Here is a 121,896-nt window from a genome sequence, read left to right on the forward strand (position 1 = left end):
GGGAGGTGGGGCCTAGAAGCGAGAGGTTCAGGGGAGACATGGGAGAGCCATAGGCCAGGAGTTGGCATGCTTTCTTCCTATCCCAAGTTCAGGGGCAGAAATTAGAGCACCAGACCCCCTAAGGAGGTCCTTCCCCAGGGGTGGGGAGGCTGCATGAGTGGCAGGTAGTTGGGTAAACAAAGTCAGACCGTGGGAGGATGATGAGTTGTGGGGGCTGCTGAGGTGGCAAGTCCCTCATTAGGGCCTTATCTCCAGATTTGCTGGAAGGGGAGAACCAGTGCCTTATCTAGGTGAGAGAAGGGCCCCTGGGAGAGAGGCAGCATGTTGTGTGTTGCTTAGTTAATTGTGTTTATCCCTAGTATTTATATGATTTTGGCTCTGTATCTTATTACTTCTTTTTTCTTATTACCTTTCTTTGGGAGAAGTGGGTACCTGCGATTGAACTCAGGGTCACTTGACTACTGAGCCACATCCCCAGCCCTGTTTTGTATTTTATTTAGAGACAGGATCTCACTGAGTTGCTTAGCGCCTTGCAGTTGCTAAGGCTGGTTTTGAACTCACTATCCTCCTGCCTCTGCCTCCTGAGCCTCTGGGATTACAGGCATGTGCCACCACAGCCAGTTCTTATTACTTTTAATAGTGGTAAAAATACACATACAATCTACCTTTTTTATTTTTATTTTTTGGTACCGAGGATTGAACCCATAGGCACTCAACCACTGAGCCACATCCCAGCCCTTTTTTATTTTTTATTTTGAGACACAGTCTCACTAAGTTGCTTAGGGGCTCACTAAATTGCTAAGGCTGGCTTTAAACTTGAATCCTCCTGCCTCAGCCTCTGGAGAAATGGGGATTACAGGTATGGGACACCACATCAGCTAAAATTCACCATTTTAAAGTGTACTTCAGTGGCATTAAGTACACTTACACTGCTGTGTACCCACCACCACCATCCATCTCCAGAATTTTTTTGATCTTGCAAAACTAAAACTCTATACCCACAAAACAATAGGTCCTCATTTCTCCCTCCCACCCCAGCGCCTGGCAACCACCAATCTACCTTGTGTCTATGAATCTGACTACTCTAGGAACCTCATTTTGGTGGAATCATGCAGAATTTGTCTTTTGGCAATTAGCTTATTTCACTTAGCATGATGTCCTCATTTCAACCACATTGTAGCATATGTCAAACTTTCCTTTTCGGGCTGAATAACCTCCCATTGCATGAATGTACCACATTTTGCCTATCCATTCTTCTATAGGTGGACACTTGAGTTGCTTCCACCATTTGGCTGTTGTAAATAATACTACTTGAAAATGGGTGTACAAATTTGGCTCTGTATTTCTATGTACTTCCCTTCAGGCCAAAGGTGGTACTACATTCCATATTTACAAGTAAAAAAAAAAAAATTACTGAATATTGGCAATTTCATATTGTTCAACTAAATATATATACAAATACCTACGCATGACTCTACCTGCGTGTATGTACACATACATACCGTCTGGGACATTCGTGGTCACATGCCATTGTGTGTACCTGTGAACATGTCTGTGTACAGATCTGTTTGTGTGCTGAGTGTCTGGACAGTGGGAGCTCTTGACTCCAACTCTGGACTGCAATACTTGGTGTCTGTAAAGGGAACCCAGGGGGGAGGGACAGGGGTGGGAAGACTGAGTTGAAGGGGAAGAGGGTCCCAGGAATCCCTGGCATCCTCCTGGTAATAACAGGATGTACATCAAATCAAGTCCCCTAGGGCTGCAGGATGGGCAGTCGCTCCCTGTGGGCTGTGTGGATAAAGGGTGATGGGAGGTAAATAAGTGGATCTGGGCCTTGGGGCTGGGCCTTAGGGTGCTGGAAGGCATACAGACAGACCCAAGCCCAGCCCCTGGCTGCAGTGTGTGGGGGACAGGCCCCTTAATGACTGTTATTAAGAGTAACAAAACTATTTTCCTGTCAGGAGGTGTATCAGGCACCTGCCAGGCATTGGTAGGCCTTCCTGGGGGCATTTTAGCCTTCTCTCTCCCAAGCTGAGCAGCGCCTGGGTAGGTGACTCTCATGTGGGGTAGTGGGAGCAGAGGCTGGCTGCAGCTACCCAGTGTTGCTCTAATGCCAGCATTGCCACAAATCTGCATTGTGGCACCTCTGGGCCAGGGAAGACAGCTCTGGTGGATGGGCAGTCAGAGTGCCCAGATGGCTTGAAACAGGCAAAGCTACCCAAAAGCTAGAGATGAGGCAACAGGAGGTTAAGAGTTCAAGGCTGGCTTGAGCTGAGTGGTAAAAGAAGGAAGTTTTCAACCAGTGTAGAATGGTAAGTAGGGAGTTCCAGGCTGGAGGAAGGAAGGTGGAGGCTGAGGTATAGGGAAAATTGCTGCTAGGACAGCCACTGGAGCCACACTGAAGAGCCCCAAGAGCCTCTTGAAGATGATGGCATGGAAACTAGGAGGAGTCCTGAGCACTATTTTAGGATAAGTTAGGAAATGTCCCTGAGGGGGAAGTGGCCCCAATCACCAGCCTCCCAGACTCAACCTGGATGGGTGATTCACTGTTCACTGAGTGCCACACAGGTCTCCAGGAAAGCCACTATTCTGAGTTATCTCATCCTGATACACCAAGGGGCTACCCAGGGGCTGTGGTGGTATCACTGGACTGAGTCAGACCCCATGCTTGGAGCGATGGCTCTGTTACTTAATGGAAGAGCTGAACTTCTAAGTCATAGGGGCTTAACCTATAAAATGGGATCAAGAGTTCCTCCTTCTGCAGATTGTTCTGAGAGATAAAGGTGCTGATCTGTGCCAAGCTCCAACAAAAGTAGTTGCAATAGCTCAGTGCATGCTGAATTCTAGAGTTTTCCAGGTTGTGAAAGGTGCCAGCGGGACCACTGCCTCTGGGATGTCATCTCTGACTCACCCAGCTCACAGGAGGCAAGGTCCTCTGTCCCTCTGGACGCACATGCATATGTATGAGCATTCATACCCCCTCTGGAATGCTGAACATTTGGGCAACCACTTGCGGGTTGTGCCACTAGTGTTTCCATGAGAGGAGGAACTCCCACTCCACTCTCTGGAAGAGAAAGCACAAAAGGAAACTTCCTCTTCTGCATCCATACTTGCTCCTTCCTTCCCAAAGGAAGAGGAATGATTTGTCTGATTGGTAGTTTAGGGAAGGAGCCATAAAAGACTTAAGTCTTTCTTGATTCTCCTTTCTCTTTCTCTGCCTCTGGTTGGTTCTGCTGTAGTCAAAGGTATCTCATTCTTCATCCACCTTCTGGGTAATCCTACAGAGGAGATCCTGCCCCTGTAAGGGACAGGTCTGCCCTTTCATGGGTAGGCAGGATGTTTAGTTGTGGGAGGATGTTAGCTAGTCCATTTGGTTAGTGAGTGACAGCTATGTTCTCCAATCAACTGTTAACAGTAATACTGATGAAGACTTTTTTTTTTTTTTTTTGAGAAAAAGGAAAAAGAACTTTTATTGCTTTGATAGAAAAGGAGAAATAAGGGAAATTCTGTCCTAGAGGAGTCCCCCCATCAAGGGGAACAGGGAATTTTTGTTTTTAGTACTTGGTATTGAACATAGGGGCACTTAAACACTGAGCTTCCTTAGTCCCCCTCCCCTTTTTAAAAAAAATTTTGAGACAGGATCTTGCTAAGTCGCTTAGGGCCTCACTAATTTCCGAGGCTGGCTTTGAACCTGCAATCCTCCTACTTTGGCCTCCCAAATTACTGGGATTACAGGTGTGTGCCACCTCACCTGAGAACAGGGGGTTTTTAAAGAAGTGATTCAAAGGCCACATTGCTCATGATCTCTGTCAGGAGTTGTAATTCACTTGTTAATTTGGAAGACAGTCATTTCTTAGATCATCTAGTGCCAACCCCAAGTCTGAATTACTTTGTTCTGTGATTGGTGTGTGCTCAAGGACAGATAACTCTGCCTAGGATGGGGAAGAAAGGTAATCCTGTTTCCAAGACTAAGGAGGGGAGAGATTGGGAAGGGGAGAGAGGAAGAGAAAGAACATGTCCATTTTAAAAATCAGTTGCAGTGGCAGAGCAGCAAGGGCTATATTCAAAGCATAAAGTGGACCTGTTACCTTTCCCCACTGTCAATTTCTACATTCCATTTCTATGGAAAAATGGGCTATGGCATCTCTAAACTGCTTTCTGCAGAGAAAGGGTAAAGTTGGGGGAAGTGACCCAAAGTTCTTGTTCTCCATCTGCTGGGGCATGGACAGTTAAGGGTATTCATCATCAGGGTGGTGCAGAGGTCCATGGTGGCAGTTGGCAGTTAACCGGGCAATGCATATGTAGGGCAGGGATCATGCAGATGGCCAAGGGTGTCATGACTTTACTGTGTTCCATTTCCTTTTTCTTAAAATGTATTAAGATGTAGCAACCCAAACCATTCAGGGAGAGAAGGAAAGAGTTCCCCAAAGCAAGAGGAGCTTTGGCAGCTGCTGGGACAGTCCCTCAGTCCTTCTCTTTACTCACAGGAATAGCTCCTCTGGTTCAACCCAAGGCGAACTTACCCATCTCCAAACTCTCCAGCAGTTGGCTCTCAACAACTTTGCCAGCCACCTTGCATTCTCAGCATGGAAGTGGGGTTGCTTGGAGTACCAGGCCTGCCCAAGAAAGCCGGAGTTGGGGCTGCTCTTGGGTCCCATCTGGGTCACCAATTTGTTATGGAAAGCGTGGTCCTTTTCCCCAATGCCAATCCAATAATGTAGACACAGTTTTGAGGAAAAGGAAAAAGAATTACTATTGCTTTTCTAGTAAAGGAGAAACACAGGGGACTCCTATTCCAGAGGCTGTGATTCTAAGGCATCTGTCCTAGAATGATGTCGCATCTGTCTCCTGTCTTATTTCCCAATCCATTCTGAACTTGAGAGGGGCAGACATTATTTACTAGACGCTTAGTCCCCCATTATTGATGTAGCCACCCCTTCCTACCCATCCTGTCTCTCTCCCTCTCCCCAACCCACCCAACATGGATTTAATGCCTACTTTGGATTGGCACTGTGGTCCCAGAGATGAGTAAGAGTTCGTCTCTGCCCTGGAGGAACTCAGTTTAGTGGGGAAGTCAAACTCATAATTATAACCTGCAGATTAAACTGAGGTATAAACTGATGTTTGGGGTTCAGAGCTCATAACTTGTTCTAGAACTTTAGAGGAACCATGTTCCCATACCCTCAGCTAAGGTACAGCCCTATGGTAGGCTCTTTCCCATATAGAGTCTGGAAAGTGAAAGAGCTCTCCTGGCTGTAGGGAGAGGGAAAAAGAGGAAGAGGAGCAGGTCAGCACAGGCTTGGGGGTTCTGGTTCCAGGAAGTGAAGCCTGGAGTGAGACTTCTCAAGGCTCAGCCTCCCATCTGTCAAATGATGGCTGTGCCTTCTAGTGCTAATACTTTAATCTACCAGTGTTGACAACACAGGTCAATCCTTGGAGACTTGCTTCCTGGAGAATCGCTGCCAAGATCTCCAGGGTCTTTTCTTCTTACTCTCCCTTTCAGAAGGGAGAGCACTCTTGATCTGGGTGGGTTCTCGGTCCTACACTCAAAAACCTGGCTCAAGGGAGGCCCCTGGAAGCCACAGAAAGCCTCTGATGGGTGGTTAGCATCAGGGCAGGGGTGAATGGGGAGAAGGGCACCTGATAGGGCAGGCAACCCATGACAGATACAGCAGGGAGAAGGCTGGAAGTGGGCAGGACCAGGCCTAAGTACAAAAATTCAAACACTTTGGAGCTGTCCTGCTCCCTGCCCACTAACCTGCCAGCTCCCTTCCTTCACACATTAGTCCAGTGATTGACAAATTTTAGATACCTTGGGCATCAAGACCAGCTGGCATGAGCTGTCCCTTCCCTTCTGGGCCTAGTCTTTCTCCCTGCATGTGTTCTTCCAATATCTGGCCTCAGGAAAAGATTCCCATCTTCCAGCCAGGACCAGACTTGGTTCTTAAGACCAGACTTCCATTTCCACAAGATTCTGATAGCAAGAATCCCTGACATTCATGAAATTCCCTACCCACCCTAAGTGCTTAACTTTTTGGGGTTGGATACTGGGGATTGAATCCAGGGGTGCTTAACCACTGAGTCACATCCCCAGCCAAAATAATGGGAGTCCCATTATTTTGATCAGGGACCCCCTAAGTTGCTGAGGTTGGCTCTGAACTGGTGCCCCAGCCTCCTGAGCCACTGGGTACGCACCATGGCACCTGGCAAGTGCTTTACATTTAATTGAACTTCTCCCTACCTTCACACATCTTCTCTGGGTTTTCACCTCTTTCCTAAGACCTACCTGGTTTTTCCTGTTTCTTCTCAGCTAGCACATCCCAAAATACCAACAGTTACTGCCATACTCTGCCTTCTTCACTACTGAAGTCTGTATTCTGTTTAGAATCATGTTTCTGGAATAGTCAGAAAACCTTAAGCTCGCTGGGGCTCATTCCCTGGTCCCTACTCTGCAGCAGGCCCAACTGATTCCTTCTGGAAGCCACCCCCAAACCTCCTGCTCCCTCCTGTGAGTGATTCTGCCTCCCTGTCCTGGTTGCTGGGTTACCCTCCCCTCTGGGAATTCATGCAGATTCATGATTTCATGCATCCTTTCTATGCTCCTTGTCCTTCCCAGGGTATCTCTACCACCTAAAGTTCACCTCCCACCAGCTTGGTTCCCCATGCAGGTACCCCAATGTGCACCAAAAGCAATGGGGTAGAACTCAAGAGACATGTGAGTGTTCAATTCTCTGCGGGGTTACCTCACACCAGTAAGTGTGAACCTGCTTCCTTACCACATGGTGGGGAGCAGTCCCTGCCCTGCCCTGCCCAGCCCATAGGATGCTGTAATCACCACTTGGAAAAAAACACAGTGCAAACAGGATTCTTTTCCAGCCTGTCTTTCACCAGACAGCACCACCCCTGGCCCCAGGGGAGCTCTGTGACTGTTCCCTCTTCAGGCACTTTGAGCAGAGGGGAGTTTTTTTCCTCTAAGATGTCTCTGGGATTTGAACTTTTCTTTGGATTCCTACACCCATCTCCCAGGGCCTCAAGCTCGACTCCCTTCCTGGCTGGGCTAATCCATCCAACACACCACTGTACATTTCGGCTCCGTTAAGCCTCAGTCCTTAGGGAGAAAGCACCTCCCTGTTGCCTGTCAGATGGCATGGTATCTAGCCAAGCCCACTCTGGGCCCCCTGAACTCTGCAACCTTTCCTTCCCTTAGCAGCCAACTCCACTGGTCCACTTGAGTCTGAAGAGCTTCCTGTTCCATGCCTTCACCTGGGCAGCTCCTTACTTCCTGTTTTCCTTTCCACCTCCCTAAACCCTGTCCTGACTGCCTTCAAGGCTTTCCTTTTTTCTAACTTCTTTCGATTTTCCCAGTTAGCTGTCTATGCGCACAAACCAGCCCATGTGACTAGAATAATGCTTTAGGTTTTTTGTTTGTTTTAACTTAACTAAAGCACAACTGCCCCATCCTCCCTCTAGAATTCCCTTCCAGAACTAAAAGCAGAGGACTTGGGTGTCAGAGCCACACAAGTCTGCACTGCACGCAGGGTAAATCTGGGCCTTCCACCAGTTGTTTCCCTCAGCTGTAACATGAACTTCATACTTACCCCCACAGGACTGTCACTGAGGATTAAATGAGATAAGTGAAAATACCAAGCTGCGTCTCGCACAGAGCAGAAATTTAAAAAACAGCAGCCGAAATGTAGCCTGGGCTTTAGTATCAGCTTGCTGTAAGAAAGGAGGCTGGGACAGCAGGGTTGCCAGTTCAGAGCCAGTTTCATCAATTTTTTATTTGATTTATTTATTTATTTTTTGTGGTGCTGGGGATTGAACCCAGGGCCTTGTGCATGCAAGGCAAGCACTCTACCAACTGAGCTATATCCCCAGCCCTCATCAATTAAAAAAAAAAAAAATTTTAGACAAAACCGAAAGTTTGGAGGTAGTGTTCACATTATTGTTTCTCAATTGCAAATGTTTATAAAACATTCTTCTCCAAAGAGTAAGGAAAATGTGTTTTTTTGATGAATTAGCAGACAGACTTTCTTTTTGTGACAATAGGAACTACATAATCTTAAGGCTTTCCCTTTTCCATACCGGGCTGCCAGGAAGCTCAGAGTAACAGGTTTTCTATTCAACTGCAGACCTCCTCACTGACTTGAGGGAGGCAGTGTGGTCTGGAGAACGTGCAGGGGTCCTGGGGTCACATGATGTGGGCTGAAGCACTCTTGGATAACTCTCTAGTCCTCTCTGAACCTCAGTCTCCTCAGACATGGAAAAGGGACCAAAAAAATGATAAGGATAACAACTATTTACAGGACTGGGTGAGACAATGCATTTAAAATATTTTATTCCAAAAAAGTCATGAAAGGTGATGATTAGCAGTCTAGGTTTTCTATTATTTCCCCTCTCTTCCCTTGCAATAGTAATGTGCAAGGGAACTTCGCTTTAATAGCTTTAGTTTTATCATAAACATGTCTCTTAATTTGCTGTGATTTCCCCCTGCTGGAAGTATAGACAAATAAATGACAAAATCATTCCTAAAAAGCAATCTCCCTGGAGGCAAGAGATCATGTCCTTCTCTTGTTTTGTATAATAACAGTTTACATTAGAAAAACATTTAGCTGGAGTTTTTGGTTTGGTTCCTATGCTAAAGCAAAAGGAGGTGCTTAATGCTTTAGTCTTACTGTTTGAATAAGCAGAACTGTAGGTCAGACTGAGAATGGTCTAGGAAGGGGATTTTTTAAGTTGGGCTTGTACTGATAATGACTGATGATTTTAGTCATTCATTAATTTTCTCATTTATCAAAGTACGCACAGATGCTGGGAGCCAGACACTCTACTCTGCTGAGCACTGGGAAAACAAAGGTGATCCACACCAACATAGCATCCACTCTGCGTGGAAGCAGCTCACAAGGCGGTGTGCGAGGTGGGTGTGGAAAAAAATCATCTCATTGTGGCAAGGGAGGTGCTAAGTGAGCAGAGGACACGGTAAGGAGTCCTGAAGACAGTGTGCCTGGGCCTGAGGGAAACAGGAGAGGTGACATTCGAGGAAACTTGGGATTTCTTTAGTCAGCAGTGGGAGGGATGAGTTTAGGTGGAGGAAAAACATGATGTGGTCCCTTCAGGGAACCCCAAGTGGTTCCATTTGCTCAGGGAAGAAATGGGTTAGAGATCTGTAAAGACAAGCTGGAATGGAGAGGGGTCAAAGAACAGCCTGAAGCCTCCAGGTCACGTCACTTGGCTTTCTTCTTGAAGGAGAGACAGACTGGCATCGGGAATATTTGGGACATCACACACATGACAGATCCAATCTGGCTCTTCCAAACATTGCTTGAAATGTTATGAGTTGCTGTGTTTGATTACTGAATCCTGTGGATACAGGCTCTGCAAGCAGGGACCATCAATTTGCTGCTGGAGGGATTCAGCTAGGGCTTGCATGATCGTAGGCCAACGTTAAGAAGGGCAATCAAGTTCTGGACCAGGCTGACCCAAATGACCTTTAAAGTTCCTTCCCAAGCTGAGGTTCCAGGATTCTAAAGCAAGCCCGGTAGCTAAACTGATGCTGTGAGCTGGGATCTGTGGCTGGGGAGTTTCTGGGCAGCAAATGGGTTAATGCTCAAATAACTTTTATATATGAATTAATGTGCAGAGTTGGGAGCCAAAATCTGTTCCATTAATTTTTCCATCCATTCCAGGAGCAGTTAGGTACACACAGTAAAGTTTATTTTGGTGCATGGTATACTTCACTCCATTAAAAATAAATTAATCAGCAAATTCCTGCCCAGCTCAGCTCTGGTTTATGTAAATAGTGCCCAGCTGTAATGAGTTACAAGGTGTTATTATCTCACACACACAGGAGGCTTCACTCTGGAGCTCTGCTTGCAACAAAAGCATCTTAAATAAACCAAGAGAAGGCGGTTTGATTTGTAATGTTTTCACAGAAGTGGGATATACCTCACCCGTATAGAGTTTCTTTATATGACTCACTTTATAGCAAGTTCAGTGAAGAACGTTTGATGGGGGAGGGAGGGGCCAGATGGTTCCCCGCCCTCTTTTTTCAATTTAAGAAAATCCCCCAAAAAATGACCCACACTCCAAGGGAGGAGGGGAACTGGTACTCCAGTGCTCAGACAAGGTGGCTCTGCAGCGCATAGTCCAGGGTTGGGAAAGGGGTAGAGAGCTGAGCATGGGGCTGGTCCTGGGATGGAACAACAAAACCAGGAAGAATGTTCTTTTTGCCCCCATATTTTACATAGGAGGCCAAGAGAGGAAAGACAGCATATTCCTCGCCCAGTTCACTGGGGGTGACAAAGGGACTTTTGTTCTCGAGGTCTCTTTAAAAGTGACTTGGGATGTTATAAGCCCCTTGGCCATCAGAACTCTCCTGGCTACTAGAGGATGGCCTGGCAGGCTGTCATGGTTAGAGAGTGACACATCTCTTGGAACCAGAGCCATCGGGGACAGCAGAGACCCTCTGACCTCTCCCCTCTCCCTGTCTTTAACTGAGCTGGGGGTGCTCCTTAGCTTATGGCATCCAGCATCTCACAAAAGTTCCCAAAAGACCCTGGAATAAAGAAAAGCCATGGCAAAGATATGTCTGTTTCTTTTAATGGCCAACTCAACCCTATGGCTCAAAGCCGGAGGACAGAGTGTGGCTACCCGTCTCAATCCAGCAGCACTGCAAACTGCTCTGAGACCACAGCAAGCCCTTGGTAGAGATAACCCCTTTCTAACCTACCCCAATCCTTGCTGAGCCTCTCGGAAAAGCTGTCAGCCACACGTGGTGCTGGAAGGACTTGGGGAGTGTGTGCTTCGGGAGCTCTTTCTTGGGGCTCCTCTTGAGGACACCTTAGAAGAGCTGGGGATTCTCCCAACACTGTATACCCCTACCAGATCAGACTCTGGGGCACACTAAGAGGAAACAACATAAATGGAGCCAGGTATTTGACAGTTGCTGTTCAAAGGTCAGTTCAGGCCACTTTCTGCAGGTTCCTGAGCCAAACAGGCACTTCTCTTGCTGAGATTTCTCAAAGCTAGCTGGCCAACTGTCTGGAGGGACTAGCCAGCCCCTCAGAGACCCTCGTCATTATAAGTAGGAGCATGGGGCTTCAGGATGCTCTGCGGATTCTTCTCCACCAGAGGGCGCCAGTTCACCTCCCCTGTCAGAAGCAGATCCTCTCCGTTCATGGAGTCCAGGTACTGCATCTGCAGCAGGAAGAGCAGGGATCAGAGGAGAGGGACATGAGCTAGACACACATAGGTGGCATAAGGAATCAGCTTCCTCAAGGAGAAGAAGGGGATGGAGTCCAGGGCTTCAGACCATCCAGCCCTCAGGCTAAGCATCTCTGATTTCCCAGATTATTTCATTAAGGAGATTTGGAGAAACAAGTCTCTGGGAGAAGCTCCTTGGAAAGATTTTAGGTAATTCCCCATCACACCTCTGAACCCACACACCCCAATGACATTTCTTCCCCTGCTGCACTCTCTCCCTACAAAGTTCCTGCAGGCTAGAAAGTCAGTCTGAGACTTCCAGAAGTCCACCCCATCCAATGCTGCTGGGATAAAAGAATTCATAATTCTACTCCTTCTCAGTGATGGTACTCAAAGTAGCCACTTCCCTTCTCTGAGATTTATGTTCCCTCATTTGAGAGGGGACAGAATGTGTACCTTCATGGACTCATGGAAAGATAAAGGCATCTGCACAGAGCTGGCCACCCAAACTGTCTTTTTGCTAATACGTATGCCTCTCATCTTCCAGTGGGCCTGGCTACTACTCAGTGGGCCCAGTGGGCCCCATCTAGGATGGGTTGGGGAGTCTGACAAAGCCTGACAGTTCTGCTGTTAAGATGGTCAGCATCCCAGAAACACCCCTGTTGCCCTCCTATGACTTTAACCACTGATCCTCAGTGTTCCTGCTGAAACTGGGGGTGGGGGGGACCAATTGCCTATCCTTCTGCTCCCCACAAAGGACAGCTGTTCTGACATTTGGAGAAAGTGATCATGTCCACTTTGGGCTTTCTTCCATTTGTACCTCCAGCCCATCTGGTATGGAGACAGTGAGCTTCAGATGCCACTGCCCTGAGCAATGCCAGGCCCCTGAATGCTCTCAGACCTGCCCAAGGACTCTAGCTGTACAACCCTCCCTGTGGAGAGGGAACACCTGTGATGCAGGATGGAGAGCTGCAGGGGAAGGGGTCAGGCAGTTCTGCAAGAGACAGGTGAGCTAATGAGTGGCTAAGTCTCAGGAGGTGAAGGCATCTCTGGAGAGTCCCCAGCTGCCTGCTAATAAGGAGGGCTGCAGATGGGAAATGCTTCCAAGTGGACACCAACAACTCCCATGAGAACTAGATCAGAGCAGGAGGCAGCATTGGATCTAGACAGATGAGGCTCCCTTGGGGGAAAGGAAGGACCAGGGCTTAATCTTAGGCCTAGGGTTATATCCCTCTTCCAAGAACTCATCACCCTTGACCCATCTTCAGACTGCTGATCCTTGAATTCAACCCCAGCCTCTGAGATGTACTCTAGGTTTAGATTTCCACATGCCCTGTGTCTTTTCCAAGAAGCTCAACTAACTGAACTGCCATCTTTCCTAAAGTCCACTCCTCTTTCTAGCAACTTCATTTCTGCCCCTAAAACTACCACTTTGCCCATCTCCTGAGTTGTAAACCCCCACATGACCCAAACTGGTTACCAAGCAGCACCAGGGGTAGGACTGGAGTCTGCTCAAGGTCCAGCTCCCTGGTTTTACTTGATCCACTTGGGCAGAACATACCTCTTTCTTGGGTCTTCCCCAGCACTCTGTCTACCTGGATCACACTGCAGACTGACTTACTCCAGGACTAGCCATGACTGACTGGCTCCTCAAAGGCAGGACTGGGCCTAATTAATCTCTGCTCTCCCAGAACAGGGCCTGGCATGGCAAGGCTCAAAGGCTTGCTGACAGACTGGGTCCCCATCAAAGCTCCCTGCTTTCCTAAGGGCCCCATCACTGTTTTCCTGACTTTCACTGGGGCTGTATAAGACTTCTATATAGGGACATTGGCTACATCAGCCCCTTCCTTTGGGGTCCTGGAGAGGTCCCAGCTGTGCCTTGTCGTAGCCTCTGGCACATGACCACCATGGCAGATGGAAAAGTTGGGTGGGTCTCTCAGAAAACAGCATTTGCTTTGCCAATTGCTACTCCTGTCTGAGGGCGAGTCCAGTCAACAATGAGAGTCTCAGAATTCTCTGTGGGTGGAGCCCTCTGGCCACAGTGCCTTCTCCCTGGCTCTGACAGATTTGAAGAATGGTCAAACAGAAGTCCTAGCTTCTGGGGTTCTCTACCCTCTAGGTCTGAAAAGCTTTAGTATGTCACCTTTCTAGCAATCAACTAGCTACTCCTGTTGGCCCTGACTGCTCAAGGGCTGATAGCCCTTCCTTTTCCTGATTGTTGGAGATGTGAAGGCAGTAGATACAGGTGAATACGAGAACAACTGGGTGAGGCCCCTTCAGCCCCAGGGCCAGGTCCATGAAGCAAAGGTGTGACTCATGGACAACCAAGTTGATGAGCTGTCTGGAGCAGCTGAGGCCTTTAGTGGTGACATGAATCACCCAGCTTGGGGTCTGAGGCCAGCTATACAGGTTGACTCACTGACAGACCCTGGAAAAGCCTCCATGTTCCTCCTCCCCCTTGTCATTCATTCCACTCAACTAGAAAGTCTGAGTTTCCCACCTTTATAGAATGTGGGTTCAGGTGAATCAAGGAGTTACTTCTCCACAGCCTTGAGAATGCTGTGTAGTAATGCAGTCCTTGCTGTGGAAACTCTGGTGTCAGCGAACCCCAGGGAGCCAGAGAGGTGACAATCTGAAGTGAGGAAACCCTGCTAGACAGTGCAGAGTAGCCAGTGGGAAGACTCTGGGGTGTGTCTGTGGAATACGGCTTAGAGCCTGGTCCTGCTAGAAGGCAGGAATAGGAAATGAATCCTGTCTCTAAGTGGGTACAGAAGTGGGCTACATGGGTGGGCCACTATGCCCCATGCCTGTAGGTATCTTTCAGGACTGTGAGCCAAGCATCTAGTACAACACCTGGTACACAGTAAGCAATACAATACGTAGTGAATGGATAACGACTACAAAATTCTGAAAGCAGGAGGTTACTCAGCACCCTTCCTTCTCTATCACATTCCCTGGGTCCCTGGCCCAGTTCACAGCTGGACACCCATAGGCTGCTGGCTCCTCATCAGTGCCTGCTGCTCACACAGTCAAGTCAAGACCTGCAGACAGGTCTCTGGCAACTCAGCCTCCCATGTTTCCCTAAAATTCTAGCACCCACAACGTCAGGAGGACCCACTTTTCACAAGACTCTGCTGGAGGGTGAGGGGCACCCACCTGTTTCCTCACATATTCTACCAGTAATTCAAGCTGTCGAGGGTCTTCACATTTCTGGTTGAAGAAGGTTCTCCAGAGGGCAGCAGCCAGCCCATGATCATCTGAAAGGATCCCCTGGAACATAGAGTATAACAACTGGTCTTCCAGAGAGCCATGATACAAAAACTGGGGATATTGTGAACACAAGAGCAAACAAATAACTGGTTTGGAAGGACCTCACAGAGGCAGCAAGAGGGGAAATGGGGCAGCTACACCACAGAGCTGGAAGGGGTCTTACAACAGCAGCCAGCCCGACCCCTTCACTTTGCACAGAGGAAAAACCTAGGACCCAAAGGGGACAAGTCACTGGCTGAGATGATGCAGAGTTGGGACTCACATCTGGCTGACCCTCCCAGCACAGTTCTTCTTCTCCACCTCACCATGCCTGGACCAGGCAATGTTTGAGGGCCAGGAAGAGAAATGGTAGCAGCAGTGCCTGTGCTGCTGTTCACAGCATGGCTGGCAGTGTTTGGAGCGTTTTCCCAGGAATGGAAGTGGGTGTGGACAACACCTTGCTTAGTCCAAGGGCACCCTTCTATGAGGCAGCTTGTTCTCTGGGAAAGGGAGCCAGGAACCTTGCCTTCACTGTCACCCATCTCTGGGTTGGCCATGACTGGCCCAGCCTCTCCCTAAGTAGAGGAACAGACTGTTCAGCAGGATTGACATGGGCCACAGAAGGCCACCAAGGGCAATGTGTATGCATCTGTGTATGCCTGACATTGCCTCTCCTGGCACAGAGAACTCTGCTGGGAAGCCTAAATATCAGAGGCTAATTAGAGCCATTTTCTAGCGTAGATCTCTAGGGGAGGGAGGGATGAGGGTGACTGAGGGAAAGGCCCTGGGAAATTGCTCTGTCTGGGTGCCAATATAGTGTGTGGAACCAAAGTGCTGACTTGGAGTTGAAAGGCTGGATCAAGTCCTAGTTCTACCATGCCAAGCTCAATGGTGGTGGCTAAACCTGAGCCTCAAACTTCTCAGCAATTAAAGAGATGAAAATACTTGCTCTACTTATACCATCTTTGAATTATAAAAGATAAGATAATGAGCCAGGCATGGTGGCACTCGCCTGTAATCCCAACAACATGGGAGGCTAAGGCAAGAGGATCTCAAGTACCAGGCCAGCCTCAGCAACTTAGCAAGACTCCATCTCAAAATAAAAAATTAAAAGAACTGGGGATATAGCTCAGTGGTAGAGTACCTCTGGGTTCAAAAAAATTTTTTTTTAAATAAAATAATGTAAAGGCATTTTTAAAGTGTAATATATTGAATACAAGCACTTAGGAGCATGCTGTAGCTTGCAGCTGTGGATACAGTCAAGACAACAGCAGGATTTGGAGCCACTGTCAGAGTTCAAATCTAGCTCTGAAGCTGGGTGCAGAGGCGCACGCCTATAATTCCAGCACTCAGGAGGCTGAAGTGGGAGGATCACTTGAGCTCAGAAGTTTGAGGCCAGTCTGGGCAACACAGCAAGATCCTGTCTCAAGAAAAGAAAATAACAAATATAGCTAGCTCTGTTATTTGAGGGCTGTGTGGCCTCTGAAAAGCCAATAGCCCTTCCTGAACCTCAGTTTCTCCTGAGTTAAACAAGAATAATTCCCATCCCACAAAGCTACTGTAAGCATTAAAAGACAATGACTATGAAAGGCTCTGTAAGTGGTAAACATTGCAAAGACCCAGGGGCACTTATTCCACGTTATATGATGGTCTGGTCTCTTGGGCACTGTGGTATTTGAGGTCTGGCTCCAGGCCTGCTGCCAGGAAAGGCCATGTCCAGTGTGGGGAGCTGACAATTTGGTGGAAAAGTATTCCACCTGCTCTGGACACTCTCTACTAAAAACCCCAGAGTCCCACAGCTGAAGATTGTCCTGGCACCAGGGCTCAGTCAGGAAAACCCACTTCTTTTGGCAGATGGGAATAGGGGCCAAGGACAAGCTCAGGCATATCACCATTCTCCAAGCTATTTGCTAACGCAACACCCTGCCTTCGTCTAGAGTGCCCTGGGCACAGGCTGGAGTGTTGCTGGCAGAGAACCACATGCATGATATGTGGAGGACTGGGAATGGGAGCGGGTGTCACAGGGACTTGGAGAATTTGCAGAGCCCAGGACAGGAAAATTCTGGCAGCCATGGCCTGCTACAAACAGGCAGCCTCAAGTGGTAGGTGAGATGGCTGGGGTAGGAGCTCCTGAGCCATCAGAGGAAGACTCAGGGCCTGATAACAGTGCTAAAAACCTGACTGTTGCAGATTATCAGGGTTCCTTCACACAGACAACTCTTAATGAGTACATATGCCATGCAGCACAGATACTATTACCGCCATGTGAAAGATAAGTACTGAGGCTCAGGGGTAGGCTAGCTAACTGATGATAGAAGTAGATCCAGTCAGCACTGCTGAGGTCAGGTGATGGTGCTGCCTCACTCTAGGCATGATCCAGTACCTGGAACACAGTGTGAGTAATCAGAAAATGGCTGATCACATGCCAGACTGCTAGTAACTCAGTAAAAACAAGACTGGTCTGAGAGTGCAAATTTCAAACAGAAAAGGAAAAGGGGTGCACAGGAGCATTTGGTTGCACAACAATTTTCCTCATGACTTCTTTCCCTCACAGTAAGAAGAGAGTATCCTTCAGGAAATTAAGATACCCAAGTAGAAAGAAACTGAGAGGAAGTCAAGGGACTGTCCTGGCATTAGCAAGTCTGGTTAAGGTGATGGGTTTAGAGTGGCAGAGTTTCCCTTGGATGAGACTGATTTAACACCAGACTGATGCTAAGAACAGAGTACAGTAACCTGGGCTCAGTTCTCAGGGAGCCTGCAATCTTAGTGAGAGGGACAAAGCTAGTGCACATCCAACAGCAGCACAGAACAAAGTCGGAAAGAATGAACAAAAGCTAAGCTGCATAGTAGACCTCAACCTGTGTACTGCACAGAGCCTTCTTATTCTTCAGCCTTAGCTCTAAGACTTCTCATTTCTCTGTTATTCTCTATCACTGAATTCCATTTGTAATTAAGACATTTATTTACTTGTTTACTTGCTACTTGTTTACTGTCTTGTCTCTCAGTAAGAGAGTATAATTTTGTAGGAAAGAGTCAGACCATGTTTGCTTACTTCACCAATATATTCCCAATGTATGGTAGACACCCAATAAACACATGCTAAATGGACAGGAATGTTGAAATGTGGAATCAAAACACAAGAGATCTAGAGAGGTCAGGGGAAGCTGTGGAGACATGGGCCTTTAAGAATGGGGAAGATATAATGCACACCTGTAATCCCAGCGGCTTGGGAGGCCAAGGCAAGAGGATTGTGAGTTCAAAACCAGTCTCAGCAACTTAGCGAGGCCCTAAGCAACTCAGTGAGATCCTGTCTCAAAATAAAATACAAATATGGGCTGGGGATGTGGCTCTGGTTAACTGAGCCCTGTGTTCAATTCTTGGTAGCAAAAAAAAAAAAAAAAAAAAAAAAAAAAGACTGGGGAAGATGTGGAGAACTGCAGGACACTGTAAGCAAGAGAGAATATTAGTACATTAAATATATACAGAGGGCTGAGTGTGGTGGCACACACTTATCATCCCAGCCACTCCGGAGGCTGAGGCAGAAGGATGCAAGTTTGAGGCCAGTCTGGACAACTTGGCTGACTTCAAATGCTGTCTCAATAGAAAATTTAAAAAGGATTGGGGATGGCATGGTGGCCCACAGCTATAATCCCAGTGACTTGGGTGGCTGAGGTAGCAGGATCACAAACTTGAGGTCAACTTGAACAACTTAGTGAGACCCTCTTCTCAAAATAAAATTTTACATGTTTATAAATGCACATACACATATAAATAATATAATATATAAAATATGTATATTTATATGTATTATATACACACATATGTAATATATACACATATGCATATTATATATACATATATATAATTCATATATTTAAAGGCTGGGCTCAGTGACCCATGCCTATAATTCCAGCAACTTGGGAGGCTGAGGTAGGAAGACCAAAAATTCCAGGCTAGCCTCAGCAACTCATCAAGACATGAGGATGAAGCATGTTAGAGCACACTGGGTTCAAGCCCCAGGAATGCACCAAAAAAATTAAATCAGAGAAAAAAAAACCACCCCAGATGACTTGTGATCTGGCATAGTCAGGTAAAATGGCTCTGCCACAGGACTGGAACAGACACCATTCAGAGAATTTTTATTAATACTGATGAATCAACTGATCAATAGACACCCAAACAAAAGCTAATAGAAAGTTATTTTTTTCAATGATAAGCTTCATTCTTTGCACACACACACACGGTAAGGTTTCTGAAATCAGAATCCATCTCATTTAGCAACCAATATGCACCAGGTGTGGTGGCATATACCTGTAACCTCAGAAACTCAGGAAGCTAAGGAAGGAGGATAGCAAGTTCAAGGACTGCCCCAGCAACCAAGTGAGACCCTGTCTCAAAACAAAAAAGATTGGAGATATAGCCAGAAAACAACTAACATGCACAGATAAGCAATGTTTCTCATTTCCCACTCTGTGGTTAAAAAGCTCATATTAAACTACAGATGTGTATATAGTCTAAATTGCTCTTTTATAAATGAGGATAGCTAGTAGGTCAGCAATCAGGAGACCCTAATTTAAATTTTAATTAGTCCCATGGTCTGAAGCAAGTCATTTGACTTAATTTGGGGGCAGTTTATCTTCTGGTTTTCATTCCTGTCTTCATGCTGATAACACTTCCTGCAGCCTGAACTATAGTGCCTCACTTTCATCCCTTTGTGCACTTCCTCCCTTCCTTGCTATTCACCTACTGCATGCCAAACACTACACTGGCAACAGAAATATACATACATGGTAGGTACTGCCACCTCCCAGAAGAAATCTCCACCCAGCCAGGGTGACAGTTAATACTAATGTAGTAAGAGCTGTGAGAATCCAGGGAAGGCAGAGTGAGCTAAGCCTGGTGAAGGTCAGGGACCACTTTCCAGGAGGGGTGATGCTTGCATTAAATCTGGAGGTAACCATGAAATGAGTGTAAAGGCACATGGTTTATCCCCCTGCCCGCCCCCAAAAAAAAGGTCTGATGAAGCCTGGTGGTGTGTATCCAGGTGTTCATTACACTGTCTTTTAACTTTTCTGTGGGAATCGGGGGGCAGGAGATGAGCTAGGTACTACAATATGGATGAACCTTGAAGGCATGCTAAGTGAAACAAGTCAGTCACAAAAGGACAAATACTGTGAGATTTCATTTATATGAGGATCCTAGAGTACTCCAATTCATAGACAGGAAGTAAAATGGTTGCCAAAGGATAGAGGAAGGAGGGCATGAGGAGTCAGCGTTCAGAGCTTCAGTGTGGGAAGAAAAAAAAATTCTAGAGATAGAGGTGGTAATGGTTGCACAACCAGAGGAATATACTTAAAGCCACTACTCTGTACATTTAAAATGGTTAAAATGGAACATTTTATGTTATGTATATTTTACAATAAAAAAAGATGAGATAGGTCTAAATGTTCTGATGTAGAATAATGCCCAAGACACATGGTTCAGTCAAAAAAGTAAGTTGCAGAATAGTGTGTATAGTGTAACTCCCATTTGCATAAAGGAGAAAAAATGTGCTTATTTATGCACAGATAATATCTAAAAGGACATCCAATAAGCTATTAAAGAAGTTTTCCTCTGAGGCAGGGAAAAGGGCAGTAGAGAAAATGGGGTCTTCTACTTGCTATTTCAACCACTTATGAAGAATTTCATAAACTTATAAAATGAGTATGTATTGCTTTTATAATAAAAGCAAAACAAAACAAAAAAAAGTATGTAATTTGTCTGGCAGACCAGGCTGTTTACACGAGAATGTCCCTCTCTCTGGGAGTAAATGGAGCTGAGACAGTGTCTGACTTGCCTTTGTCTGTCTATCCAACACACAGCAGGCACTCAAATACTGACTGCTTGAAGATTTGGCCACATTATGTAGTGCCTCTTTTCCCAAGCACTGGCAAAGCAGTCAATGAGATGAAGAAATAGATACTAAGCCATAATGACAGTCAGTAAACATGGTCCTGAAGCTTCCTTCAGATGCTCTCATTCAAAGCCTTTGTTGGGGGAAGCCACTGTTCTGCCCAAGGCCTGCCATGTGCTCTTACCTCATCATATCCCAAGATTGCTGCATAGAAATTATTTGTCATGAGGATCATGTTCTTCTTCAGGACATAGGAATTAACCTACAAAAACAAATGGCAAAAACAAAAGTATGAAAGAAAGGATAAAAATTCAAAAAAGTATGATCTTAGGCTCTTAGCTGTCACAGACTGTTAGAACAAAGAGAAAGTAACCTTAACCAAGTCTAACTGCCAGTCCATTTCCAATTCCCTCACCTATCAGAATTCTCCCCGATTTGCCAACTTCTTTTAGGTTTTATCTCAAACTACAAAAAGCAGTCAGTTTGATGAATGGACCCCCCAAGTACACATCTGGTTTTGTGCTAGATAATATGAACATGAAATGTTAGAAACGGTGTCTTAATTGGAGGAGCATAGTCTACTATGGGAAAAGAGCATTTAAAAAAATATCACTGCAAACTGTTGCCTCAAACCTTATTCCAGAAGTGCTAAGAGAAAAATGAATTTCAGAGCAAATGACTTCTTGTTAGGGATGAGAGTGGACCTGGGACAAGGAGTCTAAGGGAAGTGACAGGAGATGGGAGGCAGAGGAGAGGGGTCATTCAAGGCAGGAAGAACAAGGTGCGCAGAAGTGAGCAGCAGGAAAAAGAAATGCCGGGGAAGGTGAACGGGCAGGAACACTGGAAAGGTATGTTGGCGTCAGATTAGGAAATGTTGAGGACCACTCAGAAGAGCTTGCCATGATCAAAGACAAAAAGAAGGAAGCTGTCAGAGGTGGGAAGAGGAGGCAGAGGCAGGACTGCGCAATGGTGAGGAGTAAGGAGGGCCTCTGAGGATGTGGACAGGAAGGAAGAATGATATGGGCAACTTGAAAGCAGTAAGACTATTAATGTTGAGAGACTGTTTTAGAAAGGCAATTCCTGGGATTGTAGAGACCCCAGGAGACTTAGGGAATAGCCAAGGGCACCTTCTGAGCCTGGAGTGCAGTTTTCAATCAGGTGAAACTTTGACCTCCAGGCAATAAGTAATATGCTTGAGGGCAAGGTCCATGTTTTAGTCTTCTCTGAGATCCCAGCAGAAAGCTCAGGGTAGTATGTAACATAGCGTAAGGACTTACTATTTAACCTAACTGGTCCTAACTGGTTTTAGAATCCACCAAACATTATTTGTAACTTATAAGAAAATAACAACCCTCTCCACAACCATGTAAACCACAATCTCCATTTACTGAGCACCTGTTATGGGCCAGGTGCTTTATGCACATCATCTCCTCTAATCCTCACTAGAAATCAGAGAGGCAGAAGTGTTACAGTTCCCTACAAGTGACTACCTAAGGGACTCAGGGAGTGAAATGACTTGCCCTAGGTCACACAGCAAATTACTGATAAAACTGGGATTAGCACTCAGGTCATTCTGAATACAAAGTCCATTCTCCTTACATTCCACAGAGGAAATGCACATTTCCTCTGCACATCCAAGAGGAAATTTTTACTTTGGATCACAAATTGAAAGACTGAGAGTGATTTTATCCTGTGGTTCATAACTAGTCTCTGAAGAAGAACAGAAAAGGCAAAAGGATTTGGATTTAGAATCAGAAATCCTGAATTCAAGTCACAGTTCTACTATGTACATGAGATGTGATCTTAAGCAAGTAAAATAACCTCTCCAAGTCCATTTTCTTGTCTTTTAAATGTCCTGCACACACGGGTTATTTTCAAGAGCAAACAAGTTAGTGTGTATTCATTCATTAATTTAATTTAACAACATATGCTGAAAGCCTTGGTAAACTGCAGAGTGCAAGGAATTATGAGTAATACCTTCTGGTTTGTTTATATAAAATTAAAACCAGTTCCAATACTTTATAGTCATGGATAATATTAAAAAACGAGAAGAGAATTGTGAAGTTCAAGGCTGGAAAATGTGAGATTGGTGGCAGAGGGGGGTGGAAAACACAACCTTTCCCACCACCTTTAACCCTGATGGCATCAGCCAGTCATCCTGTGTGTTCTCAAAGCACTATGTACACTTCTCCCCCTGGCTACACAACATGATTTAGAGTTGCTTATGCACCTGCCTCTCCCACCAAACTGAAGTTACAAGGGTCCTAGGAACTGTGACTGATTAATCTCGGTACCCCAACAGGTGGTCCATGGTCGATGCAGGGTGGGGCTCATACAGGTATGCTGTTAATCGAATCCTTACAAGGGTACCACTCATAGCATGTTCGGTTTAATGACACTGTTACTTTGTTCTGTTTTGTTTTTTGCTACTGAACAACTTCCATGTTTCTAAAAATCAAGAAATATACTGCCAAACTTCTACTGCATCGTCTTCCAAATGGACTGGGGTAAAAGAGAATCAAGAAAACATGCCAGAGCTAGAGTTCATTCCTTCTGGCTTGTGAGGATGCAGATTTGACCCAAACTACTTGATACCCATTTGGGGGCTCTCCCTACTCCCAGGCCAGTTGTTTTCCTAACTGTGCAAGAAGCACCTGAGCCACAAAAAGACATTAGGGCTGTCAAACACCATAAAGCAGGAGGACCTCTCAGAGGAAAACAATCACAAACCTGCTCTGCAGAGCTAGTGTACATGTTGAATCACGCCATTAAGATCTGGAACTAGAAGAGCCTTCAGAGATTGCTTAGCTCAGTACCCCTGTGGAAATGGCCCAGAAGGGGAAATACACTTGTCCAAGGTCACACATCAAGTTAGTGCCAGAACCAGGATTAGAATCTGATTTCTGGGTCAGTGCTTTCCTACTTCACCCTCTTCAGGGCATTTTCAGAGATCACTAACATATTAATCAGCAAACCTTAGTTCTTGCTTCCCAGCAAGGCCTGAGTATGAAGAGAAACACTTTCTCTTCTTGGGATGCACCTGCATCCTGGCTGTCTTGCCCAGAAAGAACAAAGTGCAGGAGTGGAGCTCTTTATTAGCAAGGCTCCTCTACCCCCTAGTCCTCTATTTTAAGTCCAGTGACCTATAAGCTGCCTCTCCCCCTCACCTCCAGCTGAGAGATGGCAAGCTGCCACAGAAAGGGATGGTTTTCAGATCTAATCACTCAGGCTGGATTAGATCATGAAAAGGACTCTTCCTGGAAGAGAGTGGAAGCTTGATCAGTGAAGACATGTGATCTACGGGCAACAGGTGAGGGTAAGTGACAGCAGCTTCCTGAACTATTGGACTCACCTCACTGGCTCTTTCTTGCCAGCCCAACAGTCAAGATGAGCTGGATATTCCCTCTGGTGAACCCCTACTGGATTTTATTCCCTCACTTAAGCTTTTGTTTGCTGGTATGCAGGTTCCCTGTCCACACAGTGCCAGATCATTCTGTATGGAGCACCAAGCCTGCACAGATGCCCCCAGCAGAAGAGAAACTCCTCCCAGATAATGTTGGGTCATTTGCTTATTAAACTCTTATCCTTTTCATAATGCTTTGCTTTTTATAAAAACCCATACATACTGCACTACCACATGGGAAAGGTTCCTTTTATATCAGTTACTCATATTTTCCCATTTATTTAAGCTATTAAAATTCATGCAGATATTTTATAAGCCATCAGGATTCGGTGCCTGGTATTACTGAATGTTTAATAATAAACTAAACAGAAGAAATCAGAGGGTTAAATGATGACTGCAATTCCTGTAATGACTTAATTAAATTTTTATTGAGTACATAAACTATGATGTCATTTCTAGCCAACCATGGCTCTGCTTTCCCAGCATGTCACAGGGTGGGAGCACTCGATAGGAGGCTAGGCTAAATGAGCAGCAGGTCTCTGCTGAAATAGGGAGGGGAGCAAGGCTCATGTAACACACTCAATAAATTATCCGTTCATTTTTAAACAAAGTCCATGAGTTATAATATATTTGCCATGCACTTTTTATGACATAATAAAAATGTTACCTTAAGGATTACTTAACACATACTACAAATGTTATAGCAGAGGCAGGCACAAGGGGCAAAGAAAACAAACACGAGCAGGCCAGGGACGGGTCCTGGAGTTTATGTCCCGAGGGAATAGTGTAGTATATTAAAAAGGGAATGCAAAAAAAAAAAAAAAAAAAAAAAAAAAGATGGGGGGTGGGATGCAAGAGTTCAGGGTTACTAATCAGCAGATTAATGAATGACACAACCAACAGGGAACACAAGCAATAAGGAATCTTGCAAGGCACATGCTCAATTAATGTAGTATTCTCAAGGAGGAATATTAGCTTTAAAGAGATGCCAGTTCATTTGAGGCCAATTCTCTGCCCCTTTTTCCCTTTTCACTGTTGCAGCTCTTAAGGACATTTATGTAACTAGCTCAACAGAGGAACCAGACTATGTGAATAGAGGGGCTGAGGGAGATGAAGTTTTAAGTTCTCCATAAGCTCTAGAAGGTTCTTCAAGATATGTCCTTGTTATCTTTTCTGCCTCACCTCCTCTTGCCTCCCCACTTTCATCTAAGAGTCGACTCTACAGTTTCCACAGCTATGTCATGTTCTCTGATGTCAGCCACACTGCTGCCAGGAATTCTTCTTTTCTTTCTCTATTGAAGCAAGGGATGCTAACACCTTATCTTCTAAAACTTAGCTCCCAAATTATATTCTCTACAAAGCCTCCCTCTCCCCAATCCACAGGTGCTACAAAAGTGATTAGAATCCAGAAACACTTCCCATAATTCACTGATACAAAGTGCCAAGAGCTGTGCTTAGAGCTTTATGCTCACTTGATCCTTCCCAATGACTCTATGGCACAGGTACTGCTATTATCTCTTTAGAAAAGAGGAAGTTGATGTCTGGGAAAGTTAAGGTTACTCAGCTAGAAACTAGTAGAGTCAAGGTTAGAAGACAGAGCAATACAACTCCACTGATGATCTATGTTACCATGAATAATGTGGCTATCCTTCTATGTACCCCACACCTCTGAACTGTAGAGGCAAAACAAAAACTGCCAAAGTGGTTTTGGGTAAACATAACTCAGACTCCCAATTCTACTGGTAGCTAGAGACAGTACCACAGACACCCCTCGAATAGCCAACCACCTCTCCTGGAAAACTGGGGAGAAGAAAAAAGGGTGCAATTACGGTGAGGGGACGGTGAATTAAAGAAGATGGGTATGAAAAATACAAGAAGTGATACAGGTAAGAATAAGCTTTTTTAAATAATTTTTTAAGATTACCTTTTTAAATATAAATTTTTTTTATTTTGTCTATGGATCTTTATTTAATTAATTTATTCATATGCGGTGCTAAGAATCGAACCCAGGACCACACACCTGCCAGTCAAGTGTTCTACCACTGAGCCACAACCCCAACAAGAATAAGCTTTAAGATTACTGGCTTGAGGCAAAGGTACTAATAGCAGCAGAATAAGAATTTGGTGGAGTGAATGAATGAGAAGGTGACTAGAGCTGAAGAATAAGGAATACATCAAATTCATCATCAGGCCACAATGCCATGTAAGACTGCAGGTTATGTTTCCATCATCTTTTTAACAGACATCACCAGTGCTGTTTACACTTTGCAGCAACACCATGTGCTACTATGGTCAAGGGGTAATAGGCTAATGTGCACTGAAAATCAGCTGGCCTATTTCAATTTAATGTTAGAAATTAGCCCACTGTGAAATATTATGTGAGATACATACAAGTGGGGTGAGAATAGACAGATTAGAGAGAAGGGTACACAGAGAGAACGGATACAAAAGTATACATGTAGCCCACTTAGTTACATTAGGACTAAAAGATTTACTGAGGGTCTTTTAGCAGTGATCAAAAAGTACAAACAAAACTCCACAAGTATGAGTGGGTATGTGTGCGATTTCACACATTAGGCAGTTCCAGAGAAAAATGTCAACACCAAGAAGAAAGAAAATGAAATATAACAAAATATGACAGATGAATAACTTCAATTTCTTCTTCCCTTTTTAGAAGCTGATATGAAAACCCGAGTAAAACATATGCCAATTGTACTGAGAGGCCAACCTAAACAAGATGTGGCATGATCCTTTTTAATTACTTATTAGTTGTAGATGGACATGATGCCTTTGTTTGTTTATTTATTTATTTTTATGTGGTGCTGAGAATCGAACACAGTGCCTCACACATGCTAGGCAAATGCTCTCTCACTGAGCTACAACTCCAGCCTGCAAGATCCTTTTGAAAATTCAATTTAAAAAATCATTTCAAACTTTTAATGTACCAGGGAGGCTTGCTATGTTATGATATGCTTTCTTTAAAAGAGAAGTCCTTTCTTATTTGCTTATTTGCTTCATTTTGTTGCTTGGGATCCATGCATTCAAAACCTGCAGAGCCTGATAACATCTTGAAAAATAAGATACGTGGTTGGCAGGCAGAACCGCAGAACCAAGAAACCTTAATTTCTGAGTGGTCACAAAGAACAAGAGTCCTGGGGCTGGGGTTGTAGCTCAGCGGTAGAGCGCCTGCCTAGCACATGTGAGATACTGGGTTCCATCCTCAGTACCACATAAAAATAAATAAATAAAAGTATTATGTCCATCTACAACTACAAATATTTTTTTTAAAAAAAAGAACAAAAGTCCTTTCCACAGGTTTGTTAAATAGCAAATCAAAAAAGAAAGATGACTGTCCTCAGAAATTACAGCCATTTATCCAGCTGACAAGGCATTTGAATACATCAGAGTTAAGTCCATAGTCACTTTAAAAAGCAGCTGATGAGGTACATTAAGGTCCTAAGAAGACCAACCATCATACCAGTTTAATTTTCTTCAATGTCAGGACATAAAAGGAATACAGTAGCTGTAACCTACTTTGATTTCTGGAAGCCTTTGCTTGATTCCTGTGTGACAAATCTCATGAATACTCCAGGTAGTGAGGTCAACACCTGGCTTGAAAAAAAAATCACTGTTTTAACAATAAATTGACAGTACAGAGTTCTAAAGGAAGTAATCGTGGGGCTTTTATTTATAATCTGTACTGAATAATGGTTATCAGGGTGGTGTTGGTAATGATTATACATTATATTTGCTTTGATAATCTTCTCATGTTTATGATCTTATTTGTGCCTCACAACTAAAAATCTTGCCTCCACTATCTCACAGTTTAAATGCTATTGTTGTCCTGGAAACAGAGCTCAAAAACGTTAAGTGGCTTGCCCCCAAATCATATTCTACTTGTAGTGGCAGTAACTGGAACTTTTAACTCAGATGGCCAGTACTACCTTTTCTCTTTCTGATGAGTTATATCAGAAATGAAGAATCACATAAACTCAAAGCTAAAATAGCTAATTTCTATATACTATAAAACAGGAATAAAGTGGAAATAATTTAATTGTTGGCAGAATTATCCTAAAAACGAAAGGAGATTCAACAAAGTATAGAAATAGTCTGCCTAGACCAAAATAAATAAATACATAACAGGTTAGAGGGAAGATTTGGTGTAGGCATATTAGAGACCCAGAGCAAAATTCTGATCATGAACTAATAAATCAGAAATGTGGAAAGGAAACCATAATTGGACATTAAAAGAAAAGCTGTATAAAAAGATCAAAGGGTTTTCTCCCTCTATTATTGTAATAGTTACAAATCTTTCTTTTAGCTATTAAAAACACAGAAAAACTAGAGCAATTTCAAAGAATGTTCGATAAACATGGCTGCAATGGGCTGGCACTGGCCACAGACCAGGGCACTCAATATTCTACAACAAAGAGAAAAATCCAGACTGCTCCATGGATTGGCCTGGTTGCCTGCATCATCAGTCTCAACAGATCAGTATATCTCAGAATTACTCTTATGCTAGCTGAGATGATATTTTCCCTACCCCCTCCCCTTCCTTAGGTCAGTGACCTACTTTTCCCAACACATGAGTTGGAAAGCTGCTAATTCTAGAATCCTATTCCCCTTTGCAGAGATGGGCACATAGCCCAAGATGACTAGTCAGACTCTTACATCGGAAGAGTAGAGAGAGTCAAAGATAAAAGGCAGTTAAAGTTCTGTTGCACCCAAAAGACTGCATATATAAGTTCCTGTTACTAATTATGAGGATCCTTAGTTGGCCTGTATCTTTCCTTCCTAAAGCATGTTGTTAAACTCTCCATTCTTTGGGCCTTGGTTACCTTCCAATAAATTCCTTAGGTTAAATTAGCTGAGGTCAATCTCTGTTTCTTGCAATCAATGGATATAACATCATTCATCAGTTCATTAAAAACTAAGTTGATTAACATTTGTTGACTGCTCACCATGCACCAGAAACTGTACTAAAAGCTTTTTATATGTTATCTCTTTAGACTTCACAATAATCCTAAAAAGGGGATGTTACTGTCCTTGTTTTATAGAAGAGGTATCACCTTGTCTTTCAGTGAAACTGTTGAAGTCTTCCCAATTTTTTCTTTTTCCTTTCCTTCCACCAGGAACAATCTCTGTGCTACTTTAACAATCTGTTTAGAGGCTGACAACTCCCCACCCTCCACCATATTAGACTGTGAGCTTCTTGAGGGCAGCAGCTCAGCACATATCGGTAGAACAAGGTGATGTTTTTGTCATTATCACTTCTGGTAGTGTGATGTCTGTGCACTTTCATTCTTGGAGAAAGCTCTCTGAGTACAAGAATTTCAGAAATGGCTGAATGAGTCAACATATGTGCTGCTGCTGCTTTCCTGGTTTTCAAACACAACTCTACTCTGGCTGAGGAGGCCCAATTCCCATTATTTGCCGGTCCTCACTCAGCCTTTGAAACCCCACACCCTTCTTAAGTCCATCTCTTCCACTGAAATACATCTCAAGGTCACCTTCAGTTACATTACTACCACTTGCTAGAGTCCTAGACACACTCATACAGAAGTCTAAAGTCAAGAGGGGAGCTTCCAGCTGAACGGAGCAGGAATTCACAACTGTCAGGCTTACTCTAAACAGATGATAGTCAGCTAACTCTCAAAAAGTAAACTAGTTAAACATCAAACAACTGACCTTTCAACCCAGTCTACTCTATAACAAGTGCTGAGGAAGAATAACAGGAAACTTTCTAAGGAGTGTCTTTCTGTTCATTTTTCAAGTTTAAGAAAAAGCTAATGGCCTGCTAACAAGTAATAGTGCATGAAATTTTTGGTTAGGGTTTGGTTTTCTATTGTGAAATACAAGATTTGCAAAGTAAAAAAAGTTTAATTTATTAGTGATTACTAATGGCCAATAATCAGGATAGAACCAATTAGGATAATTACCTGAAATGTAAGCAAAAGACAATTCCATTCATACCAACAAGGATGGCTATAATTTAAAGGAAAAAAAAAAGTGTTGGCAAGGATGTAGAAACGCTGAAACCCTCATATGTCTCTGGAGGGAATGTAAAGTGGTACAGCCACTGTAGAAAAGGGTTTGGTAGTTTCTCAAAAGGTTAAACACAGACGTACTCTATGACCCTGCAATACTACTCTATTCTTAAAAGTACATCCAAAAAGAATACAAGCAGGCACCGGAATAGATACTTGGACATCACTGTTCATAGCAGCATTATTCACAACAGCCAAAAGGTGGAAACAACCCAAGTATCCATTGACAGATGAACAGATCAACAAAATAAGGTATATACTTATGATGGAACATTATCCAGCCATAAAAAGATATGAAGTTTGATATATCATGGATGGACCTTGAAAACTTACACTAAGTGAAAGAAGTCAAACATAGAAGGACAAATGCCATGTGATTCGACTTATATGAAATATTTAGGATAGGCAAATTCATAGAGAGAGAAAGAAAACAGGGTATCTGGAGCTGAGGACAGGGACAATCAGGAGTCATTATTTAATGGGTAGTTTTTGTTGGGGATGATGAAAAGGTTTGGGGTAAAGATAGTGACAATGATTATACAACACTGTGAATGAACTTAATGCTATTAAACTGTATATTTACAAATGGTTAAAAAGATGTATATTTTACCATAATAAAAGAAAATTCCTACTAAAAATGGTTCTCAATAGGTATTTCAATGTTACTTAACTCTGTGTATTAGAGCCTCTCTTTCAACACTTGCCCAATCTTCACAGTATTATCAGAAGTAATTTCTTTCCCTCGATAGACTACCAGTTGTCTGGGTGCAGATTCCATATTTCTTGCATATTTGATAAGCATGTACTGAGGGTGTGCTATATTCTAGTCTTTGCAGGATGTGCTGGAGGTAAAATAACGAATAAAATACTTGTCCTCAAAAAGTCCATGATCTCAGGTGGAAGTCATACCTAGCACACCATATAAAAAAATGGCAATGGTGTGGGGACTCAAAGGCTTCAGAGAAGAGGTAACACACCTTCTACTGTGTAGAGGGAGAACAGGTATGTTCAGAAAGAACGAGTGGTATGAAGAGCCACAGAGAGAGGAGTGGTATGGCATTTTCAAAGACAAGTTCTTAACCAAGAGCTCATGGTGGACTGAAGTAGAAGGCAGAGCCCAAGAGGCAGATTGTGTTGTCTGTAAGTGGCCCTAAATGCCACATGAAGCAAAGTCAGGAAGGGCTATAAGCATAAGGCAGATTTACTTTTGAAAAGTAATCCTATGAACTCTAGAGCTGGGGAGAAGGACCAGAGGCAGGAACCCCAGGGAAGCTGTGCAATGTTCTAGGTGAGAGTCAGTAAGGAACTGAGTTGATGTAAGTGGCAATGGCAGTAAAGAGGAAGGAGTACATTCAAGAGAAACGTCTACAGCAGGATCAACAGGATTGGGTGGTTATCAAGTGGAGAAAAAGGAGGAAGTGAGACCATGACTTGCACACAATCAAATCTCACTGAAGAAAGCAAAGAGAGAAAAAGGTAAGGTGAAGAAAGAATGCAACAATTATGTGCAATTGTACACTGATGACTTTCTGACCCTGGCAGCACTAAGTGTAGACAACCAGTCTTACAGAGTTTTAGCAATCACTGTGCCCCTAATGTCTCCTATGTGGTGGTAATGGAAAATCTTACTTGGATAAGATGTAATATGAGCAAGATGTGTATTTAGCTTGAGCCCGGCAGGCATCTCTGGGGGAGCAGGGGTATAGCACACAAGAGTCTAGGAGCCTAAACATCCTCTCCAGTAATTTGTTCACTACATGTCAGTAGATGTCATTCCTCTGGGTCCTCTGCATTCTATCTGAAGCCATGAGGTCTAACTACCGGCACTGAGAAGATGCAGACAAACTCAAGTTTCCAGAGACATTTGTAGGCTCCTAATTGCACTGTGGGCCTTGTGACTGCATTTATGAGTGCAGAAAAACTGCAGGCACAACTTTGCTGTTTTAATGATTTTTCTATTAAATGTAAGCAGACTGGGTTCAATAGAAAACTACAGGATGCTTGTTCCCCATCACTCCTGGCCACCTCAAATGCACAGACATGTAAGCCAATAGATGAAAACAGATGATCAATGAGTGAGTAAGTTCTTTTCTAATAGACTGGGGTTATATCACTTGTCATAGATGCTGAGGACCTAAACAATTTAGAGGACTTAAAGGCAACAATGAGATCATTGGCCCCAACATTCTTTTCTACTCAGCAATCCTAAAAGATACATGTCACCCATATTGGACAAAATCTAGTCCCTTACCATACTGAGGTTGCTAACTCCTTCATCCCACAGCCCTGCCCTTTCCTCTTCCAGCAATGGGGAGAAGAGTGGCAGCCACACAAGTTAACTGTGTGATTTGGCACAGTAAGTCAGAAGAAAGTCTAAAGCCCAAATAGCAAAGCAGATATCTCCATTGTTTACCACAGGCCACAGGATGTTTATCTTCATTGCTGTGTCCTTATTGCTTACCATTCAGAGGAATATAATTTCCAAAACATTGACCTCATGGTAATCTGAGCAGGAAGTGGTTCCCTGCTATAAAGATGAGGAAACAGAAGGGTCAGTGACTTGTCCAGAGATCACTCAGCTAATAAATGGTCAACATGTCCACAGAAACAAGATCTTTGATACCTCGTCCAACACTGTTTGTTTGAGACACAGTTTCACTATGTTCTTCTGAACTGCATTGAACTCCCATGATTCTCCTGCCTCAGTCTCCTGAATGCAGGGGCAATATTTTTTAAGGCTCAAACAGACTTGCCATTCAGTTGAAGAGTTCTGTAGACATATCCTAGGAATGACTGAACTGGATCATGGCAGAAGTGATAAGATCACTCCTACCTGAGTAGAGAGGAGCCCCGGAGTGAGGCAAGGAATGAGGTTCACATCCCCTAAAATGAAACTGATGCTTGGCCTTATGAGCTCTGAGAATAGTCCCATCCCTAAGGATTCTCTTTTTTGTGTGCTTTTTTCAGTAAAATGCTGCTTAAAGGGTATTATATCCAAATGAAAGGGGGGAAAAAAAAAAACCTCAGCTAAAATGCTATGTCTGTTAGAGAGCCCTCTTTGATGGTCTGTATTCAAGTCCCAACTCAGGCCTAAGAAATGGGCTGGAATCTAAGTTCAGAAGCAGTTTCCTCATCTTGTGACTCTAGAAGACAAATCACTCTAATCCTCAGTTTTTCCCTTCAAAACTATGCCAGATTGACTTTCCTTTTTCTTTTTATATTAACATATGAGGGAAAATGATTAACATTAAGTAACAAAATGAATAACAATTCTAAGAACTTAACTCTCTGGGAATGCTGAAAGAGCCACATGTGTAGAAACTCCTTTAACCCTCACAATGCTGTAGAATGTGAAGGGGAAGACAGCCCTATTTTATGGAGAGGAAACCGAGGCACAGAGATTAGGTACCTTGCCTAAGGACACAGGGCTGGGTGGGATCCAAGCCCCAGTCTGGCTTCTGTGCATGAGCACTCGACCACACTGTGACACTGCCTTAGAAAGGAAGTAATGAAGCCAACCCACTCCCCCACTTGGAGGCGGGGTTGGAAGTCTCTGTCTTCCCCTCAGACCTTGCCTACTCTCCTGCCCTCTCCTCCTATCACACTCAGAACTGGGGTGGGACAGCTTCTCTAGGAAGTCTGCTGGAAAAGCAAATCAAACAGTAGGTGAACTCATATCTTTCCTGTCCATCTATTTAGGTTGGATCTGAACCTAGGAAAGATTCAACTAATTTCTCCTCTTGGCATAAACTAGATTGCAAGTCCTGTAAAATCACTTCTTTCTGGTATACACTACCAATAGTATTTAGGGATTAGCACATGGTGAGGGATAATAATGTTCCTTGAATAAATAAATGAATAAATGAAACAATCCTTGAGAGAGTCATATGAATTAATGCTGCTATTAAATCTAGAAGAAAATATTCCATAACGCCTTCATTAAATGTATATTTCATGCTGTCCATGAATCGAACACTATTCTAGGAGTTGAGGCTACAGCAATAAAGAGACAGTTCTAGAAAGGAGAGGAAGGAATACAAGAAGCAAAATAAATCAATAAAATGCATAGAATGATAGGTAGTAATTTAACACTATTGCCCTAATCCTGCCATTCAAGGGCCCTAAGATCAGCACTGCCCAGTGTCATGTAGGGTATATAAATATGGGGACAAAGCAGGAGATTACTGCTGCTAAAAGGCAGCAAGCACTGATGTGAAGGTAGGAGACACTCAGGAACAGAACAAGGGATATTTTCTGGAGGCTTTACTATAAAGTTCTGGAGGACAAGATCACATTTTGGTCTCCTCCCCAAACAATAAAATGCATAGAGCAGGCAATGAGTGAGCTCTTTATGATGGTGTAGGGCCTCTGGGACTGTGAGGGAAGAAGCTGGTCCCCATGTGCACCACTGCTCTGCACCACCATGCCCAATGGACAAGTAAGGAGCAAGAAAACCCTCCAAAAGAAGGAGGCTCTTCTTTGGCAAGTGACTCACCTTGGGACCTCAAGTACAGTAGACATAAACACCTTCTGTCTTTGAAAGAGAAGGGGGATAGCCATAAATATCTGTAGTCAAAGTATCAAAGACAACAGGGTTCATTTGAAATCCAAAGAATCTTAGCAAAAGGACATGGGGCAGGGTTAAAAAGGAGTGGAGTGGGGGATGCTGAGAAGGTCACTGAGAGCTTAGAGGGAATCATCTTTTTCTCCCCTAGTAACCACAGGCTCAACCACAAGCCTGCTGATTCTTAACCCCAGCAGCTAAACTGCCCAAGGCCTAGAAAAAGAGCAACACACAGTTTACACCTTTTATTATTCTGATAGAAATGTCTCTCCTGGGAGCAGAAAGGGGTCAAAAGTCCAACACCAAAAATATATATCTTCATAAGTCATAAGCAAAGAAGCATAGCAGCAGACAGTTCAAAAAATAAAAAATAAAAAAGCCACAGTGAACAGGGCAGAGTAGGAGGTGTTAGAAAACTCACTCCAAATAATTTATTCACTGGGAACCACAAAGGGCTTTCCCAAGAACAGCAAAAACACCATTAATTTCCCTAGTACCCTCCTTTCAAAGGGCTCCAAACACTTCACACATAGCGTTTTAAATTGTCCTCAAAGGCTCCAAAATAAGGGGTTACTATTTCCCTACATACAGATGGAAAAACTAAAGCATTCATGTCCACCCTGCTCTGCCCAAGTCATCCTAATGGATCAGGTCAACACCAACTGAGTGCAGTTAGGCTGATCAGGAGATTCAGTCAGGCTGACCAGGAGATAAAAAGACAAAAGACATGGTCACCATCCTCCAGAAATCCAGAGTTCGATGGGACACACGGGTTGAATACAACACACCTTTTATGTGTATATGAGGTGCTTTTGGAAAGGTCCACATACTGTGCTTTGGGACCTATTTATCAGTGCCTAATATATGCTGAGCACTGTGCTAAGTCACAGAGGAAGAACAGAGATAAGGTGAGGTGAAGAGATTTACCCAGGGTCTCAAGGCCACAATGTGGCAGAGGTGGGATAAGAACCCAGGTCTGTCTGGCTGCAAAGTCCATGTGATGGAAGGTGACTTCTTAGGAAACTAGAAGCTGGCTTCTGGACTTTTTAGCACCAAACTTCCTTACCTTAGAGGTAAACAGCAGAAACACACAAAGGTCTTCACTAGATTGTGGCCCATTTCTTTGGCCCAGAATTGCATATGCATTACTAATTTAGATTCTTCAACAGGGACAGCTCCTGAAGGTCAAGAAGCAAATGGCATGAGTGCTTTCCAAAAGGGAACAGAGCTCTCTACGGGCAAAGAGCTGAAAAAGTCCTGAGGCCTTCTTGTTCCTTCAGTGGGCAATGAAAATGGATCAGAGCCCAAAGATGCAGAATCCTCTGACTGACTTTAACAAAAGATCTACAGACTATAGGAGCAATTATGGTGGTCAGCGTGCAAACACAGCACAGCATCCTTTGCTGAGAGCCCAACTCCTGCAGGAGAAGGAGGCCTCTGCTGGAGAACCCTGAAGAAGGGCATGCCTTGGTGACAGCTCTGCAGACCTCACCTGGTGGTGGTATTCTGTGCCTGTTTTGCCACAATTCCATTGTGGAGGCCAAGGGAGAAAGTGCCAGACTTAGAGGAAGGAAAGCCTAAGGGGTAGCAGGCTACAGTCCCCAGGCCAGACAGGTTACAGAGAACATGACCAGCCCCGGGGAATGCCTAGGTTTCAACAAGGGCCAGGTTAATAAACAGTTCTATTTTAAGCCCACAGGATTTCAGACAGATGGGGAAGGAGAAGGTCCTCCAAAGTCTGGGAGCAAAGTTAAGCCTAGAACTAGGGAAGCTGGATTTCTAGTCTAGCATTTAAATCATGGCATCCTTCGGTAATTGTTTTTAAATCTTAATTTCAACCTAAGAAAACAACAAAACCTTTTGATGGAGCTACCTACTAATTATCTCATTTAATGTAGTGACTCACTCCTATCAACGGATAGGCTACTTCATTAGCTTGCTCACTCATTATCATTTAAATTATGCCTACTTAAAAAAAAGGAGGGAGCCTTAGCTCAGTGGTACAGTGCTTGCCTAGTATGCATGAGGCACTGAGTTGGATCCTCAGCACTACATAAAAATAAATAAATAAAAGTAAGGTGAAAAAATTTCTTTAAAAAAAAAAAAGATTTAAATTGGCTTAAGCAAAAACAACAAAAAGTGTTCAGAAGGGTTTTGAAATCAATCAGATCTGGCCTTGTGACTTCCTACAGTGGCCATAGGCAAGGGCTTTAATTTTTCTGTCCCTTGGCTCTCCTAATCTGTAAAACAGGGACACATTCAACTCTATCTCAAGGTAACCTGTAGGGATTAAATGAGATGATGTCTGCAAAATACCTGACACAGTTTGGACCATACAAAGAATGCATCTCAATCAAAACAAAAGTCAAATTAAAGAGTTAAGTAATAAAGTATGCATGTGAGAGAAAGGAGATAATGAATAATTCTATTAAAATATCTAAATAAGGGGAGCTCTGTGCTTTCTGGCTGTCATGGCAAAAAGGAAAGCAGGACTGTTACACCATTCTCATTGTTTAATGAAGGGAAGCATGTAAATTCATCAGGACAGATAATGTTCTTTTTTTTTTTCCTGGTACTGGGGATTGAACTTAGAGGCTCTTAACCACTGAGCCATATTCCCAGACCTTACAATATTTTATTTTGAGACAGGGTCTCACTAAGTTGCTTAGGGACTCACTAAGTTGCTGAGGCTGTCTTTGAACTTGTGATCCTCCCATCTCTGCCTCCTGAGCTGCTAGAATTACAGGTGAGTGCCACTGCGCCCAGCAGATAACGTTCTTAATGCTCAATGCAGAGAGGAACACACACCCAAGAGTGAATGTGTATGCATATGCACACGCACGCGTGCACACACACACATATACTTTTACCATTTCTCCAACAGGAACAGGGCAAATGGCTCTCCTGAGTCCTGCTGCCCCTCTGACACCACTACACTGCTGCCTACAGTAAAGTACTGCAAGAGTTAAAACATTTTTGTGCCAATATTTTAAGAGTGCAGAAGGTTCCAAATTACATGTAAAATAAACAATGCCAGACTGTGAAAACTCTTGGCTGCAATGTTCTCTGATGTTAACAAGAGTTTCTTTATTACTGTAACCTTTCAGAAGTGAATAAAAATTATTTCTCTGCCCTAGTTTTGCCCTCCAGTAAAAGGGAAGAGAACAGTGACCATGGAAAGAGCTGTACAATGACCCCTCATGAAGGCTGGGGGCTGGGAAGGGGTGTTGAAACACAAAGCCTTCCATATATGTTTCTAGTCAAATTTAGAAATTTAGTTTGGGCTATGCTGATCATATTGTAAAATTTTACATTCCTAATATTTTTATGTAGCTAAAACCCTTAGAGGGATAAGAAGGCATTTGCAAGAACCCAAAGTGAGCTTGTGCTATAACGAAACCCAAATCTTGACCAAGGTTCCTCAACAACTCAATGGACCTCCTTAGTCAGAAACTGAGCCAAAGTGCCCTAACACAAAAAACAAACAACAACAACAACGAAAACAGAAACAAAAAAAAAAAAAAAAAAAACAGGGAAAAAGATTCACATGTGGTCAATACTTTTATAAAAATGTTATTTTACAGACTCTTGATGTGTCTATAAATATCAGACATGCAGAAAGTTATCAAAATGGAGCTAATCTAGATAAAGAGAATTTGCTTTAACCATTGCAGGAAAAGGGAAAAAGTCACTAAATGAATCCAAAAGTTCTCTGCCCTCTCATACGACTCTGTGGCTTTATCCACACTGGTCCTATCTGGGAGTTCTTCTAGTCAAGCAAATACCCACTTTTCCAGAAAGATCCAACCCAAAAGTCATCTACCCTGAGTTATTCTCCTCTGGGCATTCTTAGCAATTTTAAATCACTATAATTTCTTAATATTATAATTATCTGTTTATACATTTGTCTTCTCCTACTAGACCTGGGAGTCAGGGATAATATCTCAACCATCCCTGTATCTCTAGTGCTTAGCATAATACCTGGAAGCTAGCAGGCCACAATAAAATGGATGGCTAGATGGATAAAACCTTGTTTGTGTCTGGGAACAGAAATCAGTCAGAGAATGATGAACTGCTAAAAAAACAGAACACAAGCTCTGGGATTTAACACAAGGCTAGTTTTTCAGACTTTCACAGAGTTGCAGAATGTTAAGTCTGGAAGAGCATGTAGAAATCATCTAACTCACCTCCCCAGAGAGGTGAAGGGGATCTGACTTATTCAAGCACACCCAGAGTGTGGCCAGGCTGGCCAGAATTCCTTCCATTATACCACACTGTCCCTTCTTATTATAGTCTAAAATGGTGGCTATGAATGTTTATTTCCTGGCAGGATGAGAAATGTGATTACAACTACATACTATGAAAATATTACTTCATTATAAGCAAATGAACTTTAGATATCATGCTAGGAATCCAAATCACTTGACAAAAGATACAATATCTGAGTTCCTCAAAAGAGCTAACATAGTCACCATAGGACCCAGCAATGCCCAAAAGAACTGAACACATGTTCAGATGAAAACTTGTATATCAATGTTCATAATAGCATTATTCATAAAGCTAAAAAGTAGAAAAAACCCTAAGTGTCCAATACTTAAAATGTGATACATCCAGACAATAGACTATCCATAAAAAGGAATGAAATACTAAAATATGCTACAACAGGGATGAACCTTGAAAACAGTTCACTAACTGAAAGAAGCCAAAATGAAAAGGCTGCTTATTATATTATTCCATTTATATGAAATGTCCAGAATAGGACAGGCAAAGTAAAATCCTGGTTTCCAGGGGTTGGGGAAAGAGGGGATGAGGAATGACTGCTAACGTACACAGGGTTTTTTTCTGAGGTGATAAAAATATTCTGGAATGGGCTGGGGGTGTAGCTTAGTGGTAGGGCGCTTATTGCATGTGGGAGTCCCTGAGTTCTAGTCCCAGCACCACAAAGGAAAAAAAAAAAAAAGTTCTAGAATTAGATAGTGGTGGTGGCGGCATAACACTATGAATTTGCTCAAATGGTGAATATTATGGTGTGTGGTTTTGTTTTGTTTTGTTTGGGGGCAGGTACTAGGGATTCAACACAGGGCACTCTACCACTGAGCTACATCAGCAGCCCTTTTTAATTTTTTGAGACAGGGCTTGATAAGTTGCCCAGGCTGGCCTCAAACTTATGAGCTTCTAGCCTGTCTTCTGAGTCACTGAGATTACAGCATGCAGCCCTGTACCTGGCAAATATTACTTTATTTTGGTACTAGGGGTTGAACCCAGAGGAGCTTTATCACTGAGCCACATCCTCAGCCCTTTTTATTTTTTTTTTTGAGAAAGGGTCTCACTAAAGTTGCTTAGGGCCTTACTAAGTTGCTGAAGCTGGCCTTGAACTTACAATTCTCCTGCCTCAGTCTCCTGAGTCACTGGGATTACAGGCAAGCACTACCACACCAGTCTCAAAATTTTTTTAAGTGGAAAAATGGAATCTCTGCCCTCTAGGAATTAACAATCAAACTGGAGGGGGACAGACAACCTGAGATGCTTAAGGATCAACAGGTTCAGCGCTATGTGACACGTATTATAGAAGTCAGGAGACAGAAATGACACTGACTACCAATACGGAGAGACTGGCCTGAATTATCTGGGTGAGCCCTAAATGCAATCACATATATTCTTACAAGAAAAAGGCTAACCCAGACAGAAAAATATAGAGGCAGAGATTGCAGTGATGTAGCCACAAGTGAAGGAATGTTGGGAGCCACCAAGCTGGAAAGGGCAGAAAACAGATTCTCCCCTAGAGCCTCCACAAGGAGCACAAATCTGCCAATATTCGACTGCAGTCCAGTGAAACTGATTTTTGCCTCCAGCACTATGGGAGAATAAACCTTTTTGTTTAAAGCCAATTTGTGGTAACCTGTTACAGGTGCTAAAGGAAACTAATATACTAATCCTTCTGAGCCTTAGCTTTATCACCTATTGAATGAAGATAGATGTACTACCTATCTCAAATACTACCTATCTCACAGGTAAGATGTGATAAATTTTAAATGGTGCTTGTAAAGTGTGTGGCAAAGAGAAAGCACTCAATAAACGTTAGGTATTACTATCAGGGAACTTTGTTCAGCATTAAGCTGATATTCCCAATCTTCATGTGGCCTTAGTGCATGCTCATACCCTGCTCCTCCAAGCAGAGAGTGTTGTAAGAATAGTTGGTTAGGAGACCCCAGTCCTCTTCTGTTGGTTTCTAATTTATACTCAGCTCTCCCAGCTTTTCTATCAGTTAAAGGATAGGATTGGGCATTGTGGCGCATGCATGCTGGTAGTACCAGCAACTTGAAAGGCTGAAGCAAGAGGATAACAAATTTGAGACCAGCCTAAGCAACTTAGTAGGACCATGTCTCAAACATAAAAAATGAAAAGGATTGGGGATGTAGGTGAGTGGAGCACTACTCCTGGGTTCAATCCCCAGTACCACAGGGGAAAACAACAAGAACAACAAAAAGATAGGGTCAGATGACAAGCAGTGATTCTCAAACTGGAAGATTTGTTAAAAGAAAAAAAAAAAAAATTAGTGGATCCTATGTGCAAAGTTTTGGATTCAGCAGATCCAGGATGTAACCCCAGAATCTGCATTCTTAACAATTCAATTCCCAAGTGATGTTGAGGCTGCTGGTTTGGGGACCACAATTAGAGAAATCTCCAAACTAGATTATTTCAGGGTTCCTTTCCAATTTTAAGTCTAAGATTACTCAGGAACATGCAACAGACACAGCACTCAAGTAATAAACACTGCTTTAGCTATGCTGGAATAGCCTTAAAACTAAGTTCTTTTGCTGGGAGGGTGATCATGAGGTACATGGTAAAGACTAGTTTTAACTTCTGAACTACGCAGAACAAGAAATCTGAAGTAATGGTGGAACAGGAAGAGGCTGTCCCCTTATGCAATAAGCTGGCCCCATTTTAATTTATCTTAATCCCACCTTTCTGCCTTTCCACCATACCCCACCCCCATTCCCTCTTCTAGAAACACATCTAGGTGTCTCCTGAATTCATTTATTGGCTTTGCAGTGCACAGTATAATACCGCCTTTGTTAGTCTTCTGGCCTAACCCCTCCACTCCCAGTGTTCAGTCTCAGTATTCCTCTACTCTTAAAAAAACATAACCAAGGAGTCTCTGAAAAACAATTGTAAAATCAACTAAGGCAAATTCATATGATGTGGAGACATTCAGAGCCTATATACTGGAAAAGGAAACAAATTTTCAGAACATTGTTAGCATTCTTATCTGTCTTTTTCTCCTCTAATCTCTATTAGTCCTGTTGAGTAGGAAACCTCCACTGTACTGGATTATAGACTCTAAAAAAAAATAGGTCTCAGGTTTGGGATTGAACCTAAGAAATGGAATGTCTCTAGATTCAAGAGCTGTCCTTTTAGTCTCTGGAAGACCTTGGTAATAAGACAGGGGAGAAGGCGGAATTGCGGGGATAGTATCATGAAGGACTGGAAACTGGCCTGTCCTAGTGTAGTCCTCATTCTGCTGTTTTCTAGCTGTATGACCCAGGACAAACCACTGAATTTCTCTGGGCCTCCATTTCCTCACCAAAGAAATGGGAGTGGGCTCAGATCTATGGTCCCTAACTAGAGACAGGTATCAGACATCTTCTGGGGGAGATTTTGTAAAATGTACACACCTGTGCAATCTTTTTACCTCTTGAGAATCACTGAGAATCTCTGAGGCTCCCAGCCTAACATTCTAAGGTTCTTTCACCCTATAAAGTAAATTAAAAGTGTAACTAGAGAACTAAGAATCCATGAGTCAGGGTAAGAGAAAAATCCACCTTTTTGTGGAAAAGAGGAGGGTCAGAGAAATTGAATTCAGGTGTGATCAGAAACTATTATTCATTAAGTCAGTATTTGGGAGATAGTGTTAGTCGGATGCTAACAGCAGAAGCCAAGTACCTATGCTCATCCAACAGTTTAGTAAGTAGTAATTACATTACTCATGCTGCATAAAACACCAGGGATCTCAGGATCATTATCCCATCTAATGCAAGTGACCTACACAACCAGTAATTACAGAACACCAGAGTAAGTTGTATCTCAGAAGTCTGTACAGTGTTACAGCAATATAGAGGGAGGAGTGGCAAACATACTATCATTATTGGCAAGTGATGAGAAGTGTCCTGGAGGAGACATTATTCAGCTGTGTCTAAAAGCACCATGAGCAGAGGAGACAGGATAAGACCATTTTAGACAGAGGGAATAGTATAAACAAAAGCCTAGAAGCACAAACCAACGTGGCCCACCATGGCATCAATAAAATTCTAAAATGAATGCAACGTGTGTTTGTGTGTGCATTGCATGCAAACATTTTTCTCTGGGGGTTGGGTGGTGACAGTTCATTGGAGATTAGACTACGAAGGTGAATTGAAATCAGAGCATGACTATTCCTTTTTGTTCTAATTTTTTTAAAAGACATAAGAGCAACATAACGAAAACATGTTTAATCTTTAGATTCATAATTGTTAATATATTGTGACAGCTGCTTTATCTCTGTATGTCCACACACTCGTTTTGTTTTGCTAAACCATTTGAAGATAACTTGCAGATATCAAAACATTCTACCCCAAAATACTACAGTGTGTACCTTCTAAGAAAAAGCACATTCTCATATATCTCCAAAAGATTAGATATACTGCCAAGAAGCTTTAATTTTGTCTTATAAGTGGTGAGAGTCCTCAGATATTTCCAAAATGGGAGGGACATGATTGGTTGTGGGACTTAGAAAGAAAATCCCTAGCAGTTATATGGTAGGAGGGTTCCCTAGAGTGAGGAATGGCTACTTGTAATAAAGGAGAGAAGAGACTGAAGTGTAGCAATGGAACAGAGGAGAGGATAAAACCTGGAGATATTTTCATCAGAGAACTGCAAGGTCAAGTGGATGCAGAGGATGAGGCAGGAGTTGAGAATGGCTTTAAGCATTACAACTTGGGGACTAGATTGATGGTGACATCAGAAGTGAGACAGGAAGAACAGTTTCATGGAGCTATTTGTCCCCTGCCTGAGTGAAATCTGAGAGAAGCATTAGTGACCCCTGAAAGGTAAACTGGAAAATGGTTTCAGTTGTGGGCCACCCTCCCATGTATTCAGCTCTAAATGGTGTTACAATTATGGAACAAAAGATGTCAAAACAAATCTAGACTCCCATAGAGACCGAAGGCAAGTGAGGAAAGAGAGATAATCTGTTCTGAAAGAATAAGCTGAACTGGGAACATTATAGAAAGGCAGGACAGTGTGAGTGCCCCAAGGCAGCCAGGGTTTTGAAAAATGGAATTAGGTCACTGTCTTTCTCCTACAGAAATTCTATGAGGAAAAACATGAATTCAAGAAAAGAGAGCTAAATTCACTCATTTACTCATTCAGTTGAGAAACATCTACTGAATACTTAGTATGTACAAAGCTCCATTTCAGGTACTGTAGGAATAAAAGGACAAAGCAGACTTCAGGAAATCATTACAATTGAAGGTAAAAATGGGCCATGAGATAAATGATCAAGAGCATGGGGAATTTCATGCTTCGATTCATTTCAAATACAAAAAGGCTTATCACTTCTCTTTCAGGGACACCTCCCTAAAGAAGTGAGTCCAGCGAGCCACTCAGAAGGACAGGCAAGTGAGTCATCAGACTGGCAACCCAGCTGCATGCACACAGGCACCTGGTCAGTCAGGAAACTGCCCAAACATCTCTGCTCTCTTGTCACATCTTAAGGCCTGGGGGTAGGACACTTGTGTAGAGAAAGGAATGCATCCACTAGAGGTACATCTTCAGTTGGACTCAGTTTAAATTCATGAGTCAATTCCAAAATGGAATTACATTGCCTTCTAAGAATTTAGCTTTCTCTCCTGAGTATCCACTCCAACTGTTTAGGCCATTTTAAACTTTCAAAAGAACTATTGATATCTAAGAACAAACACTTATTCTTATTTTCATGGCTTTGAGCCCAAAGGATTGTTCTTTATTTACACTCACACAGTTCACAGTATGGACCCCAAAACTACACCTTTATCACAGTCCTTGTCTTTAAAACCAATACCTTTTTACATATTGTGAGCAAGACTCTGATTCAATCCCTAACACAGCAAAAATATCTTTGACAATGAGTTTCGATTCTGACCTACAGAGACAAAACATAGCAACATTTTTACCTCATGGTAAAAGTTTTATTGAAGAACTTTGTGTGTGTGTGAGTGTTGTATGTGTGTATTGCTGAGGATCAAACCTTGGGCCTTCTGCAGGCCAAGCAAGTGCTCTACCACTGGACTACACCTCCAAAACTGAAGATTTTTACGGGGAAGGAGATGGAGGGTATTTTGGAGACTTTGAAGGAAATTTTCACAAAAACTAAAGACTTTGTATTATTTAAAGCCTCCTAGTTAAGAAATATGTGCTATGAATAAACTTTTTCCCCTCAGTATTAGAGACTGAACCCAGAGCACTCTACCACTGAGCTACATCCCCAATCCTTATTTATTTATTTATTTATCGGTACTAGGGACTGACTCCAGGAGTGCTTAACGACTGAGCAATATTCCCAGCCCTTTTTTAAAAATATTTTTTAGATGTTGATAGACCTTTATTTTTATTCATTTATTTATATGTAGTGCTGAGAATTGAACCCAGTGCCTCACACATGCTAGGCAAGAGTTCTACCACTGAGCCACAATCCTAGCCGACCTTTTTTTGTACTTTATTTAGAAACAGGGTCTGAGCAAGTTGCTTAGGGCCTCATTAAGTTGCTGAGACTGGCTTTGAACTTGCAATCCTCCTGCCTTAGCCTCTTGAGCCCCTGGGATCCTTTTTATCTTTGAAGAGGAGGTCTACCTAGGTTGCCCAGGCTGGCCTCAATCAAATTTGCAATTCTCCTGTCTCAGTCTGCAGAGTAGCTAGGATTACAGGCATTCTCCACTATACCCAGCTACGCTGTTTTATTTTTGTTTTTAAGAATCACCAGCTATCCCACTCCTTGGCCTATACACAAAGGACTTAAAATCAGCATACTACAGAGATACAGCCACATCAATATTCATAGCTGCTCAATTCACAATAGCCAGACTGTGGAACCAACCTAGATGTCCTTCAACTGATGAATGGATAAAGAAACTGTGATATACATATATATACATACACACACACACAATGGAATATTACTCAGCCATAAAGAATGATAAAATTATGGCATTTGCAGGCAAATGGATGAAATTGGAGAATATCATGCTAAGGGAGATAAGCCAATCTCAAAAAACCAAAGGACAAATGATCTCAGTGATAAGCAGATGATGACACATAATGGGGGGGTGGGAGGGGTTAGTGTTAGGGTTAGGGTTAGGGAGTCGGGTAAGAATGGAGGAAGGAAGGACTGTATAGAGGGAAAAGAGGGGTGGGAAGGGTGGGGGGGAAGGGAAAAAATAACAGAATGAATCAAACAACATTACCCTATGTAAATTTAAGATTACACAAATGGTATGCCTTTACTCCATGTACAAATGGAGAAACATGTATTCCATTTGTTTACAATAAAAAAAAAAAATCAAATAATTCCATCAGAAAAATGGGAAAACCTGGGGGGAAGAACAATAAAATTGCCAGTAAAGGAAATGGTTTCTCATTTCTTTTTCTTCCAATATTTAAGACTAACATGGTAAACCTATATCCTCAGAATAAAAAGGATATCTTCCAGTCCCACTTTTTAAAATACTTATTCTGGGCCTCCAAAGCTGTCTTCTTTCATTCTTTAGATACTTACTGGGCACCTATTCAGCCCAGTCAAGAGGCAATTACAGGTATTTTGGAGAATACAAAGAGGAATACATGTGATTTTGTCCCCAGGAATTCACCTGGAAGACTGTCAACGTAAATAAATGATCATGATACAAAATAGAGTAAGTGCCTGAAGAAAGGTACATGAAAATTATTACAGTGCTTGCAGCTAAGGGAAACGGACTGGTTTCCAGTTTGGTGAAGGCATTGGGGCTGGAGTGTTGGGGCAGTCTAGGTGTATGCACCAAATGAACAAAGACACAAGACAGAAACAGCAAGACATTCAGCCTGGTTGGAGGGAAGAGTGTGAAGCAAGGATGGAATGTGATGGTCACTGAGTGCTTACTAAGTGCCTGGCGGATGTGCTAGAAAGTTTCACACATTTAAGGTTCAAGAACTAGAGAGGAAACGAGTTTGCAGAGGTAGTCTGGAGTGTGATCATGGAGAACCTTGCAATGCAAAACACTGGTTCTGAAAAGCTAAGCAGAAGTTAACAAAGGAGTCCAGTTTAGTCCACAGCTCCAGCACCTTTTCCTTCTGCACCATTCCATCAAGCAGCTCTGCTATGGTGAGAGGAGACCAGGTGAAAGGAGCTCATTCTTCTTCTGTCATGCTGCTATCAAGAAATCATCTGAACTCTTGCTGAGGCAACGGGCACTGATAGGATAAATTGTAATTTCTTAACTGCAGCTCACTCCCACGCCTTCCCACCTCTGCCTCCATGGCTTGGAAAGCTTAAACCTGCTCATTGTAAGCCACAAGGTGGAGATGTCTGGCAGAGCAAAACTGAGAGGAAGTCGTTTAGCCAGCCTAAGGTTACCATTAACACTTTGAGCCACTGCCTTGAGCTAATTTTTATGTTTGTTATTTAAGTTTGGTTGAAATGTCACAAATGGAAAAATTAAGTAAAGCACCCCGGTTAGCCACAAGACTGGACACACCTGGCTGCAAACCCAGCAAAAGAAACTTACTTCATTAGTAGGAGAAGCAGAGAGTGAAATTTACATCTGAAATCTGCCTGCACCAGGAGAAAGTGCTGAGGCCAAAGGCGCTGTCTGTTTTTACAGCTGTGTCAAGTCTTAGTTCTTACTCTTACCAACACTCAGGAGTGCGGCAAGAGCCCAAGGAAAAATGGTCTCCAACCTCTTCAGCTGCAACTCAGCTCACAAAGGTTTTTAAGAACCAGTTAATGAAATAAAACAAGACCAGATGAGGTGGTATAATGAACTTTATTTCCACAGCTAATTTATATGTTTAAATCCCAAAAAATGTTTTTTTTAAAAGACAGAACACTTTAAATTATTGATGTGATTTTTGAAACCTCAAATTTAACACTTGCTTTTTATACCAATTTCAGTGATGATATATGAGTCTGCCCCATTTTTGCAACAGTTGGGCTCCTAAAAAGCTGATAAAAAGCAAACTTTGGTAAAAATGAAAGTTTTCTTACCTATATCACAAGAACTCTAATGTCAAAGGAGTTCTTGATTCAAATTTCTGGTTTATCAGTTCACCACTGGTTCTCATGGTTCTTGATCTTACCCACACCAATCCACTCAAAGTAATGGCCTGTAAGAATTCTTTCACATAAGAAAAATCACCACTAGGTTCATCTGCCTCATAAATTTTACTTGTTATATCAGTTTTCTTACAGAGGTATAACTGAGATGCCAAATAACAGAGATAGATTTGCAAATCACCACCTTCAAATCACAGGCCTTCAAAACTGAAAAGAAACTTGGAAACCATGTAGTTAGATCCATCACCACTTGCTGCCTTTTTTTTTTTTTTTAATGAAGAAACTGAGGCACAGAAGATATGAAGAGGAAAGATTTACCAGTCAAGGTGAGTACCAGGCCAGACTGGCTCCATGTTACCTACTACTTTTCCACAGTCACGTGTCCCATTTCTTCAGGTCATATACTCACAGAAGACTGAAATTTCCTCTACTCACACACAACTCAGACGTGGTTAATGTACAATTGTCTTGCCTACATAAAGGGTGTCTGTTTAAAAAAATAATAATAATAAATAAAGGGTGTCTGTTTATGCCACAAGGTTGGAAAGGGTGGGATCAAGTCAATTATAATAGAAAAGCAATAACAGTAATTCCTCAACTCTTCCAAATCTCTCTTATTTTAAAATCATTGTTTTTTATTTATAGTCTTTGTAACTAACTCAGAGATTAGGCACTGCTCTTCATGAAGGCAGTTTAAGAACCTGTACTATGGGAATCACCTACGACCTTGTTCTTCAGAGTGTTGCTGCCTCCTCTCCCTTCCTGCACCACTAGCAACATTGGCACAACTTAGAAGCTTTTAAGAAATGTTAGGCGTGGTGGTACATGCCTACAATCAGCAACTCACAGGAGGCTGAGGCAGGAGGATTCAGTGACCTAGCAAGATTCTGCCTCAAATTTTTTTTAAAAGGATGTGGGGTATAGATCAGTGGTAGAGTGCCCTGGGTTCAATTCCCAGTACAAAAACAAAACAAAACAAAAAACAAAAATCACCTGTCTGACTTCATCCCCAAATCCACTGAATCAGAATCTGAATTTTAATTTTAATAAGAGCCTCAGGTGAACTATAGGCACATTAAAGTCTAAGAAACACTGATCTAAAACACTTCCTTTCAGGGCAGCAACCTATCTAGAACAATCCAGATAGAAAAAAAAATGGTTGAAGAAAATGGGGGCATGCTAATTCCTGTAGGACTGCACTGAAGTACAGACTAACAAATCAGGCATGGTTTATCTGAACGATAAGATAACTTTAAAATAGAATTCCAGAGGCTGAAGTTCAATTTACTCATTCATTCTCACAAATATTCATTCAATGTTTACTGCATAAGCAAAAAACTGAATAAGACAGCTTCCTGCTTTTATAAAGCCTACAGTTAAATAGAAGGGACATTACAAAAAAGTAACACAGGAGAAGTTGGGGTTGTGGCTCAGTGTTAGAGCACTTGCCTACAACACATGAGGCCCTCGGTTTGATCCTCAGCACCACATAAAAACAAAGGTGTGTGTCCACCTACAACTAAAAAAAATACATTAAAAAAAAGTAACACAGGAAAGGGCTCAAAGTGTTGAATATTGTGATAGAGAAATATATGAAAGTCCAGAAGGAAATTCATGGAAGTGGGGGGCAAAGAAAAGATTCCTGTGGTCCAGGAGCTAGCAATTTATGGCTTACTAAGCTATGCAGGATGGGACAACTGTGGTCCACACGGCTCCGGTGGCCAAACTTCCAGCAGAATTTAGTCAACAGTGATAAGAAAAACAAGTTCACTAATAGAAGAGCTACTACATGATCAAGTGGCTGGCAGTGAGCCAAGGCCTTGGCTGGCCAGGCGGTATCATTGGTCATCATTAAGTGGGATGCTCTGAGGCTGCCAACACTACCCTACGTCCACTGTCTGCTGCTATGGGACCACATATTGAATACTTGAGGGCATGTGGAACTGTCAGCTCCATAAATAGCTTAAAGGTTGCTGATCTCACTCAATAGCCAAGATAACTGACAGGCACAACAGTGAGAAAAATGAAAATGGAACCAAAGACAATTATACAAAGAGAGTCTGAAACTGATTTCAAAATAATGATGATGATGATGATTATAGCATTAAAACTTTAATATGTGTTACCATTTTCTAAGAATGAATAGAAAATGCCAAGGTCTGTTGTCCCAGGGAATGGCATACAAATGTCAATGAAAATACTTAGGCAAACCCACGTTTGCCAGGCTTCCTATAGATGCAGCTCCTTCAAGGACGTGAGAATCTGAAAAAATCCTCAACCCAAGTTCCCAAGAGGCAACCATCCACCCATGATGTAGTTTCAAAGACTACAACTTTACACACAGAATAAGCACAAAATGCCAACAGACAATAGCACAGGAGTGTGTAAAAATAGTCACAATAAATAAAAGTAAAACATGAAGCAAGGAAAGAAAGTTGCATATAAGTACATAAAAAAAAACACCCACACACTACATATTTTCTATAGATAGCACAGGAAAGAGTCTTAAAAGATACAAGCCAAAATGGAAATGGTGGTTACTTCATGGAAGGAGATAAATGGCCAGGAATGAGACTGATGATTTAAGAAATTTTAGCCTTAGTTAAAACATTCTGAATTTTAAAAATAAGTGTAAAGTAAAAACATATCTAATATATATTCAATATATATTCAATAATATATATTAGTGAAAAAGAATACAGTACATAGTATAAGCCCATCTGTGTTATGTTAAAAGAATATACATTTATGTATAGATATTTGTATTTGTATAGAAAATACTATAAGAATATATAACAATTCTGAACTATGGTTACTTTTGGGGAGTTGAACTAAGAAAAAGATACTTGTTTTTTACATTAAGCACTTTCTACTGCTTATTTTTATTCTATGAGCATATATGACTTTTTCTAATAAACTAAACCATTTTGTGACTCAGTCATGGTTCTCCCAAGCTGGAAGATAACAAAATAGAAATAACAAGGAACTATGAGCTATTAAAACATGGTCTAGAGACAAAGTATAATAATTGCTTCTCAGTCTTGTGGTTAGATCAAGTATGGAGATTAAAAAATATACAAAATTACTGTTTATATAACTAACAGTATTCCAATGTTTTGGTTTCATTTTTCTATTGTCATCACATTCCTGGTGACATGTATACCATATATCTCCTTTCTGAGGCTAATTTTTAAAAAATATTTTTTAGTTGTCAATGGACCTTTATTTATTCATAAGCAGTCCTAAGAATTGAACCCAGTGCCTCACACATACTAGGCAAGCACTTCACCACTGAGCCACAACCCCACTCTGAGGCTAATTATTAAATGTACTGATATATGTTTTCAATGGATAGTCTGCTCAAGTTTTCTAAGTTGCCAGTGATCAAGGAGCTTGCTTTTTTAGTTCCTGAGGATAGTGCAGGAACTGAAATATTTGTACCATGATCTTTATATCAGAACTGGCTCAAATATTACATTAGTGTCAAAAGCAAAGTGTCTTTAAACTGGATTAGCATTTGATTCTCTTCTTCCACCAAACCCATCCCTCCTATCACCATGATTTGGGTTGTGTAACCCCTCTCCATACCCAGGATGTCCTCACACTGACAAATCACAATAATGTATACATACAAACACAAAAAGTATCTGTAGTGTGTCAGTCTCAATAGAGGTAGAAAAGGTAACTCCAACTGAACTGCCTCTTGATATCAGGCAGTATTTCACATAAATCCAAAAGGAAGGCCTTTCTAAAAGAGATCAAATCCCACACTCCAGTCAGGCAATCCCTCACCAGAGTTGTCCATGTCCAGATCTGATAGCAAGCACTTACCCCCATGACTCTGCCACGCTGCTCAACATCTTCCCACATAAAATGAACTATGATACGACACATATATTTCCCACTCCGACCTTCCTGCTTCATTCGGACTAGACACATCCTGGTGGGAAGAAGACACAGAGAGTCACTGGCTGTTTGGCATTGTTCACACCTTACATTTTCATCAGAGTGATTTTAGCAAAGGGCACTGAATCAAGGAACTGGAAGTGAGCTTTTGTAAAAATGTTTATTCAGGTACAATGCAGATATTATAAAGTGTATCAACCTTAAGTGTACAGCTTGATGAATTTTTACACACTATTACCCATGAAAGCATTACCCAGATGGATACAAATTATTTAGAGCACCTCAGAAGGCTCCCTCACACATGGAAGAGACCACGTTCAGTTGTGAGAAGGTAAGCAAATTTAAACCCTCCATTTTACTGATGGAAATATGAGTCCTAAAGAAGAAAAGTAATTTGCCTGATACCACAAAATCATCTATTTACTGAGTAGAGAACTATGCTGTCCTATAGTAGCCACTAGAAATCTGTGACTATAGAGCACTTTAAATGTGACTAGTCCAAAGACTTTGAAGATTTAGTTCAAGAAAAAGAATATAAAATAACTGATTTTTTTTTGTTTTCATGTTGAAATAATATTTCAGATGAGTTAAATAAAATCAATTATTAAATTAATTTCACTTTTTGCTTTTTGCTTTTAAAAATGCAACAGGGGAAAAAAAATGCAGCAGGGCGCAGTGGTACACCTGTAATCCCAGTAACTTGGGAAGCTGAGGCAGGAGGATTTTGAGTTCAAACCCAGCCTTAGCAACTTAGTGAGGCCTTAAACAACTCAGAGAGACCCTGTTTCTAATAAAATATAAAAAAGAGCTGGGGATGTGGCTCAGTAGTTAATCATCCCTGGGTTCACTCCCTGGTACCAAAAAGAAAAAAAGAAATGTAGCTACTACAAAATTTTAAATTACAGGTATACCTTGCACTGTGTTTCTGTTGAATAACACTTGTCTAGAACATAGATCACAGAAAGTATTATAATTATATATTTTTTTAAACTATTAAATTGTTTCACCCAGTAGATGTAAGTTATTCTGAAGACAAAGATTAAGCTTGGGTTTTTTCAACATTGTATCTCTAGGACTTAAGGGCAGAAGACAGTCAACAGATATGTGCTGAATAAATAAATGAATAAACATAAGAAGGCCAAGTTTAGGGCCCTTTCCCTATTCCACATAACCTAAGTAGATGGTTCTCTGCATAGGACCTTATATATAAATATAAAAGTTATAATTTATTAACAAATAAATATTATATTTAATTATATAAGAATAAATGCAAGATCACCAACTTCTCAAATTGGTTCTTAAACCATACTGATTTCTACTATCATTAATTATTAAGTAGCTACAAAAGACCAGTCACCTAAAAGACAATTCCTGCTGTACTTATGGAATGCTCAGTCTAAACTGACAATTCTCTCTCCAAATGCAATTAATCCTGCCCATTAAAATCTACTAGCAACAGCATGGTACAATGGAATGATTCCAGTGTGGCATGCCTCAACATCTCAGTTCATGACCAAGATGGAGAAAGAAAACATACTTATCAAATCGCCAATGACAAGAAGCTGGACAGAAAAACAAATATGCTAGATGACAAGCATAAGCCAAAAATATTTCAACAAGGCTATGTCAGTGGCTGAATCTAACAAGAGGACTTTTAAGTTTAGTCCTGTGCTTGAGTCTAAAGAACAAGTACAGAGGTACAAAGATAGATGAGACACAACTACCTATGTATGAAAACGTTTAAAAGGTTAAGTTGACCATGCTCAATGGGAGTCAAGAGGATGATGTTGCCTCCCAAATTAAAGTGATTTTAGATATAGCAATGGAACTATATGTTTAATGTGCAAATTGAGACTGGTTCTACTCAGCACAGATCAGAATCTACTTGGAATAGTAGAATCTACTGACTACAGTTTTGAACATTATATTTTAAGAGACAAAAGGATACAATTAGATGGGAAGAATAAGTTCTGGTATTCCATTGCACAGTAAGATGACCACAGTTAACAATAATGTATGACATATTCCAAACAGCTAGAAGAGATTTTGAATGTTGTCACCCTGAAGAAATGGTATGTGAGGTGATGGATATGCTAATTACTGACTTGATTACTACACAATGTAACAAGTATCAAAATATGACATTATACCCCATAAATATGTACAATTATGTGTGAATTAAAAATAAAACTTAGAAGAGGAAGGGATGAAAGATAAAAAGGCATCTAAGTTGGAGAAAAATAGGAAAGGGGCCTTAAACATTATAGGGAAGTGATTTGACTATTCATCCAAGAGTCTGAATTAAAACCAAGGGGTGGAGCCAGGTGTAGAAGTACACACCTGTAATCCCAGTGGCTCAGGAGTCTAAGTCAGGAGGATCATAAGTTCAAAGCCAGCCTCAGCAACAATGAGATGCTAAGCAATTCAGTGAGACCCTGTCTCCAAATAAAATACAAAACAGGGTTGGGGATGTGGCTCAGTGGTTGAGTACCCCTGAGTTCAATCCTCATTAACATCCCCGAAAAGAAACACTCCCAAAACCAAGGGTAGGTCATAAAGGGAGAAAGATTTACTCAACAGTGAACAATAAGATTTGAATGCTAGCTGGGCATTTTGGTGCATGCCTATAATCCCAGCAATTTGGGAGGGTGAGACAGGAGGATTCTAAGTTCAAGGGCAGCCTCAGCAACTTAACAGGACCTTCAGCAACTTAATGAGACACTGTCTCAAAATAAAAAAATAAAAAGGGCTGGGAATGTGGCTCAATGGTTAAGTGCCCCTGGGTTCAATCCCCAGTACTCATCCCAAAAAAGGACTTGAATGATGGAATCAACGACTGACCTCAAAAAGTAGAGTATTTGCCCCTTACTGAAAAAATGTTTGTTGGGAATGCAGTTCAAAGAAGGCCGACTACCTGATCTCTAATGTGATTCAATGTTAGAATTCTTTATTTGTAACCTCTAAATTTCTAAACTTGAACCCAATTAGTGTCTAAGAAATAACACTTTGAGACAATAATAAAACAAGTTATGGAAAAAGATTGGTCTACTTCATATGACACAGGGCATATTCCAAGGTAGAAACAAACAGGGGAAAAGTTCAACAGTTCTTTCTCACAAGACTTTTCTAAAAGTTAATCAAATCACTCAAGTCTGCCTCTCACCTGAAAAGACACTGTGTGTTTTGATGCTTAACTGTCGTCAGAGGCCATTTCATCAACAGCAATAATGAGGTAATGGAATTCTTCATTTATTTGAAAATTCTGTAGTTTGTTAATACACCTGCCCTCTGAGGTTTAAAAGGCATGGATTTTCTCAGACCATAAACTTTCTAACTGTATCAACATGGGGTGAGGGGTTTTGGGTTTCATAGCACAGCTCATTCTATAGGTCTTATAGATAACAGTTGCTCGAATGGTTGAAAAGATAACACAAAATGAAGATACTCTCAAGAAGTGACTGATGATTCATCCGATGAACATAAATTGAGCACCTACTGCGTGGAGGTATATGACTGGTGTGTAGTTATTACAATGATGGGTAAAACTAGAACCCAACTTTCAAGGAGCAGTTTGCCTCCTTGGGGAGGTAACATATGCCACATGCAAACAGCCCTAAAAGACAATGTGATAAGTATTCCAAGAGAAAGTGCAATGGAGTTTGAGAGGATTACTTTTGACAGGGATCAGAGAAAACTTCATGGAAAAGGAAACATAATACCTGGCACTTAGAAGAATAAGCTGAAGTTGGATAAGTAGAGACAAAAGAAAAAGGGACTTTCCAGGACTGGAGATGTAGCTGAGAGTTAGAACATTTGCCTAGCATTTGCGAGACCCTGGGTTCAATCCCCAACACAGGGGGGGGAAAACGGGAGACTTTCCAACAGATAGAATATTAAAAGCAAAGGCAGGGCTACAGAAGAGGTCAACACATGTTAAGGGAAGAATGAATACCTAGATGTGTGGGGGTGGGCAGGGTATAGGAAACAGGAAAGTGGATCTAGAAAAGTCATGAAGGGCTTTCAAATGTCATATTAAGAAGAAGTCTGGATTCTTCTAAGACTAAGGAGATCACAATGAGCCACTGGAATAAGAGATGTAGTAAAATTAGCATCTTGGTATTCAGAACAGATGAGAACAAATTAGAAGTTAGCCCTTTTTTCCTAGCCTCAGCCCTGCAATTAAATATTAATGTCACTAGGGCTGGAAAATGACAACTTTGGTGAATACTTGCTTTAAAAGAACAATGGTAATCAGAATTATCTGATCCAAAAAGACACACTAAAGACAGCACTGCCTTCTGAGAAATATATAATCAGCAAAGTTAGTTAAAAACTGCACCTAACAGTTTAGAAAATATGAATTGAAGCCTGTAAATGCAAGGAGGGAAAATTTGAATTACTAATAAAACAATGCACCAATTAGTTCAATGGATACTTGATTGATACAAAACACTTTCAAATATTAAAGCTCTACAGCAAATTTCATCACTACATTGTTTAAGTTTTAAAACCAAACCAGGAGGGGCTGGGACTGTAGTTCAGTGTTGAGTGCTTGCCTAGCATGTGTGAGGCACTAGGTTCAATCCTCAGCACCACAAAAAATAAATAAGTAAAATAAAGGTATTGTGGCCATCATAACTAAAAAAAAATTTTTTTTAAATCAGGAATCATTTCTCCTAACAGCAACAAGAGTACTGATGATTCCCATGAATTCTAGGAAAATAAGATTCCAATCCTCAGGGATATCCAATTGCCAACACAATATTCAGTAATTTAAAAGCTTAATTAATTTTTGCCCTAAGTTTGTGAATCCCATTCTTTAGCTAGTGAAGGACAGAAAAATAGTCCTATTGTGAAGAACATTTGTGATTATCCTGTTCAAGGGAAAAGCAGAGCTGAAGGTTGGGCCCACATCTGGACAGCCAGCCCCCTGGGAAGTCCAGACAAGAGGTTGAAGGCCAATTCCTAGACCACTTGACCTTGAAGTTTATCACATTCAGTCTACTCCTTTCTCTGGTAGCAACTGTTGTGAACAGGTAATATGTGCACAAGGTAATAAAAACAAAGTCTTCTTGCTACTTTCCTCCCCCAGCCAATCACAGTAACTAGTTTCTTGGGAATCCTTCCTGGGTGAATGTGTATTCCTTTTACATAAATGGTAGTTTCTTTTCTTTCCCTTTTCTCACAATGGTAACATTCTATAGACACTATCCTTGCATTGAGAAACACTTTATATGCTACCATGTAAGATGGAAGTGAAGAAAACTCAATTACAACTCTGTTTCATCCACAGATACCATAGTTGTCCCAATGGAGTTTTTTATGAACACCAGAGATAATAGATTCTTACTAATTTATTAACAATTTTAGGGTAACATCTGATCTAGGCTAAATTCAGTTCATCTGACAATTTTTCCTATTCTAAAAATGACTAAGAAAGAAAAAAAAAAAAAAAAAACTTAGCAAAAAGTAACAAGAGCTATAATTAACAGCTAATGCAACCGTGTGCCAGACACCTGGCTAAGGGCTTTGGACATGTTTCATTTAATCTTTACAACTCTATGAGGCTGGTATTTCCTACAGTCTCCATTTCACAGCTGATAAAACCAAGTCCGAGTAGCCTGTTCATATGTCAAAGCTAAGATCTGAATCTACACAATCTGATCCCACAGTCATACTAGGTTTTGATTGTTTGCCTCCTTTAACAACTAGAACAAACCCGCCAGAATCCCTTTACTGTATTTTTCATTTAATCTTCACAAGGGCAGTAATTTAAGCTTCAAAATATGTATCACATTAGAAATAGCATATCAGAAGGGAAAAGACTAGCTAACTTGAGGCAAGCATACCCATAACAACAAAATACAGCCGGCATGAGGGTGCACACTTGGAGTCCCAACTACTCAGGAGGCTGCAGTGGAGGATCACTGGAGCCCAAGAGTTGGAGACCGGCCTGGGTAATACATGAGAACTTGTCTCAAAACAAAACAAAACAAAAAGTAACTGTTGACCGTCTAACAGGAAAGTGGGAAATTAAAATTTTATTTGAAATAGATACATACACACAAAAATGGCACAGCAATTAAAGTGCAATAGGATAGGGTAAACCTACCCACTGCAACTCAAGAACAACAGTATGGCAAAATACAGTTACAAGTTACCAGGACTGGGGCTGGGGCTATAGCTCAGCAGTAGAGTGCCACTGAGTTCAATCCCCATATGGCAAAAAAATTAATTAATCAATTAATTAAATTAAAGAGAGAGAGAATGGGGCTTGGCTGAGTACAACGGTAGAGCCCTTGCCTAGCATGCATGAGGCCCTGGGTCCAGCCCATTACTGCCAAAAAAAGAGGAAACAAAACGAAACACCAGAAGTTACTAGGGCAGCCTGATCATCCAGGGAAGATTAAGGCATGTTGGAAGGTGAAAGGAAAATGAATAAAACAAATTCAAAATGGTTAACCCAACAAAGATTCCAGGATCCTAGTTCCAACTGCAAAATGAAGTCAACACTTGCCACACCCTGACCATACAACAATAACATTTAAGTCATTAGTAGGCTAGCCAACAATTGAGAATACCAGTTTTGTTTTTTTTAATGTGTGTATGAGTGTGTTACCAAGGATTGAACACAGGGTTCACATATGCTATACAAGGGCTCTATCACCGAGCTATATTTCTAGTCCTTTCTATTTTTTTTATTTTGAGACGGTCTCACTAAGTCACCTAGGCTAGTCTTGAACTTGCAAACCTCCTGCCTCAGCCTCCTGAGTCACTGGGATTCTAGGTCAACAATACTAGGTTTAAACAAAAGAATAGAACAGCTCTACTTCAATTCATACTGTGGGTGCATTCCTCATAATAATGTTTGTGTTAAATGTTGACCGGTCAAATCATATTTTGCCACTGAGTCAACTTGATAATTCCAGTGCTCTTTTAGAGGGGGGTTTTCCTTGCCCCCCCCATAAAAACTGCCCTTAAAAATGCAAAATAGAGTTGGGCACAGTGGAGTACATGAATATAGCATGTACAAGGTCCTGGGTTCAATCCCCAGCAGGGGGAAAAAAAAAAGAATGCAAAATAAGCATTAAAAAGAGATTAACAAGAAGATCCTAGTATTAATTAATCATTCATTTAACAAGTATTTACTATGCACCTATTCTGAATATAGACTTAATCTGTTCATAAATTATTCTGTTTAGGAGCAATTCCAATTGCTCTTCCCAAGTTTGATGTTCTTAAACCCACAATTTATCATTGAAGTTTTAAGCTTCATGGTTCTATCCTGTCTCTCAGTGATCCCAGTGGCTCATAAATAATACTGATCTCTTTTACATATAAGGAAGGCAAATAACCAGCTAGCAAAGTAAAGGAAAAAGAGGAGTGTTCAATTTGATGGTTCCCTAATCTCTCTAAAAGGCAAAGCAGAGGCTTCGGCCGCTTCTCCGCCCTGGGCGCGGAGCTGGGGAGCGTGTGGTCTTAATCTTGATTGCCCCACCATAGTAAGAATGCAGAAGTGCTGGGAAGTTACCCCAGGAGCAGTTCGTTCTGGTCGAATTATCGGGAATCATCGATTCAGACTTTCTCTCAAAATGTGAAAATAAATGCAAGATTTTGGGGATTGACACTGAAAGGCCCATTCTGCAATTGGATAGCTATGTCTTTGCTGGAGAGTATGAAGATACTCTTGGAACCTGTGTTATATTTGAAGAAAATGCTGAACATGTGGATGCAGAAGGCAATAATAAAACAGTGCTAAAATACAAATGCCATACAATGAAGAAACTCAGCATGACAAGAACTCTTCTGACAGAAAAGAAGGAAGGAGAAGAAAACATAGGTGGAGTAGAATGGCTACAAATGAAGGATAATGATTTCTCCTATAGACCCAACATGATTTGTAGCTTTCTACATGAAAATGAAGATGAAGTTGTAGCTTCAGCCTCAGAAAAACCTTTGGAATTGGAAGAGCAAGAGATTCAAATGAAAGACAGTTCAAACCTGATCTATGAACAGGAGAAATCACTGCATTTGGATACAGAGGAATCGGGTCCTCTTGTTGACATCCCTTCTTCTGAGACGGAGGGTTCTGTTTTTATGGAAACTCAAGGTGCTGCCTTAGAAATCACTCCTAGATGAAACAATTTTCATATTGTTTTTGTTGACCATACATTTCCAGTTATAGCACAACTTAATATACTAGAATCATTCAGAACCAGACTGAATTAAATTTTTAAAATACTGTTAAAAAAAAAAAAAAAAAAAAAAAAAAAAAAAAAAGGCAAAGCAGAGAGACAGGAGACAAAGGAAGAAAAACTCACTACCTAGAAGTCTCAAATAATAAAAGGCTAAAGACATCACCTCTGCTTTGTGACATAATAATGCTGAGTACCATCACTTATTAAGTCCTCTAATATAAAACTTGATGTATTTATATTCATTCTCACAATCAACATAATCATTAATCCATTTTAACTGTCCCCATTTCACAGAGCTTAAGTAACTTAAAGTCCCGCAGAGGAAAAGGAAGAATTAGAATGAAGCCTCAGCTTCCTTCCACCCAGACAGGCCACAGTGTCTCCCATACCATTTCCTCCATTTGGAAACAGCACAACACCAAGAGTCTCTTCCTACTAAATAAGACAACTGGTAAAAACAACAACACTGTCTGCAGAGTTAAAAGGAATGGGAGTGTTTCCTAGGCACAACTTCCTTCTCTTGGCCTCAGTCTGCAAGGGAAGAATTCCTATTACTCTTGATGCTGACCTCCTGCCACGTATTGGCAGCTCTGAGCATCCTGTCTCACTCGCTCTGTTTGGGCCCTCTGACAATGCCAGTTGTATTTTGGCCTTACTTTGCCCACATGGTAGTTTATGACCTGCTTCAAGGGGATTTGATTTTGAAATCAATGAAAATCAGCGGGTGCTTGGGCGGGTTTGTCACACTGGCTGCTATGAAGGAATCCCAAAAGGGACTTTTTCAAAAAGCTTGTTTCCCTTACTCTGTCACCAGCCAAGGCCAAGAAAGCAGAGCCTACATGGCCACACTCAAGCCCTAGCAGTGTGCTAATGAATGGTTCATTTATTTGTGAGTTGGCACGCTGACTCTTTCCCAGGGCTATGTACATGGCTATCTCCATCTGGTTTCCTAAACTCCCTCTCCACAAAGTCTAATCATTCCAGGGGGAGCATGGGTCAGTAGGACAATCTGTAAGCAAACAGATAAGTGTGGGGAGGCATTTTCTGGGGTCATCTCACCCAACAATGAGCCACCTCTAAGAGCTACACCTGTGGCCTGCCTGTTGGAACCATCAAAGAACAAGCTCTTGGGTAGCAGGAACCAGTGCACTTAAGTAATACAAAGCTGATGAAACGTTCCTGCATAGGTCTTTGATTTGGGGCACAAGGGGGGAAGCTACAGTGTGGGTATGTGAACAGAGCAACTCCAGCTGCGGGGAGGAGAAAGAGGATGTGCACAAGGCCAGGGAACACCATATATGGCAGGTCTAGATTGCTGGAATCTGGCAGGAACTTAAATGCCCTACAACTACATCAAAACTGCCTTGGTAGTTTTAAAGAGCCCCCTGCAAAGGCTGCCAGCATCTGCCTGGGCAGTTCTTTGGCTGGACGAGACTGGGACTCATCTGCTTTCCAACCCCTTCCATCCCCACACTTTACTTCCTTTTTCTTCTTTCCCAGAGCCTTCTTTCCTTCAGCTTATAAAATATTCTGGTCCCCATCTTAAAATAAAAAGGAACAAAATGCTTCCCCACCATCCTATTTTCCCTCTAGTGATCATCTTATCTTTCTTTCTTACTTGAAACTTCTTAAAAAGTAGTTTACAGGGGCTGGGGAGATAGCTCAGTTGGTAGAGTGCTTGCCTTGCAAGCACAAGGCCCTTGGTTCAATTCCCCAGCACTGCCAAAAAAAACAAAAACAAAAAGTAGTTTACAATGACTTCTTCCCCTCCTAATAATTCCTCAAGCTCATAACCTGTGGTTCTAGCCCCAAGAAGACCAATGCAAGTGCTCTCCTCAACCAGTTCAGGCACTTCCCCCTGCTCCCACGTGATCAGTATATCATGATCCCTATACTTTTTCCAGGGCTTACCAGGACATAGAAGTATAATGCCCACCATATAGCTGGGGATAAGTAAGTGCCTACTATTCTGTTCACATTCAGAGGAAGAGACCCCAGCCCCTTGGCCACCAAGAGAGGACACTGAAGCAGGAAGCAAAGCATTGCAGAGGAACAGTTCACATGATCAGCTTTGAATTTGTCTCAGATCTTCTAGTGCTGATTAAGTGGACTGTGAGAAATCCACAATTGCCAAAACTGTCTTCCCATTTGTAAAATGGGGAAACTGGACATGATATGTGGTTTTTAAAGTATCATCTGAGTTTCCATGGAGGTACTTAAGTACATACAGTAAGAATGTTGTGTACCTCCTTCAATTCAAGTATCAATCCTTTTATCCATTTATATAACTGATTGAGCATAGACTTCATTTTCAAAAAGAACTCTGCTAGTACAAAGTTTGAAAACCAGTAGATCCCTCCACCTGGAATGCGTTTTTATCTACTCTAACTTACTTCTACTCATCCTTCAAGTGTCAGTGTAAATGTCACATCTACAATGAAGCCCTCCCTGATACAAACCCCAACTACACTAGATACCCCCTCCTTTCCCACAGTATCTCTTCATAATACCTATCACAGCTGTTTTTTTTTTTTTTTTTTTAATTAATGTCTCTATTTCCATTCATTTTGTTGAGGGGCAGGTATGGGGATTGAACCCAGAAGCTCATGCATGCTGGGCAAGTGCTCTACCATTGAGCTATAGCCCCAGCCCCTCTCTTCCCATTCTATTCTGCATGCTGCACACAGTAGGTTCAACTGAAGAATAAATGTTCTAATTTAATGAATCCATGTTTAAGAATAAAAATATTACTTAAGTAATAAATGTTAATTAATGCTAAATATTATTATGAATAAGTAAGTAATTCACTACTTTGGCAGTTAGAATTACTAATAAGGAAAGCAACTTAATTATATTTGGATTTCATGAGATCCACACTTGAATTTCTTCCCCTCTACATGTTAACTAGATCTTTAGGCAAGTTCTCTGACTTCTCTAAGCCTCATTATTCACATGTAAAATGTAATAAAATAGTTATGAGGACATCCAAGATGATATATGTAAATAAACAATAATATAAGAAAAGCACATAGCAGTAACTATACTTATGATATACCTTATTGTGAACAATTTTTAAAGATACAAACTGTATTTTACTCCCTCTCGACCCCAACTCCATTCAAAGGTATGTTGCAACTTTGTTCTATTCCATTTTCTAAAATGAATTTCTGTACAGAGAAAGTGTTAGTGCTCTATGACAATTTAAAAGGTGAGTCTCTATAAATCTATTACATAATGTCACCATAAATTCCAGCTACATAAATCTCACTACCCATGAAGGCTTAAGTAGTAGGAGAGCTTTTCCACTCTCACCTGACCAACTAGCGGAAACCAGGACTTTACAGTTGCCATGAAGTCAAGGTAGAGCTGAAGCCATCAATTATTTAATAAGTACTTGCTGATGCATATCAAACCATCACATTGTACATCTTAAGTACATACAATTTTATCAATTAAATGTCAAAATAAAAATAAACAAAAATAAGAAGTTTGTTGTTTAAATTATTAAAATTTGTAATAGACTAGGCACAGTGGTTGAGGCAAGAGAATGGAAAGTTTGAGGCTAGCGTGGGCAACTAAGAGAGACCTTATTTTGAAATTAAAAAGAACAGAAATTTAATCAATTTTCATTAGAAAAAAATACTGTTGCAAACTAAGATCAACACATGCAACTGAGTGGGAAGACATGAGATACAAATATAATAAAAATAATTCTGCTTTTAATAAATTCACCATTCACAAAGAAGATTGATACAAATAAAATATAAAAATATTAAATGATGAATGCTATTAACAAAAGTGTGCAAAACATCAAGGGACCTGTTGTCATTTGTGACAACATGTATGGAACTGAAGACCATTATATTAAGTGAAATAAGCCAAGCACAGAAAGACAAGTACCACATGATCTCACTCATATGGAAGCTAAAAAAGATTTCATAGAAGTTTGAGAGTAGCATGGCAGGTACCAGAGGTTGGGATCAATACAGAGAGGGGAGGGTTAGGGAAATGTTGATCAATGGGTACTAAGCTATAGTTAGAGAGGAACAAATTCTGGTGTGCTACTGCACAAGAAATGATAATAATGAACTGTACATTTTAAAAAACTAGAAGAGGGCTGGTTATGTAGCTCAGTGGTACAGTGCTTGCCTAGTAAGCATGAGGTCCTTTAGTTTGATTTCCAGAAACACACACACACACACACACACACAAAAGCTAGAAGAAAGGATTTTAATTTTTTTACAATAATGAAATGATAAATGGATAAATGAAGAGATATGTTTATCCTGATTTAAACACTATATAACATATACATGTAGCATATCTAAATCATGTATACATATAGGTAACGAAGTAGACCATTAATGAGTACACTTTTTATGTTTTAATGTGTCAGTTAAAAACAAATTTAATTTTTAAAAACAGGAAAAACATACTAAAGCAACAAGAAGAGGAACTAACTGTCTTCAGAGGGCAGGAGAAGCTTCAAAAGGAAGATAATATCTTAATTGGCTATTAAAGGAAAAATTGGAGTTTGTTAAATGAGGAGGAGGAGAAGGGCCTTTTATAGAGAAGGAACTATGCAGAATGGCACCAAATGAGGCTACTAAAGGCAGCATAGTTCACATCTGGTGGGACAGAAATGCCATGCTAAGAAACTTGAGAGAGGAGGGGGATCCAAGTTGTATTGAGAAGACCAATGGGAAGGGGAGAGGGAAGCCAAGCCAAAGGCCAAATAAAATATCAGAGATTACCTAACATTGTAAAGATAAGTTTTATAAAACTTTTCTATAAGACACTTGTATGTACTGTGGATCACAAAGTAAAATGTACGTTACTATGGCTCAGGGCCAAAAAAGTTTGAATTAGGTGACAGGTGAAGGATAGGAAGGAAAAATCAAGAACTCCCAGTTTTCTGGTATGGACACCTGAATGGATTCACAATGCCACTGGCCATGATAAGGAAAGGAGGAGGAGGGCTGTTTTTATCAAATCCATGTGGGGATGCTGGAAAACTCAGCAGCCTCTCTGAGCAGTTTTTCAGCAGCGACAGTCAATACTAATCTTGTTTAGCAAAGACAATGGACACAGTCACTACAACTGCAAGCTCATGTGAATACACAACCAATAAGGGTCTTCTAGGAACTGGAAAGAGTTCCAGTCCTAAACCCCAGTTCACAGAAAAAAGCATCTACTCTCCTTCCAAGCACCTAACAGGATGTGAGAAATCCTGTTCATAGTCTAGGAGTCTATAGGGAATCAACACCCCTGGGAACCCAAACAAGCACTCTGGAAAGTCTGCTACCAGGATATTTTTACTTACTAGGAGTTTGCCTGTTTTGGGTCTTGTTTGAGAGTTGGGGAGGACTTTCTAATTTTATGACTGTTTCCTAAGCCTCCCCATCTCTCCTTCATGGTCCCTCCTCCAAGAGGTATTTCAATCCCCATACCTCTAGCAAGTCTGAGTTCTGTAACTTGGAAATTGGCTGTTCTTTGCTAACACTCCTGAAGCCTCAGGCAAAGAGGACAGGGCTTAAAAACAGCTTCTCCACAGACATGGGGTGGATCTGTCATTCCTATATCCCATAGAAGAGAGAGTTCTCCAATTCTTCTTAAAGGATCACAGCACAATTGGTGACTTTTGATGACTTTTCTGATGACCCTTCCACTACAATTCTCCCAAACCGGCTGCCCTCAAATATTCCATGTTCTTGTATGTGTTCTGGCTTTTGCTCTGGATAGTCTCTAACCTAAAATGCCCTCCCTTTCTCTGACATAAATTCTACTACCCCTTTGTGGCATATCTCAAATTGAGCTATACTTTATTCAATGCTCCCCCTGACTGGCTGCCTCCAAATTTGAATTTGTGCTTTCACAGAAATTGCTTGTGCCTTGAACACAGCCCTCCATTATAAACCAGTATGGGCAATTATACTTTGTCTGCTTCCCACTGAACTAAAGTTTCTTGAAGGCACAGACTGTGCTAGCCTTTACAACACCCTATGGTCTTGAACCCCATGGTCCTAAGTTACTGATTAAATCCACCAACACCTGCAGATCATCAGAACTAGAGGTGAGGGAGAGGGGGTTAGGGAGAGCAAGAGTAGATCTGAAGCAGAAAGCCTCCCTCCCCTGCTTAACTGGTAGTGGTACACCCACTCCTCTGAAATTTAACCAACCTCAGCAATGAAGGCTCAGTAGGCATAGTTTGGAAACTTTAAAGAACTCAAGTAGTTTCAAGGTTCTCCCAGCTGCTGTTAGTCAGGTATTGACCTTGGGATGTGGTTATAGGGATTATATATTTTGTTTTGCCATCCACTCCCTCTACCAACTCTGATACCTCTAGCTATATGGGCAATAAAGAGTCTTTCATACAGGCTCTGAATATTATCTTTGAGTTCCTCTGGGAACAGCTTAGACTTTTCTCAACCCTCCTACCTTTCCAGTGAGTAATTCTCCAGTACCACCTCTTCGGTCCTCAGCTCTTGAAAAAGCAGTTTTCCCCTCAATACATCCAGCTTCCCGCACCCTCTCCCTAACCTTCACTGTGAAGAGCAGAGGAAAGCAGTAAGCCTTCTAAGCCGCCTTACTAAAAGCCAAGGCACATTTCAAAGAACAACAGGTAACTGGAAGGGATTTGATAGTTACAGCTTTCTCTGTGATCCCAACATCACTACTTACTCACATTTATTACAGAACTTAGCCATTTCAAATTATATCAGATCATTTTACATGTCTTATCTCCCTTACTAGACTGTGAGATTCTTGAGAATCCCAGCAAAGTGCTCAGGACATAGTGTGCATTCAATAAACTACCAACCCAGGAAAAAAAAAATAACATGAAATAAAATGCCAACTTAGGCTCCTAAGCCAAACTCAGTGACGGTGTGAGTTTAGATGAAACATTTCAGAGGTGATCAAAACCAAAAAGTCTTTATATAGTAGTCAGCACTGTGATGCAAGACTCAGCTGAAGGCAATTTCAAACAAGGGTTCTTTTGACAGGGCAGCCATTTCCCATGTTCCTCAGATAAAATGGTCAAAGTAATAAACTTGGTTCTCCAGAATGTACTTCCCCAAGATCTGGCAGTTTGAAAATACATTCCCCAACCCCCACTTCAACGACTCCTATATCCCTCTGACCTTTAATACTGTGTAACAGTAGATGAAAAATTGATTTTTTTTGGCTACTTATTTCATACCTGAAGAAAAAAATATACTGTTCAAGGTGTTAAATATTTTTACATGCAACAAACCTGGCATGAATCTAACCTGCATGCACATTTTGGAGGTACAGGCGTAAATGTCAGTGCTATAATTTGTTATAGGGTTTCTGATGACCAGCAGTGAAAATGACCACGGATTCTCACAATTCAAACCACTTTTACGTAAATGTGAACTTTCCTAAAACAGCCAAGGGAGAGAACTTTCCATCCAAGCTCACAGAGTCCCTTAAAGATACTGATAGCATTGTTCACTGGGCTAGGTGTTCTTTAAAAAAATCCTACAAATATTAGTTTCTTTCTGGGCCTATGCTTTGACCTTTAATAAAAATGTGCTTCAAGACACCAGTTATTAAAATGAAAGGAACAGTTTTTTATGTCTGAACAACTGCCATTTCACATAATCAGGACCTCAGAAAGCCATACCTTACAAGTCAGCAGTGTTAATATATATATATTTGGTTACTTCATTTAAATTGCTCACTTACCAGACATGAAGTAGGGTTATAAGAAACCATGAATTGAAAGTATCAGGCATCTGGCACCCTAGAAAATAACCACAAAGCATAAACATGTGAGAGTTTAGAGGAGGCATGTTAATTATATTTAAAATACTAGTAGGGGTTTGTTCAACTATAATATTTGGCAGTACAGAACTCTCAGATTATGCTATTGCAGAGAAGAGCAGTAGAAACATGCGCAAGACCATGGACTGAAGAGTACTGAGTGTAGTCAACCAGTTTTCTAGTTTCAGTCTTTGCTATGTGGGCTTGGGCAAATCACTTCTTCCCTCTCAGTCTCAGTTTCTCATTTTGCACAATTCGGCCTAGAGTAGTCCCTAGGGTATTTTCCAACTTCCATGTGATTCTATAGTATTTTCTCTTCCTGGGCTTGAATACTTCCCCTATTCTACTTGAATATCAGCTTGCTTTCGCTTGAGCCCTACTGAGAAAGTTAAGCCTTTCTAGTCTCCTTTTCCAATCTGCTTTCTTTAAGGTGACCCAGTAGTGTGGTCATGTTTGTACTTAATGATTTACCCAAGAAAACCAAGAGAAAAAAGTGGCACTCTTGGGAGTTGCAGCTGAATAAGAGAGCAGACTGTACCTAATCAAAGGCTTTCATCACCTCCAGGAATGACAAAACTGGGCAGGGCTTCTTCTTGGTTTCAAATCCCACAAATCAGATCTGTGCTCAAACATCAAAGCCTCTCAATTCTCAGATCTTTAAGAATGCCTCTGGCTGGAAAAGGGATCTCCCACTGAATGTGCCCTCCTTATTACATGACAAGGAGAAAAGTTGGAGCAAGAGGATAAAGAAGTACGAGAATCTGGGAAATGTGGCACTTCTGGCAGATCTTATCCTTTGGAGCAATGACTCAAGAAAGAAGTCTTATTCTTTGTCTTTCAGCAATTGATGAGGTATATGATTACTAAATGATAACAAATAGGGATCACTAGGAGATAAAAACACAGGCAAGATATTTTGAGGTACACTAACACCACCAATACTAATAAGGAGCAGAAATTCATTGTGGGCTTACTATGTACCAGACATTATAAAATGTGGTTCACATGTATTAGCTCAATGCCTCTTCCCAACAACCCTATGAGGTAAGAATTGATATTATTCCATTTTACAGGTGAGAAAACTCTTAGAGCAAGATAACTGCTCAAGGTCATAAAGCCATGAAATAAGACACCTAGCATCAAACTCACATCTGCTTGATTCCAGATACTGTGCTCTTTTGGTGTGTGTGTGTGTACGCACGCATGCACGCATGTGGTACAAGGGATTGAGGCCAGGGGCTCTACCATAGAGCTATATTCCCAACCCTTTTTTATTTTTTATTTTGAGACAGGGTCTCACTAAATTGCCCAGGCTGACCTCAAATTTTGTTACCCACCTGCCTTAGCCTCCTGAGTCACTAGGATTACAGGCATGCACCACCACGCCTGGCCAGAATACTGTGTTTTTAATCCATCTGCCTAAGAAGGGAAACCAACATTCAAAAGGGCCCATACTACATGCCAGGTCTACTGCTAGTCATCTTAATATATTATCTCACTTAATCCTCACTTCTTGGAGGGAAGCATTATAGACCTCTTTTTAGAGATGAGGAAACAGATTCAAAAAGGCTAAGTGACTTGTGGGCAGCCACAATATTAAGAAGCTAGTGGCAGGGCTGGGGTTTGAATCCAAGTCTGTCACAAAGTGACACCAAAATACTCTGGAGTGCCTACTGGGAGGTGCCCAGCAGCTGTCAAGTGGACTTCCTCTCTGAGTCCAGCAGGAGGGAGGTGAAGACTGGCCTGGCCAGTCATTCAGCTATTAAAGACACACGCCATCTGAGAGTGGGCCAACGGCCCTCCACCTAGAACCAGAATAGCCCTGAGAAACTCTCAAGCCTGGATCTGAAGTTGGGTCTTTTTTTGGATGCTAGAACAAAACATTAAAAAGAAAAGTTTTCTTGGAAGTCTGTCTTTCAATCTGGAAAATGAAATTTGGCTGTGTCTAAAGGACAATCTGTTCAACTGCTAACTCTACATCAAAGCTTCTCAGCAGTCTCCAGGAGTCTTTCCAATTTTCTCAGAGAGGGAATCAGCTCTTAGGGTGGAAGCACAGACAGACAGACAGACAAGCCAGCAGCTGGACCTGGGTCACAATTTCCCCTTCTGGGGGTTAGCTCAGGGCTGAGGATGAGAAGAGAGCTGGCATATGATTGAGTCCCTGTACATACTGGGGTCAAAACAGAAACCCAGAGAAAAGCCCTAAAAAACAAGACCAATGAAGGCTGACTGTGAGCAACACAAAAGTACAGGAGATTCTTCAGCTTGATAAAAAGACTTTACATACTTCAAAATTAAAACATGCAAAAACCTTTGACATGATCACATTCTTTCAGTGCACATTCAGAGCATTATTTTCTGAGACTAGGTGCTTTCTTTATACCAAGTTCAATAAAATTAAATAATTCATACTGTTGAAGGCAGGCAGTATTAACACATTTTCATATGGGGTCAGATTGCATGGCTCAAAACCTTGACTCTTTCCCTTACTTGCTACATGACTCTGGGTGAAGTTACTAAGCCTCTCAGTGCCTCAATTGTCTTCTCTGTATAAATGAGAAGAATACGATAACCTACCTTATAAAGTCTTTGTGAGGATTCAATTAGATAAGGCCTATAAAATGTTTAGTGAAATGGTTTGTATTTAATAGGTACTCAAAAAATACTCGTTACTGTTTTACAGTGAATTATTTAAATACTAGGGTTTAAATTATCTTTGAAAACCCTCTCTAATTAGTTAAGATTGTGTCAAAAAAGTGATGGGCTGAGTTCTGAACTCAGAACTTATTCATTAAGGATTCTCCTCTCCAGGGTAATCAGCCTCTTAGGGACTAAAGACAAAACAATCTTCCGACAACAGTGTGGAATTAAATACATGTTTTACTGATTGGTCACCTCTGTTCCAAACTATTCTACTTCTTAGTAGAACTGATCTCCAAAATACCAGTCAGAAAACTGCCATGTATTCAGCAGGCATGCTGTTCACTTATGATGGAAAAGGGGAATTATTCAAAATCCTAAATACAATAGTAGTTGCTCATATTAAAAACAACAGTAGCTGCTAAGATATCTTATCAGAATCCCCAATATCTAGCTCTCTAGATTTAAACCTCTAAACACCATGGCTCTGAGATGACAAAAAGCCTATAACTTTGGCATTTTATGGGAGACTGTCCAGGAGATTGACAGGCACAACATACTGTCAATGAACAACTCGCTCACATACAATCCTCAAGAAAGGGCTCTAGCCTCACTTTTGCTGAGGAAGGATAATGCTGGCCAGTTGCCTAAAGCTCTCAAGTCTCAGAACTCTAAAAGTCAAGTCCTACAAAATCAAACTTTCAAGTGAATAGTGGTCAATATAAAGGTGTGACACCATATATATATATATATATATATATATATATATATATTCCCTTTTCTTATTCCAAACATGTCTGGCCTACTCTTTAGAATCCAAGTCACAAGAAAGCCTCATTATTTAAAAAAAATTTTTTTAATCTTTTGCCTCCAGATGGTACTTACAAATTTTTATTCACTAGCCATACTTGAAACAACCTTGGTTTCATTTTAAAACTTAACCTACCCACAAATGACAAGATGAGCCACACTGGAGCATAAAACAAATGAACTGCTATAGGTCTTTAAAGGCAATTTTCTAAGTCTTAGAAAACCTTACTAAGAGTGGTGTCACTGAAATATTTACTGACACCTTAGACAACCACGTTGAATGACAAGGCTAGGATAAAGCCCACCAAGATACACACACCATAGCATATAGAAACAGTTTACAACACTAATACAACGTCTCACAGAGGTAGCACTCATTGAAATACAATAAAGTATGCTAGGTGCAGTGGCACATGCCTATAATCCCAGTGCCTTGGAAAGCTAAGGCAGGAGGATTACAAGTTCAAGGTCAGGCTCAGCAACTTAAGTGAGGTCCTAAGCAATTTAGCAAGACCCTATCTCAAAAAACAAAAAGGGCTAGGGATGCAGTTTGGTGGTAAAGTATCTGGGTTCAAAGCCAGTACAAGCATAATAGTAAAACTATTAATAGAGATTACGATTTCTAACTTGCAGTTATATTCATTCACAAACAATGTTACAGAGGGACAATCTCTGGATTTTAAGACAGACAACACAGGTGCAAGGCCTAGCTCTCAACTGTTTCTGAAAACAAAACAAAAATAAACAAGAATATGAGCTCTTCCTATTCCAAAAGATTTTGTAACTCCTAAATGAGACAAATGTAAAAACATTCTGTGAAAATGTGAGTTATTAGTACATAACAATTATAACTTCCATAAACTTTTCTTAAGTTTGTAATTTACAATAGACTATGAATTGAAACATGACATAGTAACTTAAATATATAATAACCTTATTATTCAACACTATAATATTAATATTAGCTAAAGAACCCTAAAGAACCTTTAAGGGGCTGGGGTTGTGACTTACTGGTAGAGTGCTTGCCTAGCACATGTGGCACTGGGTTCGATCCTCAGCACCACATAAAAATAAAAATAACATAAAGGTATTGTGTTTATCCACAACTAAAAAATATTTCTTAAAAAGAACTTTTAATAATAAGGAGCTTACATAAAACAAAGACAGCTATTAAATATTCTTTTAAAATTAAGTATACTAAATTTATTTGTTGAATGAAATAAAAAATAGACATCTGAGGACAAAGTTTTTATTAAAAAGATCAGCCACATATGGTGGCACACACCTGAAATCCCAACTACTCAGATAACTGAAGCAGGAGGATAACAAGTTTCAGACCAGCCTGGGCAACTCAGCAAAACCTTGTCTCAAAATAAAATTTAGAAAAGGGACTGGGGGTGTGTGGGGGAGGGCTGGGGTTATAGCTCAGTGGTAGAGCACTTGCCAAGCACACGTGAGACACTGGGTTAAATCCTCAGCACCACATAAAAATAAATTAAAAAATAAAGGTATTGTGTACATCTACAACTAAAAATTTTTTTTTTTTAATTTTTAAAAAGGACTGGGGGTATAGCACTGTAAGAACAAGGAACTGGGTTCAATCCTCAGCACCACAAAGAAAAGATATTAAACACACACACACACACACACACACACACACACACACACATACACACACACACACATATATATGGAAATACTTAAGCACATGAATTCAAGAAACCACTTAAGGAAAAAAACAACTCTTAGTAATAATAGTTTATTCATTATGTAGGAAAGACTATTTTCTCCTTTTGGACTAATTCCTCCTACAATGAGAAATTATTACATCTTTTGAAGAAGAGTAACAAAAAATGGAAAGTGGACAATTAATTTGAATTGCAACTGAATACTTTAAGTTTCTAATATCAATCTGCTGAAACAGTAATATAAAACAACTTATATTTGATTTTTAAAAACAGAATAGTTAAATTATCAAGATTGCATCTATCTTTCTTCAGTATTGCTAATATATATACATAAATATGTCAGAAAACAATAGCAGATATAAACTTATTAGTGGTTTCTACTTCAAGGATATGGCTGTACCATAGCACACACTTCCTTCTAAAATCCATGGAACTGAAATTCTCCCAATAACTTCATAAGTACTCATTTTAATTAACTTTGTTAACAGCTACAACAGTTTATAGCATCAAAAGTAATAGTATGTTGATACAATCAATTGCTAGGGGAGGTCTAAATCAGTAAAACCCTTCAGGAAAGCAATTTATCAATAAGCTATAAATATTAGAATTATACAAGCCTCTTGAACCTTCTTTTAACAGAAGAAAAATCTTGAGGCTTATTCCAGAATTGACTAAAACAATTAAAAACTAGAAACAAAGAAGAATGACAAATAAAAGTCCATGTCAAAATACTAGCTAGAACATCCTGAATGTAAAATGGATATGATTACTGCAAGGTTCTCTGACTTAAAAAAGACACGTGTACAAGGAGGATGATAAAGTCAAAGTACTAGGTAAATTTATAAGGTTTTTCCAAATTTACCAAAAACATTATTTATTTATAGGTTTTTTTTTTATTCTATTCAGAGAATAGCTTATTTATACACTTTGTGCAGGAAAAATTGCTTCACAAATGATTTTTTAAATTATCCTATTTAAATGCAACCATAAAAATGAAAAATAGATTCACTTTCCTTTCCAGAATTATTAAATGGTAACTTACTTAGAAAGAATTCCTCGAAGTCAGTTTTCTCCACACAGCTAGTATACATGCGCAGGGCTGCAATCTTAATTTTCTAGACAAAGAGAACAAAAAACTCAACACAGGACCAAGTACATGTTCTAGTGTCATTAGACATGGGTCACAAAATCATACATTTCTTCAACTAGAAGAGTCTAAAATCCACCTCTAGGCAATGTAAACTAATACAGATTTTTTTTTCTTTTTCTTTTTTTTGGTACTGAGGACTAAACGCAGGAGCACTTAACCACTGAGCCACATCCCTAGCACCCCCCACTCTTCTTTTGCCTTTTTCATTTATTTATTTATTGAGACAGGGTATTGCTAATTGGCTTAGATCCTCACTAAGTTGCAGAGGCTGACTTTAAACTTGCCATCCTCCTGTCTCAACCTCCCAAGTCGCTGGGATTAGAGATGTGCACGAAATGTCCCACCAGCTGATATTTTTTAGTCATTCACACAGACTTTATACAATGCTCACATTTAAGAATTTTAGCATGGAAATGTCAAAGATGGTTCTTAATACTTAAATCACTCCTTTAATTCTTTTACCACATGTGAACCTCTAAGCCAATGTTCAGCATTATCCACAACAACTTTTTACACTCTGAAATCCTTTATATTAAAAAATTACCTAGGGCTGGAGTTGTAGCTCAGTGGTAGAGCGCTTGCCTAGCACTAGTGAGGCTGGGTTTGATCCTCAGCACCACATAAAAGCAAACAAATAAAATAAAGGTTAAATTCTAAAAAAAATTACCTATTTTTTTCTTACCAAAATCAAACAGAAACCTTTAATCTTTCCTCAAAAACACTACTAAATGGTCTATTAATCCTTTATTTTTTTCTGGGGGGAGGTGTCTTTTTTTCCATGTTGTCTTTAGTTTTAATAGTTTATAAATTAATACTGTTTACATAAACAAAAGTTTCTAATGAATATAAAATGCAGTACAACACTCAACCTTTTTCTATTTTGCAAAACAGTAGGAATTTTCTCAGGATTTCTTTTTTCTTTTTCCTTTCTTTTTGGTACTAGGATTGAACCTGGGGGTACTATACCACAAGCACATCCCTATCCCTTTTTTTTCTTTATATATATTAAATATATATATATGTGTGTGTGTGTATATATATATATATATATATATATATATATATATATTATAGCTGTTTCATTTTTTTTTAATGTGGTGCTGAGGATCGAACCCAGTGCTTCACACATGCCAGGCAAGAACCCTACCACTGGGTCACAACCCCAGTCCCCCTATTCCTTTTTATTTTTTATTTTAAGACAGGGTCTTATGTTAGGGCTTCACTAAGTTGCAGAGGCTTGCCTCAAACTTACAATCCTTCTGCTTCAGACTGCCAAGTCACTGGGATTGTGCCCAATTTAGGATTTTGATATGTGATGATTTTAATTTATCTGCTAACCTATATACTTAAGATTTATATATTTTACTATATCCAAATTATGCCTGAATAAAAACAAATCTAAAAATCAAAAATAAATGCCTTTGGAGTTAAATTGTGCCTGATATGATGGTGTACACCTGAAATCCCAGCTATTTAGGAGGCTGAGGCAGAGAGATCATTAGTTTGAGGCTAGCCTAGGCAACTTAGTGATAAACCTTGTCTCAAAATGATATTAGGAAGGTGTGTGGACGTAGCTCAGTGGTAGAGTGCTTGCCTAGCACGCACAAGGTCCTGGATTCAATCCCCAGTACTGCGTGAGGGAGGGGAAGAGTTGAGTTGAATTGTTAAAGTCTAAAGACCAACTGAGTGCTACAGAAACATGTATTTTCAAAGACTTTTAAAACATCTCATTAAGTGGGCAAGGTGTCACACACCTGTAATCCCAGATACTTGGGAGGCTTAGGCAGCAGGATCGAAAGTTCAAGGCCAGCCTCTGCAATTCAATGAGACCCTCTCTCAAAAAGAGAAAAAAAAAAAAGGGTTGGGAGCTGGGGACATGGCTCAGTGGTAAAGTGCTTCTGGTTCAATCCCTAGTACCAAAAAAAAAAAAAAAAAAAAAAAAATTTCATTAAGAATACAACTAACTAAACAATAATAGATATTGGTGTAGATGTGGGGAAAAAGGCACACTTTTACATTGCTGGTGGAGTTGCAAATTGAAGCAGCCACTCTGGAAAGCAGTGTGGAGAATCCTCAGAAAACTTGGAATGGACCCACCTTTTTTTGACGCAGTTATCCCACTCCTCAGTTTATACTCAAAGGACTTAAAATCAGCATACTACAGTAACACAGCCACATCAATATTTATAGCAGCTCAGTTCACAATAGCTAGATTGTAGAACCAACCTAGATGCCCTTCAACAGATGAATGGATAAAAAAAAAACTGTGGTATATATACACAATGGGATACTATTCAGCCATAAAAAATAATAATATTATGGCATTTGCAAATAAATGGATGGAATTGGAGAATATCATGCTAAATGAAATCAGCCAATCCCAAAAAAAACCAAGGGCCGAATGTTTTCCCTGATAAGTGGAGAATGATATATAATGGGGGTAGAGATGTGGAGAGTGAGAGAATGGGGGAACTTTAGATTATGTAGAAGAAAATGAGAGGGAGGCGGGGTATGAAAAATGGTGGAATGAGACAGACATCATTACCCTATGGCACATGTATGATTACACAAATGGGATGAATCTACACAGTGTACAAACATAGAAATGAAATGATGTACCCCATTTGTGTACAATGAATCAAAATGCAGTCTGTAAAAATTTAAAAATAAATAATTTTAAAAAAAGAATACAACTATACAACTAACTAAAATAGCACATCAAGAAAAGACTTGTAGAAGTTTTCTTTCTTAAAAAGACAGAGAAAGTTAAAACTCAAATATGCAAACAAAAACATGCACAGATCAAGAATGACACAGCAATTGAAGAAAAGTTATGTCCAATTCAGTGGAACTGTTACTAAGGCTCAAAGTCACTAAAATAAACTATACCCAATGCTATACAATGTTCATATTTTTCTATATACTCTAGAGTCAAAAACCAAAACACTGTTTCCGATGGACAGAAATACCTATAATAAATTAAGCCAGAATTATGTTTCTGATTGTAATGAAGATTTGTTACTTTGAGGTCTGTCACATTTTCAAAACTTTTAATATAAAGCTTATTACAGAAAAATCAGAACATAAAAATGAAAATCAGATACATCTATCTGGGGAGTAAATCAGCAGTTTAGATGTTCACATTTAAATAAAATTCCTGGTAAAACACTAGAAAAGAAGAGCAAATAAAGCTAAAAGCAAGCAGAAAGAATGATAACCTAAAAAGCAGAAACCAGTGAAAATAAAAGAAGCTAAAGTTGGTTCTTTTAAAATGTCAGTAAAATTAGCCAGAAGGGAGGAGAAAAAGAAAATACTGGGGGATCATAGTAGCCAAATTATATTGTTACACTACATGCATGGACAAATATGTAACAACAAATTCCACCATTATGTACAACCATTATGTACAACTATGACGCACCAATAAAAATATGGAAAAAATAAAATCAAACTGGAAAAAAATTGAAAGTAAATAAATAAAATTAGAAAGATTGATCAAGGAAATAAAACAGAGGATTTAAATTGCCAATATCAGGAATCAGAGAGGGGAGATCACTACGTATCTTAAAGGCATTAATAAGATAATAAGAGAATATTATGAACAACTCTGGGCAATGAACGTGATTACTTACATGAAATGGACAATTTTTTTTAAAGACACAAACTAGCAAAGCTCACGAGGATAAATAAATAACAGGTACAATCCTGTATCCATACAGAAATTTGATTTGTAGTTAAAAACCTTCCCATAAAGAAAACTGCAGGTCCAAATGGCATCTCTAGCTATAAATGCAAAGTTGATCCAACACAGGCAAATCAATGTAATTCACCATATCAAAATATATAAAAAAAAAAGAAAGTCTGTTTAACTTTGTTAACATCTGCAGTTATTATAAGTACTTAGTCACAGAATACATTTGGGAAGCACTGATCTGTCCATCCCCGAAATAATGCTATCATTATCCTAATATTTTAGCCTTCTCAGGTCTACTCCAACCTTGAGATGGGAACTCTGGAAATTCTTAGTTCTCCACCTCATTTGACAATGGTCAAGGAGCTGAGAATATTGAGGAAAACAAAACAGACAAAAATCAGTATACTTAAGAAACTTATGGCCTTGTCCAACTCTAGATAAGTTTATAATTTTAACTAGAATCTCTGTTTAATTCTTGCTTTTTTTTTTTTTTTTTTTTGAATCCTGCAGTTTCCTCTATATAAAGTCCTTTAGGTTCACAATTAATCACCCTGCCCTAGGAGAGGCAGACTTGTCTTCAAGGACCAAGTCTTTCCTTGAGAAGGAAGTTTTCCCCCATAAATGTTCATGAAAAAGCACTCATAACAAATAATGAAGAGTGCATCAGATTGGCTGGGGTATTTACACAGTGCTCAAACTGTGGCAATCAAGAACATTTTATAGCTCTTCACTTTTCCTGCAGCAAAGCCAAGCCTTTATACTTGGGTGAGCCATTTTCCTGGACAAATCTCTAAAACAAGTCCCTGAAGACCATCACACAGAAACTAGAAATAGTAAGTGGAAAGAACCTATTCAAGAATCATGCATTAATATAAGTTAAGGAGGTAAGTGGACTGAATTTCTACCTAGTCAATACAAGCTATTCTGGTCCTTGAATGACTTCGTGTTTATTTCATTCCAACTCTGGAAGACCATCAGGCTACTTGACGGAAACAGAAGCATCTAGGACAGTTTTAGGATTGAAGATCTGCTCTCCCAGCAACAGATGAATTCTGTGCTGAATTCTATGCATTCTATTCTGTACTGGAATTTCTTCTTCAGCATTCTTGACTCATAATGGGCCCCTGTTCAAATAAGATCAATGACCTTGCAAGGCTACCTATCCTACTGGAGGACAATTCTTAGATTTTCATTTTACTGAATTTAAATATGCTTCATATAACATTCATTAAACATTTTTCTGGCCATTGGAGTAACTCAGTTAAGCATTCCTGTTTCCTTCAACCTTTCTTCATTCAACAGTTTCTAAAGCTTTCACAAGGCTTACTGCCCAACTCTGAATATATTCCAGTTTGTCATGTTCTTCAGAACAGAAATAAATTTTTGGCTAAATGCTAATAAAAAAACTATCCATTCCATGGCATGTGCCTGAATCAGAAAAACGTGTCCTTTTTTATATGATATTGCTATACAAATATAATGTAAAAGAATGGTTATTTCAGGATACTCCAAAAAATAAGGAAATGCTACATTTAAAATCCTAATTATGATTCTAAGAAAAATGGGAACTATACATGAAAACATTAAAGTATAAAGACATTTATTTCTGCTGTCATGGACAGATAAGCCAGCATTTTACTTCCTAATCAAATACATGTGAAAACATAAAGAATTCTGTCAATGAAATCAAATACAAATGTCTAGCCATAGATTTCTGAGTTAACATTGCTGAAAAGAGCTCTTTAGTTTTTCAAAATGGAAGATGGGCATGGTGGCACACACAACTTAGAGGCTGATGCAGGAGCATCAGTAATTCAAGACTACTCTGAGCAACTTAGCAAGACCCTATCTACAAATAAAAAGTAAAAAGGGTTGGGGATATAGATAGCTCAGTGGTAAAGACCTCTGGGTTTAATTCTCAGAACCAAGGGTGGGGTGAGTTGTATCTAGATTTTCCCACCAAAATCATACTAGAATGGCAGACTTTGATATTTTGTTGTCATAAGTTTTAAAAACAACGATTACAGAAAGTAGACATTGCCACATCACAAAGATAATTTTTAAATGCAAACATTAGGGATTTAGTTGAGGTCACAAAGGGAACCAAGAAAAAAATCAGCTAAGCTACAAGAGTGAAGGAATGTTCTTGATGACTTAGTAATCCTCCAAATGGTAGCCAATTTTCCCTCTGGAATCATAAAAAAGCAGACTAGACAAAGCATATGGTAGTAACCAAGTGGAACCCAATCATCAAGAAATGAAAAAAACAGTAAATTTTCTTTTTTTTTTCTGCTTTCATTTCCTTCTTCTAATTTCTAATTTTCAAATAAAACACATTTTAAATTTTAAATCTAAATCATTACCTTTTTTTAAAATAGGGGGAAAGATTTTGGTGAATACATTACTAAATAAGTCAACAATTTATCAACTGTCAATGAATTAAGATGTAAAATACATATGTATGTATATACAACCTTAATAAACATAGCTAATATCTCCTTGATGATCTGGAAAGTACTTCATACCTTCATGGTCTCAAGAATATCATTACTACTTAACATCTGTGTCCTCTCCATACATTTCAAAAATCCCCTTATAAAAAGTAAACAAATTCTACTGCGATCACTGCCGACTTTTTAGAATTCACATACAGAGCAAAACCTATATGGCAGTAATGACTATTAGAAAGAGAAAGTACTGTAAGAAGAAACAAAGAGTAGAGTCCATATTAAAACTGAAATTCTAATTTGAATCCAAATTGTTAAAATAATGTAAATGTCATTACTTATTTTGTGCAAAGTTATATTCTCTGGAAATGTCTTTTCTACTGTTTTGTGTTGGTCTGCTCTGACTTATAACTGGTGAATGATTAGACTTATCTACTATTCTAGCCACCTTGAAAGGCACTAAGAGACACTCTACCATAGTGATAGAATAGTAATAGGTGATAACTGAAGAACAAAATCACTAATATTCTATTACTAAATTGATTAAAGGTATTACTATAAGGGTCAGTATGCACCTGATGCAGAGAGAACACTCATTCATTTATAGCAACTACTGTACAAGAGATAAGGTGCTAGGTCAAGCATTAACAAGAAATCAATTATAACAAGTCATAGTGTTACTTTAATAAAAAGATGCTTTTTCTAAAATTTTAAAGAATGTCACTACAATGACCTAGAAAAAAAATCACTTAATGAAAATGTCTTCATCAGAGAGTAATGCTTCCTTAAGAACACTGCCCATCTGACCTTCAGAACTCCATAGCATACCATGTAGCAAGGACCTGCAAAGTCCAGGCTTACTGGGTGCCTGCTACTTTAAGCTGCTTCCAAGGAATCAGGTTGAAGGAGTATTTCAGACCCACATGCTACATAAACCTGACCAGGAAGTGGGGGCTTGAGGTGGGGAGTGCATGTTTAAGAAATTATCAAAATAATGTATGAATTTCATGAAAACAAACAAGCTTTAAAAAAAAAAAATCTTTATGAGACAAATGAAGAACAAAACCCAAATGAAAAAAATCAGAAGAACTTAGAAGACTTTACCCATTTGCTGTACTTCAATGGTCCTGTGAATCCCATGGCTTCTATTATCTTTGTGAAAGCACCAACCTTCTCTTCAACAGGTTGTGGGGAATCCTTGGTAACAGGAAGCTATTTGGTCAAATAACCAGAGAAGGAAACCAAAATAAGTTGCAAAAAAACTGCTTAGATGTTGTATTCCCTGTATGGAACACACACACACACACACACACACACACACACACACACACACATTTTTTTTTTTTGTACCAGGGGCACTTTTACCACTAAACTACATCCTTGGCCCTTTTTTATTTTCTGTTTTGAGACACAGTTTTGCTAAATTACTGAGGGTCTCACTAAGTTGCCTGGAACTTGCAATTCTCCTACCTCAGCCTCCCTCCTGAGACACTGGGAATACGGGCATGTGCCAATGAGCCTGGCTTACCTACAATTTTTATTTTTCATTTCTTTAGACATCATAACAGTGCAAATACATCTAGATGTTATCTAATACATGTCTTCCAAATTACAAAGCAAGAGATACACACTTCACTGACCACATGCCTGTTAACCCACGTCTAGGAAATCATAAATTAAGGATTTTTTAAATAAATGTTTTAGTTGTAGACGAACATAATAAGTTTATTTTATTTATTCATTTTTATATGGTACTGAGGATCGAACCCAAACATGCCAGACAAGCACTCTACCACTGAGCCACAACCCCAGTCCTAAATTTAGGATCTTTAGAATAAAAATTATATCTAAAAAGAGCACTTTCATAACTTTTTGGTTATGTTGATTTTGTTTGTTTTGGGGTTTTTTGGCAGTGTTGAGGATCAAATCTGGGGCCTTGGTACATATTAGGCAAGCACTCTATCACCAAGATATACCTTCAGTCCTTAGAAGGAAATCTTGATCCCAATCTCCCAAAGAACAATTTTGAGAAGAAAAACATTCTATTTATTGGTGTAAAAGGGAAAGGTGAGAAAAATACTGTCTGAAAGCAGGCAAGTCATCCAAAACCACAATCAACCAAAGTAAGCACTGAATAAAATGTTCTCCAACTCTTATATTCTTCAGTACAGTTTTAGTCAGGTTTTTTTGCAGCTGTAACAAAAAGACATGACAAGAATAATTTTAAAGGAGGAAAAGTTTATTTGGGGGCTCATGATTTCAGAGATTTCAGTTCACAGACAACTGACTCCATTCCTCGGGGATGGAGGTAAGGCTGAACATCATGACAAAAAGGTGTGGCGGAGGGAAACAGTTCACATGGTGATCAGAAAGGAAAGAGAGAGAGACCCCCACACTCCAATACAAAATATATACCCCAAGGCATGCCCCCAGTGACCCACCTCCTATAGTCACACCCTACCTGCCTTCAGTTAATACTCAGTTAATCCCATCAGGGGATCAATTCACTGATTGGGTTAAGGTTCTCATAACCCAATCATCTCACCTCTGAATATTCTTGCATTGTCTCACAAATGAGCTTTTGGAGAATACCTAATATCCAAGCCATAAAAGTATAATAAATACTGTTAATGAATATAGAAAATATAAATATGGCAATTTGAAAATAAACTCCAAAGAAAACCTGTTCTAATACTAAGCTTCCAAAGAAAAGCAGGCTATCTAAACCAATTAAAAAAAAAAACCAAAAAACTACAAGTTAAATAATTTGTCCAAAATTCAGGAAGGCTCTTTTCCTCTAAAGTACTTCCTAGATAAGAGAGTACAATGAAAAAACAAACATAAAACAGAAGTTTAGAAGGCTGAAGTTTAAATAATTCAGTGGGTCTGCCACCATCCTTTGTAACACTGGGCAAGTCATTTCAACTCCCCAAGCCCCAGTTCTATATTCCCTTGCCTCACATGGGGAACAATATTGTTGAGATCAAAATAAGAACATCTGGTCAGGTATGATGGCCCATGCCTATAAATCCTAGTAACTCAGATGGCTGAGGCAGGAAGATCGCAAGTCAAGGACAGTCTCAGCAAATTTTTTGTCTCAAAATAAAAAAGACCAGGTGCAGAGGCACATGCCTGTAATCCCAGTGACTCAGAAGGAGGCTAAGGCAGGAGGATAGCAAGTTCGAAGCCAGCATCAGCAACTTAGCAAGACCCTAAGCAACTTAGTGAGACTGTCTCAAAAAAAAAAAAGGACTGGGGATGTAGCTAAGTAGTTAAACGCTCCTACATTCAATCCCCAGTACCAAAAACTAAAAAAGGCTAGGGATGTAGCTCAGTGGTAGAGTACCCCTGGGTATTCCCAGCACCACATAAACATACAAAAAGACATCTGAAAGCACAATATAAACATAAAAAGCATTAACAATTCTCACCTTATTTGTGGTGTGGTAATTCCTATTTTGTGGCACGTCTGTTCCAGGAATCTGTTCTGACCCACCACAGTTTCGGGATTGTCCCAACTGGGGCAACTGGGATTAAAAAAAAAAAAAAATGTAAGCAACACCAAACATTCACTTAGAGAGTTAATCTGAGAGAGCTGCTTCAAAATATGACTATAGGTGCTATCCAACCTTGCTTAGCACAGTTCCTGGTGATCTGATCACCAATAGGATCCATAATCAGCCCCTGGAACTGTATCTGGTACATGTTAGGTGCTCAATAAATATCTAATAAATACTTGAACTAGTAAAAGGATTCAGCCCTGGAAATATGGGATTAAATCTGAGTCAACTTTAGGAAACAGAATTATAATAAATATCTAAATATTAGTAGTAGATCAGTATACAGAGGGAAAAACCCCAAAGACATCAAGTTTAAAATAAATAAAATAAAATCTGCTTCTGTTACCTACAAGCTCAGTGGCCATGGGTAACTTACTGAATCTCATGTATTGCAATGAGGATTAAAGGGGACAATTATATAAAGTGTCTCTCACAGAAACCGATAATAGGAATTTTCATCATCACCAACATCATCATCACCATTGTTCAGACCATAATTGGCTTCCTTTTATGTTCACACTGCATTTTAAAACAATTACTTTTTATAATTATTATGTGCCAGGTACTATGCTAACTGCTGTAGAAAAACCCTTCTATCCTTCTTTAATCTTCACCACAACTCTATTGGGTTGATGTTTTTATTATCAAAAACAATACACACAGTTTTAAAAAAAACAAATTCATAAAGAGAAAACTACATGTAAGAGATCTTCATTGTAGCATTACTTAACAAGAGCAAAAACCAGGGGGAAATCCAATAAGGAGGGTTAATTAAACTAAGGCACTGAATGGAAAATCAGGTAACCACTGCTATTTTTAACAGGCTTTTAAAAGCAATTTTTAGGTTCATAGCAAAATCCATTAGGAAGTAGAGTTCTCACAGGCCTTCTTCCCCCTAACACACAAACTCTCACAGTAATAACATCCCACACCAAAGTAGTACATTTGTTACAATGAACATTCCTTGTCACATCCTAGGCACCCAAAGTTATGGTTTACATTAGAAATTATTATTTTTAACACAAAAAGGCTTATAATATGGATAAAATTATAGGCAAAAACATGACTGTATATGGGTAAATCTAGGAAGCAACAAAAAAAAGTGCTATTTTGTTATTTTATTACATTAGAATTATAGATAACAACTGGGGATGTGGCTCGGTGGTAAAGTACTTGCCTAGCATGCATGGGGCCATGGGTTCGATCCCCAGTACTAGTGGGAGAAAAAAGAACTGTGACTAAGTTTAGGAATCCAGTTTCCAAGCCTTCAGTAATGTTTTATTACCTTTACAATAAAAAAGGGTGGGGAGGGAGCAGGAAGAGAGTTAATCCCTCGATTCTGGTATATTCCAAGAAGAGATGGGACACATGGAATGAAAATGATTTTCCTCTTTAATCTTAATGAAGGAAAATAGAATTTCTAATTGTGGAACATTACTAGTCACATTTCTTTCCAAACAAGGATATTAAAAGATTAGTCAGAATCCTTCTGGTAAGTCCCAGGGACACTTGTACTTTATTTAATTCCTGTATCAAGAAGGTTTTATAAAACAGGGACTAAACACCTCCCATGACATCACACACATCATTGTAATAGCCGATCTAGAACACAACAGTCCATCTAGAATGCAAGCATTTAAACCAGTTCAAAGAACACAACCAAGAACATCTTCAACAGGCTGTGCTTTAGATTAAGTTCCCTTCTATTAGGTTATTATGATCTTTGTCTTGCCCACAGCTCCAGGAGTAATTGATGGATTCCTTCTGTGACTGTGCCATCACCTACTGTATTTTTGTCCCTCCTTTAATGATGAGTAAACATTTCACACTACCCTGAACTGCTGAAGCACTTATGTACTTAGTACCGAGGACGACATCTAGTTGTCCCACACCTATGCTTATCCATAAACACACACACTTACTTTTTTGTATTATTCAATATTGCCCCTGCTCCCTCAAAAAGATTCATTTGACCATTCAAGACCTCAATTTTTCGTTTTAACTCAAAGGACAATAACACATAACTTTTTTAAAGAGAAAAGACGCCCTGAAACATTGAAATGTCACTTTTTCAAAGAGGATTTCTCTGCACACCTTATCTAAAAACAGGTTCCTTTCAATCTGCTATTCTCTGCCATAGTATCAATGTGTTCATTTCTTTGATAGTACTCATTATAATCTATAATTATATATTTATTTATGTACTTGCTCATTCTCAATCACCACTACCAAAAATTAAACATGAAGGTTAGAACTAGGTATCACCAAAATCAAGTGCAGTGCATTGCACAAGGGAAATCCTCAAATATTTTTTGAGTGAATAAATCTTACACCTGTACTTTTTTTACTTCTGATTGTTTCCTTCCTGATCTTATCTACACATATGCTTCATTCACCCAACCTCTATTAAATGTCCAGATATGCCAGTCCTTATGTAGGATTTTGGACACAGACAGACTCCTCATCCTCAAAGGGCTATAATCTTGTGAAAAAGAGAAAAAAGGTTTATTGAATATTACATTTTAAATTGTCACCCACATTAAAAAACAAACAAACAAACAAAATATAACCCAGTGTTGGTAAGAATGTAGAGCAACTAGAACTCTCAAGACATTGCTGGTGGGAGTATAAAATGTTAGTCACTTTGAAAAATACTTGGCAGTATCTACTTAAACTGAATGTATATACAACTGTAAGGCTCAGGAATTGTTTCATTAACAGAAATGTATACATATGTCCACTAAGACACGTGAACAAGAATGATTATAGAAGCACTATTCAAAAAAGCCCCCAAGTTGAAACAACCCAATTATCAATCAACAAAAGAATGGACAAATAAATGGTGTCATATTCATATAATAAAATACTACACAATGAGAATAAACTATAACTACAAAAAACAATCTGGATGAATTTCTAGAACAAAGCTGAGTGACAGCAGATAAACAGACTATACACTATATGTATGTAAACAAAGGCAAACTAATCTATAGTAGTTAAGGTAAAAACTATAACCCTGGTTGGAGGTAGTGACTACAAAGGGATGAGAGGCTTCTGCAGTCCTGGTAATGTTCTCTTCCTTGATGTGGATGCTGGGTATTTTTACTTTATAATAATTCACTAAGCTATACACATATGACTCATGCCATTTTTCTATAATTTATCTCAATAAAATATACAAAAATGCTTAAAGATGTGAAACAGTGTAAACAACAGAAATTTGGAAATGGAAGAGTGACCTGGAGTCATTAGAAAATACTTCATAGAAGAGAGCAGGATAAAGAAGATAAAATGAGAATGCAGAGGAGGGGAAACCCAGCACAGTGGAAAGAAAACAGAGTCAGAGATTTAGGCTGAAGCTTCAGATCTATCTGTCTCTTAAATCAAATAAAACAGTGTAAAAGAGGTGTGCAAACTACAACACATAACGGAAGTTAGGACCTGTACTAGACATCTACAGTGATAAACTCTTGCAAAGAGCCCTGGTTAAAAGGAGTACAAGATCTCACTGGTTTGTCTGATTATTTTGGTACTGGAAATTGAACATGGGGTACTTTACCACTGAGCTTTATCCTGAGCCCCTTTTATTTTTAATTTTGAGACAGGGTCTTGTTAAGTTGCTTAGGGCCTCCCTGAGGCTGGCCTCGAATTTGTGATCCTCCAGCTTTAGCCTGAGTCAATAGGATTACAGATGTGGGCCGCCACACCTAGCTAAGATTTCACCCTTATTTTTTGCTTTCAAAAGAGTTCTAAAAGTCAAGGGACTTCCTTGATGAGAGAGAAAGAAAGACAGACTCAAGCAATTTTTAAATGCCACATGGGGGTGTATGTGTCATATAGTTTAACAAAACTATAAGCTCCACCAGGGCACAGTCCATCTTACACTTCTTTTATTTTCTGTCCCAATGTTCAACCCCATTCTGGGCATGTAGACAGTACTTAATAAAAACTAGGTGGATTTTTCTTCTATTTTTTTCAAAGAGAAGGATAATCTGGAGAAGATCCAAAAAAGAACCACAGGAATGATCAAAGGGATGAATAAAAGGTCCTAGTGGAAAGGTTAAAATGAATTGAGGCTGTTTAGCTTGGAGAAAAGGCAACTGAAAAATTAAGGAGTAACTTAGAATAACACTTGAGCTGGAAGAAAATCTCAGTGATCTTCTAGTCCAACCTTTATTCACTTCACAGACGAGGAAACTAAAACCAAGGGAGAGGTTACAACTTGGTGAAGGTAGTTTTAGGACAAAAAAAAAAAAAATTAAGATTCATTTCATACAGTAAGGAGAAAACTCACACAAGTAACATGAACATGCAGAGCAATAAAATTTGTAATTACAACCTACTGAAGCTCTCTTATGTGCCCAGAACTTCTATGCTTTATGTCTTACTTATCTCACAGCAACTGTTCAGCTGATACTATTTCCTTCCCATTTTAGAAATTAGGACACTAAATAATGCTCATTAAGGACTACAATATATATTTAAAGCTATGTTCTGTCCCTTCTAATAAGTTGCCTTTAAAAACCTGAGTTAGAGTTCAACAACACAGATTCAACACCCAGATAATTTTATTGGAGAACAGAATTCAGAGGATTCCATTCTCCAATAAAAGGAACCACGTTTCCTTGAAGAAATGATTAAATGTAGAGCTAGAGCACGGAAAATACAACCTAAAACATCTTGTGGTACCAGGAAATAAGGGAGCATTCAAAAAATGATGGAGGCGTGTAGAAAGAAACTTGAAGGTATTCCCAATAGCCAATACTGTAACAAATGGATCACAAAACAACTAATTAGAAAATGGATTATAAATCATGAAAGAAAATAAATATCCACAGGCTCAAACTGATATAAATAATTGGGTAAGTAAATAAGTGGGGAAGAAGTGACAGCTCTTCCTTACAAAAGACTTCTAGTTAATAAACGTAGGAATGATGAAAATAAAAATCACCACTAGGCAAACACCACGGTAATAACTGTTGTAATCAGAAACCATCAAGAGTAATCACATATAGCTTGGCATAGTGGCATATGCCTATAATCCCAGTTATTCAGGAGGATGGAAAATTAGAGGCCAGCCTGGGCAGCTCAGCAAGACCCTGTCTCAAATAATAAAGAGGGCTAGAAATGTAGCTCAGTGGTAGAGTGCCCCTGGGTTTAATCCCCAATAGCAAACAAACAAATTAAAATTTATCATATTATCATATAATCCAGCTAACCCAGCAATCCAATTCTGGGCATATATTAAAAGAATTCAAAGGATCTCAAAGAGATTATTTACACGTTCACTATAGTGGGTTTTGTTTGTGGTACTAGGTATTGAACCCAGGGTGCTCTTCCACTAAGCTGCATCCTCCGTCCTTTTCATTTTTTTGTTTTGAGATAGGTCTCACTTAAGTTGCCCAGACTAGTCTCAAACTTTCTCTCCTCCTGCCTTAGTCTCCAGAGTAGCTAGAATTACAGGTATGCTTCACCATGCCCAGCTCACTGCAGCACTACTAAGAGGTAGAAGACACCCAAATCCCCATTGACCCAGATAGATTAAAAATTTAAAAAGTGATACATATACAACGGAATATTATGCAGGCTTTTAAAAAAAAAAAAAAAAGTAAATCCTATCACATGCTACAACATGGATGAACCATGAAGACATTATGCTAAGTGAGGTAAGTCAGTCATAAAAGGTCACATACTATACAATTCCACTTACATGAGGTACCTAGAGTAAAGAAACACCCTATTAAAAATAAGAAAAAATAGGGGCAGGGATTTGGCTCAGTGGTAGAGTGCTTGCCCAGTATGCATGAGGCAATAGATTTGATCCCCAGTACGAAAAAATTAAAATTTAAATTTAAAATGTGTATCTAAGCTTATGATGTCAAGGGGGGGGCTAATTTTAATATGAAATAAAGGCTTATCAAATAAAGGCTATCTAAATAACATGAATAAAATCTACTCTAATAAGTGAAAAGAAGCCAGAATATAACACTCTCTGGATATTTGTTAAGGTACTTAAGGGAAAAAATTAGTATACACACACAAACATAAAGGCAGGGAAAGACCCAATGGAGATGAAAATACCAATGTTTTCAGATGTGAAGTCATAGGTGAATGTTATTCACTTTATCTCTAAAGTATTCGTATGAATAACAAAAATTAGGAGAAATAAAACCCTTCACAATGTGTCCAATGTTAACTATATTATAATGAATCATGTAGTCAATAGTAAACTAAGGCCTCAAATAACTGTTTCTTGGATTTTACGTTCATAAAAAGGAAAAAGAAAAAGAACATTTCTCACCTCAAATAAAGGTAGCATAAAGCAGCTTCCAAAAGAAACTGAAAAAAGTTAACTCATGGGAGGGGTTAGCGTTAGGGTTAGTGTTAGGGTTAGAGTTAGGGTTAGGGAGGGTGGCAAGAATGGAGGAAGGAAGGACTGTATAGAGGGAAAAGAGTGGTGGGAGGGATGGGGGGAAGGGAAAAAATAACAGAATGAATCAAACAACATTACCCTATGTAAATTTATGATTACACAAATAGTATGCCTTTACTCCATGTACAAACAGAGAAACAACATGTATCCCATTTGTTTACAATTTTAAAAAAGTTAACTCAGAGATGAATATCTGGAAAAACTCCCCAACAGTAAAAATCATCAGACTATAATATGGCATCCTAGGCTAAGATCCATTGCTGGGGTATTTAGAAGCAACACCCTAGACACCATATTGTAGGAGTCAATCCTGAGCTGGTACCATAGAGACCCAGAGTGGTCTCATGAGGTTTTTTCATCACACGATTTGGTTGGCTAATCTATAAATACATGACATTTGCACATAAACACTAGGTTTTCATACCAAGCAAAGACAACAAACCTTACCTGGGAAGTGCCAGACAGAGTCCGGCCCCACTGTCCTTGGCTAAGAGACACTGGTACCAATCGGCTGCATACTGGAACCCACTGGGAGATGCTAGTCTGGTTCCTCTAGAGAAAGAAAAACATTGTTTGTTGGTCAGGAACCTATATCAGACTCTATATGTAGAAGGCAAATTATTCTTGAGACATTGTGATATAATAAGAAATATGTCTTAGATCCTGGCACAAAGCTCCTAAACCCTTAGAATTTGAGTCATAGGAAGAAGTGTCTTATTGTTTATAATAAGCCCCTCTCAACCTTACACTAATGAGATGACCCTTGGAAGATGAGGGGTTGGTTGCCAGAAGAATGAACCACATACACAGAGGGCTGAAACTTTCACTCCAACATTTAAATCTCACAATAACCACCCAGTGACCTACACATGTTGTTATTACTCCATATTACCCCACATACACAGAAAAGGAAGTAGATATGCATATAATAAGTAACTTCCCAATGTCACATGGTCAGTAAAAACCAGGTATAAGATTGGAACAGAGGCAGCCCACTCTAAAATCCATGCTCATTTATGATATGAAAAGGTAAAGGGATTATCTCCAAGGTCCCTTCTAACTCTAACACTAAACATAGGTAGGTTTTTTTGTTGTTTTTTTGTTGTTGTTGTTGTTGTTGTTTTTGGGGGATTTTTGCTTTTGTGGTTTTGTTTTTTGTTTGTTTTTTGTTTTTGTTTTTGTTTTGGTAACAGGCATTGAACCCAGGGGCACTTAACTATTGAGCCATATCCCCAGTCCTTTTTATGTTTATTTTGAGACAGGGTCTCACTAAGTTGCTTAGGGCCTTGCTAAATTGCTAAGGCTGGTTGTGAACTTGCAATCCTCCTGCCACAGCCTCCCAAGCCACTGGGATTATAGGCATGTACCACCATGCCTGGCTACATAGAGAACTGATTAAAATAGCAAACTGTAGAAAGAGTCATACACTTGAAATCAGAAAGCACTAAGACACCTCTTGGTTCCTCTGTTCACAAGTTACATATTAGTTAACAACCTGTGTGGGGCTTGATTGTCTCTTCTGTGAAATTAAGATTAAATCCCTACTTCTCATGATTAAAAAATAATAAAAACAAACATAGCTTGCAGAATGTTCAGTATCAAATATTAAACTAAATCTGATCTTCATTTCCTTGAGAGTAGGAAGGGTTAGGGTAGAATGGAGAAAGGCATTAGATTTTTAAATATACAGATACTTTCTAAAGTGTCTCAAAGTTCTAAACTTGTATAATTGTTCCTTTCTACAAGGAAAAAATAAAATAAAAATAAAACTGTATAAAAGCTCTTTGATAATCAAAAAACGAACCATTTTCTTAAAATATTGTTTTTAACCTGGCATTCTGAACCACTGTTCCTGGGGGAAAGACATTGTTAGATCCTGCAAGCCTCTGGTCACAAAATTTTCATCAGCCAATATATAGATAACTTTTTTTTTATATGTGCCCAGTTTAATAGTCATTAGCACTGATCTCACAGCCAACAGCACTATAACTCACTCCTGAACAAAACTTAGATATCTGACACATGTAAGGTGTGCCACATCCTTCTTACACTTAGCCATGCTAGACAACATTTCAGCACTACATTTGGGGGCCATTTTAAACAAGTACATCAACAGCAAAGCACAAAATATGAAAAACATGGTACTACATAGACCATGAAAAGGATACCTTTTACAGCATGAAAGCTGAAATAGAAAGGCAGAATGTTGCCTTGTTTGACCTCAGCTGGCAACAATGAAAACTGGTGGCTCAAATTTCTCACTCCTCTGAACATGTCTGCAAATAACTAAAAGCACCTGAGTTATTGATTTTGTTTTTACAAATAAAATTCAGCAACCAGGTAATTAATTAATAAATACAGAATACATGAATAAAGACCAATAATAATCACCAAATTTACTAATTCCCATGATACCTATATTCTGAATGCCATGGTTACTAAATCAATTACATAGTCCAAACAACAGATACTACTGTAACGAACTCCTGCAGGTTACCAGGTGACATACAACAAAATGATGCTTCCAGCCAGAAGCAGCAGAGAATGTCTAAACACCCTCAAAAACTATTGAGCTGGGGATGTAGTTCAGTGGTACAGGATGTGCCTACTATGCACAAGGCCCTGGGTTCCATCTCCAGCACCAATTTTAAAAATAACAATAATAATAATAATTACTGAACACATAGCCTTCTCCCACTTTGTTGGGAGTTTTCAAAAGATTGACTACATACAAGAAGAATTTGACCAAATCAGGTCAGGTTTCTGTGAAAGAAAGGAGTTAATAAATATGGCAAGGGAGAAGGGTAGAATAACCCTGTGATGGTGGATTGAATTAGATTTAGAGTAATTGGTGTGTTTAATATATGGAGACATAAGAAAGAAATGCATATGTGTTCATGTATATTATTTCTTACCCATGTCTTGATAGGGCCTGGAAACAATGACACTCCAATAGCAATAAGCACACACAGCATCCAGCTTTGCTTTCTAAATGGCAAAATCTTCTAGAAGGATCTAAACTCTTCTGGGGGAAAGTCAACTCCAGAATGAGGCTGATGCTCCTCAAAGCCTTGTTCTCAAAGAAATTGTATTATTTTACCAGCCTGACCATCCCTTCCCCTTTACTCAGTCTTCCCTTAGTACAGACCTTCATCACATCTAGAATTACTTAAGTGGTTTCTGACCAACTGGAGGACTCTAATCTCAGTCTCCTCTAATTGATCTATCCATCCACAACTGCTGCAGGAATCTATTAAAACAAAAATCTAGGGCTGGAGTTGTGGCTCAGTGGTAGAATACTTGCCTGGCATGTGTGAAGCACTGGGTTCCATTCTCAGCACTGCATATAAATAAATAAAATAAAGGTCCATCAACAACTAAATATATATATTGATCTAGTAGTGGGAATGTATTTACTATGTACACAGCCTATAATCCCAGTGACTCTGGAGGCTGAGGCAGCAGGATCAAAAGTTCAAGGCCAGCCTGAGCAACTTAATGAGATCCTGTCTCAAAATAAAAAGAAAAAAAAAAAAAAAAAAAAAAAGGCTGGGGATGTAGCTCAATGGTAGAGTGCCCTTGGGGGTTCAATCCTCAGTGCTGGGGGGGGGCAGGGAAATAAAGAAGAAACACAAGTCTTTCCTTGATCACTTATGGTTGTGGGGAGAAGGAACAACAGGAGAAACTTACTGCAAAGAACCACAGAGAAACTTGGGAGTGATGGATATGTTTATTACTTTTAGTTTAGTGACAGCTTTTCAGGTATCAAAATGATCAAACCTTATCAAATTATACAGCCAGGTACGGTGGTGGTGCACGCCTGTAATCCCAGAAGCTCAGAACACTGAGACAGGAGGATGGCCAGTTCTAAGCCAGCCTCAGCAAAAGTGAGGCACTAAGCAACTCAGTGAGACCCTGTCTCTAAACAAAATACAAAATAGAGCTGGGGATGTGACTCAGTGGTCAAGTGCCCCTTAATTCAACCCCCTGTACCAAAAAAAAAAAAAAAAAGTATCAAATCGTACACATGTAATTTATGGTATGTTGGTTACTCCTCAATTTAGAAAAATTAGGCAAAAAAAAATAAGTGAATCAAAAAAACCTTTAAAAAATACAAGGTTAAACTTGCTTAAGGGCTGGAGTTGTGGCTCAGTGGTAGAGCACCTGCCTAGCAAGTGTGAGGCACTGGGTTTGATTCTCAGCACTACATATAAATAAATAAAGGTTCATCAACAATTAATAATTTTTTTTTAAAAACTTGCTTAAAATACTTTAAAGGCTCCCCTCTGCCTTCAGAATAAACCTCATGATACCCAAGGCCTCTTCCACTTCTCTGAGTGCTCCTAAGTCCAGTCAAACAGATTTACTTAACAGCTCCTTGATTATCTAACAGAATAAACTAACTCTTTTTCTCTATGGCATTTTCCCATATCTCATAATCTCACTTACCTCAAGCATCTCTTCCCTGTCTGCAAGTGCTTTTCTATTCTGCTCCCATACCTGTAGCTGTACCTGGTATAAACTTCTAGTATAGCTTTCCAAGTATTATATTAGTAGCTTTCTATCTCTTCTATTAGATTATAAACTTGAATTAAGATTTGGATTTTTTGTGCACAGTGCTTTGTATAGTTCCTAGAATGTAGTAAACACTCAAAACAGTTGCTGAGTTAAAAAGGGAAGCAATAATTTAAACATAATAACTGATTTTCTAATCAACCCTAGCAACCTTACTGATTAAGAAAAATTTGAGGTTTAAGAGAACTTGCTCAACAAGACTCTCAGGCTCCTAGACAGGTACACTTTACTGTATTTGTTAATTCCTCACAATACTTAGTCACCTTCAACTAATCCTAAAGGAGTTTTCATTGCTTTATCATGTTACACAGTAACATTAAGAAGACCTTAGGGAATCAGGCTCTGTGGCGCACACCTGTGATCCCATGTGTTTCCAGTCACTAGGGAGGCTGTGGTAGGACTGAAAACTCAAGGTCATCTTGGACAACTTAGTGAGTCTCTATCTCAAAAGAAAATTTAAGCCAGGCATGGTGGCACATGTCTGTGATCCCAGTTACTGGGTGGCTGGGAGAGGGCTGAAGTAGAAGAATGGCAAGTTCAAGGACAGCCTCAGCAACTCAGTGAGGCCCTAAGCAATTCAGCAAGACTCTGTCTCAAAATATAAAGGGCTAGGGGTATGGCTCAGTGGTTAAATACCCCTGGGTTAAATCCCCAGTACCAAAAAAATAAATAAATTAACAAAAATAAAATTATATATAAAGGGGCTAGGGATGTAGCTCAACAATAGCACCCCAGGGTTCAATCCCCAGTACCATTTAGAAGGTGGGAAGGAGGGGAAGCAGGAGGAGGAGAAAACCACCTCTGGGAATTAGAGTATAAAGTAAAAGGAATTTTCTTATCTAAACTTGCACTCACTATATCAAAAAGATAGTTAAGCTGGGCATGGTGGTACACATGCCTGAAATCCCAGCAATTCAGGAAGCTGAGGAAGGAGGATTGCAAGTTTGAGACCAGACTGAGCAACTTAGTGAGACCCTGTCTCAACATGTAGCTCAGTGGTAGAGCACCCCTGGGTTTATCTCCAGTAACAAATAATAATAAGAACAATTAGAGAAGAAAGAAACGGGAGATAAAAAGATGAGTCTAACAGAAGGCAGGCAAAGAGGTGGTTTCTATGGAAGCTACCATCTAAAAAGTGGTATGCTCAGGGACAAGAACATATAAGATAGCTAGGGCAGCCAAAAACTTCCAAGGCAAGTCAAGGTGTTCACCTCACCTTGATTGCCCAATAAATTTTTCATCTTTTTCCCAAAAATATCCATCTTAAAAACTGGATAATTTAGAGCTGGGGTTATAGCTCAGTGGTACAGCTGTTCAACCCACAGCACTACAAAAAGTAAACAAATAATTTAGAACATACTAGATGCCACTTCCCCTGATGTCCTCAGACATGAATCAATTCCTACCCCAGCATCAACAATTACTTCACCAAGTAAATCTTCCTGTAACAGGAACGATTCCTCAAATATTCACTGAGCTCCTGCTGTACTGAGCGTACAGCACTTTGGTAGGCTGGCAAGGAATAAAAGAAGTAAAACAGCAGTCATATATTGTAAGCCATATATTAAAAAATTAAAACTGTAAGTGTAAAATAACTTAAAAGATAGCCAGAGGCAGGAATAGGTAATGTCTGCTATAAAAGACAATGTCCTTGACCCAGTTTTTTAAAGACTTGCTAAAATTAACTGTCCCATCCCTCTATGATTAGGAACCAAACTCTGGTATCCTAGAAACCTTTTTTCTGGTGCCACTTTCTTCAGCCTTTAATTTCTAGATGTCAGAGTATGTTAGAAAGGGTGAACCTCAGAGCATTGGAACCAAGTCTCAAAAGGTGCAGTAGCTTCCTATATGAGTGTGAAAGAGTCTAGTAGTCTTTCCTTCATTAATTCAAGCAAAAAGTCTCTATCGTATGTGCCAAACACTGTGACCTGCAAAGTGAAAACGACAGATATGGCCGGGGTTCTCGTGCAGCTTTCAACCTAAAAATCTACAGTCAGTCCACTTTACAGTTAAGAATTAAGTTAGGGTCTCCAAAACAAACTCAGAGAACCGCAGAAGCCAAAAGGACTGTAAAAGATACGTGTCCATTTTTCACATGGGGACACTAAGACCGAAAGTGTCTTGCCCAAGGTCACACTTGTGCATCAGTGACAGACAGGGACTAGAACTGGGGTCTTCCGTAACTCCAGTCTGTACCCCAGGCCCTCCTCTCCCTGAGTGGAAGTGGTGACAGAGGAAAAGCAAACCTCATCAAATAAAGGTCCACTGTCACTCTCTCCCTCCTCGAAAGAGGGAGAAGCCCTGCCCAAACCAGGGGTAGGGAGAAGTGGAGAGCTGCCTCAGTTTCCCCGCGGAAAGGCGGGCACGCAGCCAAGCTATCGCACAGGCTCCCCTCGTGCACTTCCTTCCACCTCCTCCCACCCCACCCTCTCCGATTCCAAGCCGGAGACCCGGCAGGCCACCATAGAAAACTGCTCCTGCACTCACAAGGACTCGGACCAGCAACGCCATGTTCCTCAACAACCATTTCCGGGTGAAGGGTGACCTTCCGGAATCCCAGTCGCCACCACCCCTTCACTACGTCGAGGATTTTTTGCGGGCGGGAGGCCCGCAGCCGCGGCGCAGGCGCACAGAGGCGTCGCGCGCGCGCTTCTCCTTCGCTGTGCGCGTGGCTGTCGGCTCGGCGCGCGCCCCCGCTTCGGCCCCGTGTCTCTCCTCTTCCCGCTCCACGTCACAGTGGCTCTCCCCCACGCCGCCACCTGGACCCCGGCCTCTCGCAGCCCTCTCCTTCTCCCCCTGCTCCCCAGCCTCACGCCTCAGCCACCCCTGGTCAGAGCCATTCCCCTCCAGACTGCGACCCCAGGAGGAGCCCTCCCTTTAAATGGGGACCGTAAAGAACGCGACGTTGGGGCTGGGGTTGTGGCTCGGTGGTGGAGCGCTTGCCTAGCACGTGTGAGGCGCTGGGCTCGATCCTCAACACCACGTAAAAAAAAAAAAAAAAAAAAAAAAGTAAAATAAAAGCATTGTGTCCTTTTACAACAATAAAAGCAAAGCAAATAAACTTAAAAAAAAAAAAGGACACACTGGGGAATCCCGGTATTTAAAAAAAGACCCTGAGAAGGAGTCTAAGCCAAGGGAAGAAGGCTGTCACAAGTAACCCGAAGCCTGGAGTTGGTGATTTAATGAAAGAATCTTTGAATGTTGATAGGAAAGGATTAGTAAACATGAGGATATAGGAGAAAGAATCAAGGGTGTGAAGAGTTTCCTGAGAAAGCGGAAGAGAATGACCTTGGCTGGAGAATTCCTTCCATTGTATCCCAAGAGAAGTAGAAGGCATGGATGCTCCAGAGATGGACAAGGAGCAGAGGATCAGGGTGTTGAAGGACTTCTTTCCATTCAGTCAACAAAGACCCATGGAGTGTTCACTATGTATGTACTAGACACAAGATAAGTATGGGCACTGCATTCATGACCTCCTGACTGATAACGAAGGTATAGGAAAGTCTTGTCAACCAGTGAAGAAAATAGAAACTGTGGTAAATGCTGTAGAGGAAAAACCAAACAGCTAATATAGTGAATAACATGGGAACTACTTTGGACTGTGTGATCAGGAAAGGCATGTCTGAGGAAGTGACATTAAAATAACATCTAAAGGATGAAAAGGAGTTAGCCAAGGAAAGTGACTGTCACCAGACAAGGGTCTTGAGGAGGTCCCCCAAAGGGAGGTGTGGACCTCAACTCTATCATTGCAAAGAAGGAATTTGAGGACAGGTCAAAGTGTGGCACAGAATGAATTTATTGATGTTAATAGCCATTCCCATATATTACATCACTTTTATGGTGAAAACAATATCCACTTTCTAAGTGATTTTCAAGAATATACTATTATTCACTGTAATCATCCTTTCGTACAGAAAATCGCTTAAACTTTGTGTGTGTGTGTGTGTGGTATTAGGGATTGAACCATTGAACCCAGGGGTGATCTACCACTGAGCCACAAACCCAGTCTTCCGGTCTTTTTTTTTTTTTTTTTTTTTTCTTTTTTGAGACAGGGTCTTGCTTAGTCACTAAGGCTGGCCTTGAACTAGCAATCCTCCTGCCTCAGCCTTTTGCCTCAGCCACCATGCCTGACTTAGATCTCTTGAATTTTCCTTCTATCTAACTGAAATTTTGAATCCTTTGACCAGTATCTATCTCCCTAAAGTAAACATTTTTATATGCCTGCTGGTCATTTGTATTCTTCTCTATTGAAATGTCTATTTTCAAAAATTCTTGTTAATCACCATTCGACTCTCCACTTCTTTGAGTCAACTTTTTTAGATTCCACATATAAGTGAGACCATTTGGTATTTGTCTTTCTGTGCCTGATTTATTTCTCTTAATAAAATATCTTCCAGGTTCATCCACATTGTCACAAGTGATAGAATTTCCTTTTTTTCCCCCCAGGATGAAGAGTCTTTCATTGCACATATAAAGCACATTTTCTTTCTTTAAACACAATTTTCTCCTTTAAAAACATTTTTAGTTGTAGATGGACACAATACCTTTATTTTATTTATTTTTTTTAACGTGGTGTGGAGGATGGAACCCAGTGCCTCATACATGTGAGGTAAGAACTCTACCACTAAGCTACAACCCATCCCTAAATACATTTTCTTTTTTATTTGCAACATTTTTTTAGTTGTCAATGGATCTTTATTTATTTATTTTTATTTTTATGTGGTGCTGAGGATGGAACCCAGTGCCTCACACATGCCAGGCAAGTGCTCTACCACCGTGCTACAACCCCAGCCCCCAAACACATTTTCTTAACAGATAAGTGTTTACCTGTTGATGAACACTCAGATTGATTCTCTATCTTGGTTGTTATAAATAAGGCTGCATTGAACACAAGAATGCAGCTGTCTCTTTGACTACTGATTTCATCTCCTACAGATATATTCAGTGGTAGAATGGCTGGATCATATGATTGTTGTTGTTTTAATTTTTTGAGAAACTTTTATACTGCCTTGCATAATGGCTGTACTAATAACACATTCTTACCCACAGTATGTAAAGACTCCCTATTCTCCACATCCTCATTAACACTTGTTACAATAGCTAATAGGTGTGAGGTGACATTTCATTGTGGTTTTAATTAGCATTTCCCTGAGGATTAATGATAAACTTTCTTTTTTTCTTTTTGGTACTGGGGATTTAACCCAGGAGCACTTAACCACTGAGCTACATCCCAGTCCTTTTATTTTTTATTTTGAGACAGGGTCTTGCTAAGTTGCTGAGGCTAGCTTTGAACTTGTGATTCTCCTGCTTCAGACTCCTGAGCTGCTGAGATTACAAGCATGCACCACCATGCCTGGCTCAATAAACATATATATATATATATATATGCCTACTGGCCAGTTGTACATCTTCTCTATTGAAATGTCTATTTTCAAAATACTTTGCCCGTTTTTTAATCAGATTACTTATTTTATTGCTATTTAATTATTTGAGTTCCTTAAATGTTTGGGATATTAATCCCTCATCAGATGTATGGTTTGAGAATATCTTCTTCCATTCATTAGATAGTCTCTTTATTCTGTTGTTGTTGTTGTTGTTGTTGTTTTCCTTTGCTGTGCAAAAGTGTTTTAGTTAAGCCAGGTGCAGTGGTGCACGCCTGTAATCCCAGTAGCTTGGAAGGCTGAGGTAGAAGGATCACTAGTTCAAAGACAGACTCAGCAACTTAGTGAGGCCCTAAGCAACCTGTCTCAAAAATAAAAAATAAAAGGGACTGGTGGGCTGGGACTGTAGCTCAGTGGCAGAGGGCTTGCCTAGCATGTGTGAGGCACTGGGTTCGATCCTCAGCATCACATAAAATAAACAAATAAAGGCATTCTGTCAATCTACAACTGCATAAAAAATTTTAAAAGGGGGGAGGGGGACTGGTGATGTAACTCAGTGGTAAAGCACCCCTGGGTTCAATCCCCAGTACAAACAAATAAATCAATAAATATATTTTCCAAACCAATGTCATGGTGCTTTTCCCTTCTAGTAGTTTTAAAGTTTCAGTTCTGATATTTATGTCTTATCTAACATGCATGTTAGACAAGCACTGCACCATTTTGAGTTGATTTTTTGTATGTGGTGGAGATAAAGGTCTAACTTCATTCTTCTGCATGTGGATATCCAATTGTCCCAACACCATTTATTGAAGAAACTCTTCTTTCTTCATTTTGTGTTCTTGGCATCCTTATCAAAGAAAGATCACTTGACAGGGAGTGGGGAATGTAGCTCAGTGGTAGTGCACTTACCTAACCTGTGCAAGGCCTTAGTTTCAATTCCCAGCTCCTCAAAATAAATAAATAAATAAAGCCATCCATGATGGTACATGCCATAGTCCCAGGTACTCAGGAGACTGAAGCAGGAGAATGATTTAAGCCCACAAGTTTAACACCATCCTGGGCAGCATGGCAAGACCCCAACTCAGTTGACTATAAATGTGTGGTTTTATTTCTGGGGTCTCTATACCATTCTCTCTATTGGTCTATGTGTCTACACACAGGCAAAAATTGGGAGTTGGATAGGGAAGGAAGATTCTAGGATAAGAGTCCTGAGGTGGGAAATGTTTTTGATTTTTAGTACATAAAATTGTTTTTGTTTTTGTACAGAATGTAAAGCTGTTGCCCATTAATCTTCCATTTGAAGGATTTTATAAGCCTAAGTGAAGATATTTTCTATACACAATTGGGTAACTTGCATGTGCAACACTGGAAACCAATGACATAGTGCTTCTATACATAAATTGGGACAACTTTCATCATATATTAAAAGAGGAATAGGAGAAGCATTCTAGTTAATCAAATTGAAGAAGCAAATGTGACACAAAAACTGCTGTGTTTATCAGCTTTTTAATTGCTATACTGAAATATCTGAGGCAAACTGACTTTGTAAAGAAAATACGTTTTTTTAACTCCTGGTTTTGGAGGCTCAAGGACATGGTGCTGGCATTGATTAAGTTCTAGTGAGGACCCTCTTGGCAGTGTCACATCATGGCGATGGCAAAGACAGGAGCATATGCAGGATCAAGGTGGGTATAAGCACTCTTTTTTTTTTTTTTAATATTTTTAGTTGTAAATGGACACAATACCTTTATTTTATTTATTTGTTTTTATGTGGTGCTGAGGATCGAACCCAGTGCCTCTCGCTGGAAGGTAAGTGCTCCCCCATTGAGCCACAGCCCCAACCCAGCACTCTTTTGAGAACTACCTTAATCCCTTCCCAAGAGCAGAATCCTGGATTGACCTAAGGACATCCCAATAGACTCCACATCTCAAGGGTTCTGCATCATCTCCCAATACCGCCACCCTAGAGACCAAGCTTCCAATACATGAATCTTTGAGAGAAATATCCAAACCACAGCATATGCAAATAAGCCTATGTCAGTAATCTACCCAAAAGATGATGAACTAAATGTTGGAGACAAGAGAAACAATTGATATGTAATTTCCTTTCTGGTGGCTTCCATTTTCTCTGCGAACTAGGGGAGGGTAGGAAGTTTTTCTACTCAAAAGAATGCAGATGATATGGGATTATAGTTTAGAAGAGTAGATAAAGTTTAAACTTCAACAGAGAATAAAAGTAAAGGGGTCAGGGGAAAATGGAGGCCCTAGTAAAAGTTGAAGACTCTTCACTTTTTAAAATTCAATTTATTAATTTTAAATTAAAAGGTGTCATATGATTACATTCTCTTTTCTAAAGATTAGCTTTATATTTTAGATAAAGCCAAAGTACTTTGGTGTATGTCTGTGTGTATGTGTGTGGTGCTAAGGATAGAACCCAAGGCCTCATACAAGCTAAGTAAATGCCACAAAACTGAGCCCTATCTCCGGCCCAAGGCTAAAATACTTTTTACCCACTTTTTTGAATCCCAGCTCTTTCCACCCTCTCTAAAGTTGAAATTTTCTTCTAGTTTTTTTTTTTTTTTTTAACATTTTCAGGTATGTATGTATATATTTTTGTTTCCTTAAAAAGGTCTTTTTGGTGGATGTGGTGTTTTTTGTTGTTTTGTCTTTTGCTGTGCTGGGAATTGAACTCAAGGTCTTGTGCATGTTAGCCAAGCACTGTACCACTGAACTAACCCCACAACCTTCTCATGAACTTTTTTTTTTTTTTGGATGAGATCTCACTTTGTTTCTCTGGCCTCAAGGCCTCAAACTCTTGGACTCAGGTGATACTCCCTCCTCAGCCTCTCAAGTAGCTATAGCTACAGGTTATGCTACTCTGCCCAGGTTCTGGCACTTCAAATGGAAATTATTATTTGCATATCCATTTGCACAACTAGACTGTAAATCCCTTTTAAAGACTGTTATTATTCAGTCTACAAATACAATAAAGTCATGTTGTATGCCCATTTAACTTACTTTATTTCTTAGGGGAAACATAAAAAGAAAAAGAACAAGAAATACCTTAAGAGTCACTTATATATGTTATCTAAAGAAAGAAAACAGAAGACAGAAAATAGAAGGGTAGCTGCCAGGGACTGAGAGATGAGAGAAATGGGGAGTTATTATTCAGTGGGAATACAGTTTCAGTTTTGCAAGATGAAAAAAAAAATTTAGAAATCTATTGTACAACAATGTGAATATAGTTAACACAAATGATTAAAATGGTAAATTTTTTATGTGATTTTGAAATGGGAGCATGAATCTGACGTTCCCACAGCTGCTCTCAGTTCCTTCCTCTTTCACATCTCCAAAACTGACTGTGATTCTGTTGTTTAAAAGGAAATGTTTTCCTTGCAATATGGTCCTTACATGCAAGCCAACTACTTGTATAGACCTCAATCAAAGATACCATTTTGAGGGTTGGGTTTGTGGCTCAGTGGTATAGTGCTTGCCTAGCACGTATAAGGCACTGGGTTTGCTTCTCAGCACTGCATATAAATAAATGAATAAAATAAAGGTCCATCAACAAATAATTTTATATATATATATATTTACAAATAATAAAATTTTAAAAGGGGAAGGGAAAACATAAAAGTAAAAGATTAAAAAAAAATTTTTTTAAAGATACCATTTTGATACTGGAGTGGGGGAAATGGCCATGTTAAGCTTGCTAAGAGAAGAGAGAAAAAAATATTTAAAGATTTTTCAAGGATCATTTTTACTATATGAACATAACCTGGGTGTCCAAAATTTATTATGTGTATCCTGAAGTTCTTGGTACCAATTTTTACTATTGTTCTCCTTCCTCACCATCTCTCTAGTTGTGTGATTGACCTCTGAGACTCTGGCTGCTCAGTTTTCTCTGTTCTCCAAGTGAGAACCTCTCAGAAGTCAAGTAGACAGCTTCAAGTGCCCATACCTAAGGGAATTGGAAACCCTCAGCTGAGGCCATCCCTCAGAGTCAGTGGAACCACTCACCAACACAGTGTGGTTTTAGGGAGGATATGCCTTCCCCACTTTGTAGACTATTGTTCATTTGCTCACATAGTCTGTCTGCTGCAAATGTTTTCCTTCAACCCCCATCCAAATTTTATTCAACCTTCAGGACCCAGTCAAATCCCTGTCCCCCATTCTTCCTACCACCTTTCTCTGTTGTTTCACCCACTTGTCAATTAAGCATTCAATTAACTTCTTTCTCCTATTTACCTGAGTTAAATTATCACATATTTCTTTCATCTTTTTTTTTTTTTTTTTTTTCTTGGTATCAGGGATTGAACCCAGGGGTGCTTAACCATGGAACCACATCCCCAACTCTTTTTTTTTTTTTTTTGTATATTATTTAGAGACAGGGTTTCCCTGAGTTACTTAGTCTTGCTAAATTGCTGAGGCTGACTTTGAATTCACGATCCTCCTGCCTCAGCCTCCCAAGCCACTGGGATTACAGGCTATAGGCGAGCACCATGGGCACTGCTTCTTTCATCATTCTTTACGTCTTATGTTAGTATTTAAGATATCATGTTTGAAAACCTTGGGCTAGGATTGTGGTTTAATGGCAGAGCACTTGCTTAGCGTGTGTGAGGCACTGAGTTCGATTCTCAACATCACATACAAATAAATAAATAAAGGTTCATCAACATCTAATAAAAATACCCTAAAAAAAAAAAAAGAAAGAAAGAAAACCTTGATTCTCCCATTATCAAGAATTGTAGGTAGGGTGGGAGCATAGCTCCATGGTACAGCACTTGCCTAGAATGTGCAAGGCCCTCTTTACAATCCCCAGTACCACAGAAAAATAACAATTAATCATAATAATTGTGATTGAGGTTTATTCATGCTTAGTACAGGCCAGACATTGTTAAATGGATTTTTTATATATGTTAGGAATAGCTCTACAACATGGAGAGTATTTTTATCCACATTTGATATTTTAGGAAAGAAAGATGTAACCTTTGTAAGCTCATGGCCCACAAATGACAGAGGCAGGAGATAGGAAGCAAACTTCGGATCTTCAGGCTTTCCTTTATTCTGCAGTGAGGTCCATGGATCACGCATGGGAGCGCCTATTTTCTGGGTATGGAGTTGGTCCCCCCAGGTTACAGAAGGAGTCTGGGTTTTTATAGTTTCATTGGAGACTGTGGACGTGCAGTTTTGACAGTCAGGGCCTAGTTATACGGGTTAGAACTTTAACTTAGGAAGGTAGTTGTAAAAAGGTTGAAACTCATTATTATCTGGGGAGAGAGGAGTTCAGATCCTGAGGGATGAGTCCTCAAATCTTGCCCATTGCTTTTTTTTTCTCTGGAATCCATTGTTCCCCAGAGTTTCAACCTTTGCTGTTCCTTCATTTCGGGCTAATTTGCAATGGGGGATGTTCAGGGCCCATCATTTCAGTATTTGCCTCCTTCCTTCAAGATGCATTGGGGTTAGAAAGGGGTAAATGTTTGCTTTTAGTGTAGATGCTGGGGATAAACCTGGGAAGGGATGAAAGTTTGATTTTCCCCCCTCAGGGCCCATTGTTACTGGAAAAGATGAACTGGGAGAGATTTAATGTTTGGCTAATTTTCCCTCCCTCCTCCCAAATCACACTGTCCCTCCATTTTTCTTGGGGAGCTGTCTTGTAGGAATATTATTTTCCATAATCCTTCAACCTTGCCCAAGGTCATGCAGATAGTAAAGAGCAAGGCTGGAGTTTGATTTCACATGGTATGACCCCTGAGCTCTGACCTAGGTTCAGGGTGCTGGATTGGAGGGAACTCTTGGTGTATAGCTAGTCAACTTCCTCTCCTGTACTGCCATTTTCTCTTCCCCTAAACTATGGTCTAATCCCTTCTCCAGTTTCCAAATTATCCAAACTCTTTTTGACCATAGAGAACTTGGTATTTTGCCTATTTCATCTTTTTTTTTTTTTTCTATTTCATCTTTAGACTTAAAAATCTCTCCTTTAAATTCATCTAAAATCTGCCCAGGGAGCAGTATAGTACAGTAACTCATGTGTAAAATGGAGAGTATAGCAGTTATCTCCTGGGATTGTTGCAGGAATGAATGAAATAGGGATTAAAAGCATGTAACACAGTGCCTGGTGCCAGGAACTGCACAACACATGACAGCAATTGGCTCTAAGTCTCCTTGTGCATAGATTTGTTCTCTGGAAGCACAAAAACTGATCACTTCTATTATCTACAGTAGTCTTTCAGTTCCTGAAGGTTGAGATCATATTTCCTTAAGCTGCTGCGGCCTTTGTCATTGTCGTCCTCCTCCTCTTCCTCCTCCTTCTCTTCGATCCCTATGTCTCTATCTCTAGTTTCTGCAACTAAATCTCACAGACCTTATTTCTAGACCTCTCACTATCATGTCTTCCTCACTCCCTCCCACTAAGGGTTAGGTGAAGAAGTCAGAAAACCAATGAACAATTATCTTGAGTTTGTACCCCACGTGTCTGTTATTATTATTTGTGTGTGTATGTGTGTGTGTGTGTGTGTGTGTGTGGTGCTGGGAATCAAACGTAGGGCCTCATGTGTGCCAGGCAAGCACTCTACAATTGGTCTGCATTCCCAGCCCTGAAGCTCACACCTGTGGCATTTAGACAGCTTTATTATATATAGTTAACTCCACTAAGTTCACATCCACCTACAACACTATTCCTTTGCCATCTGAAGTTATGAAAGCTCATTTTTTCACATTCTGTATTTGTGCAGTTGGTTTCATGAATTAAGATGGATAATTTGACATTTTTCCTATTTTATTTCATTTCCTCTGATTCAGCCTATCCTATCCTAACATCCTTTAGAATCTATATTTTCTCTTCCATTTGTGCATGGACTCCGAGGACAAGATCCTTGCAAAGTAAGAAAATATCTTTAAAGTGCTAAGCACATATACCTGGTACATAATAAGTCCTTGATAAACATGAACATTTATGGTGGTTGTTATTATTCCAATACTCAACACAGTGCCTGGCTCATAGTAGACCCTCAATAATATTTGTTGATTAATGAATAAATGATTGGCTCAAAGATTGGTAGAACTAGTGAATATTCCCTCTCCTGAATCTCAGGCCAAGTAAATTTGATATTATCTCTCTTTTACAGATAGGGAAACTGAGACTCAGGGATGTTTAATAACTTGCCCATGGTCACTCGATTGGAAAGTAGAACCAGAATGAGAATTCAAGTCTGCCTAATTCCCAAGCATGTATGGCTAACCCTTCCCTATGATGCTTCCTTGCATCTATGTTCAGACCAAAAGAATGAGCTAGGAAGCCAGAATGAAGTCTGAGAGACTTTCCAAGGTTGTGTGTCCCAAGCCCTAGAGAAGTTGATTTTCTTGTTGTAACCCTGGGGCACGGGGATGTGGAAGGGGCCAAGAGATGGGGAACAGAGCACTGGAAGCCTCCCTCCTGTCTCCCCTCTGGGCCTCTCATATTCCCTGCCTAAACTCTGCTCTGCTATTTCTCCTGAGGAACTAACAGCATGGTGTGTCTCCAAGGAGACACTTTTAAGGCCAGGGAACCAAGACCCAGGGAAGTGATTCAACTGCTTGCCAGAACTAGGGTCAATGGAGTCAGGGGCCCAGAAGAATAGGTACAAAGAATTAGGAGACCTGCGGGAATTCTGCGGTTGCCTCTCGGCCATCTGCTATCTGGGTATCAGCTTCATCTCTGTAAAAATGGTGGGAAGTAATAGTCCTCATTTTGCCTTATAATGGTTTATGGCATAATAATGACAACAACTAGGGTTTACGAAGTACCATTTCTGTGCCAGTTACCACGTTGAACACCTTTCATAGCCTCAGTTAGCCTGATGAAATAAGGTGTATTATTTACCCCCATTTTTCTTCCTTCCTTCCTTCCTTCCTTCCTTCCTTCCTTCCTTCCTTCCTTCCTTCCTTCCTTCTTTCATTTCTTTCTTCTTTCCTTTCTTTCATCTTTTTCATTTTCCTTTTTAACAAATGTAAAAGCCAAAGTTCATAGAATTATTACTTGCCCAAGATCTCTAACCCTAAGTGACAGAACTGAAGTCTGAAACTGTGCAGCCTTTTGAGCGCTTCAGAACTGAGAAATCGTGGATGGAAGAGTGAGAACTCTGAAGTATGACAGAAACCCTGTTCTCTCTGGGCAAAAATGTGTTACGCAGCCTATGACTTCATATGATTGGGGCTGAAGTGGGAACCTATGGAGAGTGTTTCTAAGAAGCCAGTTGTGCAGATCCCAGGGTTAGGCTGGAAGGGCTCTTCCCACCTACATGATCAGATTGGATCCCTAGGGTCTGTGTGAAGAGGAGGGACTGGCTTCTTTGTAAGACAAAGTTCCAGGGCAGATTGTGATGGGAGAGGAAGTTCCTAGGGTGTCCAGCCAGAGCCACTATCACCCATTCAAAGCCGAGGCCTTCTGCAAGAAGAGTGCTGTAACTCATGATGTTCTTCTGGGCAGGGAGAAGGTTCAGTTTTGTCAGAACTTTCCAAGAAACCAGGGACATACCGCCCAGGAAATAAGTGCTTGGGGCCTCTAGTGCCCCCTGTGACCCTTTAATTCCCTGTCTCTCTGCCCTTGGGTTTCCAGCCACCCAACTCCTACACTGTTCTCCTTGTATGCACTGCTGTCTGTTTGGCATCCCCAGCACCTCCCTTCCAGGCTCATTCTCCTTTCACACACACCAGGACTCTGTCTGCCATGGCAACTCCTTTGTTTACTTCCAGAACTCACAGGCTCACCACTAGCCAAACACAACGAGGCCTGCCCAGGGAGAGGTTGGCTCTAGGCTCAATCTGGCCCCTCTGGGACAGGTAATGGCCTCCAAACCAAGGAGGCAGCTCAAAGGTATGTTGCTCCTTGTGCTGGGTTCTTGCTTCAGAGCCTGACAACCCAAATTTTAGGCCCAGGGAGAAAGGATACAAAATCTGTCCGTAGCTGGGCAGGAATCCCTACTGTTGAGACAGCTTTGGCTGAGAATTTCCAGAATCAAAGACCTAGCTGGAGAGAGATGGGGGAAATTTTGAGGTCTCCTGGGTGGGAACCAGAAGCTTGGACTTCTGGTCCTCTTTGTATCTCTCCTCAGTCAGGTAAAACCTGGCTCTGAGCCCTCAGTTGGAGGACCCAAGTGCCCAAATTTCCTCACCAGGAGGCTGTGTTCCTCTTCCAAAAGTTCAGGTCCCATACCTCCCTGAAGAATCTTTTTTTTCCCCTTTCTTTCTTTTTTTATTTTTTATTGTTTGGTACCAGGGATTGAACTCAGGGTGCTTAACCACTGAGTCACATCCCCAGCCCCTTTTAAAATTTATTATTTTGAGACAGGATCTCACTAAGCTACTTAGAGCCTCACTAAGTTGCTGAGGTTGGTCTTGAACTTGTGTTCCTCCTGCTTCATCCTCCTGAGTCACTGGGATTACAAGTGTGCACTATAGCACCTAGCTCCTACCCAAAGATGCTAACTGAAAAAGGAAAGTGAGTATTTACTCTGGGCCAATCCCTGAGTAGAAAATACAGCCTGGCATTCGTCTGTCTAAGATGAGTGGGATGATGATTTACCTAATGTATAATTATGTATTTATATAATGTAAAATATAAGGGGAGGGGCTCTAATTCTGACTCTGGAGCTGTGGTGATGGGTGAGTAGTAAGGTGCACTGAGGGTGCTAAAGTGGAGAGTAGCAGGGTCCCAGACAAGGTCATATGAGGAACAGTGGTTATGGCAAAATAAGAGGCTCCTACTGGGAAGGGGGAGACCCCTGGCAACCCAGACTCCCCAGTGCAGAAGTAGAGGGCTCTCTAAGTGTTGCCCATTTAATTCTATGAGAATGGAAGAAAGTGGGGGCAGGGCAGATGCTGATGAATGATCAGAGATGATTCTGAGGCCTTCTGGATGGGAACCCGAGACTTAGACTTCTCCTAGTGTCTATTTCATTTAAAGGAAATGATCCCCAATATCTCTCTCATTTAGGATTCCTTTTAAACACACACACAAAAATAAGTTGATTAAGGAATGAAAAAATCTGACTCTGTTGCCAGGCCCCAATGGAGCAGATGGAGCTGGGGACCAATGGGCCTTTGGAAGGAACAGGAATGGGGTTAGAGGTGAACACTGGTCCTGCCCAGCCTTACTCTCTGCCCCATTATGCTTCAGTTTCCAGAGGGTGGGGGTGGGGCCTGGGCCTGGGAAACAGTTCATGCATGAAGCAACCCACCTTCCTTCTCTGGGTCAGGCATGTCTTGAGGGGTTATGGGTCCCCTGGAGTAAACAAGAAATTTTCAACAGTTTTAGGCACAGTTTTGTTTTTTTTCTCATCAATGTACATTTTAATCTAACAGTCTAACAGCCTCATACTCCTCAACCTTGCCCAAGTCCTCTCCCCTCTCCCACGCCAGCCCAATCAGCATCTCATCTGCCTTAGGGATTGAAAGTCACCAGGCACAAAGGTGATTGAAAAAGGAGGTGACACCTGTGTCTCTCCCACCAGATGCTTAGGGTAGCACCAGACCCCCTGGAGAGTCCAAAGGTCAAGAGGTCTCAGTTAGGAGAGATGACAGGTTGAGTCTCATTGGAAAACACTGTCTTCTGGGTCTCAGTTCCATGCAGAGTCTGTCCCCTGAGACTCCCTCCCAGTCAGAGTAGCAGAAGGGCAGAAATCCTCAGACTGGGGGACTTGTGAATAGCAGGAGATCTTGAGCCCAAGTCACGCTCAGAGTGAGCAAGGCTGCTGGAATCCCCTTTCATGCGGGTTGTGTAGATGCTGTGGCTGCAGCTTCCTGACCCCTCTGTGATTCCAGGAGTGCGAGGAGGGGCTCTCAGGATGTGCCAACCTGGAAGACAGAGGGCCAGTGCTGCTACCTGCAGCCACAAGACTCCACAACCATGTCCTCATACTGCTTATATACCACATTGTTGGCAGAGTCAATGAAGAGGATGCTGATGGGACTCAGCCGTGTGGGCACACAGCAGGTGGGTGGAGTGGACTCAGGGTCCATGGAGTTCATCAGGGTCTGGATGACCGCGTGGTTCGTGGGTTCCAGGTGGGAGCGCAAGGGGAATTCGCACAGTCCCTCACAGTGGAAGGCCTCATACTCAAGAGGTGCAATGATCCAGTCATCCCAGCCCATGTCCTTGAAGTTGACGTGCAGGGCCTTCCGACTGCAGCGGGCCTTGAGGTTCTTGCTGGGTCGCTTGCCCTGGCGAGTGGCCAGCGGAGCCCGCCGTTTCCGCCGCTGGCTGAACAGGTACTCATACACAGTCTTATCATCCTGGCCTGAGCGCGCCTTAATCTCATTAAAGAACAGGTCCCGTTTCTTGGTACGGCCAAACACCAGGAACAAAGCCTTCTCGTGGACCTGCCGGGCAGCCCGGTCAAAGCCCAGACCGCGGAGGTCCACAGCCCGGCCCCGTTCCCAGGCCTCCAGCTCCAGGCACAGCTGGGCAGAGTTCTTAAAGTTTCGGAAGAGCTTCCAGATGTCGAACACCTCCCAGCCAGATCCATCCAGGCCTGGCACGGAGCGCACATCCAGCAAGGCTGCCGGCTGCCGGCCGCTGGGGCAGCTGGACAGCTTCAGCTGGGCAGCCCGCCCGGCAGCAGGGGCCACTGGTTTCGCCGTGTCCAAGGGCTTCTTCCGCAGGATCCGCAGCTCGGCCCCCAGCAGCCCATCCTTCTCCAGGGCACTAATGTCAAACATGTATCTCTGCTTCCTGACCACAGGACCTCGGTCATCTAGAGAGAACAGCCAGAAGTCAATTCCTGCAACTTACCAAGGGAGCCAGTCACCTCTAGGCCTCAAGGGAGGCCCAAGCTCTTTCCCCCTCAAGAGAGTTTTCTTTAACCTCTTCCCCACTGTGATAGAGGCCAACGCCCAAACCACTGAGAGCCTTTTTAAGATGAGGGAGCTTCCTACACAGTGGACCAAGTAGGGGTATTTATCTGTGAAAGTGGAAATGGATGATTTGGGTGACTGTTTATGTCAATGATCTATATGAGATAGTCATTAGCCTTGCAACTTCCTTCCACCTATCTCCCCTGTCCCATGATCTAACCCCATATCTCATGTCTTCCATAGGTAGGGTATGCATTAAAATTACCCATTTTTCTGGAAGAAAAACCTGAAGCTCAGGGAAGTTATGTGACTTGTTCAAGGTCCCTTGCTAGGAAAAAAACAGAATTAGAACTTTAGAACTTTTATACTCCATCCTAAGCTGCTCCCACTATACCCTAAAGGAAACCTTAGTGTTCTCGTTTTACAGATGAGGCACAGAGATGAGGAGTGACTTGACATATGTCACACAGCAAGTTAATGAAAAAGCTGATCTACAACCCAAATTCCTGGTTCCCCAGCCTAATAATTTTGTTGTGCATATATCTTCCCCTACTGGGTGTGTGAAGGTGGAACAGTGTGTGTATATGTGTATGATGGGGTTCATTTGTGAGTATGCAAGGTAATGTATATGTGAGTGACAAAGGTATGTATGAATATTTTGCATGAATTTTGTGTGTGTGTGTGTGTGTGTGTGGTATTGGGGATTGAATCCAGGGACCCTGTACCACTACTACATTCCAGCCCTTTTAATTTTTTTATTTTGACACAGTTCTTGCTAAGTTGTCCAGGCTGGCCTTGAACTTGCAATCCTCCTGCCTCAGGGCCACTGGAATTACAGGCATGCATCACCATGCCCACTTGGCCCATGTGAATATCTGAAGGGTCTGCATGTATATGTAAGTGTATGATTCCATGTATATACCTAAGGTATTTGTGTATGCATGTGTGCATGTATGATTCAGCATGTGTGTAAAATATAAGGTTGTGTGTGTGAGAAGCGCAGCAGTGTCTCTGAATCAGCATGGCCTCCTTCCTAAATACCAATTTGCCATTGGGGAACATTCATATATTGCTCTAGAAGGTAACTAATTAGGCCTTTAAACTCCCCATCTCCCCCTCCCCAAGCTACCTTAGTGCTGGGGGGGGGGGGCACAAGGACTTATTTTATGAGCCCCCAAGGGGTCACAGCTTTCCCTGGCTGGGCAGTCAGCCAGCCCACCTCCCCCACCTCGGCCAGACCTGCTGCCTCTATGCCTCCCCCCTCCTGCCCCCTGTCATTCCCCTACAGGCCAGCTCTAATGAGGAGTCTCTCCCACTCTCTGACCCCTCCCCCACCCTGCCAGCCAAAGTCCTAAGACTCAGAACCAGAGCATATGAGCTGTAAGCAACCTTAGCAACTGGCAGTTCACCTCCCTCTTCACATTATGGAGAAACTGAGGCCCTGAAAGGGGAAGGATCTTGCTGAGTTCACACAGCAAGTTGAGAGAAAAAGCTGAGATAGTAATACTAGATAGGCAGAGTGAGACACAAGGAGAACAGATATTCTCCTGGGTTAATGATGAAAATACTCTATGTTTACAGGACACAAGATTTTCACATTCAAAGGGCTTTCATAAATCACCCAGACTCCTATCTAGATGGATAGATGGGGAAACTAAGGCCCCAAGGTGAGAAGGGGCTGTCCCAGGGTCACATTATAAGTTAAACCCTAGGTCCGCTGCCTCCTTCCATGATTACAAGATGCCCCCTTTCCTGTCTTCACCTGCCTGCCTCCCCTGCCCCCTGACCTGATGACAAAGTTGCAGAACCCCAGGGACCTTTATAAAGCTTCATCCCTCTGTCTGCTGAGAACACCCCGGAGCTTGGAAAGTTTGGCTAACCCATCAAGTTACAGAGCATGACTTGATAATCAAGTCTTGGAGTCTGGTCTCCAACTCTGCCACCAAATGGCAGGTCTTGTCTCCTCTCCAGGCTTCAGTGCCCGCCTCTGCACCTTGCAGGAACTGGACTTGGTGATCCCTGAGTGCCCCATACTGCTGAAATGCCAGCACCCTGGATCTGGTATGTGTAAGGTAAGTCCCAGACACCCACCCACGTGGGGCCAGATGCACACACAGTCCCCCACCTGTTAAGCATCAGGGCTTGGGGAACCCCTCTGTGCATGCAATGCCCCTCCCGCCACCCCGCCCCCTCACCTTGCCCTTTGTCAATAAAGCTGGTGATGGTGTTGGCGAGGCCAGCCTCCAACTTCACGCTGCTGTTGCCTCCCTTTCTGTCAGCATCGGACAGCGTCCTGTACAGCGAGAGCATGTACTCGTGCGGTGTGATGGGGGGCGGGCGGAATGGCTCCTTGGGCTCTCGAGGGCGCCCAGACTCCCTGGCCTTCTTCAGCAGAAAGGAGCTGGGGACAGATCCTGCTTTTGGGGGTGCTTTGCCCCCAGGAAGCTGTCCTTTTGGGGTTACAGTCCGTGCTGCAGCCTGCCTGGTCTGGGAAGGGGGTCCTGGCTTGGGTTCAGAGCCACCAGATCTGGGGGGCAGCTTTTTGGGCTCATCCTTCTTGGCCTGTGTCTGCCCGGGGTCTCCCTTTGCCCTGGTGTTGGTGGCCCCCCCACCATAGCTGGGACCTCCTGGCCTAAAGATGTTCCGGGCCAGGGGGGGCCTCTCCTTGGTCTCTGCTTTGGCCAATCCTGGCCTGGCCCCCGTGGGTCTCTGGCCCAAGTCAGGGGCACCCAACACAGTGCAGATGAATTCCAGGTCCAGCCAAGCCAGGTGCCAAAGCAAGAAAGTGAGGAGTTTGGGGAGTCTCATCCTCTAGCCAGCCGCTGGATGACACCAAAGAGAACAGCGGCAGCAGCGAAGGTGCCTCTGGCTTGGCAAGAAAAACCATGAAAGGAGTGGATCTTCAGGAGCAGCGGCGGCAGCAGTAGCAGCAGCAGGAAGGGCTTTCTCCTCAGTCTGAGACTCTTGAAGTCCGCCGGGCGTGTGTCTGTATCCAGTCCCATAGTGGAAATGCTCCCGTATCCAGACTTGCACCGTCTCCAGTCAGCAGCTGAAAATAACTCGTTCTTGAAAGGAGAAAGCCGACCGCCCCCTTTCTCCTGCACAACTGACTGAGGGCTTGAAGGAGGCTTGTATAAGGCTGAGGGATTTTTCCAAGAAGGAAGAATGGCGTAATGCTGCCTGTGTGCTCCAGTTTTTTTTCCCCCTAGTTTTGAATCCTTTCCAGTGAAAATACTTACACACACACACACACACACACACACACACACACACACAGGCCTGCAGGTGCTCAGAAAAATCTTTTACAAACCTGAACTCAGGAATTGGAAACGGAATTCCAACCCAAACCAATTTAATTACTCTCTGATGTCATGCTGTCTAAATTCATTTAAGTGCGATATATTTATGTGAAAAAAATCACCGCTGCCCTTTCGAGGCCATGGCTCACAGGGGCTCTTGGCACAGAGCCCCGCAGCGGGACTTGGGGCTTAGGGGGCCTCTCAGTCCCTGGAGCAGACTCAGGGATCTTCACCTCCACCTCCTGGAGCAGCCCACCCCGCTGTCCCAAGGAGAGATGCTGAGAAGTGAGCCCCAAGTTCTGAAGCCCCAGAAGCATGGGGAGTGTGGGTTTTCAATGAAGTCCTTGGAGTGTTTTAAAAGCAATTTCGACCCCTGCATCTAGCCTGGGACCCGATTTGGGGTGTGAGTGTGTGTGTGTGTGTGTGTGTGTGTGTGTATGTGTGTGTGTGTTGCAGAACAGATGGCAGCATTTACCCACAGTTTCTTTTATTTTAGTAAACTTGTGGTGACCCAGAGGCAGAAAAAATATCAGTACCCACTACACCCCTCCCTCTCCCCAGATGCCATTGGCTGAACTCATATGATTTCTTCAGGCTGGGGGACACTGCCACCCTGGAGCCCCTGCTTGGCTGGAGGCAGGTACTGGGTGTACCCTGCCACTACCCAAACGAAGACGTCCTTGGAGTTTTCTTAAAACAGACTGGCTGAGTTCGGAGGCAGTGGTCCCAGCCTGGGGCAGCAGCGGCCCCTGCAGGAGACTGGAAAAACAATTTCCCACAGGAAGCTTTTTCTGGTAGTCTGAATTCCAGCTAGACTCAAGGGTTTCCCAAAGTGCCTCAACGAAGCTGTCTTTCTTGGGATGGCCCATAGAACCCCTGAACAACTTACCACAGGGTCACTTGGGGAAGCTGCTCATTTCACCTGGAATAATGTCCTGTCACTTCCACAACTGTAGGAAGTCCTCCTTATCCTGAGAAGTTCAATGGGAAACTCACTTCCTCCTGGAAGACTTCCCAGATCCCCAGTCAGTACCAAGGACTCCCTCTAACACAATACTTGTCACACTGTGACAGAGATGGCTGGCAGTGGGAAAATCAGCAGTCAGACTTCCTTCTTGGATTTTTTTTTTTTTTTTCTCTTGCAGTGTTGAGGACTGAACCCAGGACCCCCAGCATGCATGCTAGGCAAGGGCTCTACCACTGAGCAACCCAGCCTGGGTAACCTCCCATCCTAATCTGAGATTCACTGGGCCAATCTAACATTCACTCCAATGATAAGATTCTTTCTTGACATATCCTGACATGGAGTAGAAAGTCAGTGAGTGTCTGATGAATGAAAGAATATGAAACTCACCCTGGGGGTTGGAGCTCAGTGGTAGCGTGCATGCTTAGCATGTGTGAAGCCCTGGATTCCATCATCAACATCAAAACCAAAACAAACAAACAACAAAATAAAACAGCACTCATGACCAAGTGACCCACCAGTCCTTTCATGGTGCTGCTCCCAGGGTCTCTGATCCTCCAGTGCAGCCATATGGCTTTGCTACTCTAAGCTTCATCTGGTACTCCTAAGTCAGAAATGGCAGTAGAACTCCAGCTCCCAATCTCAAAGGACCAATGTAGCACCAGACTCTCTTTTGGGGGCTTTAAAGAAGGACTGAATTCATTATTATCTCCTCAGTTGACCTTCCTTTTGACTCCTTCCCCCTTAACCATGCTCTCAGACATTCTTCCCTCCATTCCATCCCTCTGTCCCCAGTGCTGTCCTCCTTACCTCTTGACCTGCTATAATTCCCTTAGAACTGGCTTCTAGGCCTCCAGGATCTCGCTGTTCCAACCCTCCCTCTACCTAAAACCCACCCATTAAACAAGTGCCAACTCACATGCCATCTCCTCCACAAAGCCTTCCCTCATCTCCCCAAACACACACGCCTCCTGAACTGCCCTCTCACATTTCCTGTGCTGCTTTCCACTCAGGTAGCTCAAAGTTTACCAAGTTTCTGCCTCAGCCCCATCTCCAACACAATCCATTTCTTCCACTGTGTATTCTTTTTGCATATTTTTATTATCACTTAATTCTTTATACCTGTTATAAATTGTGTGCATATGTGTCTTCCCCCATTACGTTATAACAAGACTGTACCATATTTGTCTTTTAGTTATTCATGGTGCTTGGCATAGGGCCAATTTCAGTATTGGAAATTGAACCCAGGGGTGCTTTACCACTGAGCAACACCCGCAGTTCTTTTAATTTTTTTCTTTTGAGATAGGGCCTCACTAAGTTGTTGAGGCTGGCCTGGAACTTGCAATCCTTCTGCCTCAGCTTTCTGAGTCACTGGGATACAACGTGGGCCACCATGCCCAGCCAAAAGCTATCATTTTCAACTTATCATGTCTTCCCTGCAGGACTTTGAGTTCCTTAAAGGGAGGGATTTCTGTCTTGCCACTTTGGCATTCTGTAAGCTTCATTGAGTGCACAGATGAAGAGAAGAATAAGTCAAATAACCCAAACATCCCTATACATGGTTTGTTAAAGAGCAGGCTCTGGCCCAGCGTGGTGGCACATGCCTATAATCCCAGTGACTCGGGAGGCTGAAATAGGAGGATTGTAGTTCAAGGCCAGCCAGGGAAATTTATCTAGACCCTGTCTCAAAATAAAAACTAAATACAGCTGGGGATGTAGCTCAGCAATAAAGCACCCTGGGTTTAATTTCTAGTACTGGGGGTGGGATGTGGGCAAGCAGAAGGTCTGGAGACAGACCTAGTTTTGAATCCTGGTTCCGCTATTTACATGTTGTGTATTGTTGGGAATCCTCCCAATCTCTCTGAAACTCAGAACAAAGATAACAGTACTTACCCCACATAGGGTTTTGTGGGGAATCAATGAACTTAATCACAAGATGTGATTAGCTTAGAACCTGGCAAATATTAATAATAGCTACTATTTTGTGAGCACTTTTTCTAGTCAACTAAGCACTGGCCTTTGTCTTCCTTCGCATTTGGGGGTGGTGGTGGTACTGAGGATTTAACTCAGTGATGTTTTACCATGAGTCATATCCCCATCCCTTTTTATTTTTTATTTTGAGACAGGGTCTCACCAAGTTGCTTAGGGCCTTCCTAAGTTGCTGAGGCTGGCCTTAAACTTGTGATCCTCCTGTCTCAGCCTCCCAAGTTGCTGGGATTCTAGACATGTACCACCACACCTGATTCAATCACATTTATTACCTGATTTTCACAACAACCCTATGATGAAGGTGCTCTTAGTACTCCTGTTTTACAGATAAATAATGTGAAATTCAGAAAAGTTAAATTACTTTCTGACAGCTTATTTCTGCTTCAATACATTTTATACTAAGAATCCTACTCTGGCTTCTAGGAATATAAGATGGGATAGGGTGGCGGTGGATGTTAGGGTGTTATCGACTTTCAGCAAAGGTTTCACCCAATGGGCTGGGACTTTGGGGACATGGAGGAGTCTCAGGGCAGTGGCTAATGTCAGAGGAGTGGGGAACTCCCAGGAATGGGGTAGGAGTAGGAAAGCAACTCTGAGCTTGCTTGGAAGGCCCTCTCCGGGGAGAAGCCCAGGGTTCCTGCCTGGCATTCACTATAAAGGTGACTAATCACTTTGGTCCCCTCTGGTAATTGCAACCAGATGCTGCCATTGGCAGTACTTCAGTCCCGACATGTTTAATTACTGGGACATAGAGTCCCTGGTCCCCTGGGTCCCACTCCCTCCCCCTCTCCTGTCAACAATATTAATGTCAAGCTTGAGGTAGAGGATGGGAGCCTTGGGAAGCCACTGGCATGGAAATAATCTTTATGGTCCCTTCCACCATGCAGAGCCTTTAACTCTTATAAATGTTTCCCCATCCATTATCTCACTGGCACCCCACAAAACATCCTTATAAAGTCAGTAAGCCAGAGTATTAGTAGGGGAGAAAATAGCGAATCCTTTGCTTTTTTCAAGCACTTGGCAATTTTCAAAGAGGTGTCACATTCATTATGCCAGCTGAACCTCCTAGCATCTCTCCAGGAGTCAGTCCAGCATAGCACAGAGGATGAGAGCAAAGGGCTCCAGGATCAGACAACACAGTTTGTGTCCCAGCTCTGCCACTTACCAGTTAGGTGATCTTGGATATTCATTCATTTATTTGCTTAATGATTCATCAAACATTTATTAGTTGACTACTATATGGTAGGCCTCAGATATTAGCACTGGCTAGACAGCGGTGGACAAGACGTCAAAGTCTGTGCTCTCATGATGGTGGATGAGTCTATGCATTATTTTAGAGAATTATAAGGGCTGTGTAGAAAAACTAAGCAAAGTCAAAGAGGTGTCTATTTCAGATAGCAATGCCTCACTAGTAGGGGCAAGATGGTTGCATTTGCACAGAGACCTGGATTTAGTAAGGGAATAGCCATAATAAGTTCTGGGGGATGATCATTTCAGGTGAAGGGAACAGCAGATACAAAGGTCCTGAGATAGGAATGTGCTGGGCACATCTAAAGAACCAAGAGAAGTTGGTGTGACCAAAGCAGAGAAAGCCAGGGGGTGAGTGGAGGAGATGAAATCAAATTGTGCTGAAACCACATCATGTGTAGCTTTGCAAACAATGGAAAGGGAGCTACATTTTATCTTTAGTGCAATGGGAAATCCAGTGGAAGATGTTAAGCAGGAGACAGGTAAAATAAGGGCTAAGAACTCAGCTACTTGTCTTCAAATCCTGGCTCCCCAATTTACCTACTGTGTAATCTCACATAAATTATTTAATCTCTCTGTGTCTCAGTTCAATAATAATATCCCTTGCAGAATACCTGTCTCATAGGTTGGTTGTGAGTAAAGTTCTCAGAACAGACTCATGCATAGTACTATGTAAATATTTGCTATCATTTACAGTTAGAAAATGACTTCTGAACTTGCTTCTTTGCCCATAAAATTAGGATAAAAATACCTGTTTCACAGAATCATTCAAAGAACTAAGTGTATTTATATACGTAAAACACCTTTCTTTCCATGACTAGTATATTAGAGATACTCCATAAATTATGGTTTTCTAAAAAAATTTTGCATTGTTAGTATTGTCCTGTTTCACAAATAAGAAAATCAAGTCTCAGAGCAGAGAAGTGACTGGCACTAGATTACACAGCTTGTAATGACAGAGCTAAGACAACCCAGGCACCTGACTGACCAGTGTTCTTCCCACAGTACAGGGTAGGGGCTGTCTGGGGAGAGGGCCCCAATTTCCTAACCTTCCATCTGTGCTCCTTCTCATCTGTGAGGCCTGATTTGCTCCCAACAAGTGGAGTTCAGATAATCCTGGCAAGAGGAGAGCTGCCTCTGTTCACCCAGCACCCCAACCATCCTTCTGGTTTGTGGTGTTTTAAGTTCTTCAGGATCAGCCACTGGTCAGAGCAAATGCTGAATGACTCCCCCTGCTGGTGTCTTCCAGAGCTGCATTGTGTCAGAGTGAGCCTGTCACAGGTTATAATACTACAAACTGGAAATTCTGTTAGTGTATGTGAGTTTCTATCTGTTGTGGGGACTGGGAAATTTTAAAAAATATATATTTTTTCACCTTTATTCTTTAGAATAAATATTTTTTTTAATTTAAAATTTAGTTTTTAAAAAGTAATACACATTAGAAAAAAAGAGTAATAAAAATTCATAATGGAAAAAATTCCAACTACAAAAGAAAGCACAGGGAGGGCTGGGGTGTAGCTCAGTGATAGAGTGCATGCTTATCATGCGAGATGCCCTGGGTTCAATTACCAGAATAACATCAACAAAAAAGAATGTATAGGGGCTGGGGCTGTAGTTCAGTGGCAGAGCACTTGCCTAGCATGTGTGAGGCACTGGGTTTGATCCTTAGCACCACATAAAAATAAACCATCTACAACTACAAAAACAATTTTTTTTTTTTTTTTTTTTTTTTGGTAAAAGAACGTCCAAGTGAAAGTGTCCCTCCTGCCCAGATCCCAGGTCTTCCAATCCAGAAGCAATCATTCATATTGGCCTCTTAGACGACTTTTTATGCAATATATTAATAAAAATTTTAAATGTTTGTTGTTGTTGTTGTTTTGGTTGGATGCAGTAGCACATTCCTGTAATCCCAGCAACTCAGTAAGCTGAGATGGGAGGATCACAAGTTTGAAGCCAGCCTCAGCACCTTAGTAAGAGCCTCAGCAACTTAGTAAGACTCTCTTTCTCTCTCTTTTCGGTACTAGGGGTTGAACTCAACACTTTATGCTCACTAGGCAAACGCTCTACCACTGAGCCACATCCCCAGCTCTACTAAGACCCCGTCTCTAAACAAAAATAAGAAGGACTATGATTGTAGCTCAGCTGTAACTCATCCCTAGGCTTAATCCCTAGTACCAAAAACAAACAAACAAACAAAAACTTTTGGTTCAGGAGGCTGAGGCAGGACGATCACAAGTTCAAAGCCAGCCTCAGCAACTTAGCAAGGCCCTAAGTAACTCAGTGTGGCCCTGTCTCTAAACAAAATATATTAAAAAAATTTATTTATGTATGATACCCATATTGTATATGTTTCAATTACAAAATTAAGGAATATTCATTGTAAAATTTGAACTAATATAAAAATTTATTGAATTAAAAAAGAAAATTCTGCTTGCCCCACCCACCCCACTCTCTTTCCCTGAGGGTGACCATTGTTAATACTTAGGGACCTGGAAACCTTGTTTTTCTTCTTGAGGTCAGACACTTCAGATCCTTGCTAGGGACCTCTTTCATTCCTCCCTCTCTCCATTTAATTCCATCTCCTACTTTGTATATAAGAACCCTAGCAGATGTGT

The 121,896-nt window shown here is 41.0% G+C and overlaps 3 protein-coding genes and 1 long non-coding RNA gene across 7 annotated transcripts; 2 read left to right on the forward strand and 2 right to left on the reverse strand.

The window, feature by feature from the left end:
* Positions 1-3,625: 3,625 nt before the first annotated feature.
* Positions 3,626-97,186, reverse strand: UQCC1 (ubiquinol-cytochrome c reductase complex assembly factor 1). 4 transcript variants are annotated; one of them, XM_079128333.1, is made up of 11 exons: positions 97,056-97,186; positions 90,441-90,545; positions 83,432-83,527; positions 81,105-81,212; positions 73,752-73,824; positions 67,494-67,551; positions 51,511-51,619; positions 27,282-27,359; positions 20,529-20,606; positions 14,359-14,472; positions 3,626-11,196 (listed from the first exon to the last, which is right to left on the reverse strand). In XM_079128333.1, exons 1-11 carry the CDS (start codon positions 97,077-97,079, stop codon positions 11,062-11,064), a joined length of 978 nt encoding a protein of 325 aa, XP_078984459.1. In that variant the 5' UTR covers positions 97,080-97,186; the 3' UTR covers positions 3,626-11,061. The 4 variants fall into 4 exon arrangements, with proteins under 4 accessions (XP_078984459.1, XP_078984460.1, XP_078984462.1 ...); XM_079128334.1 differs by lacking the exon at positions 27,282-27,359; XM_079128336.1 differs by lacking the exon at positions 27,282-27,359 and having other exon boundaries at positions 97,012-97,110.
* LOC306653583 lies at positions 56,232-60,079 on the forward strand. Its single transcript, XR_013761763.1, has 2 exons — positions 56,232-59,004; positions 59,867-60,079. It is a non-coding gene; the product is annotated as an uncharacterized lncRNA (long non-coding RNA).
* Positions 59,113-59,837, forward strand: LOC306653737 (general transcription factor 3C polypeptide 6-like; the record flags this gene model as incomplete). The annotated part of the gene is made up of 1 exon (XM_079126699.1): positions 59,113-59,837. A coding segment is annotated over one exon (612 nt), but the record flags the coding sequence as incomplete, so codon positions are not given.
* A 13,162-nt stretch (positions 97,187-110,348) lies between the features above and the next one.
* GDF5 (growth differentiation factor 5) lies at positions 110,349-114,667 on the reverse strand. The gene is made up of 2 exons (XM_079125992.1): positions 113,977-114,667; positions 110,349-111,681 (listed from the first exon to the last, which is right to left on the reverse strand). Exons 1-2 carry the CDS (start codon positions 114,587-114,589, stop codon positions 110,807-110,809), a joined length of 1,488 nt encoding a protein of 495 aa, XP_078982118.1. The 5' UTR covers positions 114,590-114,667; the 3' UTR covers positions 110,349-110,806.
* Positions 114,668-121,896: the final 7,229 nt, after the last annotated feature.

The sequence above is a fragment of the Sciurus vulgaris genome (genome assembly GCF_902686455.1).
Source record: "Sciurus vulgaris genome assembly, chromosome: 2".
NCBI classification, from domain to species: domain Eukaryota; kingdom Metazoa; phylum Chordata; class Mammalia; order Rodentia; family Sciuridae; genus Sciurus; species Sciurus vulgaris.

Coding starts and splice junctions, on each gene's coding strand:
- UQCC1 (XM_079128333.1), bottom strand. CDS start 97,079: ATGGCGTTGCTGGTCCGAGTCCTT. Junction 73,825..81,104: donor CATTGAAGTACAGCAAATGG/GTAAAGTCTTCT, acceptor CTCTTTGTCTAG/AAAATTAAGATTGCAGCCCT. Junction 20,607..27,281: donor AAAGGCTTCCAGAAATCAAA/GTAGGTTACAGC, acceptor TTGTTTTTGTAG/GTTAATTCCTATGTCCTGAA.
- GDF5 (XM_079125992.1), bottom strand. CDS start 114,589: ATGAGACTCCCCAAACTCCTCACTTTCTTGCTTTGGCACCTGGCTTGG. Junction 111,682..113,976: donor CTTTATTGACAAAGGGCAAG/GTGAGGGGGCGG, acceptor TGTTCTCTCTAG/ATGACCGAGGTCCTGTGGTC.